Source organism: Crassostrea angulata, chromosome 7 (assembly GCF_025612915.1).
Source record: "Crassostrea angulata isolate pt1a10 chromosome 7, ASM2561291v2, whole genome shotgun sequence".
Lineage (NCBI taxonomy): Eukaryota > Metazoa > Mollusca > Bivalvia > Ostreida > Ostreidae > Magallana > Magallana angulata.
Window position 1 is genome coordinate 7,482,656 of NC_069117.1, and position 122,790 is coordinate 7,605,445.

General features: G+C 34.4%; 9 protein-coding genes across 10 annotated transcripts; 3 read left to right on the top strand and 6 right to left on the bottom strand.

Annotated features, from left to right (window-relative positions):
* Positions 1 to 2,836: 2,836 nt before the first annotated feature.
* LOC128192583 (arginine--tRNA ligase, cytoplasmic-like) lies at positions 2,837 to 44,371 on the bottom strand. The gene is made up of 15 exons (XM_052865373.1): positions 44,232 to 44,371; positions 40,627 to 40,773; positions 40,158 to 40,340; positions 39,695 to 39,784; positions 39,284 to 39,462; positions 38,992 to 39,175; positions 37,862 to 37,991; positions 37,473 to 37,577; positions 37,041 to 37,219; positions 34,801 to 34,910; positions 9,357 to 9,462; positions 8,172 to 8,285; positions 6,214 to 6,272; positions 5,174 to 5,421; positions 2,837 to 3,076 (listed from the first exon to the last, which is right to left on the bottom strand). Exons 1-15 carry the CDS (start codon positions 44,271 to 44,273, stop codon positions 2,967 to 2,969), a joined length of 1,986 nt encoding a protein of 661 aa, XP_052721333.1. The 5' UTR covers positions 44,274 to 44,371; the 3' UTR covers positions 2,837 to 2,966.
* On the top strand, positions 19,169 to 21,828 carry LOC128192584 (uncharacterized). The gene is made up of 2 exons (XM_052865374.1): positions 19,169 to 19,500; positions 19,895 to 21,828. Exon 2 carries the CDS (start codon positions 20,008 to 20,010, stop codon positions 21,688 to 21,690), a length of 1,683 nt encoding a protein of 560 aa, XP_052721334.1. The 5' UTR covers positions 19,169 to 19,500; positions 19,895 to 20,007; the 3' UTR covers positions 21,691 to 21,828.
* A 1,156-nt stretch (positions 44,372 to 45,527) lies between the features above and the next one.
* Positions 45,528 to 55,460, bottom strand: LOC128191590 (low-density lipoprotein receptor-related protein 6-like). Of its 2 annotated transcripts, XM_052863725.1 has the most exons (20): positions 55,229 to 55,456; positions 54,472 to 54,922; positions 53,880 to 54,132; positions 53,421 to 53,568; positions 53,167 to 53,277; positions 52,561 to 52,812; positions 52,128 to 52,278; positions 51,779 to 51,907; positions 51,474 to 51,582; positions 50,842 to 50,980; positions 50,099 to 50,218; positions 48,930 to 49,157; positions 48,467 to 48,647; positions 48,186 to 48,313; positions 47,897 to 48,053; positions 47,661 to 47,773; positions 47,425 to 47,550; positions 47,033 to 47,203; positions 46,379 to 46,541; positions 45,528 to 46,292 (listed from the first exon to the last, which is right to left on the bottom strand). In XM_052863725.1, exons 1-20 carry the CDS (start codon positions 55,278 to 55,280, stop codon positions 46,022 to 46,024), a joined length of 3,453 nt encoding a protein of 1,150 aa, XP_052719685.1. In that variant the 5' UTR covers positions 55,281 to 55,456; the 3' UTR covers positions 45,528 to 46,021. The 2 variants fall into 2 exon arrangements, with proteins under 2 accessions (XP_052719685.1, XP_052719686.1); XM_052863726.1 differs by lacking the exon at positions 46,379 to 46,541 and having other exon boundaries at positions 46,137 to 46,292; positions 55,229 to 55,460.
* A 3,268-nt stretch (positions 55,461 to 58,728) lies between these two features.
* On the top strand, positions 58,729 to 63,666 carry LOC128157071 (sodium/glucose cotransporter 4-like). Its single transcript, XM_052819428.1, has 15 exons — positions 58,729 to 59,018; positions 59,114 to 59,185; positions 59,398 to 59,502; positions 59,638 to 59,697; positions 59,799 to 59,903; positions 60,065 to 60,170; positions 60,690 to 60,770; positions 60,892 to 61,097; positions 61,183 to 61,318; positions 61,406 to 61,513; positions 61,745 to 61,895; positions 62,069 to 62,237; positions 62,555 to 62,770; positions 62,886 to 63,018; positions 63,143 to 63,666. Exons 1-15 carry the CDS (start codon positions 58,935 to 58,937, stop codon positions 63,373 to 63,375), a joined length of 1,965 nt encoding a protein of 654 aa, XP_052675388.1. The 5' UTR covers positions 58,729 to 58,934; the 3' UTR covers positions 63,376 to 63,666.
* A 3,967-nt stretch (positions 63,667 to 67,633) lies between these two features.
* On the bottom strand, positions 67,634 to 68,682 carry LOC128156371 (uncharacterized). The gene is made up of 2 exons (XM_052818476.1): positions 68,619 to 68,682; positions 67,634 to 68,424 (listed from the first exon to the last, which is right to left on the bottom strand). Exons 1-2 carry the CDS (start codon positions 68,680 to 68,682, stop codon positions 67,793 to 67,795), a joined length of 696 nt encoding a protein of 231 aa, XP_052674436.1. The 3' UTR covers positions 67,634 to 67,792.
* Positions 68,683 to 74,338: 5,656 nt separating this feature from the next.
* LOC128191571 (uncharacterized) lies at positions 74,339 to 75,361 on the bottom strand. The gene is made up of 2 exons (XM_052863701.1): positions 75,318 to 75,361; positions 74,339 to 75,123 (listed from the first exon to the last, which is right to left on the bottom strand). The coding sequence occupies exons 1-2, from the start codon at positions 75,355 to 75,357 to the stop codon at positions 74,492 to 74,494; spliced, it is 672 nt and encodes a 223-aa protein (XP_052719661.1). The 5' UTR covers positions 75,358 to 75,361; the 3' UTR covers positions 74,339 to 74,491.
* Positions 75,362 to 89,003: 13,642 nt separating this feature from the next.
* On the bottom strand, positions 89,004 to 96,117 carry LOC128156102 (cyclic nucleotide-gated channel rod photoreceptor subunit alpha-like). The gene is made up of 6 exons (XM_052818109.1): positions 95,891 to 96,117; positions 95,717 to 95,728; positions 94,458 to 94,469; positions 91,544 to 91,653; positions 90,941 to 91,158; positions 89,004 to 90,828 (listed from the first exon to the last, which is right to left on the bottom strand). Exons 1-6 carry the CDS (start codon positions 96,026 to 96,028, stop codon positions 89,333 to 89,335), a joined length of 1,986 nt encoding a protein of 661 aa, XP_052674069.1. The 5' UTR covers positions 96,029 to 96,117; the 3' UTR covers positions 89,004 to 89,332.
* A 2,763-nt stretch (positions 96,118 to 98,880) lies between these two features.
* Positions 98,881 to 116,172, bottom strand: LOC128155255 (kinase D-interacting substrate of 220 kDa B-like). The gene is made up of 23 exons (XM_052816871.1): positions 116,093 to 116,172; positions 113,658 to 113,788; positions 112,065 to 112,163; positions 111,774 to 111,872; positions 110,787 to 110,885; positions 110,592 to 110,690; positions 110,351 to 110,449; positions 109,720 to 109,818; positions 109,463 to 109,561; positions 109,223 to 109,321; positions 108,938 to 109,036; positions 108,581 to 108,679; positions 108,059 to 108,236; positions 107,584 to 107,745; positions 106,931 to 107,110; positions 106,525 to 106,687; positions 105,997 to 106,145; positions 105,081 to 105,853; positions 103,925 to 104,126; positions 103,034 to 103,196; positions 102,524 to 102,711; positions 101,436 to 101,764; positions 98,881 to 101,260 (listed from the first exon to the last, which is right to left on the bottom strand). The coding sequence occupies exons 2-23, from the start codon at positions 113,766 to 113,768 to the stop codon at positions 100,436 to 100,438; spliced, it is 4,413 nt and encodes a 1,470-aa protein (XP_052672831.1). The 5' UTR covers positions 113,769 to 113,788; positions 116,093 to 116,172; the 3' UTR covers positions 98,881 to 100,435.
* Positions 116,173 to 116,205: 33 nt separating this feature from the next.
* On the top strand, positions 116,206 to 121,688 carry LOC128191430 (eukaryotic translation initiation factor 3 subunit A-like). Its single transcript, XM_052863483.1, has 3 exons — positions 116,206 to 116,294; positions 118,747 to 118,821; positions 120,490 to 121,688. Exons 1-3 carry the CDS (start codon positions 116,251 to 116,253, stop codon positions 121,613 to 121,615), a joined length of 1,245 nt encoding a protein of 414 aa, XP_052719443.1. The 5' UTR covers positions 116,206 to 116,250; the 3' UTR covers positions 121,616 to 121,688.
* Positions 121,689 to 122,790: the final 1,102 nt, after the last annotated feature.

The window sequence follows — 122,790 nt, forward strand, 5'->3', positions numbered from 1 at the left end:
TGATAACCGACCTCGGAAAATGAAGTATGTTAATTTACGTCGAGATCGAGAGTCGCCATTTTTAAATGTAAACAAACATGCACCACTTTTAATTGACAGGGCTGGGGATGGTGTTTAAAAGAATATCAGAGGCAAGTGAAGTGAAATATTAAATATTTGTACAGAATGTGATCGTAGATGAGATTAATCAGTCAAAACCTAGCGCATTTTTTTGTGCGCCGTAAATTGCAGTTTTTTACTATGGGAGGCACTGTAGCTCCCAGGTCGTCCATCCGAATTTTTTCAGACCGGGAGCTACAGTCCTGCAGCTAAAAATCTCTATATCAAAAAAATAAAAACAAATTATATGTCAATGACATGCGCGGATCCAGAAAATTTTTCCAGGGGGGGGGGGGGGTCCCAAGGATAATTGTGTTTGCCAGGGGGGGTCCGAGGCATATTTTCGCGATAATTTTACTATGTAAATTTAATAAATTTTCATTTTCCAGGGGGGTCGGGACCCCCCCGACCCCCCCTCTAGATCCGCGCATGAATGAGGCAGGTATCGCAGTCTATACTGAAATAGGCAGTACACTCATTACAGATGTTTGATCTACCTCTAAATTTATTGCGGGAAATATAGCGCGAGTGCACTGTGACGTCATCCATGACTTTGTTCGTCTTTGTTTACGTTTCTCGACTCAATACCGAGGTATGGAAGCTTGTAACAATTTTTTTGAGTCTCGCCAAAGCATATGCGGTACTCAAAACGTGTATTCAAACTTTAAGTCACCGTAAATCACGAGTTAAAAGTCGGCCATTTTTGGCATAGCACCACGGGTGAAAACATTAGAGAGCATTATGGGACGTAGACAAAAAATTTTGTTTGATGAACTGTAGGTTTAGCTCGTTCTTTTTCCCGCGCACACTGGTTCTTAGAGCTCGCTTCCTTCGCTCGCCGGCGCGCAAGCTAAATTTAACCAAACTGGGAACAATGAATTTTTATGGGAAGGGGATTCTAAATTGTAAATATATAAAGGTTGAAACCATTTTCAAGAATGAGATTATCACAAAACAGTGAAAATAAGGTGTTTATTAAAAAATTCTCTCAAAAACCACAGATATACCAAAACTTTTATTTTTAGAGAAGATTCTAAATATTCAGAATATGGAATATGTTTAAAATCTTCTCAAGAACTACAATGCTACAATTTGTGAGATTTCTGTGCAAGCATCCTCAGATAGTGTTTATTATAAATTGTTAAAACTGTGACCCAAGGCCAATACTCAGGCCCGAAGAGGGGATGTTACTTTTCTACTGGGTCTGATTAAGAACATACATTGACAAAATTTGAGATTTTCCAGGGGTATCCAAGGGATAGTATTGTTTTCCAGCTTTAAAGAGTCATTTTCAGCTTTTATATAAAGTGCATTAGATCACCATGAGGTTGCATTCTTCACTCTTTCTGCTTTTAAATGAATGTTTAAGGAGACAACCCATTGCAAAATCATAGTACAGTCAAACTGGGCCTGTTTAAAAACTTGGAGATATCCGAGTACTCAAGATATCGGGGATAAATACTTTAAAAATCAAAGTACTGAAAGCCGGGCTCTTTTGATGTGTCATTATGCATATTGTGTAGTAAAAACTGGCAATCTCTCTCTCGTGCTTTTAATGTCGGAAACGCCAGAGAGCAACTAAATTGTTTTGTCAGTGGCTATAAATAAAATTATGTCTGTATAGTAGAAAAAAATCAACAGTTTCATTGAAATTGAAACAAGCGTTATAAAATCAACCCCTTCCCCTCATTACTTCTATGTGCAGCTAAACACCAATGCTTCGAAAAGTAGTTCATGGAAATTCATGCGCATTGTATATGTGCCCAAAACGCATAGTCTTGTTTAAAAAACACGTAATTAATAAAAAAGAAAAAAATTCAACGCTAAATTTATTCGTAAACAAATAAAAAACCAATAGATTTGACAAATCATGGCTCTCCGTGTAACTATTTGGCATAGCGGAAGCTTTTACTCTGACGCGGCTCGGTTTTTTGTTTACCGGTACTTTTGAAGTTGTGCTATTTATAGTATCATTGGCGATTTGTCTGCCTACAGCCAGGACTCTGCTTTCAGCAGAGCCTGGCTAATAAGTGGTTGTGACTTACAAAGTACTATTGTGACTGGTGGATGACCTTTAAATTATTGTATTTCAAGTCATTTTCACCATACCAATTTAAAGTTGGTTGTTCTCAAAATGTATTTTTATGAAATCAAAATATTGTATTGCATTTAAATTTTTGCAATTTTTATAACTGATTAAATACTGATGATACATTACTATGGTCAAAGATTGCAATGCTTAACAGCAAGATATATCATATTACATTTACTGCAATAACACAAGATCTTTAGGTCTGACCTCTGCCGTATCACTTAACTGTTCACATTGTTTGCTGAAGTACTATATTTCATGTAATAATGACAACAAAGTGCACTCCATTCCCACTCAATGGCTGATAGGAATGGTATCAAATGGAAAATAAATAGGAGGTATTATGGAAGCCTATAGGTGCACCTCACAAATCACTACAGTGTTTCCAGAACCTGTTCCCTGGAATGGTGTAATCCATCCTGAGGGGCCTTGCTACCTATCCATCACCAGCCCCCTGTTTTGTTTCAGTACACAAAACCACATTACTATGACATTCACTCAACATGATGAAGTACATTTTCATGGATTAATCCTTGTAAAAAACATTACTTGACAAACTATGTTACGTAAATCTCATGAAAAAAAAAATCCTCGCTAACTGCCAGAACCTTAACAAAAACAAAAATTCATGATGAAAGAATATAATGTAAATTTGTGATAAATACAATTTATTGCATTCACATTTTCTGTTTACCAAAGTTGTACAATTAGATTTAAGGTCTTCCAATTTCGCTGTATTGAATGGCTTTGATATGGATTTTGTGTGTCAATTCTATCACATTTTCTCCAGAGGATTTATTCCCAGAACATGGAATCCTGTAGCAATAACATTAGCTGTAGCTTCACACAACAAAAGGCGGCTCATATTGACTTTCACTATTGCTCCTGGAATAATAAAAAGATATGAATTAAAGCAATGGGTATGATGTAACCCTCCAGGAAAACGACCCTAAAATCCTTAAGGCAGTACCAGAATATGACAGCAGTATCACCACTGTCGCCGATTCTACCTACAGATCCAGTTTTCAATTACCAGGTACATATTACCTAATATTTTCTGTTTAGCTGTTGTCTAGTCTATGAGAGAGAAAGTATCTACTAAATACAGAATGCAATAAGGAGTACTGAATGCTAAAGGGTTTATGTACCCGCAGGCAAAGTCGAAGATAAGAAAACTATAAAGGGGTATACAGTACTTCCCCCTTGATGAATCATATTCTCTCGGCTTCAAGAAGAGTAATCATTAGATCAACTGTCTATTGGCTTTCCCTCCTAATATTTTTTACCTTCTACTTGGTATCACCAGCAACATGAAGACAATGTGATATTAATTGAAATATGCAGTTTTTACTGAAAACATCATATAAACAACACATTAAACAATCATTAGCACTTGACCATTCACTTTTTCTTGAAGCAATTTATAGCTTTTGGTTTATTTTTGATTTTATCTTTGGATAGAGACTGATTGTAAACAAGTATGATAAACGAGAGAATAATTCAGCACATCAAATGCATACAGGAGCCGTGACAGAATCAGCTTCGTTTTTAATGGGATAATGTGCAATATTTGATTGAGGAAAAATTGTATTTATAAATCATTAAATCAAATTCCCACTGATTGTGCTTGAGAGCCTGACAAACAAGAGCCAATGTCATGGTAATGAATTACAGCACTTGACTTTCAGCTCCTCTCTTGCTTTGTGTCTCTTGTTTTGCATTCTGATGTCACCACCTCAATTTCCATGAAAATGTTTTGCAAACACTCCTAATCTGTGATCAAACATGCATCTCTGTCAGTTTCAAAGCGCGCCATCAATCTAAGCTCCCCTGCTAATCCTTATCAGCCGCCAGCAATGCCATCCGGAGAGTTCCTGTCAAATTCTGAATAGCCAATGGCCGAACACAATGCCATAGCAATGCAAGAGACTGTCAGAAATTCTGAGTCAGCAAATGTCTCCACAGAAATGCTTAATACTTTGACATACTCATCAACTGACATAAATGGAGTTCCAGAAAGTCATTTGTTCATAGTCTGATTACATTTCTTATATTTCTTCGCATGCTTTAACCATTAAAACCCTTCTTAGCAAGAAAAATCCCATCTGTCCCTGCTCCACTTGAATTTCAATTCCCGAAAACTCAATCACATTCTGTTTCTAAAACTAAAGCAGGAGCCAACTTCATTCATCAGTTCGATACCAAAGAAGAAATGTAATTGATTTACTACATTAGATGGCAGCCTATTCCAGTAGAGATTACAGGTCTAATCCCTATATATCCCCCTAGGTCTTGTTTTTAGTGGTATATACAATGTACTATGTGAAGCTCTTTCCTGTGTTTCAATATTTGCAAAAATGGAACAAATTTTTTATTTCATTCTAAATTTTGGCAAGTTATTTTTTGTGAATTTAAAATTATTTTATAGCAAATAAAAACCACTATATTTTCTCTGTTTTTCAATATTGCCAAAAATAGAAAATCATAATGAAAAAAAAAAATCCCCATTCAGCATACTTAGAAACTAATACATGTACTAAACAAGGAGACTGGTATGTGGCAACGCACTTTGAATTTTTTTTTCAAAGTGCGTTAAATTATTTTGGACAAAATTAACACACTTTGAAAGTTAAATTATTTTGGACAAAATTAACACACTTTGAAAATTTTTCAAAGTATGTTAAGTTTTGGTTCAAATCAAGGACTTTGAAATATTTTTTCAAAGTGTGTGTTATGAGTGTAGACCAACTTTTTTTATATCTTGACACTTAACGCACTTTAAGAAAATAAATTCTTAATTTTTTTTAACATTTAGATGTATAGTTGTCTTTATTTATAAAATATTAATAGATATTTCGTTTTTGATGAAGCGATACGGTGATCCATTCTTTCAGCTAGTAGATGTAGTGATATTTATACATATTTAAAACATTACAAATTAAAAGGTGCAATTTACTGATATTCTGTTTAAAAAATAGCTACCTGTTGCTTTGTCTTTCTCTATGCAGTAACAACTGTCATAGAATTCAGTGAAAGTGTTAGATAGTTCATAGAGGTATTCACAGAGCGTGTGCAGTAGCAGGTCGTCAAGGCAACGGAGAATGACCTCTGGTAACCTTAGGATGCACTTAGCGAGCTTCCACTCCTTGGGATGTCCTAGATCTATCCTTGTTGTCCGTGCAGCTTGTTTCAAGTCTTCTTGAGAAATGTTTGAATTCCTTGCTATTGATCTGCAAGCAAAAATGGAGAACATTGTGAGGGATACAAAACTTTTCATACAAAGCATGAAAAAACTTGGGGTATTAATGAAAACTCATTATATACCAATATTTTCTTTATACTTAAGCCACACTGATAAATCTCATCAACTCTAGTATTTTAATAATCCCTTTTGACATGTCAAGCTACTGATATTGATTTGAAAATACATGTATACATAGAATGTGCATCAGCCATTTAAAAAAAAAACAACATGCAATCTTAAAAGTGCATATGACATCTGTTTGCTTGCATGCTAGGATAGTAATATTGATAGAAAATGAAAACTATACATGTAGCATCAAAAGAATCTTTATCTCTGTAATATTTTTATGTAAAAATTTATCCACAGCACATTTGTGGGTGTATACAAACTGTCCTTTAAGACAAATTTAAGCCTCAGTTCAATTCTATTCATTCATTTCCAACTGATTTCCCTTTAAGTAATTCAAACTTTATGCCTTTTCTGTACTTGTTAATCATTTTAATCAAACCAAAGCTAAAATCCACCCATAACTACCGGTAGTTTAAAAAATTAAAATTGGGAAATGCTTGGTGAAAATAATTACAGGTGCAATACAATTCATTTTTAAAATTCTAAATAATGCATGTTATAAGATTGTGTCACATTTAAAAGGAACATAATTTCTTTTTAGCCTTTTTATGAATTCCCCCTCTCTTTCATAGATTCTGGTGTTAAGCATTACCCATTTACCCATTCCCTTATTTTTTCATCATGCAGCCCTTCGGATACTACTAATTACCTGATCCTTGTCAGAGCGTAGAGTAAGTAGGCAGCTGTGTTACCTCGATCATCCAGCATCTGAAAATTAATCATCTCCTATATTTATTTGCAAATAGATTATCTAGTATTTAGCACTGTAATTCCATAACATAATAAGAATATTGAAAGCTGTGTCTCTTATATCACAGAATTAATGTCAACAGGCCTCAGTATTAGTAAGCTCAAATAAAATTAGTTTTCAGGCTACCATTCACAACACACACACAACAAGAATTGTCCATCTGCTGCCATTAACAGAAGCAGCTCTGTTCAATAAAATTATTTCCAGTATTCGGCTGTCAAATGTACACACCTTCTGGTGATTTGTGTTGCAAAAAACCTTGTGTCCATCAATTAGTAAATCCATTATAAAATTATAGGTGTTACCTTGAAGCCACAATGAACACCACATGACTATTTTTTAATACAAAACAAAATGCACACTGGTGAGAACTATAAGCTACTATCATACCTGTTAGAACATGAATTATATACACCAGTTGATACACTAGATTAGATTTTGACTAAAATCATTATTTAAAAAAAAAACACATAAAAAGGACCAATAGCACCGCGCAAAGAAATTCTGTTCAAGCTGTCTATTGGCATCTGATAGGGACAGTCGATCAACAAAACTTTCAACCATGAGTATATCAACATCAAAATGATTTTTTTTTTCCTTTCAAGAGATAATTTCTGAAGAATGAAAGAGATCGATGTTTCATTGTTTAATAATAAGTTTTTGCTTTGCCATCTCGGTTACCTCTGTTCTTTTTGGAACATGTGCCCTTCAGGGAGGGGAAATGTGCCCTTCAGGGAAGGCTTGCATTGGATGTATATTACCAACTTAAAGACTTCAAGCCAATCTGTTTATTCTAGGACTATTGTCAAAGTAGCATTATATAAAGGAAATATGAGATGTTTTTAGATCGTACCAGGGTAGATAAATTTCCCTTACAATTTTTTCATTAATTATTTGCATCTAGACGTGTTTATGCTAAAAAATTCAGCGTACATTACCAGCCTACTTTTGCAGTTAGAATATTTTGGATTTTCTTTATTACAGTTTGCAAAATGCAACTGAATGCAAATAAAATAAAGTCATAATAGATATTTTCCATAGAAAAGTACCAGAATTACGTAATGGAAACTGACATATATTGTGAAGTTAGAAAAAAATAGGGATAATAATTGAAGATAAGTTCTGTCTGAACTTGAAAGAACTGTTTTAAGACAGAAAAACACACTGATGAAATCCATACAAGAGCACCTGTATTTCGAGAAATGATATTCAGAGACTAAGTCATAATTTCTTCAATTTGTCAGATTTAGACCTCAGATACTCCATGTGCTGAAAGTTATGATGAGGAATTTTACAAAAAATGATTTAATTTGTCCCTCCAGGTTATGTATCATTTTTCACTGGATCAAAGTTGGCAGTTACAAATTTGACTGAAGGGAACAGAGAAAATGGCAGAGAAGATCAACAATTAGTGTGATTGCTGAGTGCACCGGGGGAATATAAAAATCAATGTCTGCGTGAAAACCAGTATTCTAACTAGTCACAATTGCTAAAATGAAAACAGAGTACATCAACAAAACTGTTCACTCAAGAACTGAAAATACAAAATCCGATCTCAGCTTAGTTGCTTTTAATTATGGGGATGCCCTTTACAAAAGACAGTGGTATAAATCTCTCAAGCCTTGTGGAATGATATTTCTAAGCTTTTCAATATTTAAGCATGTTTTATTGGTATTTAAAGTAAATTTAAACACTTGGTAACTTGTACAAAAAAAAGCACATTTATGAATTGGCCTTTTTGCAAAATGCAGCACTGCATGGTGTCAATAAGAAAACGATCTAGACGTTACTTCTACACATGAATTACCATACAAATACTATTGATTGGCCATTGTTTACTGGAGACTTCCTTGTACCTTATCAAATGAGAAGACGTAATCGTGGTTTCTGTTGTGAGATAAGTCAGCATATTTGATGCAACCGTAGGCCACCGCTCTCTTCACTGCTTCCAACTCTTCTTTTGTCAGTTCCTAGGAAAGAAGAAATAACTGAACCTAATGTATTGCCTTGCAACAAATCATAGATGTCTTTTGTACTTGCATTCCCGTCTTAGACCGCATTATAGTACATAATTCTGTTTGGTTCTGACATTGCCGTACATTAACGAGTCCTGCAGAAATCAATCAGTTATGCTAACGGGACCTCATTACGACTCCAAATGATCGGGCTACTATGCATTGTCAGGCACTTTATTTGTCTGCTATGATCATCATTATTTTCTTTACAAAACTATCCCTATGTCATTTCATCTTAATGAGCGTGGTTTATTCACCTCAAGTCCTGTAAGCAATCACCCCTGCATGACCCAAAATGATTTGGGAAAAACTCAGTGGATATTTTTGCCTTTAACCTCTTCCTTAAGTACTTGACAAATAAGCTCAATTACTCTTATGAACTGTGACAGCAACTTAAAATACATTGAGTTTAGTAAACAACAACGAGTGTCAATAAGAAACAACTGATTATCATCACAAAGATGTAAACCGTTTGCTTCACCAGTCTCCTGATCTACCATATTGTACAAATAAATCTCGATCTGCTCTGTATTCCATTTTGAGCTATAATTAGATTAATATGTATTTTGAACATACTATATAGAAAACGAGGCTTTCAATAACACCTGCTAATTGCACTGTATATAAATCAGTTCATTCAATGTAAATTTTGATGGCAGAAAATAATTTCAATTAAAGCAGAATAACAATAGGAAACTATTTATTTGAAATATCATGTTATAAAAGACTTCACTATTCTCTCTGAAATGCATTACATGTGTTATCAAGTTTTTGAGCAACCATTAAGACTTTCAGTCACTATGACCAACTACCGTACAACCTTTTTTTGTTTCTTTACATTTCTTTACTTACTCATCCTACTTTTCCCTACTTACAGCTACATGTTTGAATTGACACTTGTTCTTGATATGACATCTTGGCCTTGAATTTTATTGAGGTCAAAAATTTACAGTTGACCTTGCACATTCAGTCATATGTTTGACTCGTATTCAGTCATATGTTTGATTCGTGGCCTTGACCCCTCACCTTGTCTCTGCCTTTTTCCACCAGTTTCTGCTCTGCCCTGCTTATTCCTTCATCCAACAGGTCTACAAGACGTACAGTATCCCCAGATCGAGTTTTGAACTTTTTTCTGCAAACATAATACATGTACTGATATGTTAAAATTGTAATACCATTAACATTTTTTCAAATTGTTTTTTCCTTGCAGGAGTCAGTGAACTTTTATAAAGAAATAAACAGAAGTGTTAAAATGTTCACTTATGAAATAAACAGCAAGCTAAAAAGTTCATCGGGATATGAACTTGGTTGGTCAGGTGATCAAATCATTCATGTGAAGCTTGAAGGGCTTCTCAGAAGATGAAATCACATATCAACCAAGTTCATATCCAGGTGAATTTCTTAACTTGCTGTTAATTACTAAATATTTACATCTGAGAAAGGCAAATCATTTGGAATCCTTTATATAGTAGTGTTTATACGTTTACAATAATGCAACCATCAAAACGATAAGCAAGAGCGATAATCATTGTGAAATCATGAAAAAGTTCACACAGAATTGCAAGTTTTAGTTATTCTTAAGGTTCATATAAGGAAGCATATTTGTAAATGTAAATACAAAATGTATTAAGATATGAATTTGGTTGGTCACATGATCAAATCCTGTGAAGCTCAAAGGGCTTTTTAGAAGATTTGATCTCGGTGAACCTTTTATCATTGTTGATCACTTGTACATGTATTTTTGGGGGGAAAGTCAAATTGTGCAGAAATATGAACAAAACCATGTTTTTTCCTTGTAACCATAAAATCATGAGCGCATTCAGTGATGCATGTGATATCAAAAATATGATCTTTTGACCCATTAAAAAGTTCACACTGAAATAATTGTTTTTGCTCCTCTGTATGTTCTTTTAAGGAAAAATACTGTGGTTTCATCAATATTCGTTGAATACCAATTTTCGTGGATTTCGTTGTTAGGTCGATCCACGAAATTTAATGTTCATTGAAGTGTAATTTCTATTAACATTTTCTATTGATAGGGTCATTGGCCACGAATTTACGTATCCTTGAAACTGATTTTCACTTTATCCACGAAAATTGATACCCTTGAAAATTAATGAAACCACAGTATACTGGTACTTGCAAATGAAAATAATACGCAGTATATGTATTTCAACAAAGTACAAAAAGGCACAGTCAAGTCTTCTACGAAATCCACTTGGTTTATGGACTCCCTTTCATACAAGATATTTTTCTTTACTAGATTACCATTTATTACTTTTGTCTTTGGCACAAAAATCTATCAGTTGCATAGTCAACACACTAAAATCTAAAATACAGTAAATGTTCACAAACATCTGTTTAAAAAGTTCAAAGCTTCTGGCAAAGACGAAAACCAAACGACATGATCTAACTGATTGATGACAAAGTTTTGCATCATAATCTGTGATTTATGTGGCAAGTCTTGCCTACTGTTTGTAATGGCCTGACAGAATCAACTTCACCATGCAAACTTTGTTCACAGCTAGAGCAGCTCAGAGGGTCCAAGTTACAGACATATTATCTTTTATGTTTACAATTATTTCTCTTTCTTTAAGCACAGAACTTCGCTGGAAGACAAGACTAATTTGGTTGCAAAAGCTTTTGTCAGTAGTAACAAACTATATTTCCCTGATGATTTGCTAAATTCTCTAAACCCATAAAAGCTTTCAGCCCAATCTTTTAAAACAAGTGAAGTGTTGAATCGACTTTCTAGCTGGTCCTTCTGTATATATCAGTACATATATCACTGGATATCATTTTAGAGAAAATTTCAAGATAAAAACTTAAACATGAGTTTATAAATGTAAAGCTAATTATCAGGGTGTGATAACATTCAAAAGAATTACTGGAATTATAAAGTTATTTCAGGTTGAACACTTTTGGTTGTTCAGTCAAGTGGATTCAACACATGGTAAATAAATGTAAAAAGTCCATTGCATAAAATTTTACTATTCACCATTCATGTTAAATATAAAGACCATGATATAGAATTTACCATTCACCACACACATTAAGAACCACAGACAAAACTGAAATGGACAGATTGATAAGGGATGAGATAGTCTACAACAGACATGATATGATCCCATTGTAACCTAATCTAACTATCTATGCATGCATATAAATCTCTACAAGATATTCTCTTTTTTAACAAAATTAACCTTAAAGAAATTAACCAAGTCAATTAAGTTTAGAGAACAGTGCTGTAAAACCATTAATAATAACTAACCAAAATTGAAATTTTGAAAATTGTTATGCCCCTGTTACATCTTTTTATGGTGAATTAACAATTATTTTAAGAAGAATCTATTTTTTTAAAACATGTCTGAAAGACATACAGACAACAATGGTGATTCTATTATGACCATCGATATCTCCAAACAACATTTGCAATCCGGTATAAAAAAACAACAACAGTTTACTAAAAAGATTTGCCACTGGAACCCAAATTTCTGGTTATCCAACTTGAATTTCCTGTGTTTTGATGAGGGCTACCACTAGGAAATGATAGAAGCAGGAAGATGGTAATGACTTTTCTTCCATAATCCCCACTCCCACGACAGATGGACGTGACCGGAATTCTTCTGTGTGCCGCGGTGAATCAGGGAGTCTGTGACTGCCCTTAACATGGAACCAAGGTCTCCATCCATAGAGGGATTGTAGAAACCATTTCATATGCCATATTTGTCCTAATTGATGCCTTATTCCTAAGCTTTGACTTCAGCATGATTAACAGATTAACTGATTTAGGAGTGACATATAATATACGATGACAATCTTGCATATTTCTGGCCGTGCTCTCAAAGGTCTTCTCATTGGTATTTCAAGATGTAATTGATAGATACTACCTCCAACTCCTTCCATGGCTTAATAAATTTAATAACTGATACTTAATGTTAAGTAAATGATCATCTTGCTATCATAAAGCCACAAAATATCCTTGAAATTTCTATGGTAACATAAAAAGTATCTCCCAATCTTGTGACATGAATCCCTTCTCATTCATCTAGCACAGGAAATTACTTATTTTTTCTTCCTATGAAATCAAGCAAATACTGTTATGAAATCTCTAGCACTAGATCAAATACTGACAATATGGGGAAAATTTATTAATTCTTAACATGCCTTAAGCCAAGGATATTGGATTTATGAAATTTGGAAGGCATAAAATACACAAGAGTATCAGTGCTTGGTTTGACTGGGAAATTCATAAAGTCAGGCCATTAATGTATTGCTTTCCAATCATGACTTATTCATATACAAACTATGTACACCCTTCTATGTACACACTGATGTGTATTTATATCTGGTTGGTTGAAGATCAGCCACTCAGATATACCTGTACAACTACATGTTCAACCAAGATAAATTCAATCATTGCATGTATTCATAAAGACAGGAGCTGGTGCATTCCATAGAAGTCAGTAAATGGAATGGCTTTCTTGATTTAACGTACATTTTCAAATACATGTACTATTTAAGAATCCTAAACTACTCATCTTGGAAATTTAAAGAATATACAAAAAAAATACTAAAATACAAAAAAAGACCTCATAAAAACTCAAGTGGTGGCTTTTGAATGCTTCAATTATATCACAGACAAGAGCATGGACATATACTTGGTAAATATCTCTAATCACTAATATTCAAAACTACAGAAACTCAATAGCAGAAACTTCAATTTTAATTCCCATAATAATCATCTATGCATTACTGTTTATTCCTAAAATGATTAAAAATAGGAAATTAATATCCATGTAAAATTGTGAGAATTGCATATTTATAAATTTGACTTCTATATTTCAGAGAGTTTAATGATTATAAAGTATTAGTGCTTTAATTGAGTTGCATAAATAAAGTCACTGACAAATGTGTGAATAAGGAATATACAGAATATCACAATCTTGCTCCTAAATAAAATCAGTTGTCAGAAGAAAAAAAATTGAAACAGAATTTTTCCCTACAACTTAATTCCTATAATGCTGTTTTCTTGAAGGATCTAAAGCTCTTTTGTTCTGATAGACATCTGACTCCGGGTTCTGTTACTTTGACCAAAATGGTGCATAGACTGAGGAAGCTCTCTCAGACTTCATGCCTTCTGTCATCATTATGTTATTATGAAGGACATGTAACCGCGGTGTTCGATGTAAATGCAGGCTAAATTAATTGAGCAGACAATTTAATTGAAGCTAGAACATCAAATTGCACTTTGCTTCTGTTTTTAAATGACATTTACGACTGCAAGAAATGCATTATTTTAATAATGGATGGCAGATCCAATTTAGAGTTTGATCCAAAATGGAAAAGGAGCATTGCTATGAAAGTTGGTGTTTCTAATTTAAAATAATTTGTTCAAAGTTAACCAAGAAATAATTAACATGCAGTCTTGGTAGGGAAGTCAATGAATTGTTTCCCACGAGTGATTGAGTTGCCAATGTCAACTCCCTAGCGTACTGCCTCTCAATTTAAGTTGAGCTAGAAAAAAGTAATTAAAAGCATCTTGTACCTGAAACAGTACCAAAACCTCTTTTTTCAATAACTGCAAATAATAAAATTTTCTTAACAGTCATGATATTATCTGATAGTGATAGACAAGATGATGCGGTAATCACCCGTCATTTTATGTGTTGGGGTTCGTTAAACAGAGAACCAGTCACTATAACAATAAAATGCCACTTTGGTGTTTCATGTACGTAGTAAAAAAGAAATTTCTGCAAGGATCGGTCCCTTCTGTATGTAAGTTCATTGCTCATATGACACAACAAAAAAAGAATTTCATATTTTTACAAAATCCATAACTTTTGTTCGCGGTTTATGTAAAGTTTTACTGCAATATGCTTGCACTAAATTTTAAGGCTACTTTGTTGCTAGATTAGACACAGCCTTTTGTCAGTCTATAGCCACTTTACTATACATTTGTGTCTTGTTTGTAGCATACTGGTTTAATCGAGTTTTAATCTTTTATTACGGGGTCTTCTGTAAATTTCTAATTAAATGCGAGGAATTAATATCTGCATAAAATCGCGTGAAACACCTCTTGCGGATTTTAAAATCTCAATTTAATTTTTCGGACAGACGTAAACTATTTGGAATTATGATGAAAATTCCGCATTTGCAATTTTATATTCTCATGATTTAATGCAAAACCATTGAATCGCGCAATAAAGTACTCACGAAAAATAAGAAATCTACAGTATCTAAACACTCTTATAATATCCTCTCACCACAAATACACATCGATTTTTTAAAATTAATATAGTAGTAAGTATTCAATCCATGAATATTCAACATCTCAATAGGTTTGAAGAAATTGCTGTTTTGAATTAACAAACAAATCCATTTTTTCAAAGAATTGTTTGTTCTGGGTTAGTTTTAATTTGAGAGTAATTTTATATTGGAAAAGAACATGGGCTTGTAAGTTGTAAATCATGAGTTTCTTTGGGATATACTTTACAGAGGCTATGTTTATAACTGACAGATAAATCTACAACATTTCCCGGCCACCCCCTCCCCCATAAAGTTTAGAATTTTTCAGCAATATTAAACATAAAATTAATTTCAGAGACCTAAGTTTCTCTGTCCTACAATGCTCACTCAATCAATATACCGGTAGGCCTGCAGCATTTGATAATCGATCATCACAATGTAAGTGGCCTGTGATACATATTATCTGTGAGTAGATCAAAACAGTCAAGTTGTAGATACCATTTCATGTGTGACTGGTGATTAAACCAAGCACGGATACTACAGTACTGGCCTACTTCTACAATTGTTACACAAATTAGACTCCGATAAAGGGTTAGACTAAGTTCAACCATGGTAGAGGATGCACATCAAAAGAAACCTCACATTTCATAAAAGGATTTATAGATTCCTAAGTGTTCTGTGGAACTAATACAGACTATTTGAGATCTGAAATTGTTGTTCTTTTCCATGACAAAGCATAATTATTGGTGTCAGTTACACAAAATGTGGACACTATGTATGAAAAATCCGGATTTAAGGGCCACACATTATTCCACGATGAAAGTCATCTTGCACAAAACTCCCATCTGTTGTTTCATTGATTTGTCTTGCCAAAAAATCATTATTAAATAAGAATGTGATATAGAGAAACAGTCTTCATATATAAACGAACTAGAACGACAAAGATTGGCCTACTTCAATTATCTACACTCACTGTACCAGTACTCAAATAATTTGAATCATTGTGACATATTTTCATTATCAGCAATACAGTTCAGTAAAACTTGCGTAAAGCGAACATAAAAATAGCAAAATCTTGGATATAATGAAGTTTTGTGGAGTCCCCAGCAAAATTTCTAACAGTCAAATCCTAAAAAAAATTTATGGTTATAATGAACTATGGTATAAAATGTTTAGTGCAGTGATTTTGAGTCCCATTTGTGAGAAAAATACAGTAAAACATTCTTATAACGAAAAAATAATAATTTCATTTACTAATTTAAATTACGAATTTGTGAAATGTACACATAATAAATCATAAATATAGCAAAGTAAATCCAATGGTTCCTAGGACCTCGCTATAACCAAGTTTTACTGTACTAAACTTCAGGTGTGCATGGTTTGGTAACAAACTAAGCATCATCAGTCATTGGTATTGTCTGTGCTTCATTAGCAGTGCGATATAACAGTGAATAGTCAAGCAGAAAATGATTTCCTTTGTGGGCACACAGCCTACTGACTGTGTTGCAATTTGAAAGGACAAAATCTTGACATTTTTGCTGATGGTATGAGTAATGCAGTCTCGATTCATGAGTGATATGTACAGTTATTTATTGATGCAATCATAGTTCTCATCTGATAAACTGGCCTACATACTGCCCATACATTAAAACTATACCTCACACCTTTAATTAAGTCATATATCTTGCTCTATTAATTAATTTTTAACATATATTTTACGTTTTTGTTTTTAAAACATGAAGCCATCACCTTAATATTCACCTTAATATTAACCTGGGACACAAAAAATCCTGAAACCACATGAAATGTTTAACCATGTACCTACAATCACAGTTGAGATGTCTTTGAATCCAAGGCCTCTAACCATCGTTAAATTTAAGCCAATACTTTGATTGTATCTCAGAAACAATGGAAATATGACGGTTTATCCAAAAGTAATGTCATAGATGGGATAAAGGCATGAACAACTGGCGTAAAATAACCCTTTTTTAAATTTGCTCTGATTAAAGGATAATGTGATACACATGCAGCCCCCTAGTAACTTGAAATAAAAAAAATTAAATACCTAGTTCCGCATGTTCTTAATACTTGATATGTGCATGTATTCTAATTTTATCAAAAATGAAATGATCTTTTGAAAGATATATATACCGGTACTTCTGTATGCTGTAAGGTATATATTGAATAAATCTCACTGACTATTGAAGTCCCACTTCTGAAAGACCTCAAAAAAGCTGAAAATGCACTTGAATGATTGAGAGAATTTTTCTCCTTTGGCTGGTTATTGCACTATTTCACAATGGTTATTGCACTACGGTATTTCACATTGGTTATTGCACTATTTTACAATGGTTATTGCACTATTTCACAATGGTTATTCCACTATTTTACAATTATTTTACAATGGTTATTGCACTATTTCACAATGGTTATTGCACTATTTTATTATAATGGTTATTGCACTATTTCACAATGGTTATTGCACTATTTTACAATGGTTATTGCACTATTTAACAATGGTTATTGCACTATTTTACAATAGTTATTGCACTATTTTACAATGGTTATTGCACTATTTCACAATGGTTATTGCACTATTTTATTATAATGGTTATTGCACTATTTTACAATTATTATCATATATCAAAGTATTTTACAGGAAAAAATTACTTCACTGCAAATAAATATGTAATTTTATTAACATTTGAAAATACAATTTGTCTTCTCCATTAGAAATGATTTGTGTTAATGTGGTGTGTATACACTTCTCAGTATTTTACACATCTGTACCATGCGTGTCACATCATTTACTCATCAGTTAATGCGTTTGATCAGAGGTGTATAAATCCATTTTCCTTCATTATTGGTAATTTCTGAGTTTTTCCTTGATTGATAAGATTTCAGAGATTGACAAACATTCGTCGGACTCCTCCCACCCCCCCCCCCCCCCTAAGTGTGTGCATGTACATCATTGTTCTAAGTACTAGTTACGTAGGAAACCACCTCTAGTATGGTAATTAATTCTCGGGTGTATCAACTCTGACGAATTGGCCATCCCAGAAGTAAAACTATACCAAATATCAAATAACCTGTTAAAAGGCCAATTTCTCTATTCCTGATCACCATTTTAAGACATTCGTGACCCATCTAATCAATGTCATTAAGGGGTCCCTCACCAATAGACTTGACATCTGAGAATTTATAGTATGGGCCCTGTAATTAGTATCTTGTCCTGTGCTTTGTACTAAGGACTGTAGAGCTTTATAAGGGCACTAAGCGACAGGCATATTCTAGATTATGCATTACTGCTCAACTAAATGATGCAATCCTGCTCAAGACCTTTTCCATATACAATTAATAGACACATGCATGAACAAAATGCACAATTATATTGATAACACTTATAACAATGATTCTAATAAATAACGATAATTAAGATCTATATTCATATATGTCAATTGAAAACATAACCATGTTCGGAAAAATGGCTGAAAAAGGATGTTAACTACATAATAACTAAATCTTTCTGGTCTGGCTCAGAAATGGTTGATGAAAACGGCCTAATGAAAGTTCATTTCGGCAAAACGTGAGTGATCTTATCACGGGATTTACTGATGAAAACATGTGATCAGAATACTCGGAGTGTCAGTTTGAGATGAAATCAATAATGTTCAGTGATTCAAGTCAGCATATGGTACATACTATAACTTGTTAGGATTCCTCCACACAAGTTTGAGGCTAAAGTTTCACGTAATAAAAATTGGAAATGCTACATTTATCTAATAGAGTGTTGAGACGTTATTCCCCGGGTGAAACACGAGACCTCCCTCCATTTATTTTTGTTGGTATTATTCTGTTAGTAGATAATGCATCCCTGATGAGAGTGAAGGCAAAAAGATCTTTAGTGTAGTGATCAAACAAATTTTTCCTGATTATCTTGACAAAATCAGAGGCAATAGAATATATTCCTTGGGCGAAGTAAATATCTGTTTAAGTGCATCAGTATAAATCAATTACTTACAATACACTATTGAACAAACAATAGTTACAGTGGCAGAGAACCTTACCATGAAGGATTTACTGCAAATTTCAACACAAGCTAAGACCATGCTAAACAAACGGAGAGCGACAGATTTTTAGAATGTATCATGTTGGATGATAAAAATGTTTTCCTTTTTTGCACGTCATTTATTAGTGGATGGAAAACTGATGTATTTTTAGTCTTTGTGAATAATAATCCGCAGGGAAATTTATTAATCAAAAATTAAAAAAAATCAGACTCCAATTTTATTTTTATCACTGAATGGAAGCATTCAGAATTCAAAGATTCTCTGCCATTTATGAAAGTTAAGTAGCAATTCATTAATAAACTGGAATAATCAAGCAAATTAATTCCAAAGTTTTCATTGATTCATCAGGCACATTCTAATCATTCCAAAAGAAGAAGCAGGCGAAGGAAAAATCTGATCATAGTGAGGAGAGAGTCGACTAGATACCTTCATTATCAAGTTTTAATCTATAATCAATGAAAATTTAAAGCTGACTTTGAGTGCCACAATGTACCGACAACAAGCTGTTAATGGCTATAGACTAAGGCTTTCTCTACCACATATTGATGTTTGTTATTAAATGCATTTCTAATGGCAGTTTATTGAATCTAGACAATAGACTTATCAGGTACTCAAAATCTGACTGTACTGAGAGTGGTGTGATGTAATTTTACCACTGAACCCCACGGACCTTTACTTATGGTTGTAACAGTCACAGGAGATGTTTCTGTGCTCTCTCCTGATACAGATCAATACAGAGGAGGAGAGTATATATAAGTGACAGTGGGCTGATCACAGTCAGCTACACACCGAACACTGGGAAACAGTCACAGAAAACAGTCACCCTCATCAACCAGGATCTTATATTACAGGTAGCTTAAACAATACACAAAACAACCAGGGACTATGTGACTATTGTGTACTAATGAGTGAATATCAATTAAGCAAAATTAACTGTCTTTAATATTATTTGTGTTGAAAGAGTGAAAATATCCTGATGTATTTATACAATCATATAGGAAACTGACTGTGCAAATGGAGTTTTATTGTGTCTATGAAATAATGTGTCTAACAACTGCCCTTTGAACTGAGAGATTTTAGTCCTCTCAGAATTGGTTCCAGAGAGGTACTGCTCAACAAAAGAGCTCATGCAAGGACAGCCCCCTTTCATGACAATTTTATGACAATTACTCAGACAAATTGCTTTTATATGTCAACGAAATTCCCATCTGCATCTTTTACAACTCATGAAATTTATTTTTCAAGGAATGGATCCATAAAGCACAAGGACTGTAAAACATTCCCATCAGTTGCTGGAGTAATTTGGATTTTAACAAGAAGTCTGCTTGATGTCTAATGCATAGCCTGGAACAGACAACATGGGTGAAAGCAATAAGACTGTGGACCTTAATGTTACTTCATCCTACAGTGAAATTCTGGAGCAGCCAACCGCCATTCTCTCTGTCAGTGTTTTGAGTCTGTCTGTCCTAGTAGGAACAAGTGGGAATGTCTTTGTGTTCATCGCGCTGTGCAGGAATAAATTGTTCAGAAAGGTACGATATGCCTTACTCCTATTGCTAACCATTGTCTCATTGTCAATGGACCTGATTTACTGTCCCATTGAACTAGCCAGGATAATCCTTTTTCTAAATTCTAATATTGCATGGATGGAGCTGAAGTATGTTTCTACCAGTGCATATTTGATTTTCTTTACTGCCATATCTTGTGTTTTGTTGTTCATAAGTCTAAAGAACCTCTGCATTATCACAGAGAAATTCACTCGAATCTACAGATATGCACTGTGTGTATTTTGTGTGATTTCAACCATTCTCGTCATTCTCTGCCCTGCATTGGGATACGGCATTCTCTCAGACATAGAAGAGACAACAGCATCACCTAGTGCATCATTCCACATTCTAAATCCAAAATCCTTCCTCTTCAGAATTATCTACTTCAGCCTATGGATTCTAATCATTGTATTTGTTTTGGTTGGAATGATATCTTTCATTGTGGTCACATATCGAGCAAAGCAATCAGACCTGGACTTATCTTCCAATTTCTTGCAATCTCACACACAAAACAAAACCATCATCCCAAAGGTGCTTGTGAAAAACTCCAGAAATCTTCGACATTCTGACCCAAAAGAGGAAGAAGAAGAGGAGGAGGAAGGGGAAGAAGAGGAAGAAGAGGAAGAAGCTGAGAACCAGTTTCTAGATGCCTACCAGGGTAAAGAAGATAACACTTCTACTCTTGGGGATTTGCCGTCCCCATCACGATCCAAGGGGAGTCACCTAGGAGTCAATATGGCTGCCTATTTGGGGCGACGTCGACACACGATTGGACAGATTGGGACTACAGGGATAGAGCCACTCGAGAGAGCTAAACAATACAATTATGTTAGAAAGTTTTCTGTTGATATTCAAGCATTACAAGCACAGCTTGAGAATCCAAAGAGACATGCATCTGATTTTCCTTTTTCTTCCGACACAGAAATTCAGAAATCTCTGCAGAAAGCAAATGATAAAGATGACATTATAAAAAGAATAAAGATGGCTCAAAAATCGCCATTAGTAAAAAATAACTGCACTTCAGAGAGTGTTCAGGATGAAGAAAAAAAATCTCAAACCAGCTGTATAAGTGAAAAGAATTCAAATGAAATTACCCCCGAGTTACCTCCCCTCTTAACAATATCAGAGACAACAGCCGATGAGTTTCGTGAGAGAGCGCATGAGAAAGACCCCTCATCATGCTTCATCAAACTCTCTTGCTCGCTAGTATTAACCTTCTTGTGTTGTGTGCTGCCCATGTTTATAACAGACATACTTAAATCATTTCTCTCAGCTTCAAAATATGTCAACTTGATCACCTTGACAATAGCTCTTTCTACAGTTCAAACCCTGGTCTTTCCACTAATCATCTTGATTCTTGACCTCAATGTTAATAAATGCTTCCAGAAAATTACATTTTCACTCCACAGGAAGTGCTTTGGTTTGTGTTATCAAAGAGAGGCTGTTCCAACATCCAATCATGAGGAAGATCACATTTCCAATACACAGGTCTGAATACTGTAGACACAAATCTATGGACTTGTTACTGCATTCATTGTAATTATATCATGAAACTAGAATACATTCTGTGTATTATCACATTGTTTGTTTTGACAGAGTTTTGAAAAAAAGCTTTCTAATTGTCAAAATTTTGTAACTTTTTAACCAAATGGTCTTACAATATGAATAACTATAGTGTTCATCTAAAAAAATAAGCAACAACAAAAAAATTCTTGCACATTAACAAGTTTTTCCTTACAAGTCTAGACAATAAAGATATTATGAAAATCTTCAAGACTAATTCTATTGTGTGTACGTAAGACTTTGTCAGTATACTAGTACTGGAACCAACAATGAAACTTTTGGCAATCTTCCAGATAAAAATTTTCTTTTAGCATCATTCTTCCAATAAATTCATATAGAGGAAAATCGCTGATTACCTACATTAAGACTCACAATGTTAGGATAGATAGCACTGTGTTAAATGTTTTAGTCTCTGAAGTTTTTATCTGACAGTTTCAATAACTTTGATATTAATTGAAATTTCTGCAACAATATATCTGTGAGCCAATGCTCACTAGTGATACCCCCGCTCTGATGTGAATATGCAAAATAAGCAAAGTCAACATATAACAGAAAGCTGGCATCCGATTGGTACAGAAATATATCACACAATATGGCATGCCTACACAAATAGTGTGTCAAAATTTCAAGCATCTGCTATAAATAACTGCTCAGAAATCTTTCATGAAAATTTTTATGAAAATTTTGGCTAAAATAAATAAAGTACTCATTTAACAGGAAGTTGACATCCGATTGGTACAAAAATATATCCCACCATATGGCATGCCTTAACAAAGACTGTGTAAAAATTTCAAGCATCTGCGATAAATAGCCACTGAGAAATCTTGGACGAAAATTTGTTTGAAACTTTTGGATAAAAATAAACAAAGTCATTATTTAACAGGAAGTTGATGTTCGATTGATACAAAAATATATCCCACGATATGGCATGCCTATACAAATACTGTGTAAAAATTTCAAGCATCTGTAATAAACAGTTACTGAGAATTCTTTGACAAAAATTTGTTTGAAAATTTTTGCTTAAAATAAACAAAGTCGTCATTTAACAGGAAGTTGACGTCAGATTGGTACAAAAATAAATCCCACGATATGACATGCCTATACAAATATTGTGTTAAAATTTCAAGCATCTGCGATAAATTGTTGCTGAGAAATCTTTGACGAAAATTTGTTTGAAAATTTTGGTTAAAAAATAAGCAAAGTCGTCATTTAACAGGAAGTTGACGTCTGATTGGTACAAAAATATATCCCACAATATGGCATGCCTTAACAAACACTGTGTAAAAATTTCAAGCATCTGCAATAAATGCGACAGAAATTTTTGTTACGGACGGACAGACAGACAGATGAACAGACAGACAGACAGACAGACAAGGGTAAAACAGTATACCCCCTCTCCTTCGGAGCGGGGGTATAGCAATCCAAGGATTGTTCAAGAGAGGATTATAACTCTGCTAAACCATATTAATAACTATGTACCAGAAGACACTCTTGAATGAGGGCATCTGAAATTTGAAATGTTAGACTGAATTGAATGCAATGTATATCAAAAAATGAAGGTTGTGTTAATAAAGAGATCATTGGTATGAATATCATAATTACAGATTTCATGACTTTTTTATATGTACATATTAATTTCTGCTTGCTTAAATAAATAATGAAATCACCACAGTTATCAAATTAAGCACCCTCCTAGAGACACCAACCTGATAAACAATTGAACAGTTCTACCTATTGCCATATCCAAGTATGAAATGCTTAATATTTATGATAGGTGCCTTAACCAGCATTCCCCTATCATAGTATTGTGTATTGTCCTCTCATTAAATCAAAAAAAGAATTCAACATACAGTTGAACTTTGATATCTCGAATCTGTAGTTCAAGATAACGAAGTTTGACTGTATTTAGTTTTCTTGAACAAAGACAGTTAAAACGTTTAAGAAATCTGTCTGATGCTGCCTGGGACTTTATATCTGATATCTATGACTCACAGCATGATTAGCTATGCCCACTAAAGTTGGGAAAGTTCTATCTGGTTAACGAACTCATTAAATATCAGGACACTCACCTCAATCAGTAAGTTCAAATTTAACTTACATATTTGGATAGAGGAACTGTATAACATAGGATGATGAAGGATATTTCAATGAGAGGGAGTAACATGATGTTAAGACCACTGTAATGAAATAGGCAAGGTTAGGCCTTACCAGATAACCCCAACAGATGTCCAGCAAATAAAAAAACAGCCACAAAATGCAGTCTGTTGGTTACCCATTGATTAATGTCACCCTCACTACTGCTAGAGATTCCCTGTATCAGGGAAATTAAATGTATAAAACAAATAACAACTGAACAATTACAAACAAAAAATTCCATAAAAGGGATGGTCAACTAACCACAATTTTGTCATTGACCATATAACATCAACAAAATGTTGTCATTGACCATAAAATATCAACAAGATGTTGTCATTGATATCATAACCAACAATTCACAGATGAAGCCATCATGAGACACTGACAAAACAATTTTTAAATTGTAATTTAAATTTAAACATGACTGTGTACCAGTCATGTCAATGTTAGTCCAGTTTATATTTTTCACTGCTGTTAGTTGTCCATTGGTGACAAGGGTCCAATGGATATCAACAGATATCAACGAAAGCAGACCAATAGAAAAAGAACCACAGAAGTTTGTACAAAACACATGCATTATAAATACTATACTTTATGGAATATGACTTAGTCCAGTAGTGTCTGTTCCAAATTTACTGCCAAATACAACAAACTTTACCAGACCTTTCATGACATAGAACATATTTGCAAAGAAAAAGAAAAGGACGCATGCAAAATGTAAATGAATGGATATAAAAGTTTTACTATTGTTGGACATCCAATTTGAGTGTGACAGTATCTTAATTTTTATATCTAATATAAAGATTTACATCAAGGAAATAAATGTGCTTTATACAGCAGTAATGACTGATTTTTTTCTGTGGCCTTAGATTTCTATACTTCTGCAACCTTTACAGTATTGATTCAACTTCTACAATAATTCTCTAGAGTTTTCCTTGTTTTTAAATGTTCTTCACTCCTACTCATATAGAGAGCATCAATCTCAAAAAAATAAGTATTTACGTTCAAGATTACTCCTTATTCAATTTATATCCAGACGAATGAGCTCGCTTTTTATACTACAAGTGGGAAATTTGAGATGAATGTAACTCAGTGCCAGACATTTTATCTGTTTCGTACTAACAGTATATAAGAGACAATCTTGGCTAATGTTTGTTCCTAAGAAGTCACACACAGTGGAGTGTCAGTTATTTGCAATAACTCGCGATTCTTCACCTTCCCATCATCAAATGATAAAGAGAACTGATTTTCAAAATGATATGAATCTTTCTATCATTAGTATGCTGGTTAAATTTTTTCATGCTTCATTTATCCAGACAATTTGGTTTGGATCCAGATTGACCTGATTAAATGATTTAGATTAGACTCCTCCATAAAATAGTGCACTATACATACTGATCTGGAAGTCCTAAAATACTCTGAATTTTTTTTTAAAGACAATTATTTTTTTCATTATCCTTTAAGTGTACATAGGTTTCATCAATATTTGCTGAGGACCAATTTTGTGGATTTTTTTGTTGATGCAAGAAATTCATTGAAGTGCAATTTCTAATTTTAATTCTGATCCAAATTACCTGTAAGGTAGATCACTTCATTAAGCCTTATGCTTTATAAGACACACAGTAACAAGATGGCGAAACAAATGCTTTGTAAAATTGCATGTATTGATCAATTTGATTGAATATCAACATAGCTTACTGGTTAAAGTATAATGGTATATTTTTCCTCAGAATTTGCTTATTTTTGCCTTTTTGCTTTACATTTCCTGTTGTTAATGCCAGGTGCAGTAAGCTCCCATTATCTATAAAATGCTCCAAAAAGGTTTGCATCTAAAAGTATACTACATATGTAGTTATAATGATAGTTAATTTTATCATATGATAGGATAATTCCCGATCCTGATTTCCAACATTTTAGAAATAATAAAATGCGATATTCACCTGGAGTAGGCCTTCCAGGTGAAATAACATATGACTTTTCCTCTACATTGGACCAAAAATCTACAATTTCTTAACATTGATATGATTGGTTATCGTCTTCTTAATTGTCAACTAATGAAATACCACATCTCTCTCTACATTTGGCCATGATCTAAGCAAGGTGTTAATTCACTTAACTACTTAATTAAGGCTCAAATTGAAAAGCTTTTGATTATCATTTAATCACTATATCATATAAAAATGCAATTACTGTTGGGTATTTTTCGTACAATATTAGCCCTGCCCTAGTGAAATTTGTACTTCTTGTATTCTTACTAGACACAAAAAGGCAGTAATAATAAGTATACCAATTACAAATCATAATATCGGATATCTATTTAAAAAAAAGACAAGAATTTAATGATATTTATTGAAAAAATTAAAACAAAAAATTTTACAGTTGTTGTCTTCCATATTTCGTATTTAATGTACCAGTATATATACTATGGATCTTTTATATCAATGAATTTGCCAGATTGACAATATCAGTTTGAATTTCCCCTTACAGAAAAACCCATGTTTTGTTTTCTTCAGATAACCAAAATATGATGGATCTTTGGGTGGAGAAGAGCTACACATTAAACCGATTCGCTCATGCAGAATTATCATACAGATTGGTTAAGATATAAAATACAATGAAATCAGGCACAACCAAAGCATACAAAATACAAAAACTCTGAATCATTTTTCATTAAAAGCCCAAACAATCATTTCTGTATGCTAAACAAGTCTTATTTATCAGTTGTCAAATTTACCAGGAAAAACCTATTACCTGCTGACAGACAAATCTTATGAGTAAGTGCAGTAATTATTCCATAAATAATCAGAAATTGTGCCCCGGTTTTACTCCAAATCAATACACATTAGAATAAAAAAATATCTCCATACCTGAAAAGATCAAATAATGTTTAACTAAATAAAACATGACAGCTAAGTAACAAAAAATACAATAGCTTGTTGATTGCAATTTTGCTAGGACAACCCCTGAGAAAAGACGTGCTAAAAAGAAACAGTCAATCATTAATAGGCAATTTTCCTTCCTAACTGTAAACTGTGATCTAGAAAACCTCTTTTTTTCCCTGATGATTCTATTGATTATTTTCATAGACATGACTAAACTCAAGATGAGAAGAATAAAAAATATGCTGTTAGGGAAAACTGATGTTTCACTCTGACTTCGAGGCAGTGTTGATGATGGGCCATCATCTCTGATGTGCATTAAGGAGCACATCACAGGAAGGCAGCAGAGAACTGACAATTACTTCCATCTTCTTTCATTGTGCTCAATCTCGAGCACCAATTACAAATCTCAATCTGCATTTCTTCATGAGAGAGGAACAGTTAACACAATTAATTGATGTGGTCCACAGTTCAGAGATAAAATTATAACACTTGCTGTCAGTTCACCTACAGGTGACATGAACTACAATATTAACTATAAGCTTTTATTTTTTTTCCTGTTACAGCTGAATAAAATCAGAATTTCTGAGAAGTATAACCCAAATCAAAACATCCATTTAAGCCTGTTCTCCAATCCTCAGCCTCAAAGTATTTTTTTCATCATAAAATTGTTAATTATTCCTCAAACTTTATAAAGGAAATAAAATAGAAAGACATTTTTTTGGTGGTATCCATTCATTTAACAAAGTTATTGCAATTTTGGCCACAATGACTATAATGGAATACTATAGTAAACAACATATACAAGCTGAGATCAAATTAAACAAGAGGCCCATGGGGCCACATCGCTCACCTGAGCAACAATGGGCGTTCAAAAGATATTGTGCCATATGGTCCCTCGGTAGAAAAACAAAAAATAAATATTGTAAAGTATTCGAATTTTACACTTTTTTTGTATACATGTAATCTTTGACATTGTACCTTCATGAAATACTATTTTTTACCAGAATAAGAAATTTCTACGCAAGATATAAAACTAAACATTTGGTAGAGGTATACTGTTAAGTTGTAAACTTCCAAATCCCTATATTTTCGTTCTGCCCCCCCCCCCCCCCCCCCCCCCCCCCCCACTTTGTAAAGCGATCAAAATATATGAGAGCATATAGGTACATTTTTTTCATCAACTACTCAGTACTTACTAGTTATTGTATTAAAAAAAAATAATAGTTATTGTTTTTTATTTTAAAAACCCTACATGTATAGATGTGAAGAAGAAAATTGTACCTCAATGTGCTCAATTCCTCAAATTAAAAACATTCAACAATTTTATTTGTCTTCTCCATTATAATTAAATGACTGTTATTTACTTCGCGTACAAACCAGGATAATTTTCCGCTGTGATATTCTTAGGAATAGCGATAATTACTTTATCCCCGCAACAGAAATGTGTCAGAAATATGGAAACTGTTTTAAAGATGTTGATTTTATTTACTCGTGTCTGAAAAAACTATCAAAATTGATGTAGATTTCACATAATTTATTGTGTAAAGAGAGGGCCCCAGAGAGTAGATATATACAGAATACTGTGGAATCATTAAATTTCATGGGGGCCAATTTTTGTGGATGACTTAAATTTTACAGGTTCGTGGGGACGTAATTTCTTGTATTCATATATATCTACAAAAGGGAATATGACTTTATTACCCTAATTCATCAATTCATGAAGGATGTTATTTCGTGGATGAGAGGTACCCACGAATTCCACGAAAAATAAGCCACCACGAAATCTAATGATTTCACAGTATCATTCTTTTATTTTGTTTGTACAAGTATTTAACATACTCTAATTCATAGAGATTTTCTAATGTTCAACCAAAATTTCAGCGTCAATTGTAGAATAAAAGCAAGATACAGAGCTCACAGTTCCCCTAGGTTTGATTCATAATTTGTTCACATGAGTTTATTACATTCAGCTTATGATTTTTAACTTGGTATTTCCTATTCAGCATTTAAAATGGAAAAAAAGAATGGCCTGAGATTTTATATTCTTTTATTCACTCAAGACCCGTTCACTGGTACAGTAGGAGTAATAATGACGAAAAAATGTTAAGATTACAATACAATAAGATGTTAAAGTTGGTTTCGGAACGAACGGACTTTGAAAATTTTCTTAATAAATATTGACAAATTTTTTACTTTTTTAATCTTTAGTTTTTAAGATCTGTGTACAAACATAGAATTGTGAGCAAATTTCTGTATCTTGCTTATAATTTGAAGCTTAACACTCAAATATGGTTAGTAAATAAAAATTGAAAACAATTAAACACAAGAAACATTCACTATAACAAATAAAGAACACAATTTATTTTTTCGAAATGAATCATATATATACATGTGTATACCTACATATTTCCGTCAGCAATGTCAAACTCTATTTAAACTGAATAAACTCGAGAAAATGCCGAGCATCGCCACAAAACCTATTGCATTAATCTACCATTACGCAAAAGATAATGCCGATCGAATTACCGATAGAATGAATTGTATTTCATTATTTTTTGATACATCAGATTTTGCTTAATTTGCGCAAGTAAACAGTTAACTGTTTGATTTACCAAAGTCTCTGTTTGATTTGATACGTAAAAATCACGAAATAATACAGACGATAGTTCCCAGGTTACAAGCAGAAATAATGAAAACGAAACGAAAATCGGAACAAGCTAACACCAACGTCATGTGTGAAAACTGTCAACGCATTGAAATATTTAGCCTCAATTTACTTCACAAAATCGGCAACAATATATTTTGCATGTTTCAAAAATTTCCCTTCATACGCGAACTGTTGCACAACAAGCAAATTCATCATAGTCAGATCGACCCTTTTTCGTATAATGTCATGGCTGCTTTAAACAAAGAACCTCGTTTTAGAAGTATGGAATACGAGTCTAGGTAAAATGGGTATGCAAACCCGGGCCGTGGCAAAATAAAAGCCAAGGCAGATCGACAATCGTTAATTCCAAATACGCATTATTTTGCAGCAATATTTACAGCGAATACAAATATACTAGTCCATCAAATATCCTGAAATTTTAATGAGATTGGCAGATTAATAACTGCCAATCTTTGTTTTGCCCAGACCAAGTCTTGCCTACCCATTTTACCGGATGCCGGATTACCGGATGCCGAACCCGAAGCTATTAAACTGATTGAAACACGCATTTCCTTTATTATTATTTTCGTAATAACTCAGATTTGAAACAGAATTAGCACTTAATTTTTGCAATTTATATTTTCCTTCCCATAAGGATAATTTATGCTAAACTACGTTGAATTGGAATCGGTAGTTCTTGAGAAGAAGATTTTTAAAAATGCACCCCCCTTTTTCTACAGTTTCAAGGTTTTCTCCGCTTTGAATACAGATCGGACTTTTATTTTTGCAATTTATATTTGCCCTCACATAAGGATGCTTTGTGCCAAATTTGGTTGAAATTGGATAAGCGGTTTTAGAGAAGAAGTTCAAAATGTAAAAAGTTTACAGACGGACAGACAGACGGACGGACAGACGGACGGACGGACGGACAGACGGACGACGGACAAAATGTGATCAGAATAGATCACTTGAGCTTTCAGCTCAGGTGAGCTAAAAAAAAAGGTTGTACCATCGCATTGGTGGCTCATACTCCTGTACCTCTAGGTCACAGTGAAGCCACTAAAACAAGCAGTTTGTTGAATGACTTAGCATAATATTAATACTTCAAGACTAATTAAATTTTTGAATTCTTTATCGAAGGCAGATTTATGGTACCAATAAAAAAAGTTCTGGATAATTTTAGAATTGTGGAACATTGCTAAATTTGTTTATATTAAAGGCAAATTTATGGTACAAATAAAAACAAGTATTCCTTTTAAAGAAATGATCGGCAATAATGATATATTGATAGCTAGAAGCAATCAACATGATCAGTTTGATGTAAAATCATTAAAAAAGTACTGTATTTTTCATCAGCAAAGTGGACCGAAAACCCTTGGCTAGCTAAGATGTGTATTTTTACAAAATATAGAATATTTTGAATCTGTACACCATAATTTCATCATTATAAACCGTCAACAAATTTAATTTTGAAATAACTTTGGGGAAAACCGATCGTAAACTCCTTGTCTAGTTTTATATTTTTAACGTAAGTATTAAATTTTAATGTATCTTCAGAATACTGAATAGGGCTCTTCAAAGAGCATTAATTAACACGTATACAAAGAAAGAGTTGTATTAAATAATTTAATGCGACTGAAAAACATTGAACGCCATCATAACTTGCTACTGAGGTCGCATTATAACGTAACCTTGTTTATAAATCAAGCCGTCTTCCTAGCTACTATTATGCAACATCAATAGATCGAGGTCAGTTCATGGATCATCTTCTTATGATTGAGGTCAGTTCATCGAGGTCACCTGCATTACTGAATGAATCTTTCGATTGAAATTCTTACGCGTAAGACAAAATATGCATTCATGAATTAACAGGTCGAACTGTATTTTATGTATGTTTGCATCTCTTAAGGTAAATTAATTGAAATAAAATTGAGTAAAGTGTTATATAAATACTAAACCAAAATTTAAGTTTTTAAAAGAACTACTTATGCAAGCGGAATGTGTGCGCACGTGGAAGCATTTGCCGGATGCCTCATATGGACACAACAGTGATCGGCCGAAGCCGATCACAATAAAATACAGATTATTTAGAGTTGTCGAACATTGCTGAGGGTCAGTGTTCGTTAAAGTACTATTCTAAGTGGAAGAGATTTATCATCCTAAACAAATCAATAATACCATAATCCAAATTTATAAACCAAATCCCATAACCAAAGGTAAAAAAAAATTACTGTACTTTAAGATACGAAAGTGGATGCTAAAGACTACCCCAATATCCCATTAATTCTTTGTATGAAGTGTGAAAACATGAACTTAACAGTTTATATAACACAAAGTTGTATATAAAATATGAAATAGTGAAAAAATAGTTATTTAAGTAAATTTTGATAGTACTGTTCAATTCTTCTCGCCAATGATTATCCTTGTAAGAAGTTTGATAAGAATAAAAACACAAAATAAGATGTAGTTAAATCAAGGTCATAATAAAGGTAAAGGTTAAAAATATTGGAATAATGAATTCCAGTGCTCTCATCAATATCTACATTTTCAAAATGTTTAATATTTATATTATCTTGAATAGTTTTTATAATACCATTTTCTGAAACTAAAATAATTGCAAACTGTGACAATGGAAGAAAGGATTCTACACCAATTTGAACATTTCTTTCCAATTAGTTTTTGAGAAAAAGATTTTCTCTATATATTCTTATGTAAAACTTGATCCCCCCCATTGTGGCCCAAACCTATCCCCAGGGGACCATGATTTGAACAAACTACACTACCTGAGGATGCTTCTACAAAAATCTGAGTTTTTCTTGCCGAATAGTTTTTGAGAAGATTTTTGACAAATACCAAAATTTTTTCAATAATTCTAAATTATATCCCCTTTAAAGAGGATGTGGCCTTTCATTTGAACAAACATAAATCCCCTTCACCCAGTAATGCTTTGTGCCAAGATAAGTTGATATTGGCCCAGTGGTTCTTGAGAAGAAGATGACAATGTGAATTGTGAAAAGTTTTACAATGATGAAGACAATAACAACAGAAAACAATCAAATCTTCTACAGAAAAGCTCACTTTAGCCTCTGGCTTAGGTGAGCTAAAAAAGACTAGACTTCTGAGATTTCTTTGTCTTCTTACGACTTCTTCATGAGAGAACTCGTCAAAATTACAAACATCAAGTCTTCAAGATTCACAATTTTAAGGATGAAAATTCTCTTCCAGTCTGTAAAAATATTTCACTTTCAATTTGCCCTGTTCAGTTTCAGTTCCGGTTTGATTTTTATGTGATGGGTTTTAATTCAGCCTACGCAAAGATGTAAACTGGTTCAGATGGTTATGGCTGGTAATTACCTGCAATTGCTAGAAACAGCTGTTGACATTTAAGTAGAAATATCAACAGTGTGGCAGCTTGCTGCACAGTCATCTAAACCAAAGGATTGGAAAACAATTTAGTCAAGATTATATAAAACAATCAAGTTTCATTTCTTGTTTGTCATCTGGACTAAAATAAAATGTTTGAACAGCACTGCCAGGGCTGTTTAAAATGTGTATAAACATCACAGTGCAACACTAGCACTTAGCAGAGAAACACTTCCCCTCCCCTGGATACCCTACTGATTGATCAGACCGCTTAAAAAATAGATTGATAATTAAGTTGAATAACTGGAAAAGAAAAGGGAAAGTTGTGTACAGAAAATAGGTAAGGAGTGGACACCCTTGGGATTCCTGGAACTACGCACCCAGAAAAAATCATACACTTAGTATAATTGGATAGTGTGGCTCCATCAACACTTTTGGAAAGTTTTTCTTCAATTGATACAAATTGAGTTCTGTTAATATGTATTTATGTAAATGAATCTACTCATAAAAGATAAAATTGACAGAATGGAAGCAAAATAGTTAATATAATGCTTTGTACAATAAGACTCAATCTCTCTAGTATACATCTTTTTTTTGCCTACTATAAAATCCTTTATTACTGAAATATTGAGTAATTTTTTTTAAGAATATGATAAGTCTATTGTCACATGATTACGCTACATTAAAAATTCTCAGACTGTTAAAAAACACATTTTTAAAAACACAAATTTAAAATCTGCTCACTACAATTTCATTATACAACTATTATTTTTCACACGACACTTTGTCATACAATACTCAAACAAGAGATCTTTGTGAAACACTTTTACCCCCCCCCCCCCCTTCCTCCCTTGGAAACATTCATGAAGAAAATGAACAGAAAATGCATATGATTGGAATTTTTTTTTAAATCCAAGGAGTGTAACTCAGTTGAAAATGGCTCTCTACCCAAAATTGAAGTTGACCTTGATATTATCCTGATAAATCTGTAGACCAAATTTCATTTCAATACGTGCTACCTTAGCAAAGAAAATCAACATAAACTGCAAAAACCAGGTACCGGTAATTGGAATTGTTCTATGTTTAAATCTATTTGGAAATATACCAATATTCTTTCCTTTTATATCTTACATACTAACATTAAAGGGAACAGTTAAAAATGGTTTTTAAGAAATGAAAATTGCCTATCTTAGATATTTTTTTTAAGTAGACAAAAATTTACGTTAAGAAACATAAAGATATCAAAAGGTCAGAATTATATGATTAATTCCCACAAAGGAATACTTTTATTGTGGTAATACAACCATTTCTATTACAAGTGTCTATAGCGACACAAATAACATACAATCTTATGGAAGGTCATCCATCTTTATAATTGGATTTGTTCACACTGAAAATGCTATCATATTACACATGTATACATATTTAATATTATGTATTCTTTGGAAAGTTAAATCAATTCAAATTCAGATGAGCACATCCCAGTCAAATCTACAACTTTCTGTCCATTAGGCTGTCATGGAGGTTTATTTATTTGGCTTTCCTTGTGATCCTATTTGCCATCATTCACAATGACAACCCAACAATAACACTCAAGGTATGGACATAATTGCACTAGAAATATGAACACAAAGGGCTAAGAATTTAAAGTCCTGATTGGCTAACTGATTGATGAGAGCATTAATGGTCTTTCACTTTCAATAAGTGATAATCCTATAAATGCTGTCAGATAGATTGTGTGAATTGCGTACCACACACAAAATGCTTTCAGGACATTTATGAAAAATTGTTTGATTGCCCTCTTTGAACTCTGGATCAGTAGGGAAGGAAATTAACTGTATGACCCTTTATCAACCCCTCCAATTCTGCAATTCAATCAATTTAAGACTGGAACCTCCTGTTGCAATAAAAATGCTAACTATTGTAATAACTATTGGAAGTAATGCATGTCTGACCAAGTCATAGTTCTCGCATTAACAGTAGTAGCACCACATTTAGAGGTCCGATACTTACTTGTCTTCGCCTAGGACCACTCCGAACGCCACGTGTTCCACCCGTGTCAGCTTCTTGTTGTACCACCCAAGGTCCTCAGCAGCGGCAAACACTTGCTGAAGGTGGGAACCCTGTTCAAAAAATCAACCTTAATGTATTTGTTGAATGACATTGAAAATGGTAGTGAAAGCTTAATGTGCTTAATTATATTTTTCATGATCAAAAAAAAAAGATGTACGTAAATGAAGTGCATTGTAAACTACTGCATGAACAAACAAAAGTCGTGATTTTATGTTCAAATTTTGAGAAGGGCTGTGTTAATATTTTCATGAAATTTAATAAAATCAATACTTTAAAGTACTAAGAACTCGATGTACCTTTGAAAAATGTTAACCTAAGAACTAAAAATCTATAAAAGTCATGCTGAGTATCAATATAAGTCTAACGGATGTTGCTCCGATAAGCCCTACAAAGGGAAAGACAGATCTAAACAGATAAACTGGTACTGGTAACCTTTTCTTTTATGCAGACAAAGCAATCTAAAGCAAATCTAAAGCAAATGGGAAGTAATCTAAAACTGATTATAAAGAGATCTAATATGACCTTCACATTGACATGGTTCAACATCACTGCATACCATAACTAAAAGCTCTGTTTAAGTAAAATACATGTATTAGCAAAATAGGGCTAAGTGGAAAGTATTTATTTATATGCTCTTAATAAAGGATTTCTGTGTGATCCGATATGACCTTGACACTTGACCTACAAACATCATTCAAGGTCACTGCATACTATTTGATCAAAGGTGTCATGTGAGTAAAGTCTGAGCCAGATTGATGCAAAGGGAGAAAAGATATCCTCCAGACAAGGATTTTTCATATAATTCTGCTGTGACCTTGAAATTGGTTTCAAGGTCACTACATAACATTTACTCAAAAGCTATGTTTATGAAAAGTATGGCTCATTGGTAAGTATATATATATATATATATATATATATTTAGAATTTTTGCATCAATATGACCTTGACCTACAAACTCATTCAAGGCCATGAATGGACCTAGGGGAGAGAAGATATGCCCCGGACAAGGATTTTATATATAATTCTGCTATGACCTTAACCTTACATAGAAACACAAAACAGTACCTGTCCTGCATCTAGTACATAGATCAGCTATATAGATACACACAACAGAACCTGTCCTGAATCTACTATATAGATACACACAACAGTACCTGTCCTGATTCTATTATATAGATACACACAACAGTACCTGTCCTGTATCTACTATATAGATACACACAACAGTACCTGTCTTGTATCTACTATATAGATACACACATCAGTACCTGTCCCGAATCTATTATATAGATACACACAACAGTACCTGTCCTGAATCTACTATATAGATACACACAACAGTACCTGTCTTGTATCTACTATATAGATACACACATCAGTACCTGTCCCGAATCTACTATATAGATACACACATCAGTACCTGTCCTGAATCTACTATATAGATACACACAACAGTATCTGTCCTGAATCTACTATATAGATACACACAACAGTACCTGTCTTGTATCTACTATATAGATACACACATCAGTACCTGTCCCGAATCTATTATATAGATACACACAACAGAACCTGTCCTGAATCTACTATATAGATACACATAACAGAACCTGTCCTGAATCTACTATATAGATACACACAACAGTACCTGTCCTGAATCTACTACATAGATACACACAACAGTACCTGTCCTGAATCTACTATATAGATACACACAACAGTATCTGTCCTGAATCTACTACATAGATACACACAACAGTACCTGTCCTGAATCTACTATATAGATAAACACAACAGTACCTGTCCTGAATCTACTATATAGATAAACACAACAGTACCTGTCCTGAATCTACTACATAGATACACACAACAGTACCTGTCCTGAATCTACTATATAGATACACACAACAGTATCTGTCCTGAATCTACTACATAGATACACACAACAGTACCTGTCCTGAATCTACTATATAGATACACACAACAGTACCTGTCCTGAATCTACTATATAGATAAACACAACAGTACCTGTCCTGAATCTACTATATAGATAAACACAACAGTACCTGTCCTGAATCTACTATATAGATAAACACAACAGAACCTGTCCCGAATCTACTATATAGATACACACAACAGTACCTGTCTTGTATCTACTTTATAGATACACACAACAGTACCTGTCCTGCATCTACTACATAGATCAGCCAGTCCGCCTTTTCATCAAACAGTCGATGCCGAATGGCGGCCATGTCGGATGTGTCGTAGGTAAATCCTCCATCTGATTTAACAATGGTCATAGGAACTGAACATCCTGGTACAAACATGATCTTCCTCCCATCATCCAGCTCTAGCTTCCCTGTATCAGACAAAGAAGCTTAAAGGTTACAATGCTCACCTGGATACAACAATTCTAGTGTTTGCTTCCTGCAGCGATGGGGTTTGGTTTTCAAATTTTTGCAGTGACATGGTGAGATTTCAGATTGCTAAAGATCTAATGGCATTACTTCATGTTTGGCAAAAAATGGGGAATTTAATTTAATTTAATAAAGACCTCTTCCAGCCAGAGTAGGCAAGTACCCAGTATCCATTTGTAAGCTATTTACACTGACCTTTCTCTTCTAGTAACTTGACCACATCTTTCATCAATTCTTGGTAGAACGATTCTCCTCTTTCAATTATAGACACACCAAGACGGTCATATATCTTTTGGAACTCTGTCAAAAGAAGTAGAGGAATTCATCAAAAAATAGTCATTAGTACATTGCATATCATTTTGAAATGTTGATGGCAATAGAATACTAGTAAAGTTTTGTTGGAATGAATATTACATGAACATGTTACTCACCATATCAAAATCTGAGAAAATGTATTTAAAGACAAGGTTTTAATTACAGCTGGTATTAAAAAAAATTCTAAGCATTTCCCTCTCTCTCTCTCTGACATTTCGCTGATAATTTCAGATAATTTGTTTTTAATATTAAAAAAATTGAGGACAGACCTTTTCGTGAGACATCACAAATAAGTTTCCAGGCATTGATGTGATCTTTGTCGTAGCTCTGTAACTGAACCACTGCTTCATATGCCTTCTTTTTGAATGCTTCATCGGAATCAAATCGAGCTTTTGACTCCTAAAAGAAAATCCGAAATACATCAAATCATAATGTAAATAAAAATGTAAATTACACAAAGACTAACACAATTCTAATGTTTAATCACTTGAATCTTCAGAGTTATTTAATGAAATATCCCCATAATCATATACATTCCTTCAATTTAGAAAAGTCCATACTGTAATATCTCCAGATTTTACATACTATATCAATAATCCAGTTTTTAATTAGTCATTGAGGCAGTGCCACTTAGATAAATCTAAAGGTAATTTCTAACAGCAATGGGGAATTGGTTACAGACTGGTCTACTTTTAGGGGATCTATTTGGTCACTGAGAGAAATTTCATGTTCACCATATAACTGTTTCAAGATTTGGATTTATCAGCCTTTCAAGGCAGAGAAATACTAGGATACAGACTTTTTATTAGCAATTCTATATTTTGGAAATTTGAATAGGTTACAGATTAGATGTCAATAAGATAAAAATACATTGCATTTTATTAATCATTGTTACGGTAAAGGTTAAAAATAATGACACAATTAAATTACTACAATTAATCCATATGCAAATAAGTCAGGGTCATAGGGAAGGCCAGGGTAAAAAAAAATTACAGTAGAATTATGCATACCCTCGTGCATCAATAAAAGTAGGTAATTGTTTCTTTGAAACTGAGCTAAATGCAAATGAAGAAAGCATGATAGAAGGACAACAGATTGACCGATGGATGTTGAATAGACATGATAAAACAATGTATGCCTGGACAAATACATAGTGGAGCATAAATGTACTCTGGACTAACAATCAAAGCAGTCCTACGGTTGTGGTAATAAAAGGAAGAGGAATAACTCAAAAGAAACTGATTATGTTGAATAAATCAAACAAGTTAGATTGTTACTAAATACAAATCTGACTTGGTTTCTATTCTGGTTAGAGCTCAACATCATTCAACAAAAGATATACATAGAGTAACACCTACTGCCAATGGTTCTGAAATCAATCTTGTTTTTGACTGTGTACCTTGTAGAAAGCCTGCAGGTCACCAATGGGTGGGGAGACCACCTTGTAATTAGGAAATTTGTCCTTCAGGTGGGCGATGAGCATGCCAAACTGAGTGCCCCAGTCTCCAAGGTGATTAATCCTCACAACATCATGGCCGACCCATTCAAGCAGACGGCAGATACTTTCTCCAATAATTGTAGACCTGCCAATATATTTGTCTATGATATTATCTTGACTGAGTGCTTATAAAAGGAGAAACAAACTTCCTTCGTTTTTAATATTCAATATATCTATATCTAAAAGTATTTACCTAAGATGTCCCACATGCATTTCTTTGGCGATGTTAGGGGAGGAGAAATCCACGAGTGCCCTTCGTTTGACCCCTAACCTTGGTGGCCTTACCCCTCGGTTCAACAGCTCACCCACTTGGTCAGCTACAAAGTCTTTGTTGAGAAATATATTGATAAATCCTGGCCCTTGAACCTCAACCTGCAAAATGTACAGATATGTATACCTGGTACATGATAATTCACAGCAAATTTATTTATATTGCCAATGTGTAGTACCTATAACATTTTTAAAAAATAATTATTTACTGTGACTTTTCTTGCTCAGAATATTGAGCATTCATCTTAAAGTTTAGCAGTTTCTGCTCATATTAATGCAAAGTAATTTCAATTTAATGATTCAGTAACATTAATTCAAATTATTCGGTACATACCTTTTCAAAGTAGTCAGACTGAGGGAGGTGTTGAATGATTTTGTCTGCAATGTCACGTGGATTGGCTCCTTGTCCCTTTTCCTTTAGAATCTGTAAAAAAAAAGCAATGAATTAGAATGTATCATATTTTATAACTTTAACAACAATTCTTATTAATACGAACATGTATACACATGATGTGACATCAACAAGACCCAAGTAAATGGAAATGTTTTCTTTACATAAAATAGTCAATTTTATATCATACTGAGCTCAGAAAAAAATGACAGCAATGTCAAAATATCATGATTATGGAGGATAACCATGAAAAGTTTATCAAATCAGGGGTCAATATTTCACATCCACAGTTTTGAAAAGAAAAGGGAGTTATATTAATAACTGTTTTTAAGACATTATTTCTAGCAATTCATGGTCACTCAGACTCATTGGTAATTTAAGGATCAAGTAACAGGTTTGTTCATACCTTGGCAATGTTCATTGCACTGTTACACTGATAGTCAGCAAATTTTGAGCTACCCTGTATCATTACAGGTGGGTTATCGACATCAGGGAAGGCCTTACGAATCGCCAGCCCAAACACGTCCTCCACGAGGCTGCTGATACTGATCATGTGGTTGGGTTTTCTGGACTTCTCTGTTGCTATACTCTTAAATATATAAAATAACTACATTTCTTATACAAGTCACCATAATCATCAAAACTTCCTTTCTTTACAAAATGAAAGTAAAAGCAAATACATATTAATTAGATCCAAGGTGAATGAAGGTTAAGCTTATTACACAATTTGCAATTACCGTACTACAGCAATTGTGTTAAAACAAAACTGCCAAAATTCAAGTCTTTAAGAGGAAAAATCCAATTCATTACGTATACCATGAGAATACAAATGTCAAACACAACCTGCCCTCAATAATAATTCGCTGACATCTTACCCTTTTTAATATGTTGATCTGATATTTGAGCTTGGAATTCTCATTCTGTAGAGCTTCCAACTGAGGGGACACCACCCCCTCCGCCAAGAGCTTCTGAGGGTTCTGTAGGGTCTGTATCTCTTCTTCCAGTCTCTTGATCTCAGCCTCCTATTAAAGATGAAGACAATTACATGTTTTAAGTAAAGAAATAATTGGTTTCTTCCTTGATGCATATGCAGCATCATTTCTAAATATATTGTTATTCACAAATAGTTCATCAATTTAGATGAATTGCCATATTTGATCATGTTGATTGGCTAAAGAAATTTATCTCAATTGTAAAACACAATTTGCTTATGTCACAATATGATCAGGTCCAGCACAATCTCATGATTTAGTCATAAAGCTTGAAAAAGTATTATATCTTAACAAGATCACCACAAAGCGAAGCATCCTCTAGCAAATGAAATATTGCACGGGGAAATGCATTACATGTATTTAGGAATATACATGGAGTTGAAGAGAACAAATATCTTTCTTCTTAAAACCACTTTGAATTAAAATATTTATTTGAATATAAGTGGTAATAAACTTGTGATTTTTTGTATAGTTCTTATAGTCCGAGACATATATAACAGAGATTGGCATCTCCGCCATTAGGCTAGCATGTTTTCTTGTTGAAAAATGTTATGGGACCAACCTTACTTTGAGAACTACATATTAGTAAATTGATATATTGATCTTAAACCAAATGTATATTGATTTTATGAAAAATGTGCATAGGATTTAGAAGTTTTTGAAACAATAAATTTAAAAATAAGATTAATAAATAGAAAATATATAGGATAGCTATTAGGATAGGATAGCTATTAAACTTTTGCGAAATCTCAGATGACGGGTTGCCTACTGCCACCTGAAACCCCTCATTTAACATTGTTTATAAGAAACAAAATCATCATAAATTAAAAAATCATATAATATTTTAAATATTTTGGTAATAGTATTTAGTTGTTTTTATTCTGATATAACTATTTATTAGAAAGATATACTGATTTCCTTTTTAACTCGGAATACTTTACAATAGGGACAGCGGGATTTTGCAAGATTTTGATCAGTGCCAATCACTGTTATTTATGTCTCTGTTATAATTAATAATTTGGAGAAAAACTGCAGATAAATAGCTAATGAAGCTTTTCTGAATAGCTTAATAAAGCTATATATAAATATTTTTTCAAGTTTATAGCTAAATCAACAGATTGTGCTGGACCTGCATGATGATGCGTGCGATGTGTAAAATATATTTAATACCCTTAACGTTACAATGGGCCTAGAAAATTTAGCACAAGTAACTATCAAAATCTTCTTATGATTATTATTCTCATACGTTCATTATACATTTTATTAAAGTCTACCAATGTTATATGTGTAAAACAGTGCTTGGAACAGTGAACTTAGGTCTCTCTTTGTGAACAGGTGTATGGATTTCTCATTTATTATGTTCATATTCTATGTTAATATATTACATACGTATTTTCCTGATTCACCATATATCTATACTGGCCTGTGACCAGTTCTCACCGAGTACCATTTTTCGCCAGTATATTGTGACGTCATTTTTCGTAAATAATTTTATGTGTTGATAAAATGACGTCACAATGTACTGGAGAGAAATGGTACAGTCGTTTGACCAGTTCCGAATAGGGTACAGATTTGGCAGTACTAAAAATGTGCCTGGGTGTTATATTTAGATATGACTTTTTCGCCGATATACACCATATTCCTGCTGATATTAATGCAATATTGCTGTATCTAATTTATTTTTAAAAAATTTTTATTATAGCAAATTACGCGGGAAGCCATTTTACCAGTTGCGAATAAGCCGATGAGTTCCAAATAGCATAACTGTTTCTTTTCATATCGAATGTAGATAAAAAAGTTTCGGCCCGAAAACCATCCATTGAACCTGTTGAATAACAGTTTTAATGCAAACCACTCAGTTATTGGTATTTTCTTAACCTATGCAGTTTGATTTGCACAGAAATGACAGACAAAATCACCGTAACAATAATTTAGACTGGTTTCTAACATCTTATCGAAATACAGTCACAGCTCCTCCAATTATCATTTTTGTGGTACAATATGATTTATTCAAGACTGAGAAAGACATCTAATGAATTCTAGAAGTATTTGTTTAATCCATCCCTTCATTTAATTCTTAAACAGACGGAAACGAATTGGGTATTCGGAACTCGTAAAATGACGGCTCAATAAATTCAGCATCCACTTATGTTTTCATTTTATTTTTAATCCTGTATGCTTTTGGGTATGTTAGAATACTAATAAACCTACGTTTAATAAAATAAATCTTGCTACAAGTGAATATTTAATTAAGACACCGACAGACAATTCTATGCGCATATTAGCATTGCAATGACCTGGATTTATTACAAAGTGAAAGTAGGTCTACTAATCTCAGACTGATATCAAATACATACATGACAGCTAAAATGAAACTACTGCAGAATTCAAACAAGCATTAATACGTGATTATATTAAGAAATTGATTTTTTTCTCCATTTTTTATTTCATTTATTATTTGTTATTTAACTATTGAACTATTCGGAACTGGTCAAAATTCGTAACTGGTCAAACGACTGAGTGTACTCGGCTAGAACTGGTCGCACGCCAGTATGCCCCATCTATTTTTATTACCTAATCAAAGGGATTTTGTTGTTTTATTACAAATTAAATATTTGCGTCTATTTTGAACTGCCGGTCAATAGACTGCAATCTATTAGGCCGCCGGTCAATAGACTGTGATCTATTGGACCGCCGGTCAATAGACTGTGATCTATGTTACATCCTTTCTCAGGGAATGTATATTCCTTTACATAGAGGCTGTTTTTAGTACTTGGTGAAACCAAATTCAATGTTATCAAAATGGAGTATCAAATAATCAACAGTTTTAAAGCCTCATATATGGTAAAAGACTATTTAAAATCTAATGGGTTGAAGACTCTTCCTTCATTGTGTAAACTGATATTAAATTGAGATGTTGTAATGCATGCAACAGGTTTGGTGCATGTAAAAGATGAGAAAAAAATCTTAGAATATTGCATAATGGCACGAAAACCATCTGCAATATGCAAATTGTAAACCCAGAAAAATTAAAAAAGGAATTAGGTAATAAAACAATTATTTAAATAATGCTTGAACAGTCAATAGACCATAATGTTTTCCCTTGGTGCAGGGAATAGATCATACTGAGCTGTTCCCTGCACCTCGGGAAAAATATTCTGGTCTATTGACTGCTCAAGCATTAAATAATTGTATATAATTCACTACATCCTAAGATGACCACCACCCCCACCCCTACCCACCCACACATTTTCAGATTGATTTAAGGGAATTGCTACAAAAGAGCCCAGGTGATTATGTTCATTTTTAATTTATAACTTTAAATGTTTAATGCATAACATTTCAAATGTATAACTTCAGTCATTTTCCAATGTTTTTGTAGTTAATTTTCCTGACAGACTCCGGGACTGATGTGTTCGTCAAATGCCGGTAAAATAATTATCAAGTTTTTGAAGTAAGGACATAGATAAATGATATTCATTACTAACCGCCTGTTCAGCATGAGCCAGTAACACTGATATCTCCGACATGATGATGAAATATGTCTGCAATCACCTACAGCCCTTGTATTTATAAGGTAGGTTTTTGATGTCCCACGTTGGGTTGTGTATTGAAATTCTAAAAGAGAGACTCATCTGAGAGATAGCAACATATCCGGAAAGTGGGACAGTAATATCAACGCTAGTTTTTTTTCAGGGGCGTCACCTATATACATATTGCAGGTGGATGGTACACGTAGTTTTAATATTGTTTTACATATTCATCATTATTTTAAATTCAGACTTTTCACGGATGTCTGAAAAAAATCAAAGTCATGAAAGTATCAAATTGATGCCTAGGTTTGCTGGATATAAATTAAACATAACTGTATATAATAATATATGGTTATTAATTAGCAGGCACCTTATATTATGTTATATTTTAATAGTTTTCTCGAAAATCTATGACCCCTTCCTAAAATATTATTCTTTTTGATGAGGCAGACATATTATGTGTTATCAGATTAAACTGTGGTACCTAGTCTCCAAAGATCGGTCGATAAAATATGATGACTACATAGTAAACACAATTAATTTTATCAAAGTTTACATGAAATAAATCAATCCAATTAAATCAAATACATGAAAAAGATTTTGATTTTTAAGAGATACTTAAAACTGCCAAAAATTCACAATATGCAGGGAAGGGTGCCATGCATATGAAATAAGTCGGAATGGTAAGGGGGTAACGTGTAAAATAGTTTTCCAAAATTAATCCTTTATTACGTATTAGCAATATTAATACAATTATAATTGTCAATCTGCATGAAATCAATTTATAAATAATGTGAATTATCAACCACTGAGTATATATTTATAAGTTTCTTGTTGTATTTGGTGTAATTTTAAATAGTTTTAGTGAGGAGAGAAATTCTATAAAGTTCATGACATTTGTTTTTCAGTCTGCAGCGGTGGTTTAAAACTTATCGCATGAACTGCACATGTATCACCATATAATTTTATACAGCAGAATTCATATAATTTGATTAACCAAAACAAGTTATGTTTTTAAGGAATAAGGAATCATTCTTTGAGTATTATGAGGTGATAATTTTGGTCGGGGGTGATCAAATCCAATAAAGCCCGAAGGGCTTTATGATAGGTATGATCTCGCCACGACCGAAATTATCAGCTCATAATATTCAAAGAATGATTCCTTATTCCTTATATTTATATAATTACAAACCATCGTATGATTAAATATTTAAATATAAATAAGAAAATCCCGCTGGCGCCTCAATTTGGCGTCATTTGAAGTTATGGGTTATATAGTACAAAATCGATATGTAGTGTTATCACAGGCAAAGACACTGGAAAATGTAAATATAACATGATAAAATAATGGTCTGAAATATACATCTGTCTTATCATTTATTAAATACGTGGGAATAGTCATTATATGAACCAGAATTACTAATTGACCCCTTCCAAAGATTTTATTTGTTTGTTGGTTTCTCTGTGATTTGTGTGTGTGTGTTTAAGTTTTTTCAAGGCTTTTTTGCATACTACATACGTAGTGTTCCACTGATAAATGAATGAGAAAATCCAATGGGCTATAGCAAAACGATTTGTAAAATTTTGCATTTTCATCATTTAATAATAATAATTATATTACACGTAACTAAGACTTAAAAAGGATATACAAAATTAATAATTGCATGATAAAAAAACATCATACAATAAAACAAATTCTAAAACAAGCCTATATAAAATCAAGACTTGAATAAAGTGTCCCTGCTTCATATTGCTTTCAGATATGGACTCTCGGTGTGTTCAGTACACGGGATGAAGTACGTGTCCATATCCCGATTGTCACACGGTTTGAGATACGGATTCTGGGGGTCAGTAGTCCCGCCCCCCGGGGCCTTCATGTCCTCGTACATCATCATCTCGGCTATGGTGTTGTACTCGCCAGACTTGGGCCGGTCCATGCAGCTGTTCTCATACCCCCTGTTCATGAACGCCGAGTAAGGGTTAGACTCCGACGTCACTGAGCTCTCGTAGTGTAGCCTGAAAGGGACATAGATTGTATTATAAAAAAAACAATCACTGGCATCTATAGCAACTACTGGGTATATGATATACCACTATTATACCTTGGTGGTTCCTTGGTTTTACGACGGCAGACAAACCGCCGCAGGAGAAGAGAGACGGGCACCAGCACCATCAGGAGGGCGCACCCACCCCCGATGTATATGTACAGGGAGTACTTCTCAAAAATACCAGACTGGACTTCGTTTGTAAATACAACTGTTGCTGCTGCATGAAAGGAAGGAACGCTCGAACAATGAATCACCTTTATTTTAAAACGTTCCAAAAGACAACAAGAAATAGTACTTATAAGGATTAAGGACAATTTATGGCCACTTTTTTTTTACAGTTCAAGGTCTATCTTGCCTACATCCTTACAAAATAAAACACGTACACGAAAGAATGTCTAAACAAAAAATGTTTTCGGTCATTCCCCTTTTTCCACAAAACTCTTGTCCACTGGCAACTGCTTTAGAAATACAAATTTCTTCCTTTGAAGTCGTAAATAATTATATTGGATTATGGTCATGTTAACAGTCCTACTGAACTTGATAAAATCAAAATAATACAAAAAACAAACGTTAAGTTCCCGGAAGCTGTCCTTAACAAATTTAAAACAAAACGACAATCTACGCACCCCGTGCAGGTGTTACAAAAACTACGTATTTTTCATTACTTGGTAAAGTAATCAATTATGATAATTAACAAAAAACAAACACCTGCACAGAGAGTATCCGGGTTCACGTTCCACTGGCCCCCGGGGGTACAGATCAGGGTTGTGTTGAGGGTGAGCGTGAGGCCAGGCTGACACTGGAACCGACAGGAGAGTCCCGCGGACGGCTCACAATCCAGTAGATCCAGGCCCGTGAGATCGGACGTACAGCGGGGAGCTGGGGAGGAAAGTCCAGTCCATAATAACATCTTTTGACGTTTTACTTTTCAAAGTGAACTTCAAATATTCCAATTGTTTCATTTTCTCATACCAAATGTATTCACGACTAATGTTTCAACACTTTATATTCTTTTTTTTTTTTTTTTTTTTTTTTTTTACATATAACTTTAATATGGTTAAAGCAATCGATTGTACAATAACTGAATTAATCATGCCTACCTCCCACACATGTTTTGTTATTTGGCAGTAAACTGACGTTGTCTTGACACCCACAAATTCCACCACTGGGAGTCGGGAAACAGAACGTACTGCATTGTCCTTCCCCATCAGAGCATGCCTTGTTTACTATTTTTAAAACATAAATTGATTTCACAAAATTGTCCTCTTTAAATCCCCTAAAATGCATATCTTATAACAATACAAATCTTTTATCTTGTTTGACCATACAAACGCACCATCAAGAAAATCGTCGGCAAAAATATCCAGGCTGTCTAAGCGCCCTAGTTCTGGATTGTCCGCCATAAATGGACCGTTAAGACCCGTTGTCTTATTAATTTTTGTCACACTTCTACAGAAGGGGTTGCAGTAAAATAATTATGCATATGGATGAAACACTAAATAAATGCAACATACAAATTTTATAACAAATGTAGGGTTTTTTAAAGACAGAAAATAACTTGTCTGCACATACTGACGATTCCACGCGGTGTAGAACAGGAACTGCCCATTGACCACAATGTCCATCATCAGGGCGCCAGGGTCAGAGGTCAACACCTGTCTATTGCCTCCATCAATGTCTGAAGATTCAATCTGATTCTTTTCCCCGTCAGTCCAGTAGATTCTATTCGCTGATGAAACCAATAGATGTAAAATAAGATGTTTTTTAATTCAGTATTTTCAAACAGCTCCCTTAAGTTAATTGTTGAAATTATCTCGAAAAGACGTAAAACAACTATTCTATAGTAGTGACGGGATATAACCTTCGTAGTCTATGGCCAGACCGTTGGGGACTAGGATGTCACGTGAGACTATGTACTCTCTAGAAGTACCGTCCATATATGCCCGGCCTATTCCGGGAAGTGGTCCAATCTCTGTCCAGAACAGCACTCTGAAATACATTGAGACTGAAAATGTGTAAAATCTAACTGTAAAAACAAATAGAACAAATCTTGGAAATATAATCTACTACGAAAATTATTTTTAAACCCCCTGTTTAATGGATCCAAGACTTGTGTACATATTAAGAAACCGATGAACGCACCCTTTTGACGGATACAAAGCAATGGCCCTGGGAGTTTGGAGGTTGGGGATCAGAGTTCTGTGGACACGTAGGGTTTGATGAATGACTCCGATGTAGCTGGAGTTGGACAGAGTGGAGAGGGCTGTGAAGTAGAGGTGTCCTGTAGAGGCGTCCACCGCCATACGCTCCGCAAAGTAAAAACCTTCATAGAAAAGAACAAAACGTTGACATTGTACAGCAGTGTACAGACATCCATGGAACGTTTCAATACACTGCACTGGATTACATGTATATTAGTAAATTGATAAGGTACAACAAGGCATAGTACTTGTTATTTAAAGGTCCGACAAAGAAACTTCATTAAAGGAGCGAAAAACTTAAAAATTTTATCATTCAAGATCAGGAACATTTTCAACAGCTTGGAAGATACTTTATTAAAAAAGAAATAGAGATGCTTAATTTCTGCATTTACTAGTACAAGTACCTGTAGTATACAAAACTGTCGTGTTCTTTGTGAGTAGAGAGAAAGATTGTATGGTTTTTAGAGTTTGGTCTGAGTAGAGGAGTTCCCGTGATGCTTGGTCCAGACTAAGTCCCGTACATTTCTTGACGGTCAGGGGCAGCCTTGACATCTCGCCCGTAATCATGTCTATTTGCAGTATACGGTCGTGAGAGAAATCGGTCACTACCAGGAAGTCATCGGGTTTTACATCTATTAACAGAGAGGTTACTTAATTGTTCTTTAAAGCTTTAAAACGGAATGTGTAAAATATACGGTAATACTAGTATGAAGTTAAATTTTTTGAATTCGTCAGACTGAGTACAAAAAGTAATCAAAGTACCGAAGTACTGACGGGAGTTGATTTTATCGATTATCATTTATTTTAAAGTCAGCGATATGTGATTTTGCATGGCAAGTAGTATCAGTAATCGAAATATTTCTGAGAAATTGTATGGATCCAGGCAAGATTGAACTCTAGTTTTGTTCAACCAAACGCTCGACTCTCTCCGTATATCTCCGACAAGCAAGAGAGCCTCTCTGTTTTGTCGGATATTGACGGAGACAGCCGAGCGTCTGGTTGAACGAGACTAGTACATTGAAGTCTGGCGTATGAATATATACGACTTCAAAAAATATCTAAACTGTTTGTACCATTTAAAATCTTATTATTTTCATAGTATTAATAAATAGGTTTTCTTGAAAAACAATGCTTCAGAATACATTGCATCTGAATTTATCGATTATTTTCAGGAACTAAGTGTTGTCAGCGGTATTGATTTGTGCTTAGGTCCAAACACTGTTTCACTTTCTGTTTGCCCGAGTAACTGCATAGGAGAGTTGATTAAAATCAACTCCCAAAAATCGATGATTTTTATTTACAGGAACTAAGTGTTGTCAGCGGTATTGATTTGTGCTTAGGTCCAAACACTGTTTCACTTTCTGTTTGCCCGAGTAACTGCATAGGAGAGTTGATTAAAATCAACTCCCAAAAATCGATGATTTTTATTTCATATTTATTACGGTTTAAAAAAATTATTACTTTTATACTTTATTTTTATTTATAATTATTATTTTTTATTGGACTTTATTCGTATTAATTTTATCCTCAGTTATCTTACGTGGTCAATGACGACTGATAGCGCCCCACTTACTGGTACTACACGTGGTGGAGTCCGACTGGAGCTGTGACCCAGCGTCACACTTACACTCTCGGCCTTCACCGGTCGGAATACAGATGTCATCGCAACCACCATTTAGGATTTGACATGTTCCTAGTATTTTGTTATATAATATAAAATAAAATATGAATATTTTTTTGGGACAAATAAACAAATAACAAAAGAAACAATAAAACAATTAACAAAACAACTCCAGAAAGCACTCTTAAAATTAATATACCGAAATTACTAAAACCTAGCAGCATCTTTTTTGAATGAGAAATTTAAAAAGGTGTAAATAATAAAACGCGAAATAACGCATGACTGTAGCATCTCAAATCCTCAGCTTTTTAAGCGAAAAAAATATCAGACTCATCATCTATATTATACTGTTTGATATATAAAACAATCACCAAACAAGGGATTGGAGGACAGAAATCCGAACAGCCAAGTGCCCGGATGAATTAGGTGTAAGCAGGCTATAGTTAACACCGTCGTAAAGTTCATTTGACGTTAGTAAAGTTACACTCTATGGACTAGATTATCTTTAAGGAATAAAATAATTGTCCGTTTGCAAATTTAGCGAAAAGTATAATAAAGAACACTGAAAACTTCTTTGCTTGGTCCTAGTATAAAGTAAGTCCAAAACGACCGTCGGTTTTATATCATAGGGTCACTAAAGCACCTCCGATGGACTTTAATATTTTACTAGCATTGGATCATTTTTAATATTTTACCTTGTAAGTTACTTTGTAGAATCGGGTCAAAAACGACAACTTCTTTTGGTGTTGCAAAAATATTAAACAACACTTCAGATGCAACGGACGTCTGCTTTGCGAAATGGATTTGGTTCCCGTTCAACCAACCGAGGTAATCCTAGAATTTAATTAAATAAAAGTCAGTGCCATGTAATTTCGTCAGCGCAAGGCAGATATTTTCTATACATTGTCTTTTATTAATTTTCAATCTAAAGTTGAAAATGATTACATGACAATTTGTCATGTAATTATTTTGAACTTTAGATTGAAGATTAATAAAAGACAACATTATGATTCCAAAAAGGTTCTTCTTTAAGACTTAAGTATATAATTTGTTTCCTTAAACTTTATATTGGCTTCATGACGTACTTTTTTTTAATAATCAAAATTATTGAATGTCAACAGTGCATATGAATCTAATGATTCTTTTTGATACAATATGAAACACAAAAAAAAAATAACCAAGAAATGCCAACTTTACTTTAAAAAATAACAATTACGTATTATGCACTTCACGTTATTAATGTATTTTTATTTTAACTGATTTGATTTGGTTTAGAATGTATGCTTGAAAAGAATATGCAGAACTGTAAAAGTGAAATAGCAAGAACCTTGTATACAAATATATTTGTCGCATTAAAAGCTATCACGTGGCTCTTTACGTCTGCTCCATTAATCAGGCAGCTTTTGATAAACATCCCATTCTCCAACCAAAATAACCTGCAAAATATCATCAACCGTCAAGAATATGCCTACCACATCGAAATCTTATTTGCCTTCAGCTTTGTTCATTATATATATTTTAAATTCCAAGAAGCTAAGGATGGATCTTTAACATTAAACAGTTTATTTGATAATCAAATGAAATCCAGCAATGTGTGTTTGTCCTGGAACGTTTTCAGACACTGACACCTACCTCTGACTAGAAACGTCGTAATACAGGTGCCTAGGGCTGGTCAGCGACGGCAGGACGACGTGTGGAGACTTCCGGTCTCTGCTTCCCCGCAATATAGCCGAGGACGCTCTCGATATCCAAAAAATATAACTACAATGATATGGATAACAAATTAGTTGTTATGATTTTAAACCAAAAGTCTCAATCAATGAATTTTTAATTAATATTTAATTACAAAAAAGACTATAAGTGAGTGATTATAACTAAATCAGTCAATCATACTGCTTTTTTGCCGCTTGGAAAGCAGAGGATCAGATCTTTATTCATGCAGCCAGACGATTGTACAAATGAGATACTGTTTCATACAAACCCATTCTGGGCGTCAACCGTTAGCGCTGTAGGCTGCTGAAGATTCGAGTAGATGGTTGATATTTGTCCAAGGACCAGTGAAAAAGTTCTAATGGAGGAGTGGTCGGGCTCAATCCACACGAGAGAGTTCGTCATCCAGTCATACGTCAGATCTTTAACATATTGAAACCAACGTATCATACATAGAGCTCTGATATTGTGACAAAGAAACTTTACTTTAAAGCAATATTCCAGTCTTGATTTGAAAAGGATTTAGAAGTATTGTCATGGACAGACTCTTGTGCTTTTTACCGTTCTTGTCACGTTTTGCACAGTTTTGTTACAAGATAAGATGTCTGCATTACTTAATATAAAACAATATCTCATTTTGCTGATTGGCACTGACCAAAGTTCAAACTTAGATGACATGCCTGTTGGTGGTTTTGGATTATTACCTGCAGCGGGCGCAGTTGAAGTAACCAGTCTATAGCGATGCGTGAAAAGGTTGAGCTCGTATAGAGAGTTGGTTTTTGCGTCAGCAAAGTAAATTAATCTTGAATGGGCATTAACAGTGAATGTGGATATTATTGATGACGTCACCATATACGGAACTCTTCCTCCTTGGCCATTGATAAACCTTGTGTCGAGCATGTAGAACATTGTAGCATTGTTTATGATCAGCCCCTTATCATGAAACCACGTCCTCACTGAAAAACATGGTAGAGTAGGAGTACGGACTTGTGAAGCATACCTTACGATGGCAAGACTGGCATATCCTGGCATATCCTGGCATTATAGAACCATTTTAACAAGAGCTTGGACTTTGGGTAGTTGAGTCAAACGACAATGTGACGAAGGTCTGTCTATTTTATTGTAGGCCACTCAGGCATGGCTCTTTGAAATCAATACGATTTGTCTTGCTTTTTAGCAAAGACTACGCAATCGGTGTATATTTCGCTTGAAACCAGCGTCATTTTAACTTGTTTTGACGCAAGAAATAGATCGTTACATCTTATTGAAAGTCCAAGGTCTTGTTAAAAAGGTTCTAATAATCAAAATACCTTTGCATGACAACCCGTCAGCTTCTAGCAAGAATCCCTCCCCACACAGACAGGTGGGACCGGAGGGCGTGTTCACACAGATTTGCTGGCACTGTATCAGAGAGCATGGATCTACAAAAGCACGAGAAATCAAACCACTGTATTTCCCACTTTAGCAAGACCAGTAAAGGGTATACATGTGCATATACCGTTCTCTTTTGTGTAATTATTTGTTTTTATAGTAAACTGGCTAATGATCATAGATACTTATATACCGATAATAGAGGTGTTGACAGCGGCATCAAACACAGTGACCGCGTAAGGGTCTCCCATAGGTATCACCGAGTCGTACACAACGTCCCCGGTATTGGCGTCAATACCAACCACCGTTCTCCTGGCCGGACTGACTCCGTGAACCACGTTCTGCAATCGACAGAAAAATCAGGGTTAAAAAAAATCCGTGTAAGTTTTCTCATATTGTTATGATATAGAACATATGGGAGGCAGCAATTTAAACGCCGAATAAAAACGAGAACAAAATATATTTTACTATTTAAAAAAAAAATAATACAATATCTATAGCTCAGAGCATGTGATGAAGCTGTATAGAACAGAAGTTGAGGGAGCTTCATCCTCGCAAAGTCAAATCTGTTAACTTCCTCAAACTAGAGTGAGGAAAGTAACATATTGCATGTACATAACCCTCGAAATTGTGAAGATAAGAAAGTTGTTACTTCATAGAACTGCAGGCCAGTGATGGGCACGCCGTTCATACGCCGGAGAACTCTCCTGTCGCTGCCATCATAACCACACGTCTCCACCGTGTGTCGTTCGTAGTCCGCCCAAAACACCCGCTTATCCTCCGTATCCAGGGAAAGGGACATCACTCTGATCAGACCGGAGTATAGGAGAACCGTTCTGTTGTTTCCACTCATTGAGGCCCGCTCTATTCGACAACGTGGGTAGTTTTCAGAGAAGAACATCAGTCTGTTGTATACAATTTGGATTAACAAACACGTTTAATTTAGAAACTATTTACGTAAATTTAGCATATACATGTATATACAAACCATCATCATTTTGTCTAAGATTATGATTTAACTATAAGAACCATGTGATTAGTTTTCAATTTGTTTAACGTTTTACTATACTTCCAAAACTAAAACATTCTCAGATGACTCCAATGATGTGGATAGGTAAACTTGAAAGGTTTTGTTTCGGATATTAAAATAATTTCTGCAATGGCCCCCCTTTTACATACTAGTATCAATACGCTTTTAACTAAATGTTGGAATCAACCTTGACATAAGAACTTTATAACCCTACCCGTCGTGAGGATCCAGCGCCAGGCCCTCGGGCTGGTGCAGGTCCCTGTCAATCAGGACTCTGTAGGTCAGGCTTGTGGTGGCATTGGTCACTGACAGCGGCTTCATGGCTATCCAGTTGAGGAGACCGTCACACCAGTAAATATTGTTAGACAGAACATCCACAGCAATCTGACCCACCCAGTTAGACTTCCCCCGGTATACAGGGGATATCGTGAAGGACTCGTTGTTCCATATGCTGTAATTACTTATCTCATATATCCCTCTCTCCGCGGAGAAATACAGCGACCTCTCCGGGCCGGCTGCTATACTGGTGATTCTTGTTTGAACGGGCGATAGATTGAATCTGAAGTTGTTGAATTGGACCAAATTTGAGTTAGGTATTCCCAGGGTGGTTATAAAGGAAGCGTTATTCCAGACTCCCATGACTAATCCTTTGTCTTCGGATAAACCTATTTTTGTTGTGATAATATATGTCAATATCATATATAGAAAATAAAGATAAATTTATTCACAAGAGATAAAGATTTTTAAAAGTCACAACAGTTATGGAGATAGTTTCAAACAAACATGGCACGTGCTTGCTTCATATTGCGAAACGGAAAATATATGATCTTTTAAATTTTGTATTTTATAAAACATATTCTAAAAAAATATCTACACTGACATCATAGGAAATTGCTTATATATAGAATTGATTTATGAAATTTAACATACATGTCGTTTTAAATAAAATTTCATAATTTACAAATACATACCATATATTAGCTGAAACGGTAAAAGAAATATGAACACGATTATAACAACCATTGTGTATCGGTTAGTATCCCCTTGTAGGGCTTGAGCCTAATTAAGAGTTTCCTTTTACGGTGTGTCTTTTTACTTTAAAAGGATCACCACTATAGATATGACCATTCATCCATTTTATTCAAATATGTTACCCTTTTGAACTATACATACCTTTAACTGGATCAAAGACGTCTACAATTTATGATCTTTTAAACGATTAGCTAAAGTTTTCTTATTTTCTGCGAAGTTTTTCATCGTCATGAGCATTTTAAGACTTTTACATTTATAGGTTGATATCATTTTATCTTCTTTATATAATCTTATATCTGTATATTGTAGTAAAACGGTATTGAGATCCAAATGAATGAATGAATGAATGAAAGATCATTTTGCTAGAGTATTTAATTATTAAAACCAATAAATAAATCCAAAATACATCTACGTTTTTTTAAAGCAATATGAGCTGCAATTTTCAAGTTGAAAATTTTTTCACGAAAATGTTATTTTCCGCTAAATTGACAAAAAATAACGTGGCTTTTAAATTTCTGTTAGCTTTATTTTTGGGGGAAAAGACGTTAAGAAGTCTTAATTGCAGCAAAATTGAATTATTGTCATCCTGTACAAAAATTGATTTGCTATATATTCCTTAGAAGAGAAATCTTCCTTCTGACGAAAAGTAATAATTTTTTCAAATTCTATTTATCATAAAAGTTTAAGTTACATGCAGACTTATCATTCTAAAAGGTTTTTGGACCAAAATAAAATTTAAAAAAATACAGCTCATATTGCTTTAGATACACAGTTTTTTTTTTAAATTAGTTCACAGCTTTAAAATATTTTTGATCCAGGAATTTACAAAAAGATGAAGGAATATGAGTTAAAAAATTTAATGTAAATTCACTTCGTATAAAACAAATGTAGCATTTTGTCACTTTTATTTTGAAAAAGCATAATTAGTTTTGAAAATCTTTCAGAAAATAAAAATGACAATGTAATTTTTCTCTACTTTGTGTTCAACAGATGTTTCCTCTATCTGGAATTTCTTTTTTTGAAATTTTATTTTATTTGGAAAACCCCATTCAAAAGACATTCTCCTTACAATAAAAAAATCAAGAACATTAACAATAAAGTAAATATAAGGTGTTTACAAAATAATTTCTACGCAGTATGAACACACATTACTTTCTTTTTACTGGTTATTGCTGGAGGCTGCAATTTAGATGGCTAATAGGGTATAGAACTATATTTCCGTATTGTTAAGTTAAACCGCTTTTTAAAAGATAACAGATATTTCAAGGCGTCATTTTATTCTTCAAAGTTATAAAACTTATAAACTTATTGTTACATGTATTGTGGTTTTTAAAAGAAAGATTTTAAAATTTCAAGGAATATATATAGGATATAGCGGAAATATACGTTTCCAATATTCTAAACTACAAATTCAAATTTAAATTTAAGCTTGTAAACTGTACGTTTTGTTGATTAAATAGGCGTTTTTTAATTGAAAAAAGATGATGATTTATGATAACCATAACTATTACCATGAACAGTTGAAAACATTGATTTTTAGATGAGAATTCGCGAATTTTCTACAAATATTTTATCCAAATTTCAATCTCTCTGTGTCTTATTTTTTCGCTTTTAATATAACATACTTTAAAGGAAATCTCTACTCTTTACACTTTGAGAGTAGAGTATACGTAGTAGCCTGTGCCCTTCATCCTGTATATTGCTTGCATTTATATAAGGGCAGTTTCATACATCGAAATCATCGTCTTTTCAACTGACTCATAAAGCTTATCCATGGAAAATTAAAAAAAAGATATTGAAGAGGTGCTGTTATTGATTAAAGAATCTACGTGTCTTGTTGATACGAAGTTTACTAGCTGTGTAATTAATAGAAGCTTTTGGTATGTCAGTGAGTATCTTAGAAACATTTTTATTCAATTTCATAGAAGCTACGATTCTATAACAAAATCACACATTAGCTGCATATTGACAAATATTCTAACAAATTCTTTAATTACAGTTACGTACATGTAGATGTCTGTTGTATCCATAGATACAAGCATAAACTTGTCAATTAAAAATTCACATTTCATCCTTTTTTGTCGGCCCGCACGAACAAGCCTCCTCTGAATACAAACAAAATACAATTATTTCTTTTACCCCTACATAAAAGTAGGAAGCTTCAAAGAGATCAGTGATGTCACAAAGAGTCGGACCCTGGTATAAACAAGACAAAAAACAAGAGGCCCATGGACGACATCTCTCACCTGACCAACAATAGGCATAATAACATTAGCTGTATTATGTCATATAAAAATATATGGACAATATAGTAAAAAAAGATTCTGCATTAAAAGAATTTAAGTTCTGCCTCTAGATATTGTTATGGAAAACATTGAGCCCCGTTTATAATAGGATGATTTCATTGTCATATCACATACTGAGCATAAGAAGACGATTTTAAATTATTTTTCTCTACTTATTCCAAAGTAAAAAAAAAAATCAACCCCCATTGTGGCATCTCTCTAACCCCGGAGATCATGATTTGAACAAACTTTAATCTACTTCACCTGAGGATACTTCCACACATGTTTCAGATGTTCTGGCCGATTGGCTTTTGAGAAATTTTTAAAATTTGTTTTCTTTATTTTTTCTTTGTAAAAAACCGACACCCTATTGTGGTCCAACCCTTACCATTGGGATCACGGTTTGAACAAAAATAAATCTACACTATATGCAAATGCTTCCATACATGTTTCAGCTTTTCTGGCCAAATAGTTTTTTGCTTTCAGCTCGGGTGAGCTAAAAAAAACTTATAAGTTGTTTCCATTTGCAGCACTGTCTTTTACAAAACAAAACAGTAGCCAATAGGAAAATAGAAATCACGTCGAGCTTAGACAACAACTTCGATCCAATTAATGACTTGAAAAATAGAAAAAAATTTCCTCCGAGAACGATAAGTAATTATTTTGACTTTCGGATCTTAATATAACGTGAGCACAATTTTGTGCAATATAATGATAAACCTATGAAAAAACCAGTCCGACTTATTAAAGCCAGCCACTACTTTTTCACTTCGTAGTACAACGAAAAGAAATAGTAGAGGCTGGCTTTAGTCAGACTGATGACAAAACATGACTAGCTTTCTAATATGCATTAATAAACACACACAATATGAATACACGTGTTCTATATTTAACTGATACTTTTGTTTCCATAACTAAAAGACACAAATTGAACAATTTCCGAACTCATAAACATGAGTTAATGATTAAGAAAATGAGTAACAATGCTTCTCGAATCACTTCAAGTACTGAATAGCCCAAGTAATACATTCTTTGGTATCTATTCAACCGCGTACATATGTAAATGCAGTGACTGCTTATATCATATAAAACACAAGGTAAACATTTCGGAGATGTCTTTCTTATCTCTCTCAACTGATTGTAAATTCATCAGATTTAAGTAGAACGTAAGCCTGCAATGAATCGCAAATCTAGGGCGATTTTTGCGCTGATTGGAGCTTCTCGCACTGCCTCTAAGATAACAGTTCCTTTACAGCAAGAAGATAAACTTTCCCCGAGTTAAACTAAACAATTAGTAAATGAGGTCAAATTCTGTGCTGGACGCTACCCTCGCTGGTTCAGTGTTAATTCGAGGCTAGTGATGGCGACCCCGGGGCTGGATCATTGGTCCGACATCGTTGTTGTTGTGATCTATTTCATTGGGGTCCTCGGAGTAGGATTATGGGTAAGCAATCTCTCTAGTTTTGCTATTTGAAAAAATAATCATTTACCAAGCATACCCCTGTTTTACCTGAACACTCACTGGTATATTTATTTCAGACTGTTTTTCGGGGAAACAGGGGGAGCGTCAACAGTTATTTTTTGGCGGGAAGGAGTTTGTCATGGTTTCCGGTAAGCATGCTACCCTTATATAGAAGTTATGAACAGTACCAGAAAAAGTGTTGCAAATTTACTGTTAAATGCACAATTTAAAAACATGATACCTCCACTTTACGCAACCTATCTTTCTAATGCATTTCTATTGAACTGCTAAAAGATAATACAGATAAATTATTTTTAGCACATGTAGCACGTATATTAACGGAATATCATTTCATCAACAGGTGGGTGCCTCCCTCTTCTCCAGCAACATCGGCAGCGAGCACTTTGTGGGGCTCGCCGGAACAGGTGCTGCGGCGGGCATCGCCATGATCTCCTATGAATGGGCGGTAATTACAGCGAGACCGTAGATATTGAGCGATAGACTGTATTAGATAAAAAGCGATAGATGCACTCAGTCTCTGAATACATTAGTAAACCGAAAATAATTTTGACTGAATTCAAAGTGTTTTCTTTAATTTCAGAGCATGCCCCTAGTCCTACTGCTTGCCTGGCTTTTTCTTCCAGTTTATATTTCGGCTGGAGTAAGTACTGAAAAAATAAATCGGTACACAATGAAAAATGAAACAACATTTGCTCAAAATGAATTCAAATTAGACATCAAAATGTATGAAATATTTCACAGGTTTATACACTGCCGGAATTCATGGAAAAGAGGCTTGGAGGACGGCGAATTCGGATATACCTCAGCGTTTTAGCCTTAATCCTGTACATTGTGACAAAATTGGCGGTAATTTCAAAATAGTCCAATGTTTACATGTATTTATCCAGTGTTCATGATCGTATAAAAGTATTGTATTTACTGTTTCATAATCGTAAGTATATTGATGACAATTGTATTTGCCTAGGTTAGAGCGTACGTTTGTAATTTAATCGTGTAATAATATGTAGGTCAGCATTTTTGCCGGGGCCCTGTTCATTCAGCTGGCATTGGGATGGAACATGTACGTCTCTATTGTGGCTCTCCTGGTCATCACAGGGATCTACACAATACTGGGTGAGATTATTTAATATATGATGTCAAAACACTTTATTCCAAATTGATAAACAGACACACCAAACTTATTCTGCCTCAACTATTTAAAACATTCTACAAATTCAATCACATCTTACTTAAAATTTTTGCTGGTGAATAGCATAATAAGATGGAACTAAATGTGTAAACGGATTTTAATGCTCGCTTAGTTTTCATTATTCTTAAATTCAGAGAATAAATCTACCTGAGTTTTCGAAATTCCAAAGATGTAGATAATTTTGATGACATATTTGTCGAAACAGTCACGAAAAGTAGTTTGATTTACTTGGTATTGGTCAATGATTTGCAGGTTCAAATTCTTGGTCATTTAATCTTTCGTCATGAAATTTTCATTTTGTTAACTTTTACTCATTAGCAAGTAATCCAATACTTCCACATTCATGACGTAAATTGGTTTCGGACTGGGCCAGGGCGCGTTCCGTTTGTCCAGTAGGCAGGTGCGTTAGACATGACCTGATATTCTACTGTTTCTTTTTTCAGGGGGGCTGAAAGCTGTGATGTATACAGACACCTTCCAAACAGTGGTCATGACGCTGGGCTCATTCGCCTTAGTAGGAATCAGTAAGAATAGTATTATATTTAATATTACTAGTAAGTTAAAAAATTACTAGTAAATTATCCATTTATTTTTTTCGCTCACCAATTCCAGCCCATTTCCTTTTAACTGAAAATTCTGCTGCAGGTTTTCATAAGATTGGTGGATATAACAACCTAAAAGAGAAATATATGGACGCAATTCCTTCCATTCGGAACCCCAACAGTACATGCGGATTTCCTCGGAGTGACGCGTTCAATATTTTTAGGGATGCCGTTACGGGAGACAACCCGTGGCCAGGACTTCTTCTGCAGTCCAGTGTTGGATGTCTTTGGTACTGGTGCTGTGATCAGGTACCGGTGACGGTCATTGAACAGAAAACCCAGCAGAGATAAACGAATGTAAAATGTTTTTAACCATTTCGCGGTATTGTTTTAGGTGATTGTTCAAAGATCTCTTGGCGCCAAGAACCTGACTCACGCAAAAGGCGGATCGATTTTGGCGGGCTACCTTAAACTTTTGCCATTGTTTATGATGATCTTTCCTGGAATGATCAGCAGGGCTCTATACCCAGGTAAGCAGGATCCGTAGGTAAATGTATGTAGTACCCGACGGTCTCTGAGTATATTCGTACAATGCTGTTTTTTACGCCGTTCTGTAGACGAGGTGGCTTGCGTCGATCCAGAGGAATGTAGAAAGGTGTGTGACAATCCTGTTGGTTGCTCAAATATCGCCTACCCCAAACTGGTTCTGGAGTTACTGCCCTATGGTAAGTTAATGAAAATTTAATATTTTTAAGGCAATTTATAAATTTGAAAAAATGTTAGTTTTATGTAAATGTGTTTTCATAAAAGAGATAAAATTAGTTACTTTTTTTTAAAAATTTTAAATCTAGAAATTGAAAATTTTGGTTTACAATTTAGCAAATATATTGATCATAACAAGTTACCTAGAGCGTACTCGGTGATCTCATCGGTAATCCATTCTTTCTTTCCCACAGGAGCCCGCGGGCTACTGATGGCCGTGATGCTGTCCGCCATCATGAGTTCTCTGACCTCGATTTTTAACAGTTCTAGCACCATCTTCACCATGGATCTCTGGCGGCGCATGCGTCCACAAGCTCACGAGCGTGAACTTCTAATTGTTGGAAGGTATCGATTTATTTGTTAAGATTTTTTCGTGAGCATGAACCCCTATCACAGAACACAAAACCTACTAACACATCTCGACAATTACCAGCAACACTCAATGGAGCTAAAAAGTACTGACTTGAAATACCGGATTGGGTATATTGAATTTCTCTCTAACTCTTGTAAATTTTCAGGATTTTCATCTTGTTCCTTTGCGCTGTCAGTATTTTATGGATCCCACTCGTTCGATCTTCACAAGGAGGCCAGCTGTTTAACTACATCCAAGCCGTGCAGGGTTACCTAGGAACACCTATAGGAGCGCTGTTTTTCCTTGCCGTCATGTGGAAAAGAATGACAGAACAAGTAAATTTTCATCTTCTGAGAGTCAAGGCCAGTCTCGCATACACCCACTGACCATGAGCCAACTCGCTTAATCTTTCTCGTTTTCGATAATAATACAACCTTCAAAAACTAAGGAATTTCATTTTCTAATTGATGGATTGAAAATAATCAATATTCATGAGGACGAGAAAATTATGAGTTGAACTACATTCAGTAACCATATGCAAGACTAGTTGTAAGTTCCCGTCACCTATAATATAGTATGAAATGGCTATAGGTGCTGAAATGCCTTACTGCATGTAACCTAGTACATGCATATCTCATTCTGTATCGCTTAGGGTGCATTCTGGGGGATAGCTATCGGTCACACCTGTGGCATCATCAGGATGGGTATAGATTTGGCGTACCCCGCTCCCGACTGCGGGGAACCCGAAACAAGACCCGGAGTTCTGTTGAACGTCCACTACACGTATTTTGGAGCGTTGATGATATGTGTTACCTCTATCGCCATTATTGTTATCAGCCTTCTTACGACGCCAAGGACCGAGGAAGAAGTGAGTGCCGTCATCGTATATATATGATATTTACTATAAATTAATGTCAATTTATCAGTTTGTTTATATATATATATGTACATTGTTTGTTGAATATTTTTATTTTTGATTCTAGCTTAAAGGAGTAACATGGTTTACAAGAACCCGAGATGATTCGTTGGAAAATAATCTGGAAATGAAGAATTCTAAAGATAATGGAGAAGAACCACAAAGTGAAGGTGTAAACAACGATGCCGAAAAGCAAAAAGGTATCCTACCTGTTTTTCATTAAACAATAATGCTCACCAAAAGAAGAAGAAATGATTTTTATGCAAAGATGCTAGTATATACCCGCTGTGTATAGTTATCTATTCTTGATAATATGTATTTTAGATGAGTCGATTGAGGTTATGGACGATACGAGCGATGACCGACCCGCGTGGAGGCGTTGGCTGGACCAGATTTGTGGGATGCCATCAAAGAGTCACAGCCAAGATGACCCTCACATTGGACCGGAAATGACGCAAAAGTACCTGAAAGAGTCGCCAAAATGGAAAAATATTTTGAATATAAACGCAGCAGTGGGTTTAATTTTGACAGCTTTTTTGTACGGGTTTTATCATTAAGACTACACATGAAGTGTAATAGCTTATTTTAAATGTTGTAAAAGATTTAATTTTATGAATATATACTGTGCCAAAGAATCAATGAGATTTCATCAGAACAAGCGGGAGTTATCCGAGTGCTTGGAACAAAAAGAAAAGAAAAGAAAGCACTCTGCAGGGAAAGTGATGGACATTCTAGACATTTTTCGCAGATTACTAGTATTCGTAAGCTTTAGTAAGCTTTTATGGTATCGTGTGTTTAAAAGAAATTCAATATCATATATTTACATCTATTAAATATTATTTCCTCTATTTCTTACGGGAACATATACTAGTAGTTAATCATAGCTCTATAGAAACAACCAGACTGAAATCTATCGATTGGTCGAAATCTACAACGGCTAAAACTGACAAGAAACTGACAGGAATAAAATGGATACGCCCTGTTTATCGATTGGTCGAAGCCACCAGCAACCTAAGAAAAATCACGGACTGCACAAAATAATCATGATGATGTCAGACTCAGTCTCACAGGAGACGATTTGGCTGTTTCTTTTAGCTAACGTACTTATGTACATTAACAGTAATTTAGTGAATTTTACTAACTTTTCATAATCAGTTTATTAATTAGTTAAAAGAAAGATGTTAATATAAATAGTAAATTGCTTTCTATGATGATTCATGCGGGTTATGAAGGTAGCGATCATTGCAGAAAAAAATTACATAACCCGCTAACGCGGGTTATGTATTTTTTCTGCAATGTCGCTACCTTCCTGTACCGAATGAATCACCAAAGAAGGCATTTTATTGTTAAAGTGTACAAATGGAACTAAAGCAACTAAATTTAATGATTGTAGTTCTAAAATAAAACATATAAAGCCAACATTTCTGCATACTTTCAATCTGTCAGTAAGCGCTAATCAGAGCAACTGTCTCGTCTCTGTTTTCGACATTTATCCTAGATGTTACTGTGAAAAAAATTATTCGTCTTGGTAATCCACAGCCACGCGACACTCATTGTCATGTGTGCATATTCTCATTCTAAACAGTACTTCTGTGTACCAAGTGTCAACCATTCTAATCTAGACATATCGTCTTTCATTCTACCTTGACAGTCGTTGTAGGCTATATGTAGTCCTAAGCTTCTATTCTGCCACGCAACGTCTGTATCAAAACAGTTTTGTCGGGATTTCTTCTTTTTCCACATTTAAGCAAGACTTAAAGGCCGCTTGGTCCGATTTTACATTAAATTTTGTGTACGCTTTCAAACGATGGTTATGCTAAGTATGTGTATAATGATTATAGACATTGCAGTAGTTTTCCCGTTCAATTAATCCATATTTCAATGGAACAAAAATGTTGAACAAAATTTGTTTAGAAAACAACCGACACAGTCTGACTTATTTATAATTTTCATTTAATTCTTTAAAGGGATTATAATTCTGCTGAGGTAAATAGGCAAAAGTCTATCATAATGATTTTCTCAGATAATGGGTTTGTATTGAAAATTATTAAATTCTGTAATAGCCAAAAAATCGGACCATGCAGTTTTAATTTCAACTAAATTAAATTAGAATCCTTCAAAAAACTAAATAATTTCACATGAGCAGCACTTTTCCCGGAATAACAAACACTTGTTATTTTTAGGAGTCTTTTAAAAGTAACCATCAAAAATCAAAACTTGAGGGAGTAATGTTGAACATCAAATATGTTAATAATTGTATTTATGTGTAGTATGCTATAATTTAATTTTATATGCTTATTTACTGTAAACTATTTGTTATGTTTATGTTTTATTAGATATGTTGCATTTCTTTCCCATGCCTTGTAGAGGTCGTCAGTCCTATTATGTAATTTCCTTCAATGGTCACTGTTCATGTCTATTTTTAGCCCAAATCCCTAGTATAAAAATCTCTGTGACCTATAATGTAATTGTAAAAAAAATTCCAATGTGTAATTCTCCCCAATTAAATTTAATAGACAATCAAATTAAACGATATGGTCACGTGTTTTGATTTGTTCAGTATCTGACCAATGAGTGCAGGTATCACAACACTATTTCTCTGAAGGTTCACGTCAAAACATGGCGGACAGAATATAGAAGCCAGTTTTTCCCTTTGATTTGAGGGTTTTTCCTAAGAGGTGGGTGCCCAATTTTTTTATGAGGTGTAAATTCAAGTATTTTGCTTCAGATGATATGCTTAAAAAAAATTGAGGAGGCCAAGAAATATTTTTAATTTTTTTTCATACAGAGTGGGGTGATTTGGCTCCAGGCATGGTTTTCAAGCACCTGCTTGACTTGGATGTAAACAAAGTCTCACGCCTTTGTGGATGGGTAGGTATTTTTTGGTACTGAAATGTACAGTAAGAATAGTACTTTAACATGTGAAAGGGAAAAGTCTGGGAAGTTTGTTGTACCTGAGTGAGAGCAGTCTAAAGGTGAGTGGGTTTAGTAAGATTATAGAGGGGAATTTAATAGTGTTGTGCAACCTGAAGGGTCATTCTGTCTTCATCTCTGAGAGTGTTAGCACGAGTAATGATTTGATACAGTAAGTTTTGAAACGCAGTTTCTAGTTTTTTGCTGTATGCTATATCGCATGATTACTATTGTATGCAATCAGGAACAAATAATCTGTCAAGAGATTAAAGTATCGTTTAGAGGAAAAGGCGGTTTGAGATTAAGCAAGTATGTCTTCAGAGCGGAGAATCTGAATTTGGACTCGATTGCCGACACGCCCCCCGATGTGGTGTTTTTAGATTCATTGGAGAAAATGATATCTGTGGAAGTACAAACAGTGGGAAATGAGCTCGCGATATTATTTCTATTGGACAATATTGTTTAAGAGATGGTGTTGGAGTTAAGATAGTGATAGTAGGCCGATTAATTCGCCGAATCAGGGACGTATAGTACGTATAGTATATACGTCCATGGCCGAATGCAGTTTGCATCATGTCAACATTTTAACGTCTTTGTTGTTCAGACTAATGCACATTTGAAAGGTTTTGCCGAAGCCCTTTGAGGTATTTATTTATGGGGACATCGGGGATTTCGCAAGCCCTCATATTTTGATTCTGGAAAACGTGTAAATGTCGGAACCAAAGACAGTCTACGCTTCGACACATATTTCGACTCCAGTTTCCCTGAATTTTCGTAACATACCTATTATTTCTACATTTTGAACATAAATGCATGCCTGTCAACTTCTCAAAAGAGAATAGCCCGGATGGTGTCCATCTGCTGTGTACCCCTGTCGAGGACCAGCCCATGACAAAGTTTTGCCGCAGAATTAGGAACGCGGTGATCTTGCACTCAAAAGTTTTGAGGCCAGTATGATTTTACATCTCATTTTGTAGCATATTTTATTTTTGAGGTGCCATCTTTTTGCTGGTTTGTATATATTGTATTTAATTTTGAACAAAATATTGTTTTTCTGTAATTTAAGGGGATCAGCATATTGATAAATTATTTAACATTTTGTGCGAACAGTTTTGGGGTCTGATCCCCTATTTTGTTGTTTATCATTTTTAACAAATGACACAATTCATTATGCACAAGTGTTGATTGCATTAATCAGACAGCAAAACAGAGCTGCGGTGAGGTTGTGCAGCATGAGAAAAACATAAATAATAATGCGCTAACTCGATCAACGCAACGATTAGAAAAGGAACACGTAAATTAAAGGTGTTTAGTATCCTCAGACACCGAATCACCTTTGCCTATAAATTTTCAAGCATAATTTATACATTTTATTTAGCACTTGGCAACTTAAAGCCAATTTTTCTTTTCAATTAACCAACCCTTTTACGTATGTTTGGTAAAATCAAACAGTTGTTGCTTTATTGAACTTACTTCAGCCCCCCTCCTCGTTGCTACGCGCCCGTTTGCTTTTTTAAAATGCGTGTTACTACTATATTGTCATATTTAAGTGTTTGGAACTAACCCTGAAGTATAAAACCTTTACATGTACATAAAAATAAAATTATTTGATATCAACCTCTTGGTTCAGAGGATATTCATTCAATAGTATGAAAAAACCCCGAAGATTTCCTCTTTGAAACTTGTCAGGTTTCAGTACACGGCTAAAAATAAGAGGTGTACGGAGATTTTTTTTCATTTCTAAAATGATGAAGGTACCCGGATGATAAAGTTGGAAAAATTGTGCAGGTATTCCAAGTGACTTCCGAATGTAAAAGATGAATTTTTCGAGGAAAAAATGATAATGTGGGAAGAAAGTTTTCCCTTTCATCGATTTTTATTGCACTTCTTTGACGGGTTTGTGTATTTTTATTAAAATAAGTCAAAATGTACAGCATATGAAAGTTTCAATCAATGAAATGACAAAAAATTATAGTGATAAATATTAAACGTTGCCAGAATTTATAAGTTATAACATTTTTTGGAGTGATTCATTGGATAATTTTATAACCCAGTAACGTGTTATAAGGAATCTGTATTATTCACTCGATGTCGAGTTTTCCTCTTTTGCGCCCACAATACCAAAAAGATGAGAGCGCCAGTAATCAGGAGCAACGTCGCCAGTCCCGCCCCAATGTACACATACGTCATCGTGTCGATCAACGCCTGTGGCTGTGTACTTCTGCTTTGTTGGGAGTTTGAAGCGATCGCCGTTACAACTGTCAATGAAGGTTGGTGAATGGTTGAGGATGTTGCCAAACTTGCAAGAGGATATCCACATCTATTGGGCGAGCGTAATCGTCGAGAACGTCTCTTTGTTCTTCTCCAGCGAAAAGATTTAAGAATTGAAACTCTTTTACTGTCAGTAAATGGCAAACCATATTCATCCGTTTTTGGTATCAATATAGGATTGCCGGGCATATCCGTTTGAGGTCTTGGAGTAGGAGTATTTTGAGTTTGTGGAGGAGGAATCATTTGAGGTTGTGGAGTAGGACACCCAAACCTATCAGTAAATGACTGACGCTCTTTTAAATGAAATACGACATTTTTGCTGATCTTTGCTGGTCCTGCGCCATTGAGAAATGACCTTGGTTTAGGCCAATGCTTTGCCTTCCATAATTTGACAGGCGTTATGATTCCTTGAACCGGTTGAACTGAAAAAGGGAAAGACATACTACTGGCTAAAGCTAGTATTGGTGCACCATACTACATGTAGTAATAAAAAATAATTTGGTTTATTTTTCTTCAAATTTTACATACTTGTTGTGCAAAATACCCCGATTTTTATGCAGGAAAACAAAGATATAGGCCTAATAAACTCTGACAATGCATGTATATGTATACTTACATTCTAAAAGAATTGCAAAAATCAAAACTCCAGGAAACATCACCGTATCTGAAGCATAAGCCATTAGTTAGTCGATTTTAAAAAAATAATAGTTGTTTAAATTTGTAAAGTAAAATAATGTATATATGTAACTTTGGAACAATTCCCAAAAATAAAATGAAAATGCAATTCACAAACTTTATCTTTAATCATAAAAGATTGCCTAAATACTGACCTTTCATGTTTTATTTTTGTCAAGAAGAGTCAAGCAACAGTAACTCAAAAACACTTAAGTGCGCTTTTTATACTTTCTAGTGTAGGGCGGATAGATATCTGAAAGACATTTGTTATTCTTTTTATTCATCGTGTTCAACCAATAGTAAAGTATGGGTTGAAACTTTTCCTAATTTCTGTTATTTTGGACGAAGTTTGCTTTAAAACCGTCTGATAAAGAAAATGTCAACCGTGTCTGCAACTTTTTAGAAATAATTAGTTTATGTAGGGATGGATAAGATATCACTCAATGCCTTTTTTGTAGACGATTGTACCAACAGTCAAAAGACACTTGACATTTTTGAATAGATATAACTTGATAGTTGTAAACACGTAGTCGTTTTTGATTGGTTAAAACATCTGTATGAAAAAGGTGCGAAATTAGATTTAAAAAATACAAAGAAATTGGTTATAATTGTATCAGCGATAATGTTAATCGCTTGATAACTTTTGTTCAAACACAAGTTGATTTCCTGTTCAAAACAGGGGAAGATAGTCTTTCTTGCTGTCCTTCCGCCTGTATGTCGGCCATTCTGTCCAAACTTGGTTTTGAAGAATTTTTTCCGTTATTCCGTTTGGAGAATTGATTTGAAACTTTTTTGTTTTTTGTACGGGTTTTATCATTTAGACTAGACATGAAGTGTAATAGCTTATTTTCGATGTTGTAATATATATATATATATATATATATATATATATATATATATATATATATATATATATATATATATATATATATATATATATATATATATATATATATACACACACACACATACACACACACACACACTGTGCCAAAGAATCAATGAGATTTCATCAGAACAGTCGGTAGTTATCCGAGTGCTTGGAACAAAACAAAACCAAAAAAAAAAAAAAAAAAAAAAAAAATAAAATAAAATAAAGAAAGCACTCTGCATGGAAAGTGATGGACAATTCAAGACATTTTTGTGGATTACTAGTATCCGTAATAAAGCCTTTATGTATCGTGTGTTGAAAAGAAATCTAATATCATGTTTTCAAATGGAACTAAAGCAACTAAATTTAATGATTGTTGTTCTAAAATAAAACAAGTAAAGCCAACATTTCTGCATACTTTCAATCTGTCAGTAAGCGCTAGTCATAGCAACTGCAACTATCTCGTCTCTTTGTTTGACATTTCTCTTAGATGTTATTGTGTAAAAATTTATTCGTCTTGGTAATCCACAGCCACGCGGCACTCACTGTCATGTGCATATTCTCATTCTAAACAGTACTTTTGTGTACCAAGTGTCAACCATTCTAATCTAGACCTATCGTCTTTCATTCTACCTTAACAGTCGTTGTAGGCTATATGTAGTCCTAAGCTTCTATTCTGCCACGCAACGTCTGTATCAAAACAGTTTTGTCAGGATTTCGTATCTTTCCACATTTAGCAAGACTTATAAGCCGCTTGCTCTGATTTTACATTAAATTTTGTGTGCGCTTTTAAACGATGGTTATGCTAAGTATGTGTATAATAATTATAGACATTGCAGTAGTTTTCCCGTTCAATTAAACCATATTTCAATGGAACAAAAATGTTGTACAAAATTTGTTTAGAAAACAACCGACACAGCCTGACTTATTTATAATTTTCATTAATTCTTTAAAAGGAATATAATTCTGCTGAGGTATATAGGCAAAAGTCTATCAAAATAATTTTCTCAGATAATGGGTTTGTAAAGAAAAAAATTTAATTCTGTAATAGCCAAAAAATCGGACCATGCAGTTTTAATTTCAACTAAATTAAATTAGAATCCTTCAAATAAGTTACAGAATAATTTCACATACGGAGCACTTTTCCCGGTTTTTATATTTTTAAGAGTCTTTTAAAAGTAACCATCAAAAATCAAAACTTGAGGGAGTAATGTTGAACAACAAATATGTTAATAATTTTATTTATGTGTAGAATGCTATAATTGTATATGCTTATTTACTGTATTTGTTATGTTTATGTTTGATTAGAAATGTTGCATTTCTTTCCCATGCCTTGTAGAGGTCATTAGTCCTATTATGTAATTTCCTTCAATGGTCACTGTTCATGTCTATTTTTAGCCCAAATCCCCAGTATAAAAATCTCTGTGACCTATTATATCATTGTAAAAAAATTCCAAGGTGTAATTCTCCCCAATTTAATTTAAAAGCCAATCAAATTAAACGATATGGTCACGTGTTTTGATGCGATCAGTATCTGACCAATGAGTGTAGGGCCATTCTGTCTTCATCTCTGAGAGTGTTAGCACGAGTAATGATTTGATACAGTAAGTTTTGAAACGCAGTTTCTAGTTTTTGCTGTATGCTATATCGCATGATTACTATTGTATGCAATCAGGAACAAATAATCTGTCAAGAGATTAAAGTATCGTTTAGAGGAAAAGGCGGTTTGAGATTAAGCAAGTGTGTCTTCAGAGCGGAGAATCTGAATTTGGACTCGATTCCCGATGTGGTGGTTTTAGATTCATTGGAGAAAATGATATCTGTGGAAGTACAAGCAGTGGGAAATGAGCTCGCAATATTATTTCTGTTGAACAATATTGTTTAAGAGATGGTGTTGGAGTTAAGATAGTGATAGTAGGCCGATTAATTCGCCGAATCAGGGACGTATAGTACGTATAGTATATACGTCCATGGCCGAATGCAGTTTGCATCATGTCAACATTTTAACGTCTTTGTTGTTCAGACTAATGCACATTTGAAAGGTTTTGCCGAAGCCCTTTGAGGTATTTATTTATGGGGACATCGGGGATTCTGGAAGGACTTGCATCGCAAGCCCTCACATTTTGTTTCTGGAAAACGTGTAAATGTCGGAACCAAAGACGGTCTACGCTTCGACCCATATTTCGACTCCAGTTTCCCTGAATTTTCGTAACAGACCTATCATTTCTACATGTCGAACATAAATGCTTCCATATATCACAAACAAATCAACACTAGCCCGCTGTTAAATCATTTTCTCTTCTTCTAAATTCCGGGTTAAAATTATGAGATCCCTTGGTATAGGTGGTTAAAAAAGTAGAATACTTAGAGTCGGATAAAACGGAAAATCTGATTGTAGACTTTAAGATTAAAGGTATTTTTCTTATAATTTAAAGAGGTACAAAGAATGGTTTTACAATTAAAGAAAATTTAAAAGAATACCTACAATTAGATAAGCATCTGTGTCACACAAGGCAATTAAAACCCTTTATTTTAATCTTTCTTGTATGCTACATATGTATATTAATCAATGTTCGTTTTTGAGGCGCATCGCTATCAGCGATGTAGCCTCATTGCTGTCAGCTCACTTCTCTCGGCTTATATACAAGCGGCGTCATAGAACTCAAGTATCAATGCGCCAATAAATATATAGTGCCGTTCTGATTGTTACGTATTTTCAACCAGGAACATATATTCAGTATTCGTTTTAAAAATATCAACAAATCATTATAACAGATATCTCCTTTACACATTGAAAAAACATCAACATCAATGAAAGAACAAAACAAAGATTAATACGCAGATGAGATAGACTGGCAATGCCTGAAATGCTATGTACGCAAGATAGGGACAGAGGACTAGTCAACCGATGAGATAACTTGCATAACATCAGTTCGTACTTCAATTTAAAAGCGATGACGTTAATTGTTGGAATATCGGAGGTAAAAAAATTTGTAATAATTTCGTATATAAAATATTTATATTAAAATGAGAGTAAGTTGCTGTCTTCCTATAGCTAGGAACAGATTTCGTATTTTATCACTTGATAAAACGAATAAGACGATGTCCAACTGAATGAGGAAAAGCGCGCCACCTTCCCCATTGTAGAATGGCGATATTTAACAACTTTTAGTGATGTTTTTAGCTTCCTTCAATGCGATGCGCCGCTCAGGCCTTCAGGCCTTTGATAAATGTTTAAAAACAGATGTTCATGTAGAGCAAAGTTTGTCACCATAAGAGATGGTTAAAAAGGGAAGAAATACCACTTCGTAATTTTGTGACTCAGTATTTGTTTGAGCATGTTAAGATTAAGTTGATTCAGTTACGTTTTCGACAATGTTGTCTTAAATATGTTTCCAATTTTATCCGAAACACAAACATTTGATCTGCGCTAACCTAGATAAACAATGTGATACACAAAATTTAAATCCGAGATGTAGAAGTTGCGAAAATGATTTAACAGCGGGTTAGTGTTGATTTTTTGTGATATATGGATGCAATAATGTTTAAAATGTAGAAATAGTAGGTCTGTAACAAAAATTTAGGGAAACTGGAGTCGAAACATGGGTCGAAGCGTAGTCCGTCTTTGGTTCCGACATTTACACGTTTTCCAGAATCAAAATATGAGGGCTTGCGAAGAGAAGTGGATGTACTATGTAGGCTTTGTCTGTGAACTTCTCAAAAGAGAATAGCCCGGATGATGTCCATCTGCTGTGTACCCCTGTCGATGATCAGCCCATGACGAAGTTTTGCCGCAGCATTAGGAATGCGGTGATCCTGCACTCAAAAGTTTTGAGGCCAGTAAGATTTTACATCTCATTTTGTGGCATATTTTATTTTTGAGGTGCCACCTTTTTGCTGGTTTGTATATATTGTATATAATTTTGAACAAAATATTGTTTTTCTGTAATTTAAGGGGATCAGCATATTGATAAGTTATTTAACATTTTGTGTGAACAGTTTTGGGGTCTGATCCCCTACTCTGTTGTTTATCATTTTTTAATAAATGACATAATTCATTATGCACAAGTGTTGATTGCATTTATCAGACAGCAAAACAGAGCTGTGGTGAGGTTGTGGAGCATGAGAAAACATAAATAATATTGCGCTAACTCGATCAACGCAAGGATCAGAAAAAGAACACGTAAATTAAAGGTGTTTAGTGTCCACAGACACCGAATCACCTTTGCCAGCATAATTTATATATTTTATTTAGCACTTGGCAACTTAAAGCCAATTTTTCTTTTCAATTAACCAACCCTTTTACGTATGTTTGGTAAAATCAAACAGTTGTTGCTTTATTGAACTTACTTCAGCCCCCCTCCTCGTTGCTACGCGCCCGTTTGCTTTTTTAAAATGTGTGTTACTACTATATTGTCATATTTTAGTGTTTGGAACTAACCCTGAATATAAAACCTTTACATGTACGTAAAAATAAAATTATTCGATATCAACCTCTTGGTTCAGAGGATATTCATTCAATAGTATGAAAAAACCCCGAAGATTTCCTCTTTGAAACTTGTCAGGTTTCAGTACACGGCTAAAAATAAGAGGTGTACGGAGATTTTTTTTTCATTGCTAAAATTATGAAGGTGCCCGTCCCGGATGATAAAGTTGGTAAAATTGTGCAGGTATTCCGAGTGCCTTCCGAATGTAAAAGATGAATTTTTCAAGGAAAAAATGATAATGTGGGAAGAAAGTTTTCCCTTTCATCGATTTCAATTGCACTTCTTTGACGGGTTTGTGTATTTTTATTAAAATAAGTCAAAATGTACAGCATATGAAAGTTTCAATCAATGAAATGACAAAAAATTATAGTGATAAATATTAAACGTTGCCAGAATTTATAAGTTATAACAATTTTTGGAGTGATTCATTGGATAATTTTATAACCCAGTAACGTGTTATAAATAATCTGTATTATTCACTCGATGTCGAGTTTTCCTCTTTTGCGCCCACAATATCAAAAAGATGAGAGCGCCAATAATCAGGAGCAACGTCGCCAGTCCCGTCCCAATGTACACATACGTCATCGTGTCGATCAACGCCTGTGGCTGTGTACTTCTGCTTTGTTGGGAGTTTGAAGCGATCGCCGTTACAACTGTCAATGAAGGTTGGTGAATGGTTGAGGATGTTGCCAAACTTGCAAGAGGATATCCACATCTATTGGGCGAGCGTAATCGTCGAGAACGTCTCTTTGTTCTTCTCCAGCGAAAAGATTTAAGAATTGAAACTCTTTTACTGTCAGTAAATGGCGAACCATATTCATCCGTTTTTGGTATCAATATAGGATTGCCGATCATGTCCGTTTGAGGTTTTGGAGTAGGAGTATTTTGAGTTTGTGGAGGAGGAATCATTTGAGGTTGTGGAGTAGGACACCCAAACCTATCAGTAAATGACTGACGCTCTTTTAAATGAAAAACGACGTTTTTGCTGATCTTTGCTGGTCCTGCGCCATTGAGAAATGACCTTGGTTTAGGCCAATGCTTTGCCTTCCATAATTTGACAGGCGTTATGATTCCTTGAACCGGTTGAACTGAAAAAGGGAAAGACATACTACAAGCTAAAGCTAATATTGGTGCACCATACAACATGTAGTAATAAAAAATAATTTGGTTTATTTTTCTTCAAATTTTACATACTTGTTGTGCCCAAAAAAACGATTTTTATGCAGGAAAACAAAGATATAGGCCTAATAAACTATGACAATGCATGTATATGTATACTTACATTCTAAAAGAATTGCAAAAATCAAAACTCCAAGAAACATCACTGTATCTGAAGCATAAGCCATTAGTTAGTCGATTTTTTTTACATAATTATTGTTTAAATTTGTAAAGTAAAAAATGTATATATGTAACTTTGGTACAATTCCTAAAAATAAAATAAAAATGCAAGTCGCAAACTTAACGTTAAATCATAAAACTTTGTCTAGATACTGACCTTTCATGTTTTATTTTTCTCAGGAAGAGTCCAGGAACAGTAACTCAAACACACATAATTGCGGTTTTTATAACTTTCGAGTGTGGGCGGATACATATTTATCTGCAAGACATTTGTTATTTTTTATTGATCGGATTCAGCCAATAGTAGCATGAGCAGAAATCTTTCCTGTTTTTTTGTTATTTTGGACGAAGTTTGCTTTAAAACCGTCTGATAAAGAAAATGTCGACCATGTCCGCAACATTTTTAAAATAATTAGTTTGTGTAAGGATGGATAAGATATCACTTAATGCCTTTTTTGTAGAAGATTGTACCAACAGTGAAAGGACACTTGATATTTTTTTGAATAGATATAACTGGACAGTTGTAAACACGTAGCCGTTTATGATTGGTTAAAACGTCTGCATGGAAAAGGTGCGAAATTAGATTTGAAATATACAAAGATAGTGGTTATTACTGTATCAGCGATAATGTTAATCGCTTGATAACTTTTTCTTTAAATACAAGTTGATTTCCTGTTCATTTGAATTTGGATTTGAAACTTGTCGTGCAGGTTTATAATGAAAAACTACAGACACAGTTCGAGTTTTGTTATAACTAATTTACAGATAATGAGGGTTTTAATCTTAAACAACTCGATTTTTTTCCTAACTTATTTGAATTTGGATTTGAAACTTGTCGTGCAGGTTTATAATGAAAACTACAGACACAGTTCGAGTTTTGTTATAACTAAATATAACAGATAATGAGGGTTTTAATCTTAAACAACTCGATTTTTTTCCTAACTGGGTTTGTCAATGCTTATCAATGCTTATCGCGAACGCCTATCGTTTGACGGTGCATTATTGTAAACGTAACAAGAGGCCCATGGGCCACATCATCGCTCACCTGAACAACAGTTCCTTTTATCATTTTATATCAGTTTTTTAAACATTTCACCAATATAATTCTATGTTAAATTTAAACACCTCTTGGGACCCAAATATTAGTTCAGGGGTTACAAATTTAATAATTTAGAATCTAAATAATTTTAGGATACTTGCATTGTAATTTCACAAATTGTAGCTTTGTAGTTCTTGAGAAGATTTTAAAACATTTTTCATATATGTCTATGTTACACTTTGAACCCCTCTTATGGCCCAAGTATTGGTCCGGGGGGTCACGGATTTAACAATTTACAATATACATTATTTGAGGATTCTTGCATAGTAAGATCACAAATTGGAGCATTGTAGTTCTCGAGAAAAAGATTTTTAAACATTTTTCCTTTATATTTTTATGTTAAATTTGAACTCCTCTTGGGACCTCAGTATTGATTCGGCGGTCACGATTTTAACAATTCACAATCTTCACTATATATGTACAAGCTTTAAGGTGAATATTGGAATTTCTGGTGCAATGGTTCTTACGAAGAAGACTTTTAAAGACATGCACCATATTTTCACATTTTATCTTCCCTCTAAAAAGGGATTTGCTTTTTATTTTAACAGTTTAGAATTTCCTTCCCATAAAAATGCTTTATACCAAGTTTGATTTAGTTTGGTAAATTGGTTCTTGAGAAGAAGTAATCAAGTAAAAAATGTGTAAAGTTTACAGACAGACGGATGGACAACAGTTGACCAGAAAAGCTCACTTGAACCTTCGGTTCAGGTGAGCTAAAACCACTGTTATATTAATGATTCTAAACTATTTGCCTTTCTCAAACGTAAATATAAGTAATGAACAGCATTGTTAAAAGGTTCACCGGGATATACTTACATTAAGTGTATATTTCCCCTTATGTTTGCATTGGAAATCTGCTACGTTCAATTTTCTACGAATACACTCTGATAATTCATGCGCCATTGGTAGTTCGCTTCCGCGACTAAAAATATAGTGCCAGAAACTTTGTCGAGAAAAATTGTTTTATTTAGGAGTAGATATTTTAAAGATTATTTTTCAAAAGTACATATCAAATTGGTTATGAATGGTTAAACGTTTCATTAATCTTACAGAACTAAATATACTCAAAACTCGTGAAGACGTTTATAAAATAGCATGTTAATCAGATATTGGTAGTTAATATGGCACATTGTACACATATATTTCAAAAAATATTGCTTAATATATTTATATTCAAACTGGTGTTTATTTTTATGAAATATATATGTATTGTCGTTGTAAAGCCATTATATACGCTCTCAGTCAGGATATGAAACATACATGGAACAGCCATATTAAAATGTTATTTTATAAACGTCTTACATTTAACATTAAATAACCGATTTGATATGTGCTTTTGAAAAATAATCATATAATTATATCTATATTCTTACGGAAACATATAGTTAATTCATAACACTATAGAAAGAGCCAGACTGAAATCTGCACGCCCCGTTTATCGATTGGTCGAAATCTACAACGGCTGAAACTGACAAGATACTGACAGGAATAAAATGGACACGCCCTGTTTATCGATTGGTCGAAGCCACCAGCAACCTAAGAAAAATCACGGACTGCACAAAATAATCATGATGATGTCAGACTCAAAGTCTCACTGGAGACGATTTGGCTGTTTCTTTTAGCTCTTATGTACGTTAACAGTAATTTAGTGAATTTTACTAACTTTTCATAATCAATTTATTAATTAGTTTAAAAAAAGATGTTAATATAAATAATAAAATGCTTTCTTTGATTATTCATGCGGGTTATGAAGGTAGCGATCATTGCAGAAAAAAATTACATAACCCGCTAACGCACATGTATTTTTTTTCTGCAATATCGCTACCTTCCTATCCCAAATGAATCCCCAAAGAAGGCATTTTATTGTTTAAACTTTCAATCTGACATAACCAAATTGATAATTATGTACTTTTTGAAAAACAATCATTATTATATATCTACTTCTTAATAAAAATAAGATTTTCACCATAAACTTTCGGGCACTATATTTTTTGTCAAGGAAGCTAACTAAAAACATGATATGGCTGTTACATGTTTGTTTCATATCCCTGAGGCTGACTAAGAGCGTAAATAATGGCTTTATAGCGGCGACAAAAAATATTTCATACAAATAGACATCAGTATGTAAATATATATATAAGCATTGAATGCTAACGCGCGGTATTCAATTTGTCTGAACCCTTGGTGTGTCATGGGACCGACGACATCCAATGCATTCAATTCTAAATGGCACACAAAAACAAAAGGCCCATGGGCCACATCGCTCACCTAAACAACAGTACACCTAATAAAATCAGCTTTTTGGAGTCATATACAAAATATCTGAACAATGTCGTACATTATTATGCCTTCTGTCAGTTTGTCACTATATATTCAATACTCATCTATTTTCGCATAGTATCAAAGGATTTATATAACGTAAGCATACTATGCCGAAATAGAGCACGGCGAATATTTTCAACGAAAATCTTTCATGCGCCGACAGCGGGATTCGAACTCACGACGCTAAAATCATTGATTTAAGCATGAAGCCCAAACCGCTACCCTAAATTAGCCGTTATTATGTACACTGGTATTTAAGTATATAAAACGTAGATATATACGACTGACATCAAGCAATTAAAATTATTAATTTTTCTAAAAACAAACTTTTGAACAAATTGATTGAACATTTTTCAAAGAAATTCAACATGAGAATCACAAAAACGCTTTTTTAAATGACGCTTGATAAAGAATGTTCAAGACAAAAAATTCACTGAGATTTCGTCTGCTAAACATTTCGAGTTTTCTCGGTAAGGCAAAACGTCTCTCTATTTCTTGAAAAGAACATAAACCTTTGTTGACTTTTTATTGTACAACAACTTGTTGATTAAATAAACAATCAAATCAATTGATTACACGTAATTTGAAAAACAATAACAAACGCTTGCTTTTCCGGTGATTATTTTAAGGGACTTGTCAACACTCGAACGTCAGAGCTACTTAGGCTATATCAAAGCACGTCAGTATATTTAACAGTCGGCATAATAATAACAATAGTGTTGTGTTGTGCATGTACTATGCCTAAATAGTAGTCAGGGTTTGATACATAGTGCACTCGCCTCCGGCTCGTGCACCATGTATCAAACCCTGACTACTATTTAGGCATAGTACATGCACAACACAACACTATTATATAAATATTAGATCTTGTATATAAAAAATTCACCTGAATATTCTTATTGAGCCCCTTTGTAACAGGATGATATCATAGTCATATTACATATTGAGCATTGTAGATCTCGAGAAGATAAGTAGACTGTTTATATATATGGATTATAAACCTACATCAAACTTTGAACCCCTTGTTAGGTCCAAGAGTTGTCCAGGGGCTAGAGTCTTAACAATTTTAAAGAATAAACAATATGTTTAAATGTTAGCATATAAGTAAAATCATATATAATCATATTTGACTTTTTGTAAAATAATTAAAATGTTTACCCTTGTTAAATTGAAACAAGCCCCCCCCCCCCCCCCCCCGGCTGTCGTGACAGTGTTTTAGAAGATTTTTCCCTATATATTCGTATGTAAAAATTGGACCACCCCTCCAATTGTGACCCCATCCTACCCCTGGGGATCATGATTTTATCAAACTTGAATTTACCCTAACTGAGAATGCTTATAAACAAGTTTCAGCTTTTCTGGTCATTCAATTTCTGAGAAGATTTTTAAATATTTACATTATATACATGTATTCCTATGTAAATATCGATCCCCCACCCTACCCCTAGGATCATGATTTGAACGGACTTGAATCTAAACTACCTGAGGATGCTTCCATACAAGTTTAAGCTTTTCTGGCTGATCAGTTTCAGAGAAGAATATTATTAAAGATTTGATCTATATATCCTTATGTAAAAAATCCAACCCCTACCCCCTAACCCCTTGTGGCCTCACCCTACCTCTGGGGATCATGGTTGGAACAAACTTAAATCTACACTACCTGATGCTTCCAGACAAGTTGCAGCTTTCCTGGTTCATTAGTTTCAGAGAAGATTTTTATTGATTTACTCGATAGGGCCTATATTCCTACGTAAAAATTTGAACCCCCCCCCCTTATTGTGGCCCCACCCCACCCCCGAGGATCATGATTTGAATAAACTTAAATCTATAATACCTAAGGATGCTTGAACACAAGTTGCAGCTTTCCTGGCTGATAAGTTTCAGAGAAGAATATTATTAAAGATTTGCTCTATATTATTACTTATTAGGTTTGTTACTGGCTGTTTAAAGAAATTTGTGGGGTCGGTAAAGTCCATAGAAGGCTCGGCGGAATTTGTGGGGTCGGTAAAGTCCATAGAAGGCGAGGCGGAGCCGAGCCTTCTATGGACTTTACCGACCCCACAAAGAGCTAGAGCCACGAAGCATCAAAATGTGCCTTAAAATTTTCACAAAACTCAAGTTTGAAACAATACAAATTGTAATTACTTATAATGTAGGGCACACTATTCTTCTTCTATGCATATGAAATTTTTTCACTTCAGCCCCACCGTTTAGCACATGCGCATCATCAAACATACTATGATCGTTAAAAATACCTGAAAATTGTAGATTTTACTGCAGTATTTCCCAAATTTGAATGTGGCCACACTTGAGTACCTCTTTGAAACTTTTAAAACTGAGAGATATTGCATAAATGCTTCTGCCTGCAAAATTTCGTAGAGGTACTCAAGTGTGGCCAATGTGTATTTTACAAATTTTGAAAATTTTAGTAACAGAAAATAAAACTGACCACTCTATTTTAGGGTAATCATTTGCTTCCTTTTTATTGAAATAGCAGAATTTAATTAATAATGATAAAGAATTATTTGTGATTATTTACAAAATCATCATTTTATTAAATATTTGAGGAAGAAATGCATATAAACTGAACTTTAACATGTTTTATCTAGTAATTTTATACTGTGTATTCATGCTTACATCGTGCATCATCAATGACGTCATAGTTTGACGTTTGCGACGTCAGTTGAATCTGTACATGGAATTAAGAAATGAAGATAATAATTTTTCTATTGATCGACGTATCAAAGAAAAAATTGACCGGAAAACTTCATCAATGCGCGTAGCGCATTGATGAAAAAGTTTTCCGGTCAATTTTTTCTTTGATACGTCGATCAATAGAAAAATTATTATCTTCATTTCTTATCATTTAATAAAACATTTTCAAATAAAAAAATGTGAAGTGTCATTGATCAAAAATGTAAATAATGTAAATGAAGCGGCGCGTATGAATACAAAACAACAACAGCAACAATATTCAAAATGGATGCGCCTTCAGCTGATCCAGAGCTATTGAGCTGAATTAAAGGATTAAACACAAATAGTGAGTTAAAATCTGAACCGGCTGAATTGAAAACGAAAGGAAAATACATGCGATAGCTTGTGATATTATTCACTGTGCAGAAAAACTCGTAATAAAAATAGTTTTCATGTGAGATCGCTGGAATATGCAACTGGACATAACCATCCAAGGAAAGGCGATCGTGGATAAAAATAGCTGATATGTCGACAGAATAGTATGTATAAGCGACTTTTGTAAACGTTGTGGTAACTAGATAGCCAGTGATGTACTTAAATGGTATTTCTGCCGCTTGCAATGCGCCGAAGGAGTTGATGCATTACTCATAGCTTTTCTTAACGACGCTTATTCTGATGACAGATGATGTACGTGTGTAAATTCAAAAATCATCGTTACCAAATTTGAACAGCAGTGTTACCGTGAAAGTTTATAGGCCTATATGTTCGTTATAATATTCCTGGAAAAGGAACAGCCAGCCTCGCTGTAAATGTTGATTGATCTCAAGCAGACGAAATCGTGAGAATACGCTTAATTCTCTATTTAGTGAATCAAATAATGTGTTTTGTTTATTTTTGAACATTAAACTTTCATTTTTTTTTATATTCACAAGGTTGCATTTTGTTTGCTGACAATAAAACATACACAACTTTACATTTTGTTGACAATGTTTATCTTGGAAATTCCCGTTCTATAAATAGTGTTAGATCAGAACAGTTGAGAAAAGTAGATCCGGCAAAAATTTTATTGATGCAGGTATCAAAGAAATTTTTCGACCAATCAGAAGCGCCGATATCTCATCAAATGAATAAATATTAAATGATTCTTGAGTTCTTTCAGTATTTTGCCAATAGAATTTACCAGTAAAGTATGCATTTTTAAAAAGCATTGTTTTTATGTACCACGGTATTATTCAATTGCAGTAGAATATGAGATACATGAACATTGCTAACAAACAGAAAAAAAAAAATTAATTGGCAAAGTTAACATTGTACGTACGTAAATATATATTCCTATACCTTTATGTAGAATAAGCGATAGCATGTATAAGTAGCTAGTTGTGAGTTTATTGTCAAACGGTGAAATGCATTAAACGAAAGGAAAGATGCAAGCGATATTTTTCACATAAGTACTTGTTCCTGAATACCGCGGGAGAAAGACAGTCGACGTCACATGAAAACATGTACATATATGATAAACTTAACTTATTCCGTCAAACAACTTGATTATTCAATTCCTAAGTACAGCTGTAATTGAATATTAAGCCATTGTCCCTTGCATAAAAACATTTTGCCAATGCACATCTTTTCTTTATCAGCCACCTGTTGATCAGTGTTGATTCGTCGCGTGGTCAATGTATTTCCGGTGAACCGTTACATGCACTTACACTCCTATCTTAAAAGATCGATTGTGTCCGTTTCAATGAAGACGGCTTTTGGTATACACATCTTAGAATACATTATCAGAATGTGCACTATATAGAAGTCTAATCCTAATTGCGATGCCTTTGTTAATTATTTGTCCAATAAAATAAAAAATCACCCTAAATGTGTGTACATGTACATCGGTGACTTACTTTTGCCTATAAAATTCTCGATTGAAATCATCTTTGATTATTTTATGCGTATTAAATCTAATTAAAGTTTTTCTTGTATGGTATATAGAAAAAAAATCAGATAACCGGGCCCTTTTTTAAAAAAAAAACAACGATGAGTACAGAGAGAATTAAAACAATATTTGTTTCCATTCAACCCCCCCCCCTTCCCTACCCTCTGAAAAAATCGATTTACGGCCGAGTTCACTACAAATCTATATATATGATAACACAAATTCTACATGCTTGCTATGAATTCGACTTTTCAAGACAATTTTACGACATTATTTATGTGCTACTGCTTGATGTTTTAAATAAAAATGTTCACGGATAGCTTATCACTTGTAACAATTCTCAAAGGACATGAATATCACTAGAAAAAATGAAATATAAATGAATAGACGTTATGACATTTATAAGGAATAATTAACTCCATAAGAATATTTTTAAAGAAATCGATATTCTTTTTTCATTTAATTAATGAACATTAAACACTGCTGTAATGTCATTCCCTTGTTCCAGCAGTCAAAAATTTACTTGTGACAGTCCGATATATTAGAGAGCTTCTTAATATCAGACCATTATCAGTGGTTACAGCACTGTTATTCTTTAAAATCGGGCTGTCTCAGGAATCAACAATGATATTCAATGGCTATATACATGTATGCCTCAAACACTTCTGTATGAAAAATATCAATGTTCTCGGCCCTATAACGGGCCTCGAAACTGTTTTATATTATTTCATACAGAACTGCTTTCGGCATACTAGTACATCCATTACATATACACAGTCGCTAAAAGGTTTTATTTTTCAATTGAACAGTTCGTGAACGGTGAGCGCTTAGTGAGTGCACTCTAAACGAACGGCGAGTGCACGCTGAGCCGAATTTGGATAGCGCTTATGAACGGTGAACTGAGAGCGAACGCAGAGCGCAAACGCAAGCGCAAAGTGAACGATATATGTACTCTATATGAACGCAAGATGATTATTATTCGGAGTGCCCCGGGCGGTATTGTTACATTGTGTTTCGTTGGTAATCGGGAAATAATAACAATAAACTACATGTTTGTATTGTTTTAAGCCTATATATTATCTGACTAAACAATAAGTGAACACTGAACAAACGCAGTGAGCGCAAGGCGAAATCTTTGTGAAGGCACGGTGGGCGATTTGTGAACGATGAGCGGGAACGGAGCGGAGCGGAGAGCGCAAGTGAACGCACGGTGAGCGCACATGAACGCACGGTGAGCCAACGGGAAACTGGGAAAATAAAAAATTTCAAAGAACTGAACCCTGGCATCTAACTGTTGTAAAGCGCCAGGATTGATTGAAAATATCGAAGCCTTGACACAAGTAAAATAATCATGTAGAATAATGCACACAGACTGTGACAGTAATGCATCAAAATTCGAGATTACATATATCTCTATTAAATTCAATTACCGTATCTCTGTCATATTTGTATATTTAATTTTAATAATTTGTGATTACATTGGTAGAATTCAATGATTAATACTCAGTTATACATTGCGCATCATCAGCATTACTTCATGCAGTTTCAAATTGCAGAAAAAAGAACTTTTAAGACACCGACATATTTAAATGTACCGCCGTTATATTGACCTTCAGCTCTGTTCCCTGTAATATGTTTTAAACTATATTGTAAATACGCTTTTCATGCTATTTTCATCAACAAATTTATTTTCATAAATTAATTATAATGTCTTCATGATAATTTTATTGTTTTTTGTTTTGTTTTTTTTTTAATTAGATTCAAGTCATACGTAGTTTTATCATTTCATGACGTTACTTAACAAAAATGACGTCTGTTCTACATTTTTCATCAAAACAATGCCATATTGTAAACTCCGTTTATAAAAAAGTATGATCGATATCGAAAAAAGAAAAACAGCTATGACAAGCTAAGATTCTACCCTATATTTTACCAAAATATGGTAATTTTTAATGATAGGGCAATTTTTTATGCTTCGTGGCTCTAGCTCTTTCTTTAAACAGCCAGTAACAAACCTAATAAGTCCGCCTCGCCTTCTATGGACTTTACCGACCCCACAAATTTCTTTAAACAGCCAGTAACAAACCTAATAAGTGTTTTGTTTTGTCGAGGACCTAAAGTTTGATATGTAAACAAACGTTTGTGTAGAAAATCAGTTCAAATAACGTTACGTCCGCCATGTTGCCCTATAAATTTTGACGCTTGCCTTTTAAAGAAATTTGTAAGGCAGCCACGTGACGCGTTTCATTCAATGACGTCGCGACATTCTAGTCCGAGGCAAAACAAAGTCCTATGTAAAAAAAAAAATCGAGCCCCCCCCCCCCCCCCCCCCCCCAGTTTGGACCCAGCCTACCCCTTGGGATCATGGTTTGAACAAACTTAAACCTACACTACTTGAGGATGCTTCCACACAAGTTTCAGCTTTCCTGGCTGATTAATTTCAGAGGAGAAAATTTTTAAAGATATACTCTATGTATTCCTATGTAAAAATTTTACCCCCCCCCCCCATTGTGGCCCCACTATCAATCTATAATACCTGAAGATGCAGTTTCAGCTTTTCTGGCCAAATGGATTTGAGAAGATTTTTTTTTCAAAATACTAACAAATTTTCAATGATTTTTAATTATCTTCCTTTTTAAAAGGTCGTGGCCATATATTTTAACAAACATGAATCCCCTTTACCTAAGGATGCATTGTGCTAACTTTGTTTGAAATCAGCCTTGTGGTTGTGGAGAAGAAGTCGAAAATGTAAAAAGTGGACAGATAGACGGACGGACGCCGGAAAAAAGTTATGGCATACACAGTAAACTTTATAAATTTTGAAAACCAGAGAGTTTCCCTCAAAATGTGAAAACGGAGCCAAAAATCTTCAGCGGATGGGGCGGGGTTATCAAAAAGCAGTAATAAGATTATTTCCCCGAATTATGCGGACATTATTTACCAGCTGTCTGTTTACCGTGGATCAAACACAGTAACATTCTAATTTCATTATGCGACACTCCTTGCTCATGTATGGATCTAGCCCCCCCCCCCCCCCCCCCCCGGAAAATTCAATATTAATAATTAACTTCACACATGCAGTAAAGGGGAAGAGAGGGTCCGGATCCCATCCCCCCGGAAAATTTAATTTTATTAATAATATATAATAAAATCTATAAAATATGTCTCGGAACCCCCCCCCCCCCCTCGACAAATATGATTATCCATCGACCCCCCCCCCCCCCCTTTAGAATAATTTATGGATCTGCGCAGGCTGTTGAAAATAAATTCTAAAAAGTTCATCGTCTGCCTCAGATGTCCTTTTATACACCTAAAACGATAGAGAGCTCCACAATTATAAAAAGGCGAAGGCGAAAGCGCGAAGAGAAAAGGCGAGAGTGCGAAGTTGCGATGGCAAAGGAGCGATTGTAGTATCGCTTCTTCGCCTTCGCAACTTCTCACTTTCCCCTTCGCATCTTCGCCCTCGTATCTTCGCACTTTCGCCGTCGAACCTTCGCACTTTCGCCTTCGCACTCTCACACCTCGACCTAAAGGCGAAGATCGAAGTGGCCCCATTGGAACACCATACTAAACCATATTTGGTGAAAGTTTGAGGTATCGCTTTTCAAATTACAAAACATGAACAAATGAATTTATCCAACAATCATCACCATCAATACATTATGTTATTTATATACAGAATTTAAAGAAAAAATATACATTTATAAAATAATTTATGATTTAATTCATGTACTCGCTATCCTCAATGAAGGGAATTTGTGTGATGAAAACGCTGTTCAATATTCATTTCTCATTACATGCAATTACCGGTATGTTATGTTTTAAGCAAAAAAAAATTGAAAGAGTTAAAAATGTTTAGTAACTGCATGCATGCGCGGATCAAGAAAAAAATTCCAGGGGGTGTCCGAGGGATAATTTAGTTTTCCAGGGTGGGTGGATGGAGGTCCGAGGCCTATTGTGGGAATTTTGCTATCAAATTTTGATAATTTGAATTTTCTGGGGGCTATAGCGGGTGTCCAGGTGAAAAATTGGGTTTCAGAATGCCTGCCCCCCCCCCCCCACTTTTTTTTCTCGCAGCAACTTATTTTTTAAAAGTTACATATAAAATATACTACACCAGCCCACCCATCCCCCCTTTCAAAAACGATGCTACGTGCCTGAAACATTCACATTATGCAATTAATTAAGTTAAATCCTTCTCCGTTTCATGAAGGCGCATAATGCATTATCCCCGGTTTCCTTGGTGCTAAGCGGATAAGATTCATTGACTCCCCCTGGATGGGACACCATTCCACTGCAGGTTTACTCCTAGCATATGCCGGTTCCCAATTTCAGCTGGGTGGACTGAGGCAATGTAGATAAAGTGCCTTGTCTAAGTGCACAAGACACAACATCAAGTGACCACAGCGGGGTTTGAATCAGCGACCTTTCGGCTACTGGTCTAACGCCAATTACCACTAATCCATGTGCTCCACATACACCGGCATGATGAATTTGGGTTTTTTTTTCAATTGGGTTCCCATAAAGAAATTATCTTTATTTACCTTGAATATTTCTAACTTTGAAAGCGACAGTTTCTGTTGGTGTAAATAGGCGAAAGTCCATAATTTTATAATATACATGTACATGTACAATCATAGGCGCCTGACAATATGGGTTTGAACCGGCGACCTTTCGGTTACTGGTCAAACGTCCATAACCACTGCTCTGATTGTCTTATATACATGTATAATCATAGGCGCCTGACGTTAAAAATTTTTCTCATAATAAAAATAAATGCCATTTACCTACGATTGGGGTATTTTTATGGGAAAAATTTATAACGTCAGGTGCCTGTGTATACAATTGGTTTGTATGAAAAATTAAACAAATCGATACTGATCAAATCTTCTGAGAAGCTCTTTGGGCTTCACAGGGGATTTTATCACGTGACCAACCAAGTTCATATTTCGGTGAACTTTTAACTTGTAGTTTATTTCTTAATTGGAAGTTTTTGCTATCCTATAGGTTAATATATGGAAGCATGTTTATGTCTCCAAATGTTAATATTACATAAAGATAGAGGAATATATTAATTTTATAAATAATATTCTGTAGAACCCCTAAGGCAGTTCTAATATAAATATTGATAGAAAATTGGACCTATAAATTTGAACAATATCTAGAATATTATACGTGTGATTTTTTGATGGTACAATGTAGGAGGTGGTGGTGTAGGGGGATTATGAGTATAAGACACAAAGTTTTAGAACTTCCTTGATCATCATAATCACTCCAACAGACTAACACTTATACAAACTGATAGTTTTTGAGAGGAAACTGACAATTTTATACATTGTAAAGTTTGTATCAGACAGATGACGGATATATTGCCAAACACCATTTGTGAAAGACATCTGAGTGACTTGGGAGACCTTATTAGACAAAGTGCATCTCAAAAAAGATTGTGGTTCTCTTAAAAGTAACAGCTTTAATCTTTTGTTCATTCTCTTTAATCAAAACATATACCTGGAGTCTTCTTTCATATTAATGTATGGCAAATTGTAAAAAAAAAGTTAAGTTTTACAAGGAAAGATATCAAATAATTACAGACTGGGATGAAAACCATTATGAAACTTAAAATAATATAAACTACTTCCTACGTGTAACATGAATACTTAAACAGTAATTTTGTACAAGTCATGATCACAAGAGAATATATCAATTGTAAAAATGAATTAATTCAATTCTTCTTCAGGCTGTCATGGCTGGGTTGGGTGTTCCATTTCTATCATTTCTATGTTAGGTAAAAATGTCACTTTGATGCATTGATCCTACCACATACAGGGATAAGCATGTACTCAGGACAGTCATTCTTGCCATCCTTCTTTGTTCAGCATGGCCAAGTGTCAACTTTAAACAATATAGAGTATCAGGATCATTTGTCTTCATTTGCTAAAATAGCACTGCTTTTCTTTGTCTCCTCTGTAGTTTCCTTTGTGCTGCTGTCCTTACCATGTACTTTTGTCATTGACTTTTTGCTATTTGCGGAGGGCTTCACCCCTTTGTCTTCAGTGGTGGTGGATTTCTTTTCTTCTGTCACTAGCAGTGTGGTTTCATGAGAGCCAGGTGTCCCTTCTGTATCCTTGGTTGATACCTTATCGATCAGTTTATTTACAACTTTTTGTAGGTCATCCACAGCATCTGCAATGAGTTCAATCTTCTTATCCAGATTTTGTTGCCGTCGTTCTTCACGTCGAGCTGCTTCCTCATCCAGTAAATTGTCCTTCCTTAAAATGTTCTTTCCAATTTCAGTCAGACTCTTTCTAGCTTCAGGGTACTCTCTCAGGGCATCAAGTAGATCAGTCTTGCTCAAACAGAAGAGATCAGAAAACCCCACGCTGCGGACACTGGCTGTCCGTCTATTTCCAGTTTTGTTACCAGGAAGATTAAGAATGCTGATTTCCCCAAATGTGGCCCCTTCCTCAAGGGTTACAAAAACTACTTTTCCATCCTCTGAACACACCTCTAGTTTTCCTTTCTTGATGATGTACATTTCTTTGCCAATGTCACCTTTTCTGCACACATAATCACCTGGACTAAAAACCTGAAGTTTCAGTTTTAAAACAAGTTCTACCAAAACTCCTGGCTCACAATCTGAGAAGATTTTGACTTGCCTGAGCGTTTTTAGATGAACATGGATACATATTTCTGCACGTAATTTTTCTGGAAGATGTTCCAGGTTTTTGGAGTCATCTACAGATTCTTTATTGTTCCATGTGTAATCAAACCATTTGACTACTCTCTCCTGTATTGGACCGGTCACCTGTCGGACTTCCATGTAACGTTTCACCGAGTCTACTTTGTGTTGAAAGTCATTACGTGCGGCATCCATCTCATTGATCAAAGCTCCAACATTTCCAAAAATGGTAGCAAAAATCAACACTCCAATCAAGCTGCATGTAATGCAATAGATAAAAGACACTGTCTTCTCTGGGTAAGCAGTGTCACCGATAGTGGTCAAGGTCAGAGTGGACCAGTAGAAACAGAACACATACTGCTTCCAGAAGCTGGAGAAGTTGGGATCAGTTACATCAGGGTAGGTCCATCCATCACTGCCAAAGCCCAGGTACCGACTCAAGGCAAAGTACAGGCAACAATTCCAGTGAATAATGATGATGATGATTAGAATAAGATTGGCCACACGTAGAAGATTTGGGTAGTTAGTATGGGTTTCTGCTAGATTGAAAAACTCCCGTAACCTCCAGACCTTGAGGCATTTGTTCACTCTTAGAAAAGCATTATAGCCGACAAAAAAATAGAGAATATCAAATGGAAATATGCAAACAAGGTCTATGATGAATTTCCATGACTTCAAATACCGTTTTGTTAAGGTTCTGACATTACGGCATAACAGCCCTTGTTCAAGGAACCCTGTAAAAGATAAAAGATATTTTATGGTCGGGAAGCATTTTTATGCTATGATGATCTATATGCATTTGATAGCTGGATTTCTGTTACAATTAAATGCTGTGTACCCACTTACCTACTCGGCTTATCATGTACATGTCAAATATGTAGATGAAATCAAACAGGTAGTCAGGAATGAACCAATAATGCACAATGTCCCTCACTTGCAGTTTGTCATAGAAACAGCCCCTCGTGATAACAATGATGAGGTTGTACATGACAGCACAGGTGACAATAAAGGACCACCAGTAGTAAGGGGGGTTGGCAGGGTTGATCACAAGCTTCTTCCAGAACCTGACAATCAATATCAAAATTCTCTAGAAAATGCGACCCAATAAAGTACGTACCAAACATATCTGAATTTCAAAGTCCAATAAGTTTTACCAAAGATTAAAATACTTTTCATCCATACTAAATGCAAATGTATCATCTCATTATCTAATTAAAAAAACAGCTAGAAATCAATGCTGCGCTAGTTAATTAACCTTATATCAGAGTTCCTAATACTCTCATATTAAGCATTAATTTTTGTGGCCAAAGGTAAAAATATATTTTCAAGTAAAAGATCAAAATTAAGGTGCTACTGGGATATACCAGGTAGTTACTGCAACCTGAATTCTCAGAAACTCTGCCAATTAAATTACAAATTAGGCATTAATAAGATTGAGCAAAGTCTTACGTCAAAGTAAAAATTTCACTGAAATCATGCAGATAATCGTCTATTTCCCTAGCTGTGACGGTAAACCTCTGAAGGAATGGATCATCTTCCTGAGTACTTCCCCTTCTTACCTATTTATTAACAGCAAGGAGAAAGCAAAACAAAACCATCATGAATAGATATATGTAACTAAACATAAAATGTTATTGATAGTTGGACAGTATATGTACAGATAATTATTTATTGCATTAGTCTAGAACTCAGATTTCAAATTCAAAGACCTTATGATATTCAGTCGGGTGTTCCTGACAGTTAAGTGTTCAATTGATACATGGACAGGAGTCAAACAGCTGTTATACAAGTCAAGGGATCAATACTGTGAGTCATACAGAAGTTATACAAATCAAAGGATCACTACCAGGAGTCATACAGTTGTTATATACCAGTCAAGGGATCAATACTAGGAGTCATACAGTTGTTATATACCAGTCAAGGGATCAATACTAGGAGTTATACAGTTGTTATATACCAATCAAGGGATCAATGCCAGGAGTCATACAGTTGTAATACTAGTCAGTCAAGGGATCAATACCAGGAGTCATACAGTTGTTATACTACTCAAGGGATCAATGCCAAGAGTCATACCATTGTTATGCCAGTCAAGGGATCAATACCGGGAGTGATACAGTTGTTATACCAGTCAAAGGATCAATCCCCCAGTCATACAGTTGTTATACTAGTCAAGGGATCAATTCCAGAAGTCATACAGTTGTTACACTAGTCAAGGGATCAATGCCAGGAGTCATACAGTTGTTACACTAGTCAAGGGATCAATACCAGGAGTCATACAGTTGTTATATACCAATCAAGGGATCAATGCCAGGAGTCATACAGTTGTAATACTAGTCAGTCAAGGGATCAATACCAGGAGTCATACAGTTGTTATACTAGTCAAGGGATCAATGCCAGGAATCATACAGTTGTTATGCCAGTCAAGGGATCAATACCGGGAGTGATACAGTTGTTATACCAGTCAAAGGATCAATACCCCAGTCAAACAGTTGTTATACTAGTCAAGGGATCAATTCCAGGAGTCATACAGTTGTTACACTAGTCAAGGGATCAATACCAGGAGTCATACAGTTGTTACACTAGTCAAGGGATCAATACCAGGAGTCATACAGTTGTTATATACCAATCAAGGGATCAATGCCAGGAGTCATACAGTTGTAATACTAGTCAGTCAAGGGATCAATACCAGGAGTCATACAGTTGTTATACTAGTCAAGGGATCAATGCCAGGAGTCATACAGTTGTTATGCCAGTCAAGGGATCAATACCGGGAGTGATACAGTTGTTATACCAGTCAAAGGATCAATACCCCAGTCAAACAGTTGTTATACTAGTCAAGGGATCAATTCCAGGAGTCATACAGTTGTTACACTAGTCAAGGGATCAATACCAGGAGTCATACAGTTGTTATATACCAGTCAAAGGATCAATACCAGGAGTCATACAGTTGTTATACCAGTCAAAGGATCAATACCAGGAGTCATACAGTTGGAATACTAGTCAGTCAAGGGATCAATGCCAGGAGTCATACAGTTGTTATACCAGTCAATGGATCAATACCAGGAGTCATACAGCTGTTATATACCAGTCAAGAGATCAATATATAAATAGTGCCTGTTTGGGAGGGTAACAGTTGGAATTGACACCCCGATTTCAACTGTTATCCTCCCAAACAGGCACTATTTATTTTGTTATACTGAATGTCTTAATTTTTAAGAAAATTTTACTGCTTTTATATAGGAATAACGTGAATTCTACAGCGAACCGTACGCGCATAATTTTCGTGCATGTAACATTTTTAATGTTACCCGTTGCTAAGTGCGTTACTAACGCTGAGGGTAATAGAAAATATTATTAACTGCGTCTTAACCAATCAGATTTAAGTATTTAACATGAAAGTGTAACAATACCAGTTGGTATACCAGTTAAGGGATCAATACAAGGAGTCTCACAACTGTTACACTTATTTACAATGGCTTTATACCACCAGTCATACAGCTGTTAAATACTATTAAAGTGAACAAAACAATGTGTTATACAGCTGTTACATACCAGTCAAGGAATAAAAACAGGAGTCAATTAGGATTCAAATATTGAATGTTTAGTTTTTGATATTGTCAGTCCTATAACACACAAAGCAGAGGCAGACAAATTGAATACCATTACCAAGCACTGGCTATAGTTGTAAATATCTCTAATATCAAACCAATCCATTAATAATGGGTTTCAACCATGAATACAAGAGAGGCTAGGGCTACAACCTAGGTAAAGGCTTCAGTCAAGGCCTCAAGAGTACCTAGCTTTTTCATTAGTTAGGGGCTCAGAGTTACATGTATACCTTGAATGACATTCAGGGTTGGAGACAGTCAGACTTCAGTTTTATAGGACAAAGCAAACTATTCAAAATCACAACTAAATCATGCATAGAAGGTACCAAGTTTTATAAAATATTAATACAGAGGGACATTGATTTGGTAAGTAAATGTAATTAATGATTTTAAATTATAAATAAGTATGAAAGAAAATACAGTGAACTTTCAATGTTGCTTGCCCTCGCCTGACCTGCTGATGAATAAAGACGTTCCAGCAAGACATCTGGGTTTTTATTTCTAGTTCTTTAAAGTATAACATGTAGTTTTCTATGAAGTAGCTTGCAGATAAATGATCAGCACTTCTTTCATGCAGCACAATATTAAAGAACAATTTCCAATTTCCCTTGCTATACATGTACATACCAAACTTTATCAGGAGATGGCAAACAAATATGTACTAGTGTTGGTCTGAAAATATTTCTAAAAACAGTTATATATTTAAGGAAAGTTACATCTAACAAATAGAAAATTATAATTAATAATATACTTACAGACGCCCTTCTCTGTGATGATAAAAAAAAAGGTTAACATTAATTAAATGCTACAGACATGCAAAACAAAATTTTAAAGAGTGCTTATCCCTGGTTTCTCTCAAGTAGATGAGATCAGTCATTGACTTCTCCTTAATAAAGGATGGGACACTGGACAGGCTGGTCCATCGCAGGTTAATCCCCAGTGTTATCTGTTGTACTGCAGATAGTGTCTTGTCTTCCGCAACACCACACACAACATCAAGTGCCCATGCGCAGAGGGGATTGAACCAGTGACCTTTGGGTTACTGGTCTAACACCTATGACCACTGAGTCATGTGATATTTTCATAGATAAGACCATAAAAAAAATATTTTTTCAGCCCATACTGTTAGTCTATATACATTTATTAAATCCTTATTAGTTAAGCAAAAAAAAATGATAACAATCAACTGAGTAAACAAAAACTTTTGATACAGGGAATTTGGCGAGATTCTGCTTGGCTAGGATGTTTAAGGACTAAATCTTCACTAGGAAAAAGCCCAAATATCCTAGCTATAAGTTGAAACTTGCCAGATTATAAAAGAATTCCATGATCTATTCCTTGCTTATGAAAATTGACTAAAAAGGATGAAACTAAAAAAAAAAAATTTCACAATTTCTTTGATGATTATTTTAAACTGATTAGATATGGTCTCAAAAACAATACTAGCCCAAGATCAATTCTGGCCATGCACTGTTGTACAGTATGGAAGACATTTTTTTCAAATATTTTAATAATCAAAAATAAATGTACGCAACTTTTAAAAAAAAACTTATCTGAATAGAAAAATATATAGAACACAAATGAAATCATAAATTGTATTTATAAAAAATATATTTCTTTGTGAACAAATCTCATTGTGGAGAGATTTCTCCAAAGTTAAAGATTTGTTTATTCAAATTGATTCATCAATAGTACCTTCTGAGTGAAATTTTTAATTGAAAACTGAAAGTTCTTGAATATACATACTTACAGTTCTGAATCATGTACATACTTGCACATGCATGGAGATCACGCAATTGTCTTAACAAATGTTGTGCAAGTCCAGATTTATTATGCCTCAAACACATGACTTGTATAATTGTTTTTCATACAGTAGTAAAATTTATTTTCAACTCACTGTGGCAGTCACCACACCCTTCGCAACTTTAAGATAAAAAATTAACATAAAGTTTCTGTATTTAAATCAGTTTAATCATTTTATAATTGAACAAAACAATTCTATATAACTACTTACCGTGTTTTTCACCTGGAAAATAAAACGGTAAAAAGTTCATTATTCATTTCCCTTTTATTTGAGTGTCGTTTTGGCACAGTAAAAATTAAATGAGTTGTAGATATATATCCATTACGTCATTTATAATAAGTGTTGAATGACGAAATAAATTGAAACCACCTTATTGCAACTTACTTTTTTAATTGCTTTATTCCATTTATTTGGTCCAGCAATTTTAGCTAAAGCTTTGTTATCTTTGCTGCCTTTGTCATCTTTCTTTTCGTTGTCGGCGTCATTTTTGCCTGGGGTTATTTTTGGCGGCATGTTCACCATGTATAAATGCTTCAAGTTATCACAATGAATAAAGAACTAGCACAAAACATACACATTCTTAGTCTATATTTTCCCTACGTACTTGCATTTGTCAGTGCTTGTGGAAAATATTGAATATGAACAGAAGCCGGATATTACGTCATATTGGATGATTATGACGATATAATTTCGCGCCTAAAACATTTTTCTCTTTATTTATGATAGCCTAATTTATAATACAATACAAAATTTAGATTTAGAAAAAAATCTTAATTTATTTTATGGACTTTATATATCAAAACTATTTGAATACTAAATTGTTAATTAACATGCTTTTCTTGATTAACATCTATACAGTATAATTTTAGAAACGGTAGAAATATGTTGGGATAACGTTACATAGGCCTATTCCGATATTTAAATTAAGATATATAACGTTTCATTATGACATACATACCTGATACAAAGTTCAATTACAGCTTGTCAGATTAACGAGAGTTTCTAAAGCATTTATTTTTGACAAAATTATTTTAGAGCGGGGGGGGGGGGGGGCTTCCCACCTAAAATTGGCTGTCAAAATAAATTTAAATAATACTCTTATTTTGCAAAGAAAATGTACAACTTGTGAGTCTTAATTAGCAGCTCTTTGGATACTTGTGGGATTTTTCTACATTAGAAATCCAGTAGGTTCGGTGGTATAACGTTTAGAAATCCCTTTTTAGCATATAGAAAATCCATTTTAACCCATTTCCGTCACGCTCTCGATGGGTTCAAATGTGACCACTCAACCACCTTTGAGTAATTGTTTAATAATATACTAGCGACTGCGAGTGTTTTTTAACGACTCTGCCGTGTTTATTATAATACCAGCTGGCATGGTTGTCTTCTTTTTAACAGGGTTGTCTCTAAGACCCGGGAGGCGGGGAATTCCCCCGCCTATAATGCCTTAATTACCCGGCTATTATTGCATTTCAAACACATTGTAGCTATAAGGAAGACCCCCCAAACCCCCTGCTACTTTTTCATTTCCTCCTTCTACTTCAATTTTTAGAGACAACCCTGTTTAACACTCCATTTTCATCGTCCTATTAAACTTACTTTATTTTTTGAAATTGATTAATTTACATCCCTTACTAATGAAAATTAAAAGGACATGTTTTTATATATCTGCAAGGTAGGGTTTTTGATGGGAGTAAAATTGCTACAAATTTCAAACCTATAAAAAGTTGTGTCACGCTTAAATATGATTACGAGAGGACATATCACAAAAGTCTAACTTTGAGGATTTTATTTTACCCAACAAAATTTCTAGAATCCAGGAGCTTTCCGGGGGTTTTCCTCTTGAGTTGCCCTGGATCCACTGGGGGCCTCAAGGTCCCCTACCTACAACTGACACATCCTCTAACTTCAAATCCTGGATCTTCCCAAATTTGGTAAATTTGTCTTATCATATTGTTACTATAGCTTTACGGAAAAAATTATGGTCGACGTCTGTCATCTGTCAACAAAATATTTACTCAGATTTACTAGCTACAATCCAGCAGACAATACCGCAGAGCTGAGCTAAAATACCCCCCCCCCCCCTCCGAGCTCATGCTATTCCCTTGACGGCGTCGTCCGATTAAGTTATTTGAAACAGGTCCTTACTTTTCCGTTTCACATCACCAAACTTGCTTGGGTTTTCTCACTGCATTCGCACTTACAGACTCGGATTCTGAATATATATCTAAAATTAATTTTAAGATGCTGAATGATGTTTAAGTTTTGGAAGCAGGCCGGTGCCATGTTATGGTCATACTAAGGCATATTTTTAAAAAAGTTATTACAGGTTCTATTTTTTTTTTATTATTCAAAAAAATCGACAGGTATAGGTTCTGCAAACGAACGCGTTTATTCCGTTTTTGGGAGTTGATTTTAATCAACTCTCCTATGCAGTTACTCTGACAAACCGAAAGTGAAACAGTGTTTGGACCAAAGCACAAATCATCGCCGCTGACAAGAATTAGTTCTTGAGAATAATTGATAAATCCGAAATATTGTATGCTAAAGCATTGTTTTTCAAGGAAACATATTTATAAATACCTTGAAAATAGTCAGATTTTAAATGCTACGAACAATTTAGATATTTCTTGTAGTTGTATATATTCTTACGCCAAAGTTCAATATAGTCTCATACGTTCAACTCGACGCTCGGCTGTCTAAGTAAATCTCCGACAAGCAGAGAGTCTCTATAAAAATAGCTCTTGCTTGTCGGAGATAAACGGCGAGAGCCGAGCGTTTGGTTGAACCAGACGAGAGTTCAATATTGCCTGGATCCATAAATTTTACAGAAATATTTCCATCACTGATACATAGTTTGATTGAATTTATTCTATCTTTAAATATTACTTAACATGATTCATATGGGGTTTTATCAACATTCTTGTGTCGAAAAGTCCGAAAATTCGTATTTTTAAAAATGTGCGTAATTCAAATACACATTAGAAATTACCTGTACTAACGTATCATATTGATTTTAAAATAAATAACCATCGATAAAATCAACTCCCGTCAGTTCTTCGGTACTTTGATTTTTCTTACCATTGGTATAATTTTTTCCAAGAATATTGTTAGCAAGATATGCTACTTAGATCTTCATGGGACTAAGCTAATCACACGAATATAGCAATGCATATTATGGGATATTCAGTGTTTATTTCATCTCAATCAGAATAAAAAAAATAACCATTATTATCCTTACTGACATACATAAATTTACTTTGATCTTCTGACAATCATACTTCCTTTACTAATCAATCAAAACTTTAAACCAGAGACATAAATAACTTATTTATGTTTCTGCTTTTAGCACTCTAATATATAAATACCAAAACTTTTGATTGAAAAGATTTATTGGTGAATACACAAAACCTAACATTACTCCACTGATCGATCACAGTTATCCTGATTAAATAAAATACATGTTTACATACCACAGTTCTGTGTGAAAGAACATAAGTCCGGTCGTTGCTCAGTTCTGTACAATCAGTTGTATCCATTATGACAAATAAAAGGATTAACTATACACTGTAAAAATGCACCAGCGATATAAATAGGCAACATATACTAGTATACCATTACTTTGCAACACAACTACTACCAGTAGTGCCATTTTACATACATGTAATGATTACAAAAGTGAACATCTACATCTTCTGTATTTTAATACATATCTACTGATTTTACTTAATATTGTATTACAGACTAGAAGAAAGACAGCAATCAAAATCCTCTTGGAAACAAATTAATCCAAGTATACAAGATTACATCTTAAGCATTAAATATCAGTATATACTAGGAATGGCAATCGATTGCAGAATTGCTAATCGTTTAAATGATATCTCGTGATGATTATTAAAAAAAAACCAAAAAACAAACAGTCATGAAATAGTTTTAGTGACCATGTTGCAATTTGCAGTCAGTTCGACTTCTCAAAAAAGTCTGTCCATCACATGTTGTATAAACCTCCGTTTGAAATGATTATCCTTTTGAATGTAGAACATGTTTTAGACAATTACTTTTTCTACGTAATAAATTGATGTCGTGTTTTAATATAATTTATAATGATTTATAAAAAGCTGAACAAAAAAGGCAGTGACATGTTGTTTTAACAGACATTATAATTAACACCTACAAATCAATTTTGCTCAAAAAGCTGAGCCCTGGGGTCCTAAGGGTCTTCAAATTATCTTGGATAAATAAAAGTTTCGAAAGACTAAAAATAAATCTTGTCTTGAAATTGCGTTAAAACATACATCATCTTTATTTTATATGACTAACCGATTACTAATTTTGTAACCGGTTACTATCGTTCCGACCGAGTAATCGGTTAACCAGTTAAAGATTGCCATACCTAGTATATACCAAAACATAGAGAGATAGAGAAAAAGCAATTACAAGTCATACCATACAATTAGTATTTCAGTTTTTTCCCTATTCTACATCAATAACACATCACTCTACCCTAAAGTTCCATGGAATTAGTGTGCAGTATCGAGAGGGTCCTGAAACAATCCAATTTTCATTGAAATGTGAATTACTGTCTTGCAGCTAAGATACACATACAGGTGCTTTATAGATTTCTGTACATCTAGTTGTGTCTTTGCAATACATGTATATATAAACAAACAAATCCATTTAACAAACAACAGTTAAAGTTACAAACTATCCAATAAAGAACGGGCCTCTTCACTATTATAGGTATTCTACCTTTAATTGCCCTTCCCGGAAACACACCTATTATGCTTCTCATTACAGGTTCCATGAGATTTTAGTAATAAAATCAACATAAATCATTGTCACATAATTATGCTTTGTTTTGAATTTAGAGTCAACTCCTTATACATGTAATAATGATTCAAAGATATTAACAAAGTACAATCAACATCACTAAACATGTTCCTCCTTTGAGTGATCTCCCCTGTGAAAAGTGACCATTGGAATCCCAGAACTAGCCCCTTCCCTTCCACTTCCTCTGGGGGAAGCATTTTCAGTCTCATCCAGATAAAACATGGCTGGCGGACTATCTGATTCTTCAGACTCATGCAACACTCCCAAGGATTCCTTGCGCCGGCTGTCGCTGAACTTCTGACTTCTTCCTCGCAGCAGGGGCTGGCTCTCTGTAGAGTTGATGCCATCATCCATGTCCTCCAGTGAACCCCCCTTGGTGTCCACGGAGAACGATACGTTTGGTTTGATTTGTTCCTCATCCTCCTCTTCCTCCGTGAAGCTTATCATGGCTTCCCTCAGCAGCCCTGTCTCAAACGCCACCTGTTGGTAGGCACTGTCAACACGGGTCATCCTGGGGGCTGGTAGATCTGCCTTCCCTGTCCTCGTGTAGGCTTCCTGACTTCTGTCTGCTCTGTCAAACTTCCCATCAGTGAACAGGCTGTTGGTCGATTCAAAAGGAGCATCTGTCTCATCTGTATTTTGATTGAAACCAGCCTCAAACTGGTTGACTTCCTCATTTTCTATCTCTTTCTGTCGAAGGCCAATGAGAACTGATTTAAACAGCTGCCAGTCTCCAAATTTCATGGCCAGCACCTCTCTGAGTTCGTCTATATCGCAGGTTGAGAGGACCAGGCCTCCGATGTTGTTGTCCATCATGCGGGTCTTGTAAGTGTTCACCTGCAGCGGGTTGATGCCTTTGATTTTCTCCATCAGGCTACATACCTCTGACACACTCATTGTGCTCAAAGCCTGGTCAGAGTAATCCTAAAATACACAATTGTTGACTCCTCATCAAGCACTATGTAACACGCATTTAAAAAAAAAATATGTTTATTGAACCTTTCTAAACAAAATAAACACAATAAAACCCCTTCAAACTTCAAATTACTGGTAAAAATTTTTTTACACACAATACAAAAAAATTTCAGCACAGAAATACCTGGATTGCAGATACTGGATCCACTCCCCGACTCTGTTTTGATGTTTTTTCCATCCCTGAAGACACTGCATTACCAGGCACATAAGGAGCTTCCATGTATCCTTGCTGATAATAGGGCATCATGTTGTAGGGCACCATGCCATGCATCCCTGCCATGTGATCCACTCTGTGGGGTGCAAACATAGAAGCTCCAGGGATATATGGGGGCTGAGCCATTCTCTGAGCTTCATGCCGCTTTGTTGGGGTGATGGGTACTCCCCCTGGAAGTGGGAAGTTCCTTGGACCCATGGGAAAATTCTGTGGTAGAGTGTCAATGTTTTTCTGCATCTCTGGGAAAGTAGAAATGAAATTTGAATAATTACCTAACCAATAGTAGGGTGGTCAATTTTGAAAAAAAAAATCAGATGTGACGTTAAAATTGAACATGTGTATCTCAAAGATGAAATATATTACATGTAGTACTAAGAGAATAGATAATTTGAACATTAAAATACTAAGAGTTTAGCAAACATATTAACATTACTGCCTCACACAGATGTCTAAGGCTTTGTCTCCCACCTAATGCTTTAATTCGAAAATCTACCGCTTTTATCCAAATCTGTATTGTTGATTTGATAGATAGCCATTTTTTTTAGTAACATTAGTCAGAAAATCTCATTAGCACGTAACTTGAATCAGACTTACAAACCCTTTTTAAGTCTGATGAACAATAAGATTAATTTAAGCATGTGTTTTACACTGAATGATAAAAGAAACCACTTCCAGTGATAACAATAGTTAAAGACATGTTTATATCTAGCTGCAGATCTGTAGCTCTCTGGTTGAAAAAATTCGGATAGACAAACCAGAGTATCCTGAATGACTAAATATGAATTTTAATCTTGGCCATAAAAGTTAACTTGGCAACACTGCATGATATGTAATAAGCATATAAACATCATTTTATGTTGAAAAAAATTTATGATTTTCTACTACTAGTTCTTATTTCTCTTATTAGTTAAACATTATATTGGCACTTCTAAAAAAAATCTATGCAAGCAAGTTTAACGCCAATTTAATTAATTTAATAACTTAAATATAACACAGACCTCTTATAAGTTTCCGAAGGTATGGATCAAGGTTGATGGTACAGGGCAAAAATTTGCGGAGATCCTTTATGTTCAGTGGAGTATTATTGCTCAGTTTGCTGGCCAGAAATGCCTCCATTTTACGTGGGTTTCTGTCAATTTCTAATAAAGGATCTACTTCCCTTGATACAGGAATTCTATCAGCAACTCTGGATAAAATGAAATATTGCGAAACCATTTTTATAAACAGCAAGAATCTCAAATATTGAAAAGTTAAATTTCTTAGTTTTTGTATTTGATTAATCTAAAACATTTATATACATTTGTGTGATGTGTAGTTTGTGTACACATAGGTATACAGGCAGCAGATATTGTATTAATCTTTGCAGTATTTTCAACTCCAAAAAAACTCACTACTGACAAGTGACATGAAATACAAAAGCATTAAATTATGAAGCAAACAAATTACGTTCAATATAAAATGTAGTGAGTTTTTATGCAATACTTAGTCTAGTACTTAGATACACTTACTTTTCATACAAAGATAATAGTGTTGTGCTATTGTCTAAAATCTCATTCTCCTCGAAGTGGATAATGACCCAGGAAACCCTGTACGGCCACTGCTCAATGATGTTGATCCAGGCCGCCAGGCGGTGCCAGTTAAAGTCAATATTGTAGGCACGCAGGAGCCGCCCTATAAAAAGAGTTATAAGACAAAAATTATTGTCATTTTCATTGACTGAAAGTACATCAAGTGCCATTCATCCCCTACTGATATCAACACAAAGCACTTGATATTGGTCCCTATAACCACATATCGCCTATAATGAAGTCCATAATTGTATAATATAAAAATTAAGACTGAGACATGTACATGTGTATGTTGCAGATACATTTTTCAGTCTATGAGTCTACAACTACCCACAGGCTGAATAAAGATATAAATAAATACAGTGGTTGTATCATTTTTGTTAGGCATCAATTTTTTGAAGATTTCATTGTAAAGCATATCAATGAATCTAACAGTTTGGGTAGGAAGGAAATAGACTTCAGCAGGTATTTCCTACCTACATACTGCTGCCTATTTCCCAACTGCAATATCTGTCTAATTCCTAGCATTGATTGCTGGCTCTTTCCTATCATATTCTGAATTTTATTTCTTAATGACAATTTCTGTCTATATAGCTAGTCCTACTTACAATTGCTGTCTAATTCCTACTGACTTTGCTGTCTTTTTCCTACTGAAAATTGTTAGATATTCTGCTGACAATTGCTATCTCCTACTGGTAATTGCTGTCTTTTTCCTCCTGACAATTGCTGTCTATTCCTGCTGACAATTGCTGTCTATTTCCTACATACAATTACTGTCTATCTCTTCAGCTGTTTCTGTGATATATCCATGTTATTATTACTGTCTCTTACCTGTGATTGCTACAATGTTCATCAGTCTTCTCATGCTGCGCGGGTTGACATCACTGAAGTAGTCCGTCTTGGTGACCGTATTCGTTAGATCCATGGACGATGTGTACGAGTGACTTACACTGGAATGTCGTCCCTGTCGCAACTTCTCCGAACTCTCACCCAGAGAGTATCCCGACACTACAGATTCCTGGTTCTGGTATGCCTACAACAAACATTTACCACCTTTTAAGAATCTAAATTTCAATAGTTACAAATTCATAATTCAGTATAAAACACAGCATGTCCTAATCTCATGTAAGAATACATAATACATTGTACATGTTCTGATAAACACATTGTGTAAGTTACAATGTAGAACACAACAGATTCAAGTTGATAAGACAAAATCTATAACAAATAAAGTGATAAATTAACTAATACAATGTACAGTGGAGCCTCAGTTATCCGGACGCTTTCGTTCCCAAGTGCAATCGTCCGGATAGGTGAAGCGTCCGGATATCTGAAATGTGTCTATTGTTGTCATGAATGATAATGTATTTGTATACAATAGCTCCCAGTGTTGATACTAGGTTTTTTGGCCTTTCATACCATAGAGCAACACATGCTAGAGTTGTCTGTTGATATGAACGTTTTACGATATAAAGAACTTTGCTTTATTTTATTATTTTGTCATGAAATATTAACATGACAATAATGATAACCGAATCTAGCTAAATTCTTTGTGTCTAAGTGTGAAATGTATGAGATACACTGTTGTTTACAATTTTCCAATTTTTGAAATTGATTTGGGAAGTCAGTGTGTTTATACAAGCTACTAATAAGGGTCTAACACGTAAAAAAGGTGTGAAACTTAATTGACAGGGGTAATCTTTTGTACTGAGCAGGGTATCATCAAAATTTACCGTCCGGTTAAATGAAGCAAGATTAGTAGTAAATCAGTGTTTTGTGGTAAAAACAGACCGTCCGGATCCGGAACGCGGAATTCCAGATAAATGAGACAAAATAAGGTATAAAAAATCTGTTCCCAAATAAAATCGTCCGTAAACTGAAGCGTCCGGTTATCTGGCGTCCGGATATCTGAGGCCCCACTGTATCATCTTAGTGAAATTCTGGAAACATTGTTTCTCTTTAACAGGGAAAAGGACCAGGAACTTACCCTTCTGGATTTGGATGGGGACTCCGGATTTCCCGACACCTCAAATGTTGAGGAGCTCTTAGCCATGTCTTGCTTTTTGATGGCCATGCCCTGGCTCTGTAGATAGAATGGCAGGTGGACCACGTTCCTCAGGTAATCATATCCATTCACGTTAGAGTCCTGGAATGCTGTTTTGATGTTACTCTCGATGCCCTTTATGATGATATGTGGATCAATGGCCAGCAGAGTTATAAAGGGAGTGTCCTCATCGGAGAAGAGAGCCTTGATGATGTCAAGAACCTGCAGGACTTTGTCCTGCTCGCAACTGTCGAGACCGTCCACAATGACCACCAGTCGCGTCTGGCTGTCCGTAAACTTATCCATGAAGGTCACCATCTTGGCCATCAGATCCACCTCGTACTTCAAGATGTGCATCAAACCATCCACCCTAATCTTGTCCACTCTGTCTGCAGCTTTCATAATGCGTCTTCTCTGTGAAGAAAGCAAGGCAAGGATGGCCTGCCCCCAGGTATAGATGTTACCTATTATTGCTAACCCGACAATGATAGCGATGGTAAAGAGGACGCCAAACAATGCAGGGTACTCTTCCACCTGGTTGTGTGAGACAGACACTGTTGTTGTATTGGTGTTGATCGGATCATCATAGGTGAACTGTTTGAAGACAAAGTGGGAGACCAGGAGGAAAATTCCTATCTCCAGTGCCAGGAAAACCAGGTAAACGATCACAAAGTAGGGAACACAGCACAGAGTCTTAAACCGCCCAGTGTACGGCTCTGGAAAACAAACGCATTAAGTAAAGAGAGGTCAAACACTGAAATATTCATGCAATAAAAATCAAGGCTGCAACAGAGATAATCACTATTTAAATCTTGTTAAGCTTTCTTTTACTGATTAAGCTATATTTGATGCGTCTTACTGTCGGGGTGAGGTTTGAACACACGGAAGAGGCGGGCCACAACTGACCCATACTCCCGTTCCAGCGCCTCCCCCAAGGTTCCTATCATTGCTGCTAGTGCCTTCTCTCCTCCAACACTTGTAAGCTTTGTGCCCTCAGAGAACAGGAACCTGGTATATACAAAATATTAAGCAAATTAAATCCAGATTTGCTATTCTCATGGGAAAGACATCTGTGACTTAACAGGAAGTTGAGTTCAAATTTGTTCAAAAATGAATCCCACTATATGGCATGCATAAACAAAAAGTGAGTTAAAATTTAATCCATCTGTGATGAAAAGTCGCTGAAAGATGAATCCCACCACCTTAACAAAGTTTGTTAAAATTTCAAGCATCAGTGATTAATAGTTGCAGAGAACGATGTCACAAACTTGTTAAACAGTACACCCCACATTCCTTGGAGTGAGGGTAAATAAGCTGAAGCACTGGGATCTCCTACAACACTAACAAGATAGAGGATATATTTTACTTGGACTTAGTGTAGACTTACTTGACAGTGGGTTCCATGTATTTGGAGGATGCCGACATATGTTTGGAGTTGATGAAAAGCACCTGTAACAAAGAAGTGGTCACCTGTAGCTTCCTTCCCAGCAGCAGACTCAGTCGGTTAGCATACTTCAGGTGGTAGCGATGACACAACAGGTGCAAAACTCCTAAAATGTTACAGAAATCAAAGTTCTGTTCTCATACGCATCAAATACATCATGGTTCTTTATAAATGTGTTAAAAAAATGAAACTTCATTCACCATTTACGAAAAATTGTAGTATATGTATATTGTCAGAAACTAATATCCCATTTCCTAAACGTAACATTAAATCTGTATGTTTATTTTTAATCAGAATAGAAAATAGCATTCTACAAACTTAGTTGCACTCTTTCTCTGTTGATATTTACCCAAGGATGCATAATTCACGGGGAAGAGTCCCAGCCCCACCCCTAGGCCAACTTCCCACCCCACAGTCATGGCCAGAGTGAGACCCACAATGTTGTTCAGCAGTAGGAGAATGATAAACAACGTCCAGCAGAAAGTGAAGTGTTCCTCCTTGTTGGCTCGTGTAAACATTTTCATCTCCTCTGTAACACACAGAATCATCAGCATGATCGATGAACAAAATACACAGTCTAAATTCTATTTATTCCTGATATACAATTTAATATAATTTAATTACATAAAATATGTAAAAATGCATGTGCCCAATTCTTGTTTCATATAATGACACTAAAGTAATTATTTCCAAAGCAACAAACATGTGTGTTTCCACCACTTTGTTTTTCTAAGCTGACACACAAAAATATATCATATGCTGTATACAGGAAAATATTTGCCCCCGTTTTATTTTTGCCCCTTTCGCCCTCGTTGACAGCGAGCGAATTCAAGACTGGGCGAATTCCTATGTTTCAAACAATATTCTTTATATAAAACTTTGTTTGGGCGAATTCAAGACGAGGCGAAACCACTTGCAAGTAAAAAAAGAGCTAAAATAACACGGTGCGAAAATAACCCTGTATACAGTACCCTTAAATAGTTGGAGCAAAGGACAACTTACTCTGAAGTTTGCTAAGGAGGAAGGACTTGCCACTCCCCCACTTGGCGTACAGCCCCACAGTGATGGGTGTGTTCAGAGAGGGCTCACTCAGAATGTCCGCCAGGGCACTGCTGTACACCTCATAACCCAGCAAGTTCTCCCCATCATTGGCATTCAAGTTCCCTGACAAAGGATAAAATGCATTAAAAGTTTGTCACTAAAGTAAGATTGACAAATAAATTTCAGAGACTACTTAAAAAAAAAAAAAAATAATATAAAAAATAATTAATACAGACCAGATTAATGTCTATTTACTGCAAAATTTCTCCTGATGTTTACAAATCAGAGAATAATCAGATACAAGAGAACGGATCCTCAACAAACATAAATTATCAATATTATTAGTTATCTTATATTGCACTACTTATTTTCTCTTTAAAAAAAAACTTATTAAATCATATCCTAGTTAGTCTGTTACAAGATCTTGTCCACTCACTGTGACCAAATATCTGGGTGAGGATCCCTTTCTGGTGGTAGGCGTCGATGTTGTAGGGGGTCTCTCCGGCCTTGTTGGGTCTGTACAGCAGACGACTGTTTCTAGGGTTACGCAGAAGCAGCTCTGTGATTCGCTTGCTTCTGGCCCTCAGTGAAATGTGGAGGGCAGTGTCACCTCTCTGAAATCAAAAGCATAACATCCCAATACATAATTGTATGTATCTAGTCCAAGTGTACGATAATTCAAAGGAGTACTATGGTCAATCATTAATATTTGTGGTGGATAAATTTTTACAGATTTTGTGGTTACCTGCACTTAACAATTAACCTATTGTACGTTCTCAACAAATTATGTTTGATCTATACTTCATAAGAATAGATATTTGAAATTACATCCCTTGAACCTGTAAAAATCTAGTAATCAAGGAAAAAATTGTCCCCCAAAAATTTAAATGATTCCGCACTATATCCTGTAAGGTACTGATGTAATAGCACTGTGTACCGACACAAAATGGCCACTGACCTTGTCTACAGCCCCGACCCTGGCTCCTTTGTCCAGCAGCAACCTGACACACTGCTCATTGCGACTTCTGACAGCTCTCAGCAGGGCGGTGTCTTCATCCTACAGGGTAGAAACAAGCAGATCTTAATCCGATATAAAATGACAGATGGAAATCACTAAAAATAGAACTTCAGTCAAATTACAAATCATATAAAGAGGACAATTCAATCAAGTTCCACTTCATGTTTATAAAGAGAATTTAAACTTTACATTTCAATTTTCTCTTTTGATTATCCTGAACAATTAAATGTATTGCATTCATATCGTAACATACTCAAAGACTAGTTGTTATCCTCATAAAATTGTAGTGTAACAAACCTTGTTAGCTATCTCCAGGTCTGGATCATTACTCAGCAGCAGTTTACAGATTTCCACATAGCCTTTCTCTACAGCCCAGTACAAAGCTGTTTTACCTTCCTGCACAAATGAAATATTTAGTGTAAAAATAGCAAAATAGCACATCTACATATATAAAAGAAAGCAACAGATTTACTAATATCTAATAATGTTCGTTTTATTTTTCTAAAAAAGAAAACCAACACTATATTAAAATTTATTTTCAATTATATTCAGCTTGATATAAAGGTAGTATTTTGCACTTACAGCACCAATTTCATCCACATCAGCATACTTATCAATCAATGCTCGAACAACTTCAATATGGCCGCCTTTTACTGCATGTATCAGGATAGTGTCCCCTGCCTGTGATGAGAACAGTTAATGAACTAATCAAAACGACATGATTAAGATCATTCCAGTATAGCTGTAAAAATTACTCTTGTTTAATGGGAAAAAAATACAAATGAAAGTTTTAAAGGAATTAGTGAGGCAAGAGATATGCACCCTGTCTTTGATGTTGACATAGGCCCCTTTGGAGAGCAGGTCATGGGCTATTTCATTGTAGCCTTCCTTGGCTGCTATTGTCAATGAGGTGAAACCATCCTGTGAAAATGAAAATATTTACTATTATTCTGCATTGTCATTTACATTGAAAATTTACTTGGTCTTAAAGGCTTTGTTAGATGATACCAGAACAATATATCAACAAGTTCCATTTTTCACTTGATTTGATTGTCCATAGATATGGTATTTCTGTGTACCTTGTCGACAGCGTTGACATTGGGGTCGTAGTCTAACAGCTGATGCACCACCTCAGTGAACCCACCCCGTGCCGCCACCAACAGAGCTGTCCAAGAATTCTGCAAGGATGGAAAATTTTGGAAATGTTGGAAAAATAGTTAAACATTGAGATTCATCATATTTTTGGCTTTTTGTGTTTTGTTATCAACTTTTCCTTCAGTTTTCAATAAAAGGTACATGAATAGTAGGTTTTTGTACATTAAATTAATATCCTCTAAATGGGTCTAATGTTCATTTCCGTACAATCGAAGACCTCTGACTCGACAGTTCTTATCCAAAGGCATTAACTGAATACAAACGGGAAAGTTCTTTCAGTTTCATTTAAAAATTCAAATGGAAAAGAGGAACACTTTTTCAATCAATTTCAAAGAAAAGTATTCAAAATTTTCTGCAGACCACAGAGATGACTAGATGTACAGGTATTACCTAGATGTACAGGTATTACCTAGATGTACAGGTATTACCTAGATGTACAGGCATTACCTAGATGTACAGGTGTTACTAACCATTCCCACCACACACAGAGATGACTAGATGTACAGGTATTACCTAGATGTACAGGTATTACCTAATTGTACAGGTATTACTAACCATTCCCACCACATCGGTGTTTGCCCCTTCAGTCAGCAGAGATTCCACAATCTCCAGGTATCCCTTTCTGCAGGCCCAAATCAAAGGTGTTGTACCATACTGTAACACAAATCAAAACTTGGTCATATATTTACAACATTGGAAACAATTACAATACCAAGCGACTACACAACTATAAACCTGTACAGTCACATGGATTAACAAAAGCAGTGCTCTCTGCTGTTTAGCCCTATCTGTTTACTTTATCTGGAGTGTTGACTTTGGCCCCCTTCTGTATCAGGATCTTGACTACATCAGTGTGTCCACGACCAGCAGCCCAGGCCAAACATGTCATGTTCATCTGAAAAAAGAGTATCACCAATGTACAGGTCCACAAAAAAGAGGAAATTATTCTCATCAATATCATTAGTACATGTATGTATAGTCAAGTAGATACCTCCGCTTTGATGTTGCAGTTAGCTCCCCTCTCCAGGAGTTCCTGGACCACCAGATATCTCCCTTTGTAGGATGCCCACATCAGGGCTGTCCAGCTACACTGTAATACACAAGACATTTTATCCTCTTAATATGTTTCCTACAAGTTCTTACAACTATTTTTTATTAATACAATGTAAATTAATGTGAATTAGCAACTGTGAACTGTTTACTGTATACAGGGAAATATTTGCCCCCATTTTATTTTGCACCTTTCGCCCTCATTGTTAACGGGTGAATTCAAGACTGGGCGAATTCCGATGTCTTCAATTAATTTTCTTTAAACACAGCTGTGTCTGGGCGAATTCAAGATGGGGCGAAACTGTTTGCAAGTGTAGAGGACCGAAAATTACACGGGGCGAAAATGACCCTGTATACAGTTTTTATTTGCTATTTATTCAATCAAACAATGTTCAATGAAGCACATGCAAAAGTATATGCAATACCATTAAATTGATAAAGTTAGTGGGTCATAATTGAAATCTTTCTATGACAGAGGCAAAGAGCGATATAAAAGTGGTTGAGCCCCCCCCCCAGGTTATGATAAGCTTGTCTCTAAATCCAGCATGAGGAATAAAACATTCATGCAATAAAAATATCTGTCTGTTTCTAATGACAAATGTTTTTTTTTTTTTAAACATTGTTACATCATCTACTGTAAGACTACCATGAAAACAGAGTAAATCATTATTATGAGGCAGGGTAAAATTCCACAGAGGAGACAAGATTCACAGTCAGGGACAAGGCTTTGTAATCAGATACGCAATGCAATTACATCATGGATTAGCACATTTCATCATTTTCTAAATTACAGCAGATGATGTTTCTTTACATTTTACAGCAGCATCGTAATACACAAAGACAAAAAAATCTTGCACTGCTGTCTCACAGGATAAACTGATCTCACACAAGTGATATAATTGAGTTTATCAATACATGTATTTCATACCAGATCTTTGTGCTCAATGTCTGCCCCTCTCTCCAACAGCTCAATGACAATTTCAAGGTGCCCCTCCTTAGCACTGTAGAGCAAGGCACTCCAGTTATCCTAAAGAAAAAATACAGCAACTACATAACTACTCAAAGAATGAATCTTTTTTTTTAATATATAGTAACTATAGTTACCTATACCTAGTATACAAACTCTCTCTCTCTCTCTCTCTCTCTCTCTCTCTCTCTCTCTCTCCAAGCATTAAGAAATTTTACATGACAATACAAATGTTTCCTGTCCGAGACATACCATGTCCACTGCATTAGGGTCCACATGGGCCTCCAAGAGTTCCCGGACAATGTTGAGTTCTCCAAATTCACAGGCCAACATCAGGAACGTCTGGCCATTCTGTGTAAATTGATGTTAAAATGACATCATTATCAATCTGTCCTTTTAATAAAAAAGAAGTGATTTCAACAAAATCAAAGTGTAATTTGATTAAATTACACTTTCAGAATCAATGAGTCATATATCTTTTCACAATTACTGTGATAAATCAGGAGTGTGTGCTAATGATATACATTAGACAGGTTCAATGTTGATATTTTGTTTGTGGTCATTACATAAGTCAGTCTTGTTTTTACATCTCATAGACTAATATGTCGAGGAGTCTACTGTCCAGTTTTGTTTGTCAGACAGATATTATGACAGAGAATCCTGACATGATATTCCGTCACTGTGTTAGATATTCCGCATGCTTTTCTATCAGGATATCATACATTCTGACATGCTATTCTAGTGTCATTGTGTCAGATATTCCAAAATGCTTTTATGGATTTGATTTTAATCAACTCTCCTATGAAGGCACTGGCAAACCGAAAGTGAAGCAGTGTTTGGACCTAAGCACAAATCATTACCACTGAGAAGACTTAGTACTTTGACAAATTTGATGTGATGTATACAGAAGAATTTTTTCTAAGGAAACTTATTTATAGATATCTTGAAAATAGTCAGATTTCAAAAACCACAAACAAATTAGAAATTTTTGGTAGTCGTATGTATTTCTACAACAGAGTTAATTACAATATAGTACAGGAGCAATTCTATCTTTTTTATTCGATGGCATCGTGATAACATCAATTTTCCCGCAGTAATGTCGTTTAAAATTGAATCTCATTGGTTAATGCATTAAGTGTTGACCAATAAGACTTCGGCTTTTGTGGGTTTTTTATAATTTGGAACATTTTTGGTGTCTTGTTTGTAGGTTTTGAACGGAACGATATGTTCTGGAATTTTTTACCAAGAAAATGCATGTGTATTTCTAAATTTATTTCGTCCTTTGGGATGCACATTTAATGAAATCACGTGTCCTAAGCAAAATTTGTGCGTATTTTACATAGGAAGCATGCCAAATGAATCAATGAATTGATTCTATCTTTAAACGTTACACAACATGATTCATATAAGGTTATCTCAGAATTCTTTATGGAAAAGCCCAAACATTCACATAAGAAAAAAATGTGTGTAACATATTTGAAATATAGTAAGAAACTACTTGCCTTGAGAAATTACATATTGTTGATTTTAAAATAAAAATAAATCAATAAAATCAACACCTGTCAGTACTTCAAATCTCTGATTTATCAGGATATCAGATATTAAGACATGCCTTGCATGTTGTCCTGGCACAAATTAAGATATTGATGCAAACCATTTTGTCGGGGTGTCAGAAACTCCAACATGTCACATATTCTCAGCTAGAGTATCTGTTATTTTGTTAGATTGTCAATGTATTAGATATTCTGATATGTCATTCTGTCAAATATTATGAAATCCCTTTCAGTCACTGTGTCAAATATAAAATCTGATTAAATCCTAATTGTGGTAAGTATATAGACTTACACTGTCCCGCTCTTCCAGATTGATGTTCCCACTCTCCAAGAGACCTATCGTTCCAGTCAGGTCTCCTTTTCTGATGGCCTCCCATAACATCTGTGTCTTAAAGGTCCCCATGGTGAATCTTTATACACTCACTAAAACCAGAGACATAAATAACAGTGATTGGCAACTCTGCCATTAGCATGTTTTGTTGTTGAAAAATGGTACGGGACCAACTACATTTTAGTAAACTGAGATAATGATCTTAAACCAAAAGTATATTGTTTTAATGAAAACTGTGCATAGGTTTTAGACATTTTTGAAACAAAAATTTGAAAAATAAGATTAATATATAGAAAATATATTGGCCAGCTATAAAACATAGGCGAATTCTCGGATGACAGGTAGCCAACTGCCTCCTAAAACTCCTCTTTTAATATTGTTTATATGACATAAACTCATGAAAATATAATATTTTAAATGTTTTGGTAATAGGTTTTAGCTGTTTATATTTCGATATAATTGTTTATTAGAAAGATAGACAGATTTAAACTGGGAACACTTTACAATAGGGACCACAACATTTCGATCAGTTGTCAATCTCTGTTATTTATGTCTCTGCTAAAATGCTCTCTTCATCTATCAGATAAAAGTGATGGGTGATTAAAAAATCAAATTAAAAAAAAACCTGAAGAATTTGAAATCTGTAAAGAAGCACGTACATCGATTTACCAATGACAACCATATTTTTTAATTGTATGTTGTAATCAAATCTTACCCCACTTCTATTAGGGTACTACTAAACAGAGAACTCTAGAGAACTTTAAAAAACTCTAGAGAACTCTGGGGATTTTTTCATATTTAAAGTATGTAGAACCTATTTTTGCATTTTATATGATAAAAAAGTTGTATTTTAGTCGAAATATATATTAAAAATATTTGGATTTAAGTAAATATTAATTATTTCACACAAAACATCAAGTTGGGGGAGACTAAATTATTCAAAGGAACTCGATCCCGAGCAGTTTACAGTCCATTAAAATTACTCTTTTTAAAATTCTTTCAACATTTAATATAATTCTTATTATGGATTTTATTTAAGGTTAATTATATTTTATAATTTGTAGCGTTAGTGTCTTTATTCTTTGTTTGTGATTTGTTATGATTTTAATTAAGATACTGACTTTTTGCTTGTCGTCAACTTCAAATCTTGATACTTTTACGGCTGAGTGTAATAAAACAACTCTTCTCCATGAATATGCATTTATAAATGGACAATCGAAAGAATATCCAAGATCCACTATGACACTAGAATTTGTAAATATTAATTAAGTGATATAAAGGCTTTAAAAATAGTGCATAGATTGCCTTTTCCTTACAGAAGAAATTAAAGGGGCATGTTCACGATTGTGGTCAAATTCTATATTTCTGTTTTAATTATTTACAATATGCTTTAGGAATACATTTTTAATGATCAAATGAAATTTAAGAGTCATTCGTTAACAGTAAAAAGAAAGATACATTTTTTCTTTACAATGATAATAACGTACGTAAGTTGTTATATTTATAACAACAGAATATGATCATTGAAATGTGATAGCTTAATATATATTAAGTTGTGTTTTTACGTGCATTATTATGCCAATGGCTTGAGGTAACCTGTATATAGAAACAATGTCTAAATGACATTAGATCGGGGTCGGAGTTTGACGATCACGCCGAATAGATTTCCTTCAGGAATTTGTCTTTAATTAGTTTAAAATCAACTTTAATGAGATAATGTATGTAGAATAACATGTTACTGAACAGATACGTGCATAATAAAGCATTTATTAGCCCTTCTAAATGAAAAAATCCCAGAGTTCTCTAGGGTTCTCTAGAGTTCTTTAGAGTTCTCTGTTTAGTAGGACCGCTTCTATTATAAATGTTTTGCTTTTATTTTTATAATATGTATACATGGGTTAAAAAAAAAGAAACATTACTTTTATTAGTGAAGAGTTTTATTGTTAAAGTTAGCTCCTATTACAAGAAGTTCTCTCTTTCTTTTATTTTCAGCAAATTTCTTCAACCAGATAATTATTAACATAGAGAGTGAGAATCAAAGCAGAACGAAATTCTTGGGAATTTTTCATCCAAAAGTGAATGCCTACTGCAGTATAGCTTGGACACCATTCTAAAGAAACCTATTAGGCCTATTAGCATTCCTTGTTTACAAAGCTGTCTTGAAAATTCATAAGTAAGGGAACCTTAACAGATGCAGTCCAATTAATCTATAATTGTGTCGATAACTGCTGGTTAAACAAATAACAGTTATATCTAGCCAAGCGCAGGAAATATGTCTTTCAGTATCAGCTGACAATATATTGCCCAAGTATAACGTTATATGATAAAGGTTTACTCTCTGTCGTTGACAAAAATTGTATTTATTTTTTAAAACTGACATGAAAAGTTAAACATACCTGAATTTGTCGACCAGAAGGCCTAATAGGCCTAAAGTGTCAATAAACTATGTCTGATCTTCTCCCTTCTTCGCTTTATTACGCATGCGTAACACTTACTTTCACTTTCGATTTAAACTTTCACTTTCTCTGAACCTCGTGAAGAATACTTTGATATTATGATTATGGCAGCTCCTTCTCTTACAGATGAAGATTTAGAACAGTAAGATATAGATTTTCATAATAGCATTATAAACTTGCTCCTTAGCATTTCTAGCCTATTTATTTTAATCAGGATCTCCCCTGAAGTGGCTATCATCAGCTGTATGATCACTGATCATATATATCATGAACACAGAACAGCTGATGAAGGTTGCACTGACTAACATGGCTTATAGTTATGTACTGTTTTATTACGAACAATTTTGCCCGTGTTTTGCAAAGTTTCATTTTTAACCTACCCAACTCATATACAGAGTTACATATGGCACCCTATTCTCTTTTGAGAAGTGGACAGGCATAGCCTACATCCACGTAGGCTATGCCTGTCCACTTCTCAAAAGAGAATAATGGCACCCCAAATTCACAAAAATGAGCTAATCATTTCACAGTCGATAAACTATAGGTTTAACGGTTGTAAACTATAGTTTATGGATAGAAAACTACAGTTAATGACGATAATCTATATTTCACATCTGTAGACCATAGTTAACGCGATCATCTATGTCTCAGAGGTGTTAATTAAACTATAATTTTAAACACCATGAACACTGAAAACAACCATTTGCGATTGCAAAACATAGTTTATCTGATAAATAAAATTTCACAGTTGTGAAACTATGATTAACTACTCTAAACTATGGTTATTGAATTTAAATTATAATTTACAGATGTAAATCTATATTTATCAGCAAAATCTATCGTTAATGTATATTTGTATACAGATAAACTGAGATTATCCATGTTATCATTCATTAACTATAGTTTACAACTGTTAAATTATATAGTTTTACAGATAAAAACTATGGTTAATGGATTGTTAATTATAGTTTACAAATCATTAATTATAGTTTACGAACTGTAAACTATAGTTAACAATAAACTAGCTGTTGTTAAATATAGTGTAGCCTACGTAAACTACATGTATAATTAACTGTCGATAAACATAGTTTATCATCTGTGAAACTTTAATTGACACCGTTATTCTATATTTCACATCTGTAAACCATAGTTTATGGGTTCATCTATGTTTCAGAAGTGTAAAACTATATAATTAATTTGAAGTTTTGATGATTATCTTGCTGAGATTAAGTTACCGGTATACACAGCACTGTTAAGGCTGACTTTGAAAATATTAGCGGATTTAAACGTTCATAAAATGATGCATCTATTACAAAATATTTATGTAAAGTTATATTATCATGATATAAATGTGATATTAAATGAAACAATATAGTAAATGCTACTTTGTATGACACTTAGTGTGGTCCCCTGAATTGGCAGTCACGTTATGTGTTAATAATTCTACCGAATGGAGGTCATAAACAAATTTCAATATTACAAGAACATACCCTTATTTGAATTAAAAATTTAAATGATGATTAAATTCTGCTCTTCTGGTAGATTCTGAAAAGTGCTTCTGCTTTGCATAGAGTTCATCCTTTATTAGAATATACATCGAGGAAATGAGCTCCGGTTAGAATTTATATGACCTTTGCTTAATATTTTACGTATTTATTAATTCATTCTAGTATAGATTTCATCAAAGCAGCAGCACTTTTTAATAAATTAAACATTTTCTTAATTTATATCCAAAAAATCGTAATGATCTGTTAAGTGTATGCCCTTGTAAAAAGCGGATTTAGATAGGCTTCCCAATGTCAAACACATCGAACTTGTACATTAAACACACATCAAGAATAGAAATAATACAGTGGCTCTAAAAAATAATCACATGTCGAATCAAAACAAACATAATAGATAGAATTTAATGGTATAATAATTGTTTTAAGATCACATGCTCTGTTCATTTATAAAATGCATTTTTCCATGTAAAAAAATCAATTGATCCGCCTCTCTCTTATACACAAAATACATGTATGCGTCGAAATTTACAGTATGACGTCACATCGACAAGTGCACCTCGAAATAACTGTCAGTTATTTATATTTATCGTTGTTGGACAGATTTGACTGCAATATTGCACATATAGGTAATTTTTAATGTAGTTGAATGTTTTTGTAACCATAACAATTGGAAATCACTTTATTTATTAGCATTTTTGACGACTTGTTGTTTTGTATGATGTCATAGTTATCATTTCCCATACTTTTTGGCAGGGCGACCACAAAGTAAATCTTAACAGTGCTGTATATGCAATTTGAATTGGAGTTATTGAAATTGTAATGTAAAAACAGGGTAAACTGTTAAATTACAGAAACAAGACTTGTGCATATGCTGCTTGCTTATTCACCCCATCAACAATATATTGGAGGTTACCGGTACATAAACCCTATTAACAAATATACTTACACTAACACCAACTTGCCGCCATTGCATATATCATTAAATGTTAAATCAGTTTTCTTTGTCTTTAAATTCTATTTGTCTATTTTATAATTTTAGAAAAGAATATGAATGAAAAATTATCCATTATTTATTAATCATTACCTTAGATTGGCCATGGATGAAATCTTAAAAGAAACCAAAAGGAATTCAGAAAGAGCAAAAGAGTTTGGTTCTCTTGGGTGGTAAGTGACATTTATGTTAACCTCTAGTGGTGAAAAAGTCAACATATCAGTGTCATTTACCTCAATTTAAATTTTTAAGCTAAATAAAATTAATCAAAGTCATATTTTATCCCCATAAGTTGTACATATTGTGAACTAATGATGAGATTGACAAATTAAGGTTTAAACTTTCTGCTGGTAAATAAGATGTTGTCACAGCATTTTTATACTTCTGACCCAACCCTAGCTTCATAGCATAAAATCATTGCTCCTTCAAGATCCATGCATTTTAATTTGTGCAACATTTACTTATTGCATCACATTCTTATATTTTTATCAAAAGGTCAACAATTTCCTGCATCAAGTCAACTTACCATCTTTGTATGTAATTTAAAATGCTTGCACCTATAATGGCTATTGCACAACTGGAAATCAATCTCTTTTGATTGCTATACATAATAGGTAACTATGCATGTGATCGATTAGCAGGCTTGAGGGATTGTAGGCTTAAAGCATTATGAACTGTATATTTTAGAATTTTATTTTGCTGCAAAAGCCTTCTAGTATGATAATGCTGCATGTAACTTAAACTTTTATAATAAATAAGATTTGGAAAAAATCATTAATTTTTGTCAGAAGAAAGATTTCTCTTCTAAGGAATATATAGCAGATCAATTTTTTGTACAGGACGACAATAATTCAAATTTGCTTCAATTTAGGCTTCTAAACGGCTTTTTCCACAAAAATAAGGCTAGCAGAAATTTAAGAACCATTATGATGGTACTTTTGTCATTTTATAAAGTAAATAACATTTTCATAACAAAAAATTTTAGCATTAAAACTGCAGCTCATATTGCTTTAAGTTTGTTTGAATCATGCTCCCCAGGGGTAGGGTGGGTCCACAATGGGGGTTAAATTTTAAATAGGAATCTATTATAGGGAAAATCTTGAAAAATCTTTTTCTCCAAAACCATGAATATTTGGCCAGAAGAAGTTCATGGCCACAATGAGGGGTTAAATCTTTACCTAGAAATTTGTTAGGGAAAATCATTAAAATCTTCTTCTCAAAAACCATTTTCCCAGTAAAATTGAAACTTATGTGGAACATTTTATTAAACAAGATTTTGCTAGGTAAGTTGAATCATATATAGAAGCAATAATTATTTCTCCGGTAGTGTGATGTCAAATTTGTTTAAATCATTGTCCCTGGAGTTAAGGTGGGGGCTACAATGCCACAATTTTTACATGGAATACACGTATGTAGAGAAAAATCTTTCAAAATCATAATCTTTAATAATGGGGACTCAATGTTAAAAAATGTACATAAGAACCCCCCCCCCAAAAAAAAAACCAAAAAACCAAAACAAAACAAAAAAAACCCATCATAATTGTACAAATATTTTAGTATTTTATAAATTAAAGCTGTTTGGATCACAGTTATGTAAGTTTCCTATTATTGCTCAGGTAAGCAATGTTGCCCCAAGACCTCTTTTTTTTTTACATTACTTCAGAATTTGGAATATCACAATAAATAAAAACCTAGATATTTAGATACATTAATCTTGACATGATATTCAGTTATGGTCAGGTTCAACAAATCTACTACATGTGTATTATAAATTATCTGTACATTTTATATACCGGTAAGTCATTTATTTCTTAACAGTATCAACTTGATTCTCTTTAAAGGCAAAACCCTAGAAAGACTGCCAACAAGAGATTTTTAAGCAACATGTTGGTCAGCACATTGCACAATCCTCTCCAGAGGAACAGTCATACTGCTGGATCAGAGAGAGGGAGGCATGACAGACACCTTGATTCTGACAGATTGGGGAGTCACAGGGACCAGAAATATTCTCAGGGAGAGAGGAAGGACAGCTCATCAGAGTCCGACAGGAAAAAACATCAGAGTCCGCAGGATTTTGAGAGGAGCCAAAAAATTGAGAGGCATGAGAAAACAAGGGAAAATTTTCATCATAGAGCGAGGCGTTCCTCAGAATCTCCAGAGTATTTAAATAAAGGTAAAGAACTAGGTAGACAAAATGAAAGAAAAAATGGTAGTAAGAGAAATTATTCTTCTGACCGAAAGTCTTATCGGGATGAAAGCCAAAGGAGTTATCCTAAAGTAAGGAAAGGTGATGAAGGAAGTAGAGATCATAGAGAAAAGTCATGGCTTCATGGGGAAGGGCCTCCCCGTGACCTCAGAGATGTATACCACAAGGATTACATGGAGTACACACAGAATTATAAGAAACACATGAATTACTTTGAAAAAATGGAGGAGAAGGAACTGCATCAAAAACATTCAAGGTCATATCAGTCTGAAGAAAGAGAGACATGTTTGTACAAATCTAAGGAGAAAAGGCACTCACCAGAAAGTAGAATGCACCAAAAATCTAAGAAATCTAAGAAGAAAAGAAGAAAGATATCTAGTGAAAGTGATGACAACCCAAGTAGTGATTTCCCAGGATTTGGAGGAAAATGTCATGAAAAAGATACCTCAATCTTGAAGAGCAAGGGAAAACCAAGAAACAAAAGAAAAAAGTCTAATGAAAAACTTCATAAATCTGCAAAGAAGAAAATGAAATCTGCAAAAAAATTTGTAGATTCAAGTCCAAAGGAGGGTGTAAATCTGGGTGAGAAGCTGGAAAGTGACAGTTCAGTAGAAAGTGATGAGGGATTAAAGATGGACTACTCTGATTTGTCTAACATTACAGAGACATTTTCAAAAGGAAAAAAGTCAAAACACAAAAAGCACAAGGATAAAAAGAGAAAAAAAAATACTGAGGAAAAAATATGTTCACTTGTAACTTGATTAATTTATTAATACACATGTCATTGAATGGATTACATGGTTTTTATTTGTTTTTTCCTAATTAAATTTAAACTTTATAAATTCTTAATTCTATTTATTTACTTAATTTACTTCTTCTCTTAAATTGCTATTTAAGGTTAAATTGCAATTAAACAATTATTGATTCATACCTGCCTTTAAAAATTTCACTTGACTTGAAAATAGGGCATGAAACGCAACATGTTACATGTTTAAACAGGACAAAAATAAATCTTTTAAGGACACACGCTACGTTCCTCGGTTTTTAATAATTTTCTTGATACATTATACCTTCTTTATTTGCATTTAACATGTTTAGACCTGTTAATGCCCAATTAATTCAGGTGCATTACTGAAGTATTTTTGGAATTAGATTATTTTGAATTTTTAACCGGGTTTTCCAACGGAAAAATCCGGTTATTAAAATGGTGAAAATGGCGGGCGGGCGGATTGGCGGGCGGGCGGGCGGCTGCCAAAAGGGTACCCTCATTGTACGGATAACTCCTCCTACAGTTTTCAAGATAGGAAGTTGTTCTTTTGCAGATCAATTGTACATATATCAGAGGTGTGCATATTGCTAAGATTTTGATTTCCGATAATTTATCGAAAAAATACCAGCTTTTGAACTTAGTCATTTTTTGGCAAAATGTTGCTTATAGGGTACCCTCATTGTACGGATAACTCCTCCTACAGTTCTCAAGATAGGAAGTTGTTCTTTTGCAGATCAATTGTACATATATCAGAGGTGTGCATATTGCTAGGATTTTGATTTCCGATAATTTATCGAAAAAATACCAGCTTTTGAACTTAGTCATTTTTTAACAAAATGTTGCATATAGGGTACCCTCATTGTACGGATAACTCCTCCTACAGTTCTCAAGATAGGAAGTTGTTCTTTTGCAGATTAATTGTACATATATCAGAGGTGTGCATATTGCTAGGATTTTGATTTCTGATAATTTATCGAAAAAATACCAGCTTTTGAACTTAGTCATTTTTTGGCAAAATATTGCATATAGGGTACCCTCATTGTACGGATAACTCCTCCTACAGTTCTCAAGATAGGAAGTTGTTCTTTTGCAGATCAATTGTACATATATCAGATGTGTGCATATTGCTAGGATTTTGATTTCCGATAATTTATTGAAAAAATATCA

Bases quoted from the DNA above. Each gene is read 5' to 3' on its own strand.
- LOC128156371 (XM_052818476.1), bottom strand. From the start codon at position 68,682: ATGGCTTATGCTTCAGATACGGTGATGTTTCCTGGAGTTTTGATTTTT. The intron at 68,425-68,618 runs GTAAGTATACAT...TCCCTTTTTCAG, and splicing joins TTTTGCAATTCTTTTAGAAT to TTCAACCGGTTCAAGGAATC.
- LOC128156102 (XM_052818109.1), bottom strand. From the start codon at position 96,028: ATGGTGAACATGCCGCCAAAAATAACCCCAGGCAAAAATGACGCCGAC. The intron at 91,159-91,543 runs GTAAGACTTTGC...ATTGATTGTCAG, and splicing joins AGTGAAATTTTTACTTTGAC to GTTCTGGAAGAAGCTTGTGA. The intron at 90,829-90,940 runs GTAAGTGGGTAC...TATCTTTTACAG, and splicing joins GTACATGATAAGCCGAGTAG to GGTTCCTTGAACAAGGGCTG.
- LOC128191430 (XM_052863483.1), top strand. From the start codon at position 116,251: ATGATTATGGCAGCTCCTTCTCTTACAGATGAAGATTTAGAACA. The intron at 116,295-118,746 runs GTAAGATATAGA...TCATTACCTTAG, and splicing joins ACAGATGAAGATTTAGAACA to ATTGGCCATGGATGAAATCT. The intron at 118,822-120,489 runs GTAAGTGACATT...TTCTCTTTAAAG, and splicing joins GAGTTTGGTTCTCTTGGGTG to GCAAAACCCTAGAAAGACTG.
- LOC128192584 (XM_052865374.1), top strand. From the start codon at position 20,008: ATGGGTGAAAGCAATAAGACTGTGGACCTTAATGTTACTTCATCCTAC.
- LOC128191590 (XM_052863725.1), bottom strand. From the start codon at position 55,280: ATGGTTGTTATAATCGTGTTCATATTTCTTTTACCGTTTCAGCTAATA. The intron at 51,908-52,127 runs GTTTGTATGAAA...ATATCATTGTAG, and splicing joins ACGGTTGACGCCCAGAATGG to TTATATTTTTTGGATATCGA. The intron at 48,314-48,466 runs GTGCGTTCATCG...AATGTATTTCAG, and splicing joins GCTTTGTATCCGTCAAAAGG to AGTGCTGTTCTGGACAGAGA.
- LOC128191571 (XM_052863701.1), bottom strand. From the start codon at position 75,357: ATGTTTCTTGGAGTTTTGATTTTTGCAATTCTTTTAGAAT. The intron at 75,124-75,317 runs GTAAGTATACAT...TCCCTTTTTCAG, and splicing joins TTTTGCAATTCTTTTAGAAT to TTCAACCGGTTCAAGGAATC.
- LOC128192583 (XM_052865373.1), bottom strand. From the start codon at position 44,273: ATGTCGGAGATATCAGTGTTACTGGCTCATGCTGAACAGGCG. The intron at 39,176-39,283 runs GTAAATACTTTT...ATATATTGGCAG, and splicing joins ATGCATGTGGGACATCTTAG to GTCTACAATTATTGGAGAAA. The intron at 37,992-38,991 runs GTACACAGTCAA...ATTTTCTTTTAG, and splicing joins ACCTGCAGGCTTTCTACAAG to GAGTCAAAAGCTCGATTTGA.
- LOC128155255 (XM_052816871.1), bottom strand. From the start codon at position 113,768: ATGGGGACCTTTAAGACACAGATGTTATGGGAGGCCATCAGAAAAGGA. The intron at 109,322-109,462 runs GTGCATATCTCT...TTCTCATCACAG, and splicing joins ATGTCAACATCAAAGACAGG to GCAGGGGACACTATCCTGAT. The intron at 106,146-106,524 runs GTAAGTCTACAC...TGTATATACCAG, and splicing joins TACATGGAACCCACTGTCAA to GTTCCTGTTCTCTGAGGGCA.
- LOC128157071 (XM_052819428.1), top strand. From the start codon at position 58,935: ATGGCGACCCCGGGGCTGGATCATTGGTCCGACATCGTTGTTGTTGTG. The intron at 59,698-59,798 runs GTAAGTACTGAA...AATATTTCACAG, and splicing joins CAGTTTATATTTCGGCTGGA to GTTTATACACTGCCGGAATT. The intron at 60,771-60,891 runs GTAAGAATAGTA...ATTCTGCTGCAG, and splicing joins ATTCGCCTTAGTAGGAATCA to GTTTTCATAAGATTGGTGGA.